Source organism: Pinus tabuliformis, chromosome 3_1 (genome assembly GCF_031772625.1).
Source record: "Pinus tabuliformis cultivar Carrire ecotype Pingquan chromosome 3_1, CPIR1, whole genome shotgun sequence".
Classification (NCBI taxonomy): Eukaryota; Viridiplantae; Streptophyta; class Pinopsida; order Pinales; family Pinaceae; genus Pinus; species Pinus tabuliformis.
Genome location: NC_142301.1, coordinates 942,068,136 through 942,212,314, shown reverse-complemented (window position 1 = coordinate 942,212,314; position 144,179 = coordinate 942,068,136). Strand labels below are relative to the sequence as shown.

Genomic DNA, 144,179 nt, shown 5'->3' with positions numbered 1-144,179 from the left:
AATGTTGAATCAACTCTATGGCTAATTTTTTTTCCCTAAGCTTTATCAATTGACTAAATGAGGCTATGTTCAAATTCTCTCCATAATGTTCTATCAGTTCTTCAATAAATAAGGATTAAGAGACAATATGGTCCTTTTTATGGTCACAAATCCATTGATACCACACAAATTAATTAGATGCTAAATATAAATTTGTAATGACTATCTTCATTAAAGATCGTACTTGGTTCAGATAAGAAAATTTCTATGTCTAGAATATCTACATCATGGTATCGCTACATTAAAATTACTCTCATATATATTTGGGAAGAAGTAGTTCCTTGGTGCTTAGTTAAAGTAAAAAAATTGTGGATATTGATTAATGAATACATATGTGACTAGTATTTGTTCTTCTACTTCTCATGATATGTTGATATGTTCTCTTGATGTGACTAGGAATTAATTCATTTATTCACATAATCTTCTTCTTGATCAGGAGAATTTATGATAAGGGAACCTGATATATTTTTTATCATTTCCTCTTTCATCTCTTCTTAATATTTCTTTCTTGTCATGTTTGTTTTGAGCTCTTCAAATCCCTCCTTACCTATCATACATGTCATTCTTACCTTGAGTCCTTCAAGATCCTCTTTTCCTATGATTATTTTTGTGATGTCTTCATGATTTAACTAGTTAGTAATATAAAACTTTGGAAATTTTATCAATATTTTTATATCTTGGATGTGAACCTTCTTTTCCATTTTATTTTATGTGTTCATCAGTTTTCCTTCCAATTAAATCAAATGAAATTCCCATTATTCATTTTTATTTTTGATGGATGAACCTTTTGTAGCTTTGGATGGGGTACAATAATTGTCTTATTACACATGTATTTAAGTTTTTAATATGAAAACACTAATATATATATATATATATATATATATATATATGCATGCATTTCTAAAGAGTTTTTTCACTAAAGGCTATGTATTAAATGAAACATTTTTATTTATATTGGAATGTGTTAGGAAAGATTTATGAAGATGAGATATGATGAAGACCATGAATATGATATTATAGATGAAGTGAAATGCTAGTTGAATGGTATTCAAATATAAATTTGTTAATTAAACTCATAATTTAATGTTGTTGTGTTACCATTTTTTACTCTAAAAATTATTATTTTCAAATTTATACTATGGCATTTAAAGTTTTAAATATATTTTTTATTTTTAATAAGTGACCATGAATGTATTATTCTAAAAAAAAATCATTTTATATTATGCGGAGAATATGAAACAATGAACATTAATGGATTTGTATAATTATGTAAAAAGAAAAGAAATTTTAGAAAGAAGAAGACAATTTAGGAGAGTTAACCCATACAATACCTAATTTTTAATTGATCTAAATAAGAAATGGGACCAAGATTGTACACTATAGTGGGGTGTTGAATATATTCAAAACTTCCTATTATTAGTCCCTGCCATCTGGCATTCGGCAGGGACTATTGTAATCGATCGGTAGGGACTTAGCATTAGTTTCAAGTTCTATTACTGTGTTATAGTGTGCTTATTACAAAGTTTTCTCAACCACTCTCAAACGCGCTGTGCCGGATAACCAAACTTTTATTTCGAACTTAACTTTTCCCATCTTATTTGGCCTCTTCCCGAGGCGGAAGAGGCCCGACCATAGCTTAAATTGGTTTTAAGCCTGCTGCATTCTCGCTAACCGTCAACGGGTTTGAACTAATGCTGGACTAATGCCAGCATTAAATCTGAGGCATTTTATGTTATTATTACATTTGAGCTATCTGAGGAGGTTGAACCGGTTGATATCGTTGTTGCAATGTGTCACTCTGCATGCAGAACAGATGCTGTCTTTCTTGCCTCTTTGCTGTGATACATTCCCCGCCCACTTTCCCTTGCTGCATAGCTGAGCTTGTATTCTTTTGTGCGTCTGGAGCTTTCGTCTTTTGTGCGTCTGGAGCTTTTGTTTTGTGCGTCTGGAGCTTTCGTTCTGTAAACAAGGTATGCCCTTTTCCAAATCAGAAACTCATAGGTAAGGAAGTTAAACAGAAACTTATTAATGTTTACATTTGACTCTGTTACAGAATCCCCTGTGACTATGGAAGGAAAAACATGAGCGTGAAAGTAGACAAAAGCAGTAAATATCCGGACTATCTTGCTGTCCAGTTTTTGTATCAAGGAGGCCAAACAGACATTACAGCAGTCGACATTGGCCGGGTGAGTGTCGGTTCTAATAATATTCTTTGTTTCAGAAGCTGATTTATATCATAATACAATTTACAGAATTCAGAGACTCTGCAGCCTCCTCTTATTTGAAGGCAGCTGCTGATCACCCATAAATCTAATGTTCTTCCCATCCTTTTCCCGAGCTCGTTCATGAGAATAAGAAGGCTGCTCGGAAACTGCATGGCTGGAGTCGGTATTAATAGATCTTGGAGATAATATTCTGAAATTGAAATTGTCTTCAGTTCGATTTTCTGGGCTGAATATCTACGAGACCAGAAGGAAAAAGCATTTAGAACTTCGGGAAGCCTAGTTGAATCCCAATGCCAAATTATAAGCTTCCCAAAACCTACCTTAAATACCTCCCTTCCACCAACGCGCCTCAAGTGTTGTTTTTCCTGATACTTCATTTGCTTCTGCAAATCGTCATAGTTACCAGAACCACCTGCAACCTCCTGCCAAGCCTATTGGTGTCTCGGCTCACAAAGGAGGACTCGGAGTCTCCTCCTTCATTACCATCTGCTGCTGGATATTTCGGGTGCAGACGGTATACGTAGGCCTGTTGAGAGAGGCACATATAAACAGAGAAGAGTACAAATCCAAGGAACAATTTTGTGAATAAACCCATATTGATCTCAATGCCTTAAGGTCGAGCCGTCTTCCAAATCTCTTGTTCTTCTGCATTCCAATCAGTCTTCCCTGAGTTGTCGGTACCAATTTGCACCACTACCCATTAGCCCTCACTACAAATAATAAAGTGTCATGAAATGCATCTGAGGCTAAACAGGAAAATAGGAAGGAAGAAGTTAGCTAGAGTTAGAAACAAATAGGCTCATCAAGGAGCATTAGCAGCGGGTCGATCATGAATAAGGTCATTATTTTGAAGTTTCTGGACAGCAACGTGCCCCGCCGTACATCCCTACGAACTTTCTCGGCACAAACGTGCCCCCGTCCATCCTTCCACCTGTCCCTTCCTGCACATCCACCGTCCACCTGTCCTCCCTCTCATCCGACGGTCTCCACTCCCCTGTGTCGGTTGACCTCCCCACACCTTCCGCCATTTGCGAACAAAGCAACTCGTTATAATAATGGAATTCACATAAATAACCAATATTTACTTACCCTTTTGTTTTTTTAATATATTAACTATGAATACCTCTCACAAATTTCAATAATAATAAAATATTATTTGATTTGATTTTTAACGTGTATAACAATGGAATTCTTAGTTTGTGTGTATGAATATTTTTCTAAATTCATGCATAATACTATGATTGTGGAATCTTATTGTGGACAAGGATCATTCATACTCTATGTTACGTCAATCACCTTGGTTTTTGTTGCAGGTGATTCGCAACAAAGGAATGTGATGTAGGAAAATCGACTTCTGCTACAAATTTCCACTTCTCATTTTTAAAACGACGATACTCTACTAACTTGGGTGCCGAGACACCTGAAACGGCCTGTCAATTGCAAGCCCTTGATACACCCAGGGATGGAACGACAGACATATAACAAAGCATATATATAAACCAATACAACGCAGAGGCATAAACTACTGACTACTCAATTTACTTGACACATTGCTTTAACTGCATACTATTCAACATAAGTGCACGAACCTTATAATTTAGTGAGCACGAACTAACATATGCCATATAATTCAACTTCAACATTTTGCATTCCCTTCAATACAACGCACAAACCAGAAGATTGCTTCAACGTTTTGTATTCCATTCAATACAATGTACGAATTGTGCATATGCTTCAGTTATAGCGTGCAGTATCACCAACGAGGTTCCGGTCAAGGATTCTGACTCTTAATAGTGGCAGCCATGCAAAATTATCTCTCTGAATTATCCCAAGTATTATTTGATAAATTTGGACTATTGAAAGCAATGGACATGTGCACAATTATTTGACTACAACCAATCAATGGAATTCTTAGTTTGTGTGTATGAATATTTTTCTAAATTCATGCATAATACTATGATTGTGGAATCTTATTGTGGACAAGGATCATTCATACTCTATGTTACGTCAATCACCTTGGTTTTTGTTGCAGGTGATTCACAACAAAGGAATGTGATGTAGGAAAATCGACTTCTGCTACAAATTTCCACTTCTCATTTTTAAAACGACGATACTCTACTAACTCGGTTGCCGATACACCCACGTACCTTCAAGGATAATAATTCAAGGCACATATCTCAACAAAGGCATTACTTCCACTTATACACGTAAACATGCTTTCTCATAACTAAGTCTTTATTCTCATAAAGTGGATTCTCACATATAAATCAATAATTTGATAACCGAGTTATGTTGTTGCCCAGATTTCAGGTTTCTACTTATTTAACAACTCTGCCATTTATAGCACCAACTCCGGGACATTCAAGTCCCCAAGCCATGTGAAATGGCATAGCCAGATTTCAAATACAACAAGAGGAGTTGTTGTCTCGGAAGACCACTTTACCTCTCCGTTACCACGTGCATTGCATGCAAGCCATGTGCTTGTCTGTAAAACATATGCTGGGTAATGCAGGAAGTAATAGAGGGAGGGTATTATTAGGCATTCGACCGACCATTAACTGCAAGCACCCATTACCGCTTTCACCCCCCCCTGATTCCCCTGAAAGCCGCTGGGAGACCTTCTATATCTTTACTAAGTATACTGACCGCTATTACTATATTCTGCTACTGCTACTTCCTACCGGCCCGATACTACTGCTACTCGCATCACGAAAGGAACGATTACGAAAGGAATGAGCACCGGCTTGGTGCAGGGACTCGCTGCATCGCAGCCTCCCTTGTTTTGAATAGGAAAGGGGATAATAATGTACATTTGAATCAGGGGGTGAATAATTCAAAATCAAATAAATGAGGCAAGTATGGATGGGCAGATAATAAAAGATGAGATCAACATTCCTAAAGGACATGAAAGAAAGGTACACATGTAATTCTTAAAAAAAAATGTTTCCAGGAAATTCAACACCATTCACTTTTAAATCATGAACACATTATATTTATTTTCAATAGAGAAAATGATTAGATATTGTGGGTGAGGAAATATCTTATAATGTGGGAATATGCTTGACATTTTTGTGTAGAAAGAGTAAATGAATAGAGATAGTCACTTTATTGTGTCATCATGGTAGATTCTACGAAATCAAGTAAAGCAAGTTCAAAATATATAATTATTATTATTATTAAGAATATTCAATATATTAGGAAAATCATTGAGATTATTGAGTTGGATTACCAATTATTAAATGTTGTATTCTTAAATGATGTATTCTGAAATGTAGATGATATAAAGAATTTGAGATAACCAGAAGGCATGATATACATAATGGATTTCTTTCCTCCATGCTCACCCAAAATATAAATAAATATAACATATATTTTTGTTCTATCAATTTGAATATTATATATATATATATATATATATATATATATATATATATATATATATATATATATATATATATATATATATATATATAAGCAATAATGTTCTTTTATAGGGTGTTAATTGATAATTTTTTATCAATTAGTTCTTTTATTAATCACTAACAGCTTTATATCATTTGTAAAAGTTGTCTATATTATTCACACACATTATTTTCAAAGAATAAATTTTGGATGCTATATGGAAATTTGTCATATTATAGTCCAAGGTTAGCGCATGTATTTTATTGCAAACCTAATCCTTAGGAATTATAGTATTCTCTTGAGGAATAATATAAAGAGTAATAAATCAAGCTAAACAAGGAATGTGAGTCCAAGAGATCCATTGGAAGATGAAACCAAGTTTCATAAAATATTGTAGGTCATAAGTCCTACGTCATAAGGGACTTACGACCCTAATTCACAAGTCCTAGAGTCAACCCTCCAAGAAATCATCATGGATGACATAGAAGAAGACCTAGAAAAGGATAAAGAAAGCACATGGATATGGATGCTTTTTACCTTCCCATCATTGCTAAATCTTGGAAGGGTAAATATCCCAACTCTATCCCAAACAACCAGGTAAAAATAATTGGTAAATCATATCTAAAGACTCCCATCTAAGATCAAAAAGTTGTTTTGAAAGTTCAGGAACTATGAATTTACCCTTAGGAGTAAAGATTCATTCATTAAATAACTTTCCAAAGTCACATAAAGGGGAAAGGAAGAAAGGGTGGAAAAGAAACCAATAAATCCTAGAGGAGTTAGGGGAAATGCTAGTGAATAGGCATAGTAAATATAATCTCGGAGGTATTCCCTTCCTCCACACCCCACCCCCACCCCAGATGACCATGATGAAGATTGTCTCTTGGGGCATAAGGGGCCTAAATTACAAAGGAAAGCAAATACTCCTTAATCTAAATGGCCAAATAACCAACCAACATTCACGATGATCCAAGAAAAAATCAGTGAAAACTTTGATCTGATATCCTCTAAATTTAGTATAGGTTGTCAATTAATGGGTACTAATTCTTAGGGACAATATGGAGGCTTAGAAAAATTTTGTAACTCGTAGAAGGTAATTATTTTAGACATGTTTTCCACTTACTAAATTCTTACTATAAAATTTCATCTAATCAATTCCTTGGAAATCTATTTCCTCTCTAATGTTTATGGTACTACCTCACTTCGTGACAAAGCTAATTTCCTCAATATCATTAGATAGCTCAAACTCCTAAAAATGATCATCCATGGATTCTCGAATGAGACTTAAACATCATAAAGTCACTCTCAAAAAAAAGGGGGGGCATAAGAAATTTAGACATGGAAGAAAATTTATTTGAAGACCTTATGTGTACCACTCATATGGTCAATATTGATATTATAAATAATATCTTCTCCTTGAACAATAGGAGAAGAGGTTCCCAAAAAATTGCCTCTATATTGAATGAGTTCATAATATCATAAAAATATAATGGTTAAGGAAATTTTTATGGAGGCCTCCATACTCCCCTATAGAGGTTCAGATCACTAGCCCATTAATTTAAAACTAAACATCCAAGCTAGTCCCAAAAATAAACCTTTTAGATTTGAAGGGTTTTGGCTATCTCACCCATAATCAAGTAAGAGAAAATCCATGAATGGTGGGATAAGTTAGATACAGTAGAAGGCCATGACATGTACATATTGCAAAAAACTCAATTATATCAAATTCCAGGTGAAAAAAATGGAATGAGGAGGATTTGGGCAAAAATTTCTAAGAAAAGAAAGAACTAAAAAATAAAATGGCTAGAATTCAATTGGAATCCATTCATAATAGAAGATTGTATTCCCTCATCCAGGAAGAGCCCAGATTCTAGAATTTCTAAATTTGGTGCTCATTTTCCCCTCGAAATATTCATTCTCCCAAGACTGCTTCCTGTGTGTCAAAATAGGGGCAGAGAGGTCATTTTTTGGGTGTTTTTGACCTCCTGGAGACTCAAATCATGCCCAAATTTCTTGTCCAAGCACCAGTAGTCATGACTTTTCAGGCTAAATCCAAAAATGCAAGCCATTTCCAATTTTGAGCTCCCATTTCTAAGCGCCACGCCAGTGGCGTGCGCACAGGGAGAAAAAACCTGTGTTTTGACCAAAAAATTACCATGTGACCAAAATTGCCCCAAATTTCTTGAAATTTGGGTTGGAGGTTCTCTATGAAGTGCTATGCTATGCCAAAGAAGCTTCAGCCAAGATTCGAAGCTGATCTTGCTCTTTTGCCTCTTTTGCCTCTTTTGTTGCTTTGCTCAATTTTGCCTTCAAGCTCTTTATCCGGGCCTTTGCACTCATATTTCATGCCCTGTAATGGAAAGCCATGTGTCTCAGTAAGGCATGGTCCTTGTCATCCTTGTCCAGAAGCCTCTCCAAGTGCATGTTAACTCTCTCGAGATTGGCCTCCCGGTCCTCATTGATCTCTTGCTCCAATGACATGAGCTCAACTCTTTTCCTTTGTGCAGCTTGGCGATGCTCACGAATGTTTTGTAGCTCCATGATCGCTCGCTGATCCTCAAGATGTTTGTTCCTCTACTCTAGATATTTCATGTTCCATTTGGCTCTTTCTAAATCAAGGGACAAGGCTTCAATCTCTGATCGCTGCTCCTGGATGATCTCTCTAAGCTCTGCATTTTTCGGTTTTGTATCTGTCTCATCATCATGAAGGAGAACGAATTCAGTCTCTCGTTCACCTGATGGCTCACCTGAAGGCCCCTCATCATGCATTGGCTCCTTACCTCTGGCTTGTTCCTATGTCGTCGATGCCGGAAGCGAGGCCCCTTCCACCCTGGGTGGAGATAACACTCGCTTTTCCACTGTAAACAAATGTATACTGCCTCTCTAATAGGTGATGAATACTGGCATAGTAGCGACCTCATAATGCTCATACTATTGAGAAGGATCACCTATCTCATGCTCTGCCTTTGCTAGTACCTGTGAAGTGCTGACGAAGTCACGGGAGATGAAGTCCTCCCAAGCAATGCCCTGCAATCCCAACTAATGATCCACCAAAATCCAGATAAGAGAAAAGTGATAAACATTGTTAAGTTGCTGCTGAGGGGTCTTATGTTGCATGAAAGTGTTCATCCTCTCTATGTTCCTGCAAATGAAAAATGGGAGGTTCATCATCCGTACCCTGGTAAAGTGCATGAGCAACCTAATGTGATAGGCATATAGAGGAGAGAACCTCCCCTCACAGTTGAAGTACTTCATGATCAACCTCATGAGTGGAGCATCCTCATTTCTCAAAGATCGGAATGGAAAGACTCTTGTGAGCTGCCTTAAACAACTGGCCTTAATGTAAGGCTCATAATGTTGCCTATCCACCTTCTTCTTCTTATGCCACTGTTCTCCAACATTTGGTATGCCTGTTGCCACTGAGATAGTTTCGGATGTCAATGTGAAGGTGACCCCGACCAAGATAGACTAACCTCCATGTAGGTAAATCACAAAAAGACGGGCCAACTCATGATGAACTCTAACATTAGCCACCCTTTGAAAAAATTCAAAACATGCTAGGTGCTGGAAACATGACATAGCAAGAGGGCATGCCTGCAATTCAGTGAGGGTGTTTGGCTCATCCCTAACATGTTTGCCGCTCTTGTGATGTCTCCTGGGAGCCTGTTCTTCTAGGGATGTATCACTTTGAGTCTCCATCTCATACTCTAATGAACCCTCAGATGCCATGACTGTTGTTTATGTACTATGCTTGGACTGCCCTTTGATGATGGTGAAACTAGGTGTTGTTGTGATATCGGCCACCAAGGGGAACAATGAAACAAAAGGGAGTATTAGGAGGGGAGTAATGTGATGGGAATATGCGTTATGGGGAGAATTTTGTTTAGGGATATGTAGGGGGTTTGGGTATTTGATAGGGGTAGTTTTTTGGGGTTTTGACAAGGTAGGGTTTTGGGGTGTTTTATTGACAAATAAGAGGAGGGGAAAGGGAATAGGGTTTGGTAGTGTTTTAGGGTAGGGATAATGGGAAAATGATAAAGGGAGGATAGGGAAAAATGGCGGGTGAAAATGGAACCTTGGATTCAATACCACAAATATGCAACCCTAGCAACAATGGCCTTTGGTGTTTTCTTGTGGTTGACTTTATGAGTTTTGTTGCATTTCAAACATTGCCATAAACCACCATATCATTTATAAAATTTGAGGAACAAGTCACGTCATAGAGCCTACCTGTCAATTTGAGGGGCTTCACAAAAAATTTGGGGAAGTTTGGCACTGTTTTGGCACTTTGTTTGTGTGCGCCGTGCGCAAAACCCAGTGCGCCATGCCCTGGGTGTGCGCCACACCCTCTATGTGCGTCACGCCCCTATGTATATGCGCCGCGCCCTAAAAACCGCCTCCAACCTTGCTCCAAACACGCACGGTGCACACTCAAATACTTTGCAATGTTTCCCTATGCACTTGCTTTGCACAATGACTTTGATTTTGGTGGAAACTTGTTTCTAAAGACTTGGAAGTGATGGGTTAAATTTTTGCTTCTCCAAAACCCATTTTTCTAATGTTATGTTTTGACACTTTTCACTGACTTAAAGCAACACTGATTTTCCTTTCCCTTTGAAATTTTAGCTCAAATGATGAAATTTTCGGCACTTTTTGCAGAGATTGCATGACAAGACATTTGGCCACGGAAACCATGACTGCATCTGAAGAAATCAATTGGCGACCTTTTGAAAATTTTATCACAAATGACACTGTTTGATTTTTCTTCAAAACAAAGTTTTGAAGAACAGTCGAAGTTTATCAATATGACGATGAAACTCTCTGAATCATTACTTTGTAAGGGCCTGAATCTGGCCTGCATGGCTTTACTGGACATATTTAAAGACCAAATTGATTAATCCCTAGACCTAATGATCGAAAATGACTTTTGTCCATTAAAAGATCAAACATTGACTATCATGGATTTTAATAACTTTGATGAAAAGACCTAAGCCAGCAAGTACAAGACATGGGGGGAAATGACTAGCATGACCTTTTCCGTCAGATTATGGCATGCCCCTAGCAGAGTGCAGCTGAGTGAATGGAGCGGGACACCTAAAAATGAAATGCATAAAGAGTTTTGATCTCTGACGGAGGACTGACCAGATCGACTCTAATACACTTCTTAGGCTCCTCTATCCAACTCGTCTGAGAACATGCACATCATTGTATTCAATGTGGTCGGACCAACAACGTACTTGTGCATGATGTCTGTGCTAATAGACAAGTCTGGTCTAGTGGAAATGCACATCAACTCGTCGAAGTACTAGTCAAGCTCCTATTGGACCTGCTTCTTCATCATTGCGTGGGTGAGAGTCCCAAGTGATGGGATCGCATGAGTGTGCACTATAACATCCATGCTCTTGAATATTCATGCATGGGAAGCCTGTGTGTTAGTGATGAGTTGCGGTAGGTCTTCATAGTTTTAGATCTAACACCGGATACGTGCTTACAGCTCGACTGCATTGGCCCTCATCATCTTTGGCAAGTGAAGTAGGGCTCCCTTGTACTTCAACGTCCATGTTTGCATGTTATTAATAGCAACATGTATGTTCTTCAATATGCGTGATCTTCTCATACATCACTGCTTCCATCCATGGAGATGGATGTCTGCTTGGTGCACGGTACCAAAATTGGAGTACAATGCTCGCATAATTGTATCCAGGGACAAAATTTCATCTAGTATTTCCTTCTTCAGTTAAACTCGGGAAGACATTCACCAAGTCTCCTCCCTGCTTGGCCACCTGTAGTTCCTTCGCCATTCGCTCATTCTCAGCTATGAGGAAACGGAAACTTGAGCTAGTGGCTTCGACATACACTCTAGTTGCATCATCCAAATCAGCTGGATGCTTGTGCACATTAGTCACGATCACTTGTTCTTCAACCTGTGTAGGGTATGTTTAGACCCTATATTAGGTTGGGTGGACCTACCTATGGTTTTGGTCCATGGTTTTGGACACAATGGTTTTTGGTCCATGGTTTTGGACGCGATGGTTTTTTGGTCCATGGTATTGGATGCTTCATGTATTGTAACATTGAAAGGAATATAATGAAAAATCAAGTTGGTAGTCCTGGTTTTGGGATCCAGGGGAAATCTCTGTGTATATGTGTTTTATGTGTTATGCTCTCCAATTGTTTATTTTCTATGTTTTAGAATTCGTATGCAGGTAATTTTTGTACGAGGTTAAAACCTACACTCTAAAGCTGCATTCAGACAACAACTTGAAATGTGTGTTCACAACAGTCTTCGCTGGTGACCATGCCCATTCTAAACCCAGGAACTCATGTTGGGCAGAGATTGTATCTAGGATGTAGGTGGAAATGTAAATCTCTACATGCTTGCCTTCGGGTGATTGTCGAGCTTTCATGACTTGTTCCTTCAGCTGATGAGCCAATATGTTGGACCAATTGCGTGGTCTTCCTTCTCTAGCCAGTTGGTCCAACATGATGACCCAACCCTAAGGAAAGGTTTCACTGCTTGCTTGGCAACTCAGTCGATATGCGAATATGACCAAGTATTGGTACACCTTCCTTAATATCTTTGTCTTGTAGATCTGATTAGGTGTCATCCTGAAATGAGCTAGCTCCTTCACCCAATCCTTCAGAATGTCTCTGAAGTGAGCTCTGTTGTTGGGCACGCTAGATGGAGGGGTCATGACAGTCACGGGCTTGGACATCTGATACATCTAATCGTAATCTCATGCCTAGAAGGTGCAATCTTCGTCCCACTGACATTGCTCAAGGTCATCGTCGCGGGATCAATGTGAGAAATGATCCTCTAAATCATGTCCGTGCATGGTAATGTGAGGTATCTTCATGAAATTCAGAAAAAGCTGGACTTGTGAATGTTCATGTACACCTAGCAGTCTTCGAGGACTTCCCCAAAAGTGCCTGCGAATGTTTCATTAACCTCTTGCCACTTTAGTTTGATGTCCTTGTCTAGATACAACTTCGTGTCTTCATAGATCGACAGACTAAAGGACATCTGCTCAGCTGCTATCCCAACTGCAATTCCATCAGTGTCCTGAGATCCTGTTCTCTTGGAAGCCAATGAGATAGATGAACACCTGAAAGATATGGAAACAAGCAACATGCATGGCAAGGGATATGTTAGTGAAAACAAAGCAAATCTAAGAAATGACGCAACACATACCTGTGGAACTAATGAGCAAGATTGTGCAACTTTTACTGGAAGGCTGGGTGACTGGCTTCTAGAACTATGCAAAAGGTAGTCTGTGTTGTCTACGAGGAAGGACTGGCTATTGGATCTATGAAATGTGCAATCTAGTCAGGCATCTAGTTGTTGGAATTATGCAATGCGCAATTCTAGCTGGGAAGGATTGCTGGCCCGGGGATAGATTTGCGCAATTTATTGGGCCGTGAAGCCACTGTCATCTAGAAATTCACAAAACATTCCTGGAAGCCAGTGTTGGGCAGGAATGCACAAATCTAGAGGGGAAGGTGAGAAAAAATATAGCCTTCTTCCATAAATACATGGTTCATCATAGGAATAATAATCGCATAGCCTCCCTAAAGACATCATACAACACCAAACTTTACATTAAAAAATAAATGGAGGCTAAGCTCATTTACTGTTACAAAAACCTCCTCACAAATCCAATATCAAACAAATATCCTACCATCAAATACTTCATTCAACATACCTCATTTCTTGTCATTAGAGAACAAAACGAATCCCTAATGAGAACGATCACCAAAGAAGAGATGTAAGTGGAAGTTAAAAAAATGCCTAAAAACAACACTTGGCCCCAATAGATTCACCATAAATTTATTTCAATATTGTTAGAAACATGTGGGAGAGGATCTCTTGCAAGTACTGTAGGAACCCTTGAGCTCTATTTATATCCTTCTAGCCATAGATTGTAGTTTCATCACATTGGCACCAAAATAATACAACATGGAAGAACCCATCAGTTTGTAACCAATATCCCTTTGTAATGTTGGTCTATAAAATCGACATCAAGGTCATAGGAAATCGCCTCAAACTAACCCTTCCCTATCTAATCTACCCTAAGGAAATAGGCTTTGTGGAGGGTCATCAAATCATGGATTGGATCATGGTCATACATGAGGTTATACACTCTTTGAAATAATCTAATAAACTTTGAATTCTCCTCAAAATTAACCACTCTAAGGTCTTTGATAAGTTAAATTGGTCCTATCTCTTTCAAATACTTTCAACTTTCAATTTCATGCCTTAGTGGGTTTCTTTGATCCATGCCCTTATCTCCTCCATGTTATTTTCCATTCACCTCAAAGAAACCCCCTCCAAACCCATTGCCCACCATGTGACATTTAGCAAAGGGATCCCCTCTCCCCCTTCCTCTTTATTCTACTGGCTAAAGGTTTGGGTAGAGCTCTAAAATAACTAGTTAACCAACAAAAGTCGAAATGGATTAGACTCAATGGAGAGAACCTTCCCATATCCCACTAGTTGTTTGTAGATAACATAATGTCCATGGGTCCTCCCACTATGCAGGAAGCTAATTTTTCTCTCTCCATATTAGACGAATTTTCTAGCACATCAAGCATGGACATCAATAAATCAAAATATCAAGTTTTTTTTATCACTCCTTTAGCTATGTAGAATAACATAGCAAGTCTTATTGAGTTTCAAAATGGAAAATTCCCCTCAAAATATTTGTGCACCCCTTTAGTTGAGAGATCCATGAATATAAAGCTATTGAAGGATCTAACTAATAATTTCAACAACAAATTGGCTAATTGGAATTTCTAGTCTCATAACATCACAGGTGAATTGGTCCTTCTCAAATTAGTTCTCTAGGCCTTACCCTAATATTTGTTTTCATCCATGATGGCTTTAGTGTCCATTATCAAATCAGTGTGAGAAATTCAACACAAGTTTCTTTAGGGAGGATCCAAGTAAATGAAAAGTGGGCATTGGTCATATGGGACAAAGTCTACAAGCCTAATATTTGAGGATGATTAGGCCAGAGAGACCCAACCATTCTAATCACGGTAAAGGGATCCCCTCTCCCCCTTCCTCTTTATTCTAGTGGCTAAAGGTTTGGGTAGAGCTATAAAATAAATAGTTAACCAACAAAAGTCGAAATGGATTAGACTCAATGGAGAGAACTTTCCCATATCCCACTAGTTGTTTGTAGGTAACATAATGTCCATGGGTCCTCCCACTATGCAAGAAGCTAATTTTTTTCTCTCCATATTAGACGAATTTTCTAGCACATCAAGTATGGACATCAATAAATCAAAATATCAAGTTTTTTTTATCACTCCTTTAGCTACGTAGAATAACATAGCAAGTCTTATTGAGTTTCAAAATGGAAAATTCCCCTCAAAATATTTGTGCACCCCTTTAGTTGAGAGATCCACGAATATAAAGCTATTGAAGGATCTAACTAATAATTTCAACAACAAATTGGCTAATTGGAATTTATAGTCTCATAACATCATAGGTCAATTGGTCCTTCTCAAATTAGTTCTCTAGGCCTTGCCCTACTATTTGTTTTCATCCATGATGGCTTTAGTGTCCATTATCAAATCAGTGTGAGAAATTCAACACAAGTTTCTTTAGGGAGGATCCAAGTAAATGAACAGTGGGCATTGGTCATATGGGACAAAGTCTACAAGCCTAATATTTGAGGGTGATTAGGCCAAAGACACCCAACCATTCTATTCATGGTAATGGGAGCGAAAATCTAGCAGAATTGGCTCTAGGGAGGTAATTATTTATGGAAACTCATATGGAAACATAAATACAATAACAATATTCCCCTCCATGATCTAATTAGCACATCCTCCAATCATACATTATCCTCAATATGGAATCTCACTAAAAAAGGAAAGCATATTATTCAACAATATTGCTTTTAAGAAATCATGGATGGGAAATAAGTCTATGTATAGGAGGACTGCTAGAAAAAACTCCTTAAGCTCTCATGCCACCCAATTATAGAACCCATACATGCATATGTGATTGGAATATGTAAGCTCAAATTAGTTCACTTCTATACTAATCCCAAATCCACTTGTCGATGATGAAAATGGCTTTCCTTAGAAGAATGGAATCAAAAACCAAACAAAGAAGTCTAACCCCCCCACACCCCCCCTTTGGAAGGACATCCAAGGATGTTATATACCCATTTCCAAACAACCATAAAATATTCATTGGGGATATCAACCTAAAGGTTTCTTCCCATTAAAACAAGCCTATAGTCTTGAAGCACTCAAAGATCATCCTAAAGAAAAGTTTAAGAAGGTAATTTTGGGTCAACAACTATGGCCAAATACTCCTTCTTCCTCTGGTTTGTACCTGAAGGGAAAACCTCAACATGGGACAACCTTCTTAAGCACAATATATTTTGCCCCTCCCTCTATTATCTATGAAAAGCAGTAGTAGAAGACTTTGAGAATTTATTTAATAGTTGTTCATATGCATTATATTTCTAGAATACTTTACAAGCAATCATGTTTTCCATGAATTGTAATCACGGCAAAATCCTTCTTACTATAGACAATTAGAGAGAATGACTTTTCCATAATATTATTCTCATTATAATTTGGTCCCTCCTCCCGAGCCTCCTTCCTTGGGAAATTCAGAAAGAATGAAATTAAAGGATAACCTCGGAGTATCATGCAAGGAAACATAAGGGAGATTGTCTTAGCCCATTCATGGACAAATCAAGTCTGGAAAGAATCACAGAAGGAAGCTTAAATCCTCTTGTCTTAGAATCTCTCTCAAGGTTATTTTCTCCCTTATCCCCTCCTACCGCACCCCCCCCCACCCCTCACCCCTAGCCACTGCTCTTAGAAATATTCCCCCCTCAAGTTCGTAAAGCTTAATTTTGGCAGTGCTTCTAAGGGGAATCTAGGTGTATCAGGCTTCAAAGAAGTCTTCAAAAATCATTTATGGGTGAAAGCATGAAGATGGGTTACACTTTTGGGCCAAATGTGGTGATGAAATTTCAAGTTTTCCTCTTTTACCAAATTGAAGTTCTCAAAATTCATATAAGCATTGTGAATTTTGTTTTGGAGTAAAAATACAAATTGGGGAGAATTATGTTGTTATCCGAATGATATTTTTTTCAAAAATATTTAGGGTTTTATAATATGTCAATTTTCCATTAAATGAAATGTTTGTCCTTGCAATTTTTCACACATCTTAAGAGGTATGTGTGTGTTCACGTAGCATAACGTAGTCTAAAATGTGTAATTTGAAATATATATATATATATATATATATATATATATATATATATATATATATATATATATATATATAGATATATATATATATATATATATCTATGTATATATATGTATATATATGTATATATGTATGTATATATATATATATATACATACATATACATACAGATACATACATATACATACATATATACATACATATACATACATATACATACATATACATATATATATATATATATATATATATATATATATATATATATATATGAGTGTGAGCTACACATAGATAGTTAATTTTTTCATATTAAAAATTTATGTAATATTAATAATTTGTTCATGTGAGGTTTTCTTCAACTATTTAAATAAATTTAAAATCCAAAAGTACCTTTTTGAAGAGGATGCATAAACGAAGATAGTGTCATTTACTCTTTTTTTGTGTATATTTTATAATATTGATTTTTATTCAACCTCTTTAAAATAGTTCAAAAATCTTTCAAACATCATGTTTAAAATAAATTAGATGAAAAATATCATATAAAGTCGAAGATTTTAAACTCATATTCCATTGGATAGAGGATTCTTTCATGAATCCAACGTGATCACCTCTTCCACCCAAGGAAATGTTTATCCCTAACTCCTCTAGTGTACAAAATGGAGTTCCAGAAAATTGTGTAGAAGTGGTGCTGAAATTGCTGATCTTAGGACTTAAGAGGCTTGAGCAAGTGCTTAAAGCACTCGATCAAGCACCCAAATTTGAAATTTAAATAGCTCTATCAGCGGTTTCATAAGCCCTCTATTGAGTCATTTACATAGTTAACAGGAGCTCGATCAAGCCTCTATAAAAGAAAAAAAATGAGTAATCTAAAATTAAACTTTTACCTTATTTTAAAATTCCAAACCTTATTAGAATTTTTGTTATAATCTCATGTAAAAACCTTATTAAATTGAATATTATTTTTATGATATTAAATGAAATGATAAAATAATATTAATATTATTTTATATTATATTATATTAATGTTAATAATATTATGTTAATCCAAAATTAATAAATTTAATATTAATATTATAATATATACTAGCACAAATACATTAAAAAACATGGTTGATATACACCATAGGCATCAACAAAAGAGTCATTAACACAAAAAAAATAGTCATATAAGATGACTCAATATATATGTTACTATTTTTATTTAACCTAATTGTTTTGTAAATCTAACATAATAAAATATATAATATTTTTATAATCTTGAATTTCATAACCTAAACCTACCTTTAATAAAGAAAACCTAAAAAAATTCAATTGGAAGACATGGGGCAGTCTATGTATCTTTGATGGAGGTAGCTGGAACACTAATATTTTGGAAAATTTTAGATAATATTTCAATGGAAAATTAAAATTTTCCCTCTAGGTGAATCTACAGCACACATTTGAAATATTGTATATTAAATATGTATTATATAAAAAATTACATTTTTGTACGACATCAAAATAAAAAAATATTTAAACATAATATTTTAATTGTCAAAGTATTTTAAAATTTTTGAAATATAGAGTGAGAGCAAGTGGGAGATAAGGGTAAGAGAGAGAGAGAAGGGGACACAACTATGGAGACAAGGAGACAAGAAGAGAGTATCCGAGAAAGAGAGGGAACTTGAGAGATGGAGTTGGAGGCAAAGATAGGGAAGGAAGAAGTTGAATACATATAGAGAGAGAAAGGTGGGGGGAGAGAGAGAGAAAGAGAATGGAGAGATGGAAAGAGAGTGTATATATTTGGGGGTGAGATATAAAGACAAATAAAAACTCAAGATGGAGAGAAGGAGGAGAGAGAATAGGAGAGGGATGGATATAGTCAACAAAGTTGTAGGATGAAGCTTGAGAGAGAGAGAGAGTGAGTGAGTGAGTGAGTGACATGGGTGACAAACGGAGGGAGGTGGGAGAGAAAGGAAGAGAGAGGAATTGAGAGGGAGGGAGAGAGAGATATGGAGTTGGAGGGGAGGAGAGATGGAGGTAAGAATAAATACATATAGAGAGAGAAAGGTGGAGAGGGAGAGATAGAGAGAGGGAGTGACAAGGGAGATAGAGAGAGAGATAGAGAGGAGATTAGGAGGGAAGAGAGATATAAGGGGAGATATAGGGAGAGAAGGGTAAGAGATATAGAAGGTGAGACAAAGGGAGAGAAGGGCAAGATGGAGGCAGAGAGATATAGATAGATATGAAGAAAAAAATGTGTATGTTTTTTGGGTGATATAGAGAGATGAAGAAGGAGAGATAGAGAGATATATAGATATAGATGGCAGGGGTAGAGAGGGAAGAAGAGAAATTCCCATCATATTTGAGTTTTTAAAAATTGAATAAAACTTAAATTTCCATCTTAAGAAATTGATTGAAATACCTGGATAACTACTTGTAAATTTAGAAAAGTTGATTCCATTATATAAAATTATATAAATGTTTCCATATATTGTTGTTTGACCTTTATATTAAATTTCTCTTGTTTGATTTCTATCAAAAGACTTTGCTTAATTCATTATGGATCATAGAAGCTTGAATATAGGAATGACTTATATTATGTTATGACTATGCTCTTGTAGATAATCTCAAAATAAATAATGTTGAATAAAACCTATTTGTTGTCTACATGACATATTTTAATAATAAAATTAAATAAAACCTTTTTCAATCATATTTGTGTTTTGTAATTGAACCTTGAGATAAGAAATTGACTGAAATACTTAATCATGTTGTCTATGCAATGGTATATAGGTGGGTCACAAAAATTTTCATATATATATATAGATAATAATAATAATAATACAGATGACTTTATAATTCAAATAATTTACTTTTAAAATTGAATTTTAATAATATAAATGTTGATTGCACTAAAATTCACTTCCTACAAGCCAATATGAATTATGATTGGAATTAATTCCATGTTCAACATTAAATCGATACATGATATATTTTAGTTCATTTTAAGTATCAAAGTGACTTGCATCATAACTTTTAAGATTGTACTTATTTTCTTAGTCTATGAAACTGGAAATTAAAATTGAACATATATTTTACTAATACAAGTTATAATATATAGAAAAATTATTAAATTAGCAAAATAATTTTAATAGGTCCATTTAAACTTCAAAAATTAATGATCCTCCATAAACAATATTAATACAAATCCATAAATTGAAATAGTGAAAACATGTATCAATAAACTATCCATATGAAAATATATACAAATTACAAATATCACGTGAACATCCATAAGATAAAATAATAAGCATCCATAAACTAAAATAATGTCCATTATGTACATCCATAAACTCTCCATGTATGAAAATATACAAATTTGGTATCCCACATGTGAATATGCCATATGAAATGAGCCTGAAAATATACAAGCTATGACACTCTAAGTACCACCAAAACTCCTATTTGAGTTATGTCGGGTAAGGTAAGTGTCCATAAGCTGGTATTGCAATATAACATATTCAAATTCAAACTAATTAGATCGTTATTTGTACAAAATAAACAACATGGAGATAAATTATATTGAACCACAATTTTAATTACATATATACATGAATATACTAATCTCATTTGAGTCGAAATGGAAGTCTGATAGGATGGTCGTATGATCATGAATCTGGGTTTGGTACTCCCCTACATGTGGCTCGATGATTTTGGTATGCATTGATGGATGTATATCGTCAATGCCTCTAAACCCAACAACCCACTCATGTCTCCACATAATAGTGGCATCAATGAAACTCTACATATAACCTGTGTACACAATGACAAGGACAAATTACATTTAGTCTACAAATTAATTATCATATTTATGTAACTTAAAAAAAAACAAATTAATCATTGTTGCCCAACGCCACCGTTGCCACCATGAAGATCCAGAAGGAGGAACCCGAAGATCTAGAGGAGGAGCAACTCTTCCACTCCCAAATGTGGGTAAAGGGCTCCCCGCTACAGTTCATTATCGATAGCGGGAGCCAAACCTCATTTCGGTAGGGGTCGTGAAGCAGCTGGGCTTACCGACCACAACACATCCACAACGGTAGACCATTAGGTGGCTTCACCAAGGACGGGATCTTCGCGTGAGCCAGCAGTGTCGCCTTCCATACAACATCAAGCCCTTCACAGATGAGGTATTGTGTGACATTTCTCCCCTTGAAGTTTGTGATGTATTATTATAACAACCATACTTGTGGAAGCGACATGTTGTGTATGAATCAAGGCCCCGTGTTGTTATTATTACCTTAGGAAATAAGTTGTACAGGATACCGGAGGTAGCACCACCTACCATCATCTCTTTGGTTACTGCAATACAATGCAGTAAGCTCATTTCCAAAACCATGAAATTTGTTTTCCTAATAATATGCCCTAAAGGAAAGAAGAAGACGGTGGCCACGACCTATAGACAGGGCCCCTTCGCACGACAACTATAGATGGATAAGGTCATGGAGGAGTATGAGGACATCTTCACCTCCCCTGCAGGGGTTCCTCTGCAATATCAGGTCAAGCACCCCATCGATCTGACCCCAGATCTATCGCTGTCCAATGGACCAATCTATTGGTGCTCTGTTTTGGAGAATGATGAAATCAAGAGGCAGATTTAGGAGCTGCTACAGAAAGGTCACATCCGTCCGAGTTCATCACCCTATGGAAGCCTGATTGTGTTGGTACGAAAGAAGGATGGGACTTGGAGACTCTATGTTGACTATCGGGCGCTGAACAAGATCATTGTCCATAATAGGTACCCGATCCCACGGATTGATGACCTCCTGGACCAATTGAAGGGGGGGAATATTTCAATAAGATCGATTTAAGTCAAGATATCACCAGGTACCAATTGAACACTTCGAAGTGTGGAAGACTACCTTCAAAGCCAAGGAGGGCCTTTTTGAATGGTTGGTTATGCCTTTCGGATTGACGAATGCTCCTGCAACCTTGATGAGGCTAATGGATGACATCTTGTGGCCATTCACCAACTCATTTGTAGTGGTATACTTGGATGACATCTTGATCTTCAGCCAGAGTTGGGAAGAGCACCTCCACCACATCCGACAGGTTCTCCAAACACTGCGATAACACAAGTTATGTGCCAATTTTGAGAGATGCACTTTGGCATGACCCAGGTTCAGTATATAGGATACATTATTGATGAATAGGGGGTGCATGTGGATCTGGCCAAGATCCAAGTAATTTGGGATTGGCCATCGCCAACCACTCTGACAAAGCTCTGCAGCTTTCTAGGTCTTTCCAACTTCTACCGCAGGTTCGTGTTGGGATTTTCTCATATCACATGGCCCTTGAGTCAAGTCACCAAGGGAGGAGCAAAAGAAAAATTCTTTTGGTCTGAATCTCAACAGAAAGCATTCACAGAGTTGAAATGTCGCCTCTACATGGCACCAGTGCTCGCATTACCAAACTTGAAACAATCATTTGAGGTCAAGACAGATGCCTCTGACTATGCTATTGGGTCATTCCTTACTCAACATGGGCATCCAGTGGCATATCACAGTGAGACACTTTCAAACACAATCCAGAAGTATCCCTTATGACAAAGAGATGTATTCCATTGTGCAGACCTTCCAACAATGGAAGCATTACATTTTGGGGAAGGAAATGGTCATCCACATAGACCACCAACCCCTATAGTTCATACAGACCCAAGATAAACTGCAAAATGATCACCATAAAAAGTGGTCAACATAAGTGTAATAGTTCCATTTGAATATCAATTATAAGAAGGGAAGAACTAATAATGTTGCAAATTGCCTCAGTCGACCACCGATCATGGCATTAACCACTGTGCTCAACTCTTGTGCGCACGAGTATTCTGATTGGCCACTTCTCTACAAAAGTGACCCAGAATTCGGCTACACATACCAGACACTCTTGGAGGGTCAGTGCAATCTAGATTTTCTCCTCCAGGATGCCCTGTTATGCCACCTGGGTCACCTTTATGTTCCTTCAAGCGAGCGTGCCAAGATGATTTGGGAAGCACACTATAGTCGGGCTACTAGGCGTTTTGGGGTCGAGAAAATGGTGGCAATACTGTAGAAGTATTTCTATTGGCCGAATCTTCGACATGATGTCGGGAAGTACATCAGATCATGCAATTCCTGTGCCATTGCCAAACCAACCATCAAGAAGCAAGGCATCTATACCCCACTACCTACCCCTAGTCGACCTTGGGAATCCATCTCCTTGGATTACATGTTAGGCCTTCCTTCCACTAAGCATGGAAACGACTGTGTTTTTTTGGTCATCGACATGTTCTCGAAGATGGCCATTATGGCGACCTGCAAGAAGAATATCACAGCAGAATCCACTGCTAAACTCTTCTTTGAAAGAGTGTGGGTACACTTCGGGATTCCACAGTCTATCATCTTAGATCGGGACAGCAGGTTCCTCAGTACATTTTGGTCCAGTCTTTGGTCGCTCCTGGACACGAAACTCACTAAGTCCACAACCTTCCATCCTCAAACTGATGGCCAGACAGAGGTTGTCAACGGGATGATCGTACACATTTTTCACATGTACAACTCAAAGCATCCACGCACATGGGACGAGAGCCTCCCCTATGTTTAGCGTAGCTACAACCAAGCTCTCCACATCTTGACTGGCCACAACCCTTTTTAGGTGGGCTTGGGATTCCAGCCAATATGTCCCATTGATGTGGCCATGCCATTTACAGCTAGTCACACAGATTCGGCTCATGTCCAGTCCGAAATAGGTAAGGCAAACAACTTCATTGAGCACATCCAACATATTCACTAGTAGGTCCATGAAATTCTGGAGAAATCAAATGCCAAGTACAAGCAGCGACATGATCAACATCAGGTGCCACACAAGTTTCAAGTGGGCGACAAAGTCTGGTTGCATTTGCAAAAGGAACGCCTTACTGGAGCCTATCGAAAACTCAGACCACTCTAATATGGTCCTTAAACCATTACCAAGGCTGTGGGAGACAATGCATTTGAGCTCAACATTCCCCCATTCCTTGGCCTGCACCCAGTTTTCAATGTGGACCGCCTTCGGCCATACTTTCCACCATTACCAGACACATCCGACATTGCAGAATAGATCACACCCACAGAGTTAAATCCAGATTGCATAAAACAAGCTGCAACTGATCGGATCATCGACACACAGATCAAGTACACTTGCTAGCAGAATATCCAACTGTATCGAGTTGTCAAAGCAGGCCAACGCCTTCACTAGGGCAAGTGGCTCATGAGGGACCAAGTTCAGCAAAAGTTTCCTCATCTCATGGAGGAACTTAACGCAATGGGGACCATTTCTTCCTAAGGGGGGAGAAATGCTCCAGGTGGATATTGGTGGCCACCTGCTAAGTCCACTTGCACCCCTACCATTGTTTCTTTCAGCTTTTCAGTTTCCTTAACAGTAGCACAATTTACTATTTTTAACAGTTTTTAAGGTCCTAAACTTCTGGAGCTGTTTTGAGGCCCTAAATGACGTTTTTTGGGAAGATTGGGAGCAACATGGGTCCATGGACCGATGTTGCTCTTCCCAAAGTTGTAATTCTCAGATATATCTTTCTAACAAGATATTTTATGCATCAAACAAATATCGTATACCAAAGTTACGACCCTAGGAAGTTGATGTACCAATTTACCCAAATGAGGCCCACAGTTTGGCGTTTCATCTTCTAGGGTTAGGTTTTTGGATGTTTACGGTTTTCCATTGTTGCTCAACAATAAATAGGCCTTCGAGCCTCATTGTAACATGGTTCAGAGGCATGTAGCTGCCACATCTCTTCTCAGAGATAAGCTACCATCGCCCTAGCTACTTTATTTCCATTACTCTTTGTAAGCATATTTCAGTATTTTACATTAATGAAATGAAGTATTATTTCCGTTGCATCTCTGTGTTTTTGGTTATCTCTATAATTTTTTGCATTCCTGTTTAAATCCAGATCACATAATCACTACTCGAGAATGCCAAGAAAGAGAGCCTTGAATCTTGTTTCATTATAATATTTTCCTTCGGCAAAACCAGGTTGACATTTTTATCCAAGCGCAACGTTATAGTGGGAACGTCAACTCAAGAAGAAGAAGAGAAATCATAACAAGAATTGAATCCATCAGAGGATTTCGACTACAAGCAGGGGAGTTTCCCCTAAAAAGTGTCTCTAAGAGACGCATAAGTAGAATCAACGAGATGGGTGATCGTTGTTCCCGAGTCGATGACCGTTCCTTTCACTGCTGGAATTGAGATCCTTGTGTCCCCAAGGCTCACTTGGAAAAGATACTAAAACTCCATTAAATTTTTTTTGATCTCCTTGGGAATGCTATAGCTCCAAGATCAAATGTACAAATGCTCTCTAGATCTGTCTATTAAATAGATTTGGGTAGATTGTGGTTTATGACATGCATGCCTAAAATCAAGAAAAAAATGACACTTGACGAAAATTTCTAGAAATAGGCATTGTGCCACCTTCTGGAAAGTAATTATGAATCCCTATTTTAAAGGGATTTCTTTTTTACTTTTCTGTTTTTAGGGAAACTCTCCATGCACACTTCTAAGGAAGATTGTGCAATTCTAAAGAACTAGGCAACTTTCCGGCCCGGTGCATTTCATATTCTCTGAGCTCAAGGAAAGGATTGCACATTTTTTGAGCTTAGTTTTAGGTTTCCATCCATGAATATGAAATTCTTGAGCTCAAGGATGAGATTTCATTATGGATTGTGCAGTTTCCATCATCAAGGCTAGCTTACCTTTCAAGATTGCGCAGTTTTTGGAAGCAAGCCCAAGACTGCTACAAGGTCAAGTCAGAAGGTTAGCTTGTAGCTCAAAAGGATTAGAGAAGTATGAAAAAAATAAAACACAAGCATAGGTGAAAAGAATAATTCTTGATCAAATCATGAATACTTGACAACAATAAAAGATAAGCTCCAATGGATAGATGGGAAGGATCCAAAATCAAAGCGTAGGAAAATTTTTGGAGAATGGTTGTAGTAGCTACAACACTTGGAGACACACTAGTAGAACTCCAGTTCTTTGTATGGGTCTTGTCTCATGAAAAACACGTCTAAATCTTTAGGAAGTATTGTTTGGTTCATTGATTACCGTAACTTCTTCAATTAAATTGCATTAAAGATATAGTCCTTACAATTATCTTCATCAATGGCACACTTAACTAAGCCAAGTCAAACTAAGTTGTTTTGATTGGGGATGAGCATTATATAGATACACAAGTGAAAATAATTGTGAGATTCTTAGTTTTCATCTCTAGTGTTTCTCCACAGCTAGCATTCTTGGACAATACCCCGGCGGAGTCACTTCAAGAACGCAAACATTGTTGTGGTGTTAGCGAGCCTCGACAATACATCGACGGAGTTGCTTGCTTCACCTATCTACGCATGGATATTTTCTCTTCTTTCTCTTTTATATATTTTTTCAATTTTTTTCATCTCTTTCAAAGAACTGTGCATGGGAAATTATTGATTTCATGGGGTGGAAGAGGGATCCCAGCTTATTGAGAACATGAGAGGTTGTCCCTTCAGAGAAAGATGTTTATATATACCTCTGACACACTTGTTAAGGTTTTCCTCCCGTCCTTACTCTACCTGATTTAGATGTTGGCATTATGATACAAGTGTTGTCCTTGATGGCAACTCACTCATAGGTCAGTTCAGTGTTAATGAAAGGCAATCCATAGTGTAATAAATCCATTCATATGTAACATGGCATTGGTACAAAAGAACAAGAGGATGGAACTAAAGTCTACTAATCAAAATGAAGAATTTGAAGGTAAAGGATGGTGAAAAGCAGTTTAAGATGTATACGCAGGTCCACTTAGTCAAAAAAATGTATACACGCAAGTCCACAGAACAAAAAGCGTGTATACGTATACACGCACTCCTATAATAGGAAAAGCACATACAAGTTGGAAAATTGAGGGGTCAATACCATGGTATTAGCCCACAATATTGAGCGGAGTAACGACTATGTGATCCCATCCAAGAATACCACGGGTCCTAAGTGGTTTTGGTCTAAGGTATTGAGAAAGGCCTAAAACTATATAAGGAGGAGAACATCATAAGGCCAAGGTGTGCAAGTGAAAAGGGTATCTAAGAAATAATTCTATTCGAAGTATATTTTATGTTGCAGGGGATATCTTGGTGATTTGATCTGAAATATTTTGTGCACCTTGAATTCAATGTTGGAACGGGATCATGAGACCTAAAATGACTTATCATTGAATGACCTGATATTTCTTGGGTCAGATCTAATTGTGTACACATATTTTATTCTTTGAATGTGATGACTTGGGTTTGTCTAAAGTCTGGAATAGTAGCGAAGTTATGAGTTAATATTTCTAAATATGTATGCTGGTTTGCTTTGGTGAAGTTGCGTATACATGTCGATTCGGCTCTTCCAAGTAGTGTATGAAAAAGAAAAAGTATGTTGTTTAGAGATGACTGATCTATTTGATTAGTATTGTTGTTTTACTGTTGTTTGTCAATGAAGTCTTCTTAGATCTAAATGCGTAACGAGTTTGATATCTAATTGATTGATTGTATAAGTGAGAAGGGTGATTTCTACTACTGCCTATGTAAGGCTCTGTAAATTGACAGTAGATGTTCAATATATTTCTGGTCCATATAGACTTGATTCAGAAGTTTTATGTTTCGGTAGTTTTGAAGGTATACGTAGGTTTGATTAAAGGAAGTAGCGTATACACAGGTTGGGTTCAGTAAAGTAGCGTATACATTCTGATGCATGATTTTTAAGGTTAGAGTTGGTTCTGAATGATGATGTAGGTTTCTAGGTTTAACACAGTGTCCTGGTGACAGTGATCTAATTGTTCAAATTAACTGATTGTCGGTTGATGCAGTATGAGTTTCAAAGTTTCTTATGGGCCCAGTATGAAAATTTGCTGAAACAAGGCCTTCATGTGTATTTTTGTGTACCGGAGCATCCAGTCTAAAAAATTATGAAACGTGGTCCCTAAAGGAAGAGGGAAGGTGGTAGCCTTCTATAGGTTGGTGCCTATGTACTATTAAACACATTGGCTAGTACAAGAGCTAGGGGATTGTAGCTCCATTCCAGTAGAATATGGAAAATGAGAGAAGGTTGTAGCCTTCTGCAAGTGGGTGCCTGCGTACTGGTATGAGTCTGCATTAGTAAAATATTGTAAACAGATTTTCTTATTATTAAAAAAAGACAGAGATGACAACAGCAGGTGGTTTTCACCCACATTGGGTTTCCACCTTAAATCTTGGTGTTCATGTGTGTTTCTTATGTGTTATGGTTTATTCTGTTTTTACTGCATTGTTTAATAAGTTACTCATGCATTGGTTGTAGATCAACACATGATAAATTTAGTAAATCACAAGCTCTCTGGTAATACGTTGGTTTCACTAATCATAGTAGCGTGTACATGCGAGTTCACTTCACAGAAGTAGCATATATAAATCTGTTTGGGAGATAAAAAATTATTGATCTGATAATACTAATTCACCCCCCCCCCCTCTTAGTATTATTTCCAACATTATATGACAAGGAACCAAAAATAAAATATTGATTAGGGAAGGCAGTACTAGTTATAGGTTCAAGCATCAGGATTCCACTATGGTTTTCTTCAAAAAGGACGTATTTTCCATCAGAGTTTCTTCAACTAAAAGATGCAATACTCACACAAAGAGAGGGAATAAATAGATAACCAAGCATCGTTAGTAACACAACTTCCTCTTAGACTTGACCTTACTTGTTTCAGAAACTAAACATGGTCTCATGTGGAAGCTATTCTACAACAAAAAGAAATGAAAAGACAAAAAAAATGAGCAAGACATAAAGTAAATCAAAGAAAAATGAAACAATGAGAGATACAAACTACTCCTACTCCTAAACTAACCAAGAATATGCCATACCTACATAAAATGATATTTCCAATGTAACCATTGACTCATCGATTGTCCTATGTAAGCGAGGGAATGCATATCAAGAAAGATATTTAAGCATAACAATAAACAAAAAGGATAAGGCAATGCAAGAAAAGTATGAAAGAAAAATGCATGCAAACCATTCTGCAGATGCATTACCGTGTTCAAAGACATTGTAGCTCAAAGAAATGCAAGAAAAAACTTTTGAATTGCGAAATTGGGTGAACATGAAGAAAGAAGAAAAATTTCATTTTGCAATAGTTCTCGCCAGGTATGACTCCTCCAATGGTTGAGCGATGGAATCATGCAATACATATGGAGGATGTGAAAATTGTTAGATAGAATGATTTTTAGTTTGTGTGAAAGAGTGACGAGGAGCCTTGAAAAAAACATCATTATTCTGATGAGAATTGGAACTAGCCTCAAGAATACAAAACCTGACATAACCATCATCTTGCACTGAATTTCCTCAACAACTTGCAGAAGTTCCAAATCATTAGAAGATAGATCATCAAAGATCGATGGTTTAGAAAAATAAAGTCTGAAAAAATAAAATTCATGATCAGATGAATGGGTGAAAAGATCACGAAAACCATGATTAGAAATTTCAAGATCAGAAATAGAGGCATCCTCATGATCTGACGAATCATAAAGATGGGAAGATTGAAAACAAGAAATTTCAACCCTCCAATTCTTTAGAATGATGAGATGATAGATTAGGGAGATTAAGAAAATAATATTTTTCCTCTTTGCATTTGGATGAAAAATTGACATTCCACAAGCTATGAGATTCGAGGGTGCAAAGACATTCGAGAGCATAAAATAGGAAGAAACTGAAAGATATCTCATTAGCAGGGCATCGCTTGTTCTAACCATACATATAAAGCTATTTTCCAAAGACATTCAAGGGTGCTTAAGCAATTTAAGTGGCCGTGTTACCTTTCAAGCGAGTCTTAACCTTAGGTAATTTCCAACCCAACTTCGAAGTAAGCTTATTGTATTTTGCATTCTTTCATGATTTCTGAGACACATTCATCCCTTTTAGTGTTCTTTATTTTTTTAATAATTTATTTTCAATGGAAATTAAATTTGGTTACATGTCAACTTTAGGAGTTAATGGTATCTCATTAAATTCTCACTTTTCATATCTAAAATTTTTGTAGAATATTGGAAATCCACTACCCATTGGAAATACATTGTTAGTTGTCTTTTAAATTGTTTGTAACTTTCAAATATGATTGATTCCTTTCCACAAAAGGAATTTTAATTTTAATTATCATAGTGTATTCATATATACAATTTGTTATCAACGTAAAGGATCCTACAATTTAAAAAATTATTATTTATGAACGTAGCTAATAACATGAAACAATAGGAAGGTTATGGGTGAAAACACAGAATGAAAGTGATATGAGAAGTACAACTATGTTTTCCTAATATTTCAAGTGTGAAGAAGACATAATTCATTTTAGCTATTTTTTGGGGGCCATAGGAAAATATTGAGTAATTTTATTAGAGGGATAACAAAAATACATGAGCAGAATACCATGACTGGTATCTCCATAATCCATCCCTGTTAGGTCAAATTCTGAAGAGAGTGAGAGGTAAAATTATGAAAAAAGGTTGGTTGATTGTGAAATCAATCTGGAGCCAAAAAATAAAAAAGTACATGAAGCTATTGTTGTTCTAGGGGCTACAATGTCTCTCTATCAGTAGCTATAACCAAGAAACATTAGTACCACAATGCAACAGAAACATCAACATAAACCACACATTTTATCTTTGTATCATTCAAAAAAAATATTTAAGGTCTTCATTGTAGCTTATCTTAGACATAGTCAGAATCCTCAAACTAGGATTGATGAAAATAAAAATTTTGTTTATGTTGGTATTTTTTTATCCCTCGAATTTCTTCTTATAGATCCAAGCCACCCTTGGATAGCTTATCAACTCCCATGTTATTTTCCCTGTATACACAAATGAAAGTGAGGTGAATCAAAAAATATTGCAATTTCTTAATGTCTTGAAATTTTGAAACAAGGGTTGTATCAAGAATTTTCTTAGCTCAACATCACATTTCATCCATTGGAACACAAGCATGGAATCCCCTAGGACTTGTATTTGAGAAATTTATTTTTCAAGAGAAGGTAGTAGAACCAATGTAGGGGCAGTGAGTTCACTATGGTTGTTTGAAGAATGGCGAGTACTAGATTTATTTATATATAACATGGAGTTTGGTCCTCTTCCATTATATATAATGTGGAGTATTTGGAGGAGTCACAAATCTTTAATATTTGAGAACATTAATCCTAATTAGGAGTCAGTGCATTAGGATTGTAGCATTTTACATAGAAGTGGGGTTTGGAGGCAAATTATCGTCATTGAGACATATCGCTCCTTTGTCTTTCTCATATAATATTATGTGTGGGTTTTCTGATGGAACTGCAACAGAGGTGATGTACGGATGTTGTGCATACATATCCTTTTTACTGGGTACAATGTATCATTTTAGTTGGAATGGTGGCAAGGGGTCTAATACCTGAACAAAATTTCCTTCTCTCTGGGGATTATTATATTGTGCTCAAAGGTTTGATATTGAGATGCTAGAGGTATTGAGTGACTCCTAGATGGGGGTGGATTGGGAAACAAAAAATACATATTTCAATCTGCCTCTATTATAGAACTGGATGAGGAGGATCTGGGTGATTATTCAACAATTCAAGGAGGTGGCTTCTTCTCATACACAGCGGGAATTCAACATTGTTGTTGACAATCTGTCAAAAGATGGTCTCAAGCTGCCATTTGGTGAGATATACTATACATACTTTGTAAACAACAATATACAACAAAGAGGTTAATTCTCCTATATATGATTCATTCGGTGCTTCACATTTGATGATTTCATTCTGGAGGTGGTTTTTGTTAACAATGTTTATCATCTCGTTTTCTACACTACTTTACATCTAGCAACATGGTCTTTCAGAGACATTGACACAGGGATGTTGATAATCTCTCTTGGATTGGTTTTATGCTTTGGGGCTTCTAGTTTTGATGGATATATTTATCTTCTGGATAATGTACATGTTCTTATGTTAGGCTTGCAGCTCATAATATTTTATCATATCTAATTTGCAGGCCTCAGATACTATCTTTATAACTCTCTAATCTTAGATCAGATGTTTTGACGGTTTTTGTAGATTTTTAAAATGTAATTATTCTCTAAGACATATATTGATACTTATATGGTGACATATTGACTTATGGACTATGTAAACAATGAGTTATTTCACTGAGAGACAATCTCCAGTCCGATATGATAGAGATGTTGTAATGTAATGTTTAACATTTTGACTAAGTCAAATTACATAAAAATAAATAATAAATAAAATTAAATAAAAATGTTAATGTAAATAAAAATAAAAATAACCTAATAATAATAAAATAATAAAAGTAAAAACGGTCCATTGTATTACTTCATGGTATTGACCCATTGTATGGTATTCATGTGGAATATAGCTTATTTAAAGGGTAGAAATTAAACCAACCTAGATCCATCTTAACTCCAGACATACCAAGGGTTGAGAGGGATAAAACCTATTGATTTTCAAACCTCTTTGAGAATGAAAATAGTTTTGATCCCTCTCAAGGCTTGGTAGATTGAGAGTTAAAATGGATCTAAAAAACATTGTTGGTTATTTATAATTGAAAAAAAAATGTAAAAAGAACACTAACAATGTTTTTATGAGATCATTTTAATGAACAATCACCTTAACACATTATACTCTACCCCTTAGGTCTCAACCCTCCTTGTGAATACACCAAAATAAGGTTCACTTGTTATACCTAATTTAACAACAAGGATAGGGGTGGCCTCTGAATTCAGTTTATCCTTTGTTTTGGTTTAAAGTGAATTCCTTATGGACTTTAAAGGAAGCTGAGACACATTGCATTGAATATCTTGATTGTATATTGTATGGACTATCTAACCACTAGCCAAGCCTCATGAGGTAGGAACTCTGACCAAGGGCGTATGGGGTTTGAAACTAAGAAGGCATGATTTCTTCTGAAGCGGGTACGTGAACTCTTATAACCCCAATATTTTGTTAGAATTGAAGTTTATCTCTTATCAGCAGCAGTTGTAATTTCACAGTAACCCTAATCCTTCATTTAAATGGAAGTTTCATTACAAAATAACCCTAATCTATCATCTAAAATGGAAGCTTCATTATACAATAACCCTAATCATTCATCTAAAATGGAAGCTCCATTGCACAGTAAACTCAATCATTTATCCTTTTATTCTTCCTTATGGAATTCCATGGTGCTCCCGTTTCACTCACCATTGCCACCTCAAGCCCCTAAAGAGCCCAGTTTAGACCCCTCTTAGTGAGTAACATTCTGAAGAATCTGCACCAGATGGGTACTAAAAATTCATTGAGCTAGTTGCGGCTTGGGGTTTCAGTCTAGTTTGTTGAGTATGTGCTCAAATTGTCATATGGGTCTAGCATAGATGCTATAAAGTTTCTTCGTTAGGCCAACTTGAAACTTGGTGGGAAGCACAATGCCCTCGTATTTAATTTTTTTGTTGATTTTCTCGGCTAATAAAAATTGTTTAAGATGATTTGGGATTGCATCAAGTTATCGAAGAACAAGGGGATCCTATCCATGGAAACATTCTCCTTTGTGTCTGGGAATTATGTGCAGGCTGGTAAGGTTGAGGAGATGAGGATGACGTTCGAGGTGATGGAGCTTCTAAAGCTAAATTCAAGAGAGTTGGAGAATCTACGAGTGTAGGAAACAATGGAAGGAGATAATTGAAACAGGTATGCAAATTCCCACCAAGAACATCTAGAGCAGGCTCTATCTATAATGAGAACATTTGAGTTGGAAGCATTATAAGCCGATATGAATTTTTTCAGGTTCCACAAATGGTTGCTTAATTTGGGTAGAGAGATCTTGAATTTGATGAAAAATATATTGCTTATCTCTGTGGCTTTTTCTTTTGTTTTTGTAATTGTTGTTGTGTGTGTATCTCCTGCCATGATTAACACAACTCTTCATGGAAATAGAATGAACAATAGGTAGTTGGAGACCACCGGGGTTTTCAAATCGGTGTGGAGCGTGACATTCTATCCAGGCATTTGTCTGTCGAGCTTCCTAGCACATTGGGAAGCCACCAGAATTGCAACCTCCAAGGAGCTCATCCTGATTGTTGTGAAGCTGAAACCCTAGAAGAACTCAAAACTCTCGCTGTAGCTTTACCATCTAAGATGAGTCAAAAACTGGTGGGCCAAAATAATTGATCATCCTTTGAAGATTTCATGGAGCGCTTGGGATATAGTTTATGTCAGCTTGACCGTTCTTTGAGGTATATCTAGAATTCAAATTGGAGAAAGAAGGAAGTAGAAGATGTCTAGACCGCATCTCTTACTAATCAGGAGAATTGTATTGGAGGATTATGAACGTAGCGGTATAAGATAGAAGATAAGATATTAATGGAACTCTCTGAGGCCATGAACTTAGATCAATGCAGTCATGACCATTTTATTTATCGTGATAAGTGGAATTTTGATATGGATGAGGTGAAGGACATGAAATATTTAGAAGTGGCTTTGTGGGAAACCTTGACGCTTTATCACCCACTTCCGATCAGTTGCATACGATCTGTGGAAGATGAGGTTTTCCCCGATGGAACCTCTATGAAAAAAGGGTTCACGGTGTTGTGCTTGATTTATGGTGCAGACTGAATGGAGAGTGTGTGGGGGGAGGATGCAAGAGAGTTCAAGCCAGAGGGATGGATTGGGCATGATAAAGAAGGAAGTAAAAAATTGGGGTATCCTATGTTGGGAAGAGATATAATAGGTATGGATTTCATAATCATTATGAATTGCGTTTCTTCCCATATTCTTGTATGCTATCATGTGAAGGTATATCCAAAGCTTTGTGTGAAGTCGAAGCTCGCATTGACTCTACCTTTCAAGGATGGGTTTTCCATCACATTGCGGTCAAGGGAGGATGCCCTCTACACCCATTAATTGAGATTATGTATGATTTCAAACAATAGGTTTTTAATGATTCTTAGTATTCAGCTCTTTATCTATGATATTAGAAATGTATATAAGTTATTTCTCATATTTCGAACCTTCTCATTAAAAGTTGCTCTGATTATGTATGATTTCAAAGGGTATGGTTTGAATGGCTCTGGGTATTCAACTCTCTATTTTACATAAGTAAGTATATTGGATACATCAATATTCTTTCAGAATTTCGACTCTGATATGTGTTTTTATGTTTTTATTTATGTATATATTTGTTGGAATGGATATGGAATACATCAATCTTATTTCAAAACCTCAATTCTAGAGTGGGTTTTTATGTTGTTCAAAATAAATGTTTTATTATATTTAAGTATTCGATGGCATTTTTTTATATCGAAGGTTCATAATGCTAGAATATTTTCAATATAGGAAGCAGAAGACGTCCAGAGCATGTCTCTTACCAATCAGGAGACTTGTATTGGAGGATTAAAGGGGCATAATTTTGAGGATCTTCTGGTACTCGATGGGGTGCTCCAAAAAATTTTGAACCTCATCAGCAATTCTCTTGCAGTGATGAATAATATTTTGACAATGGGGGATCAACATGCAAGCTCTTTTCCCGCAGGCAATGGCTGACGCCTATTGAATGATCCCATTGTGCCAGATGTCAGCGAATTGTTTTCTGTCAAGAATGGTTTTCCTTCATGGCTATTTGCGGTCGATCATTGCCTTCTTGAGGCATTCTGGTCAATGGCTCTCGATTTGAAGAGGCATCGAGGTAACGCGAAGGATGATTATGGAATTTCGGAGTTTATGAGGAAAAATGGTATTTTCCCTGATTTTCCCACTTATAATACAATGATTGGCATGTCTTGTAGTGCAATCCTGATCCAAGTAGATTTTTTTAAGCATTTGTTGGATGAGATGGTTTATGGATAATGGTGGTTACCATAACCATCTTGAGTGTTAAACCATTTGTTTAACTAATTTTTTCCCATGCATAGGTTTAGTGTTTTAAAACTCTTAATGCCTGATTTTTTTTTTTGGAGGTATGCTTTTATAGTTTTTTTTCACTTTATTCCACTCTGCTCTAAAAACCTATAGTCAATTGAGAATTGCGGTTTCTATTACCCTATCCAAGGAAGCTTCCATTAAGCCCTCTGTTTTTATAACTTCTCATACGCAATGGTTTATGGATTTTAATTTTTTTTAATGGTTTCGCAAGTGTTTCTAGCATATTAGAGGTTAAGCGACTAAACGGAAATCATAATGTTGTTTTTCCTATTTCCATGTTCTTATAAAGCAAGGTCTCATTGCATTAGATTTTGTTGATGGTCTGTTGGATGAGATGGTTTTTAATGGCGTTTTTCCTGATTTTAAGACTTACAATACCATTTTTGAAGGTTTTTATCACTGCCCTCAAGGTGGAGGAGGCATCAAGCATTTTTCAAGAAATGATTAGGAATGAATTTTGTCCTTTCTATGAAAATTATGTTATGGCAATAAAAATGTATTTTGAAGTAGATGATCTAGAGATGGATATAATGATGTGGGAACAAATTATATGGAAGGCCATTTTCCCAAAATCATATTTTGTTGTTATATTAATTGATTGGCTTTGTGACCCAGGAAGAGCATTAGAAGCAATAAAGTATTCTATGGAGGCCATTGTGAGAGGAGTGAAATTATGTGTTGAAATTGTTAGAGCCTAGATTTGCCTCAGGCTGAAAAGGCAATGTTCTAGGTCCACATCAAACCACACTCAGCCTCGTAGCTACCCCTATGAGGACAGGAGAGGGCTCTCCCTAGGTCGATCTCAACAAAAGACAAGCGATGGGGCTCGAGATGACTGAAATAAAAGCTACTTTTAGGCTAGGTATGAAGTACAAGGGTTTGATTTGAGTTTTTGGGCATTTTGTGCTGGAAATAGGGAAAGGCAAATTGGGCTCGGGGATGAGGCACAGTTTCTGCAGAGTTTTAATTGGGGCAAGGAAGGCAAATGTTTTGATGCTTTAAATTGTGTGAATGGATAGATCATACTGGTGAGGAGCTAAGGAGAGCAAGAGAGTCTCAAGAATTCTCCTTAAACAGATGAAAAAATGGAAATTTAAACAATTTCAAAGGCAGAGCATAACAGTTAATGGATTCTACCTTAATCACTCATTTGTTCAAATTCAGAAGAAGAGATAGGAAAATGATACACATAACACTACTGAACCTACAATTACTTAGAGAAGAACACCATCGAAACATAAAGCCACATGGATCCCAAATAGTGCTGCAAAACCTTGGTCTTTCCTTAGCCAAAAATGCAGAGATAGAATCTATAATGATATGCCAAAACAATCCCAAGTGTCCAACCCTGAAAATGACTTAGGAATTACATGATATAGACTAGCCCAACCCATTCCCTTGCCTCTAGGGTTCGAGCTCATCATTCTAGGAGCTATTTCAACCAATTCTAAACAAGGAACTGAAAACTAGGTAGTCAAACAACTTACCCCTATATGCTAGGAAACTGATTCATTCACTCACATTTCACCTTTTGGTGAATGAATCTTCTAGAACAAGTAAAAATGTGCCAATATTACATCATGGTTGTCAAATTACATCATGAAAAGTCAAGAATAACTTCAAGAAGCAAAACTGGTCAAAACTGGGCGAATTGTTGAGCTGAACAGTGAAAAACAAGCCAAAATTCTCTATGCACCGCGCCAAAATCTGTATGCGTCGCGCCACTTTGGAGCTGATTTTGAGGCACTTCCTGAAGTCCAAATTGAGCCCAAGTGTGCTTGTTGGAAAGCCATGCCCGTGTAATTTCCAACCCAAGTAAAATTTTAGAATCTGGTTCCAATTTTCCCTCCAAAACTTCAATCTCCCAAGACTGCTTCATGTGTGTCAAAATAGGGGCAGAGAGGTCATTTTTTGAGTGTTTTTGACCTCCTGAGGACTCAAAACTTGCCCAAACTTCTTGGCCATTCACCATCAGTCATGATTTTTCATGAAAAATTCTAACATATAAACTTTTTCCCATTTGGAGCTTCCTATCAAAAGCGCGTGCCACATGGCATGGCGCACAGAGAGAAAAACCCTGTTTTTAGGTGCAAAAATTTTCAAAATGTCAAAAATTGCTCCAAATTTCTTGAAATTTGGGCTGGAGCTTCTTCATTAAGAGCTATGGTGGGCCAAGGATTGCCTCGGCCAATATCCGGAGTCGATCATGCTCTTTTTGCCTCTTTTTCCTTTTTGATGCCTTCCTTAGGTTTGCCTTTAAATTCTTTATTCGTGCCTTGCAAACATGATTTCGTGCCCAATAATGGTTTTTCATGTACCTGAGCATGTACTTGTCCTTGTTTTCTTTCACCAACATCTTCTCTAAGTGGATGTTGATCATCTCGAGCCAAATCTCTCGATCAGCCCCTATCTCCTGCTGAATGGGTGTCCTCTCATTTAGGCTTCTTTGGGTAGCCAGCTGGTCTTCACGGATGTTTTGCCAACTCTATGAGGCCTCCGGGGTGCCTGTTCTTCCAATGGTGAGTCACTTTGGGTTTCCACTTCATAGTTCGATGAATGCTCAGATGCCATGACTGTTGTTTTTCAACTGCCTCAGAGAAAAGATGCTGGTGTATATGAATTGTGCTTGGACTGCTCTTTAATGATGTATAAAACTAATGTGTTGAAATGCAATAGTTGGATTCTGCCACCAAGGGGAAAAACAAATGCAACCAGGGAATGTTAGGAAGGGGAAAACAGTAGGGGATTAGCGAATATTGAAATAAATTTTATTAGGGAGAGGAGGGGGATTTTATGTATGGAAATAGGGTTTAGGGTTTGGGATTTGAATGTAATGTAGGATTGATGAGCTTAGTGAGGGGGGGTAGGAAATGAGGAAACAAGGGAGAAATGGGGAAAAAGGAGAATCCTTGGTGACAAATCAAAGATTAAAGAACCTACAACAAACTTCCTTTGAAGGCACTTTAGAGGGAGAGTTTGGATTTTTGTTTCAACCGCTACCACCCATAAACCACCAACACTTATCACAAAATTTGAAGCAATGTCAAAATAGAAACCCTACCTGGCAAATTCACGCAAGCAATGAGCAAATTGGAGAAGTTTGAAACAATTTTGGGCTTTGAACTGTGTGCGTCGCGCTAAGAACCCAGTGCACCGCGCGCTTCATATGCACCACACCCATTCAAAATAACACTGGGCAGAAACTCCCAGTGCGCCGCGCGCTTCCAGTGTGTCGCGCCACCTATTATGTGCACTGCGCCGGCTAGCTGTAAACAATTTCTCTCTAAAACACGCACTACTCTCCCAAATTCGCTTTGAAATGTTTTTCTTCGACCTTGGCATGCAGAATGACATTCATCTTCATAGCAAATGCTTATAAAGACATTGATTTGATTTTTGGTTCCTCAAAACCCATTTTTGTAATGTTTTGAATTTGGCACTTTTTGACAATTAACAGAACTCTAGCTTTTTGTTTCCTCCTTGATTTTTTGGTTGAAATGATGAATTTCTTGGCAAATTTTTGCAGGAATAGCTGACATGGGATTTGGAAAAGGAGACCAGGGCTGCGCTTGAAGAATTCACGGATTGAAAATTTTGGAAAATTATTACAAAAAACGAAATGTAGACTTGTCTTCAAAACATAGTTTTGAATAAAAGTCATAATTCATCCATATGACGATAAAAATATTTTGAAATAACAACTTATCAAGGACCTTCCTCTGGCCTGCTGGCTTTATTAGACTTTGTCGAAGACCAAATTGACTAACCCTAGACCTAATGACTAAAATGACTGTTATGACCTAGAAACTGAAACAGGACTGCAAATGAATTTTAAGACTTTATTTTAATGAACAGACCTGAGCCAGTAGTGTAAAGCATGAGGTGGATGAATGACCAAAAGCCCTTCTGACAAATTTATGGCATGCTCCTAACGGAATGCAACTGATCGAGCGAGATGGGACACCTAAACATGAAATGCAAAAAGAGTTTTGATCTCTGATGGAGGCATGACTAGACCAACTCTAACATTGGCTCCAATGGGGATGTTAGCTCCTTGGAGGTGCCAAGAACGATAGATCTCTGGAAGAGCTAGACAGTGCCTTCGTCCATTGGGCTATGGAGTCAAAACTCAAGCTAAAATGCATGACTGAAAATCGACACAAACTAACTTAAAAACAAGACTGAAAACTAACTCACAAATGACTCGTGACTCAACTAAAAACTAACTCGATACTTAAACACAACCGACAAACTGGAAATGATGCTCAAAGTGGAGCTTATTGATGAAAACCTACTCTAACAGTTCTTTTCACCACCTGATCAAGTGAAATGAAACAATGCTGGGTCCCTATAATACTAGTGATTACCCCATTACTATTGTAGTTATACCCCTTATTTATATTGTTGTGCCCCTATTACCCCCATATTGTTATTTCTGTGCCCCATAGAATCCGTCTATTGTTATTTTTGTGGCTTTATATTATTATTGTTAGGTTCGCAGTAGACTCCTATATATAGAAAGGAGGTTTTGTCATTTGTATCATCCAAGAATTGTTCATTTATGTAATGTAAACGAGGTTACCCCCTCGAAGAGGCTGAATTCTAAGGCGTCGATCTATCTTTTCTATCTTTTCTTGAGTTGGTTCCATAACATTTGGTATCGGAGCTTTGGATTCTAGGGTTTTGCTGCTCCAAACAGGTCATCGTGGCATTTTCACTATAACTTTTTTTCTGTGACGTTTCAGAAGTCGCAAAAAAAACCCATTTGAGAAGAAATCGGGCTGAACCTTGGGTCCGAATTTCAGAGTTTTTCGCGCGATATTTGCGGAGATATGATCTGAGGAAGTTGGTCTTTTTGCAGACTCCTGAATTACATTCAAAACAGGTGACCTGGGGAAAATCGTCATAACTTTCTCTCTGGGGATCGGATTGAAATTTCGTAAGAAGGTACAGAAAGAGGACGGACTGTAGTTTCTTTTGTATGTGTTTCAGATTCAAAGGTTGAAACAGTGACTCGTGACACGTCGTACAAGTTCGCTCTAGTGAACCAGTCTAAAAGCAAGTCACTGTCGGAGATTTCACATAACTCTTCCTTGGAGAATCCAATTTGGCTCAGACTTGTGGCATTGGAAAGAGGATGCAGTAGGCTACTACAGGTAGCAATTTCAGAACTGGATGATCCGAAATTACAGAGATACATCAGATTCATTATCAGGCTTCTATAAAGAGAAAAAAGGTGTGTAGTTTTTTTTTTAAATTTTTGTGTAAGCTTGGTTTAACAGAATTCAAAGGGAATAGTATAGCACTATTATCGGTAATTGATGCCCCGAGGAAAAAAAATGAAAACACCTAGTAAGGAACCTAAAAGCTGTAGCATGACTCATGAAAAAGAGGAAGAAATGCTACATGATATATCAAAATTACAAGAACAAGTGCAACAAATGTCACGCTCATAAAAGCTAACAGAAGCTAAGATAAGTGGCGTGGAATCTAAGATAAATGGCTTGGAATCTAAGATAAAGGGCATGGAAGCTAAGATGGATTATTCGAAGACAGATTTGAATAGAGACATGGCAGATTTGAAGATAGATTTGAAGACAGACATGGAAGAATTTAAGATGTTGCTACAAGAAAGGGTCACTAATGGTGAAAAGGTAGTAAAGGAAACTCATGATGAGAACAAAAGAAATGTTAATCATGATTCCATAGACGCTAATGTTGGATCAAAGAATCACCAAATTCCAAAAATCGATATGAGGAAGTTTGATGGCAAGGATCCCGCCACATGGATATTACAGATGGAGCAATTCTTCGATCTCAATAATGTGCAAAATGCACAAAAGGTACGTATGGCAACTGTATATTTGGAACCAAATTAGTTTGTATGGTATCAATGGCTTTTCTCTCGTAAACAATTTATCAATTGGGAAATTTTTACGGAAGAATTGATAGCACATTATGAAGATACAAAAAGCAACACTTTTTTTAGCTAATTGATAAGTCTCAAACAAAAGGGTTCAGTAATGGAGCACATTGAGGAGTTCCAAAAATTAAACATAAGGGTAAAAGATATTCCAGAGAAGCATAGGATTAATGTGTTCATATGGTATTTAAAGGATAATATCCAACATGATGTTCGCCTTTGGGAACCTGATTCATTAGAGAAGGCATTCAGGTTAGCAAGAAAAATGGAAAGCAAAATTATGGCAACCAGGAAGCATACCACTCACAACTATAAAGACGGAAGTGTTGTTGCCCCTAGTCTTCCACAACCTATAAGGTTGACACCACAACAATTGGAAGAAAAAAGAGCAAAAGGGCTTTGTTACAGTTGTGATAGCAAATACACTAAAGGTCATAAGTGTGCTGAGAAGAAATTATTCTACATAGATTGTGAAGAGGAAGACGAAAAGGAGCAAGAAAGGTCAAAAGAAGAAGATATACTCCAGGAACAAAGCCTAGATGAAGAACAAATAAATCCGACCATATCTTGTAATGCATTGGCGGGAATTACCACTCCTCAAACCATCAAGATAGAAGGACAAATCAAGAAGAAAAAGGTAATAGTGTTGATTGATTCAGGAAGCACCCACAATTTTATTCATTGTAGGGTAGCAAAAGAATTGAATTGCTTCCTATATCTGGCACCAGAGTGTCAAGTGATGATTGAAAATGGAGGAACAATAAATTGCTCTGAAAAGTGCCATAATATCAAGCTATCCATGGGAGAATATGTATTGACTAGCCCAATGCTTTCCATTCCAATGGGAGGTGCTGATGTTGTACTAGGAATCCAATGGCTACAATCCTGGGTATAATAGCTTTTAATTTTCAAGAATTTTTCATCAATTTTTCTATGGAAGGAAAGGAAGTTGAATTAAGGGGTATTGCAGGGAAACCAGGAAAGATAATCAGCTCTAATGGCATGACAAAGCTTCTAAAAAAGGAGCAAAGAGGTGTAATTGCACAATTATGTTCGCTAGATGTTTCCACATTGGAATCATCTATTTCTCCAAATCTCCAAAAAGTCCTGGACAATCATTCCAAGGTATTTGAGACTCCAAAAGGTCTCCCACCTATGCGTGATCATGATCATGTTATTCATCTGATTCCAGGAAGTGTTCCTCCAAACATCAGGCCGTACAGATATCCCTATGTCCAAAAAAGTGAAATTGAACGTATGGTTGCAGAAATGCTAGATGCTGGTATAATTCAACCGAGTCAAAGTTCTTTCTCAGCTCCAGTAGTATTGGTGCACAAGAAGGATGGATCATGGCGCATGTGTCCGGATTATAGGGAGCTCAACAAGCTCACTATTAAAGATAAGTTCCCCATTCCTGTTATTGATGAATTACTGGATGAATTGCATGGATCAATTTACTTCACCAAGTTGGATCTTTGTTCGGGATATCATCAAATCAAAATGAAGATTGAAGACATTCCGAAAACGGCATTTAGAACTCATGAGGGTCATTATGAATTTTTGGTCATGCCTTTTGGCCTTATCAATGCACCTTCAACATTTCAAGGTTTGATGAATTCAATTTTCAAACCATTCCTTAGAAAATTTGTGTTAGTATTTTTTGATGATATACTAATCTACAGCAAGTCTTGGAAGGATCATGTTGAACATGTTGACAGGGTGCTACAACTATTGGAGGAGAAACAATTATATGCAAAAAGATCCAAATGTTTCTTTGGAGTCCAAGAGGTGGAATATTTGGGTCATATTGTATCTCATGAAGGAGTTAAGGTAGACCCTAGCAAAATTAAAGCCATTAAGGAATGGAAAATCCCCACATCCATAAAGCATCTGCGAGGATTTCTTGGGTTGACAGGGTATTATCGCAATTTTGTTAAGAATTATGGGAGAATAGCAACACCTCTAACAACATTATTGAAGAAAGATTCATTTTCATGGACTCCAGAAGCAACAAAGGCCTCTAAACATCTTAAAGAGGCAATGTGCCAAGCATCGTCTTAGCTACACCGTACTTCACAAAAACCTTTATTGTGGAATGTGATGCTTCAGGAAATGGAATTGGTGCTGTTCTAATGCAAGATGAAAGACCCATTGCTTTTGAAAGTCGTCCAATCAAGGGAAAGATTTTAAGCAAAGCTATTTATGAGAAGGAAATGTTGGCAATACTCCATGCACTTAAGAAATGGCGACCCTACCTAATGGGAAGACACTTCAAGGTAAAAACGGATCATGATAGCCTTAAATACTTTTTAGAACAAAGATTATCCTCTGAAGAGCAACAAAAGTGGTTCGAAAAGATGTTGGGTTATGACTTTGAAATCATCTACAAAAAAGGGAAGCAAGATGTGGTGGCAGATGCACTCTCAAGAAAGGATGAGGATGTGGAAGCATTTTTGTGTGCCATTTCTATTATCCAACCAGATTGGGTAAACGAAGCAAGGGAGGAATGGAAGAATGACGAAGAAGTGTGGGCACTTATTCGAAAGCTAAAACAAGATTCTAGTACTTCTGATACATTTAGCTGGCAAAATGATTCGTTATGGTACAAAGATCGCTTATACCTCTGTAAGAATTCCCAGCTAAAACAAAAGATTCTTATGGAATTGCACACTTCTCCCTTAGAAGGGCACTCAGGATTTTTAAAAACTTACCACAGGGTTAAGAAGGAATTTTTTTGGGATGGCCTGAAATAAGATATTCAAAAGTTTGTGGTGGAATGTTTGGTTTGCCAACAAAATAAAGTTGAAACAATTAATACACCGGGTCTATTACAACCTTTATCCATTCCAAGCCAACGTTGGGAGGAGGTTTCAATGGATTTTATCACAGGTTTACCCAAGTATGAGGGAAAGAGTGTCATCATGGTGGTAGTTGACAGACTTACCAAGTATGCACACTTTTGTGCATTATCACATCCATTTAAAGCCAGTACAGTTTCTACTGCATTTATGGAAACAGTTCAAAAGCTACATGGAAACCCAAAGATTATTGTAAGTGACAGAGATCCCATTTTCAATGGAAATTTTTGGACAGAATTATCTTCTTATCTTGGTACTCAGTTAGCTCATAGCTCATCTTATCATCCTCAATTTGATGGGCAAACTGAGATAGTAAAAAAATGTTTGGAAGGATATCTTCGTTGCTTTGTATCTGATAAACAGACACAATGGGTCAAATGGTTGCCTCTGGCTGAATGGTGGTATAACACTTCCTTCCATACAGCAACAAAAATGACCCCATTTATGGCACTTTATGGGTGTCAACTACCATCCATCACATCATATTTAAGAGAAAATTCTAAGGTTTAGGCAGTGGAACATCACATCGAACATCAACAACAAGTCCTCCAACTCTTAAAGGATAACCTCGTGTTGGCACAAAATAGAATGAAACAACAGGCAGATCAACATCGCAGTGAAAGAAGTTTTGATGTAGGTGATTGGGTATTCCTACGACTACAACCATATAAGCAAATGTCCCTAAAGCAAGCTAATAAGGATAATAAATTATCACCAAAGTATTATGGTCCATACAAGGTGTTGCAAAAGATTGGTACTATGGCATACAAATTGGAGCTTCCTGCAGCTTCTCGATTGCACCCAATTTTCCATGTTTCATGTTTAAAGAAGGTTATAGGTGACAAGCTCCCAATTCAAACAATATTGCCAGAACTTGACGGGGAAGGAAAAATTATATTGGAATCGGAAGCAGTCATAGAAACAAGAACTCGACAGCTACGAAATCGATCAATTTCAGAGTATCTTATCAAGTGGAAGAATTTATCCGCTGAAGATTCCACATGGGAGGATGAGAATTTTATGCAGAAGTATCCAGAACTACTCAAGCATTGAGGACAACACTTTTTTGAAGGAGAGGGGCATGTTCGGTCCCTATAATACTAGTGATTACCCCATTACTATTGTAGTTATACCCCTTATTTATATTGTTGTGCCCCTATTACCCCCATATTGTTATTTCTGTGCCCCATAGAATCCCTCTATTGTTATTTTTGTGGCTTTATATTATTATTGTTAGGTCGGATGGATTATATTGTGACTCCTTAGACTCCCATATATAGAAAGGAGGTTTTGTCATTTGTATCATCCAAGAATTGTTCATTTATGTAATGTAAAGGAGGTTGCCCCCTCGAAGAGGCTAAATTCTAAGGCGTTGATCTATCTTTTCTGTCTTTTCTTGAGCTGGTTTCATAACAAACAACCAATGCAACCAAGTAAGTATTCCGTCTACTGTTTGAATTCTCTACAAGTGCTCGCTTATGAACAACAAGAGAGAAATACTAAAATGCAACTCCCATGACAACTTGGAAATAGATCCGTTGAATGCTATGGATTCTCTATCCGCCTCCAAAAACACTGCATAAGGATCTTGAAATTCATGGACACTGGGACTTAGCTCATCCAATGGATTACTTCTCTTCTCTTCATACCATGAATACAAACCTTGATCTGAGCTTTGTGATGAGACTCCTGCTAAAAATGACAAAGAAACCAGCTGCCAGGTCAAGTTTATATCAATACACATTTCAGGCTCACATGTAGTCAATGGAGAAGGCATTTGACTGTAAACCTCATCCAAAACATCAGCTATTGGATCATGAAAAACTTGAGAAGACTATTGCAACCCATTTTCTATTGGTTCCAATGTGATTACATGATTTCCTACATGCTGCTCATTCTTCACTGAAGATGTACTATGCAATTTTCCCTTCAAAAACTGAAATGATTCGAAACAAAATGGTATGGAATCATCTTGCATCATCCGAGCATATGTTCCAACTTCCAAGTCTTTATTTGCAACTTGACAGCCAAAGGCATTTGAGGGCTACAAATCTGGATATGAAAAGTCTTGAACAAGGTTTTCATTGCTCTCAAGATGGTCCAAATCAAGAATTGTTGACAACTGATTTCTAATTGCATGGAAGTTGTCTCTGATGAACTGACATGAATCAAAACAAAAATGCAAATATCCTTCACTTACTTCAAAATTTGTTTCACTTTCCTCGTCATTGTCATAGCTGATATGCATCGGTTGATCACTATATTCGAGCTGCTGAAAGTGAACTTCTTCCTCCCACAAACTAGCTGCTGATTTGTTTGCAAGATTAGCTTCTGTTTGGAGAACATAATCATCGTCATACTGATCAAACTGAGGCAAGTCATCAGTATAAAACACATCATCAAGCATACATGTAATATCAACAGATCTCTCTTCTCCAAGATGATTAATAAGACAATCATTATCAGATCTATAACAATTGGGATAAGAAATAAGATGTTTTGGATCAGCAACTTGTTCTTCTTCAATCAACGAACCATGGGCTTGAACATTATTCTCATTCCTTGCGGTGATCCTCTACATCATCTCTTCCAGTACACTTACCAAAATGTCAAGCTTTACCTCTAGAGATTCGATTCCTCCGGATCTATGTTTTTCATCTCTTCTTCCTTCAACCTTGCCCTTCGGATCAGCAAGTGAACCTCTACATTTACTGCACTTTTCTGCATCACTTCAAGTGTTGCAAGGTTCCTTTCTCTTAGATGAAACTCCATTTCCAGATCAATTGCACCCGTGTAGTGCAAGAAGAGCGGATCTAGGAGGAGGCCTTATATCAACTGGCATCGAATAATAAACTTGGTTAAATCTGGCAGAAAATTGTTGTACTATCTCCCTTGGCAGTCATTTCAGCTGGTTATACTCTTCTATAATTAAGAAAAGGTTATGTCCGATCATCCACCTGTCGAGAAAAACTTTGACGAACTGCTGGAAATCTGAGATGCTTGCATCAGGCAAGTTTTTGAACCAACTCTTGGCTTTGCCTTGTAAAGAAAGAGCAAAAAGCCTTATACTAACATCTTCGTCATCAACCTCAAAAAGGTCAATAAAGGACTCAAAATTCTGCACATGTTGCTCAGCATTGACATGCTTACATTCACCATCAAACCTCGGCAAGTATAGATCATAGTTTTTGGGGAAAGCATGGAATATAGGAGGTAAAATCAGAGGCTTGTATCGATCTGGAATTTTACAAGGTATAGGGGTATGTACAAAAGGTATAGAATTAGTCTTGGTCTCTTGAGGTTCATCAATTTGAAGATGGTCATCAAAAAATTCGGAAATAAGATCCTGATCAAGCTTAAAGGCATGCAAATCTTTGGTATTTACAATCTTCAAAGGGAAAGAATCAACTGCAGGCCCGGGATCTTTTCTTAAGCATAGTATACTTTGCAAAGCCTTCTTGACATTCCCGGGAAAAGAGAAGAAATAATTTACAACAAAGAACAAAATGTCTTGGATGAAACTCCAACTTGAATACCTGATCTGTCCATATTGTCCTTTCATGTTTTTGCTGTTCAGGATCATCCTCCACTGGAGTCTTTGGTATCGCTAGGTGATCTCGAAAATGATTTGGAATCGCCAGGTGAATGGTTTCAGCCTTTGCAGTGTCTGATTGTTGTCCACCATCAACAATCAGATCTGAACTTGATACATGTACTGGGGTAATTAACAAGTTAGATGTCACGTTTACAAGCTAAACCGGAGATTGACTGAAGCAGCATTTATCTACTTCTGCTAATGCAAAGAAAAAGCGTTTCGAAGGCTACCTGGCTAACTTCAGGCTCCGTCTGTAGCTTATAAAACAAATGACATCAACAAGCAAACCATTTTCTTCCCCACTATGGTCGCCACTATGTTAGAGCCTAGATTTGCCTCAGGCTGAAAAGGCAAGGTTCTAGGTCCACATCAAACCACGCTCAGCCTCATGTTAGAAAATTATATATTACGGAGCAATGGAACACATAAAATATTGCAGAAATATAAACACAGAAAATGCACAAAACAAGAGAGACACAGATATACGTGGTTCACCCAGTTTGGGCTACGTCCACCCCGAACAGCCAGTCCTTCCTTTCTATTATCCAGCAAAATGAAGAGACAAAACCTACAACAAATCCGTTGTAATATCCTCTGTTTTCTCTCACAGTCTCACCTCTTTGTTTCTCGCTCACATAATACACATCTATCACACAACCTCAAATACAATACCCTCATACAAAGAGAGGGGTTGCCTTCTAGGGAAAAAAACCCTAAACTAAACATAAGTTCTACCGTCAGATTATCCGCCTAATGAACGGCCCAGATTGACTAGAAATTACTATACTTTTACAAGGCAATTTTATATCTGTTTTTAGCTTCGGGGGCGCTGCCCCCGAAACCCCCCACCAGGGGGGGGCTCCCAAAGTTCGCAGCCACCCCCCCTTGGACCCCCCCTGCAGCAAATATTTTACGGGTGACATTTCCGCCCCCATTTCGAACTGGGGTCCTATGTGGTGATACCTTTGAATATAGAAGATAATCAGGCTCCACACCCAACAATCTCCCACTCGGAGACTGATTGTAGCAACTCCACCGCTGCTCCATTGGCTGGACAATGACTCCTCTTTGGACCTGGCTATTTCTCATCTTCATCATCATCCTTGAAGACCAACTGAAATTGAGCATATTCTCAGTTTCTCCTTGGTTACAACTTTTGTTAGCATATCTGCAGGATTCTGGGTAGTGTGTATCGTTTCCAGCTTCAACTCTCCATCTTCCAACACTGATGGTATGAAATGGTACTTGAGCTGTATGTGTTTAGTCCTGGAATGAAATGCTGAGTTCTTTGCAAGATGAATGGCACTTTGGCTATCACTGTATAACGTGCCCATATCATGCTCCTGTTGATGCCCCGAAATTCGTTGCAACAACATCGGGGAAACCACCCGGTCCGGAACTTAGTGCAGCTCCTTTTCCGTTTGGAATAGTGGCTCCGACTGGGGATAACGGGACCAGTTTCCCAAAGATTATAAGTAAACGGGATGGATGAATGATTTAAGATATGAAATGATAATAAACAAAAATAACTAAACTATAAAAGAAATACAAAAACTATAAGCTAATCCCGGGACTTATCAATTCAGACAGTACAGCGTTTAATAAACTATGCTTAATGACAGGCATATAGATGACACTAACAACAAGCATAGATGTTTAATCATTTGAGATTGCTCTGCGTAAGTAGTTACGCAGAGCTATAATAGCGAATTACTGTACTCCGTTATTTATATCATTGATACATACATGGGTGAAAGATAACAAATCTCAAAACATTCAATAGTGATATGAAATAAAGACCTGTTGTTGTATTACATACATGTATTCAATAATAGCAAAGTAATAACACAGCAATTGATATAATTGAAAAGAGAACAGATACAGATAATAGTACCATGCAAGCTGTTTGATCAATCCAATGTATTAATCACTATGTAGCAGTCCTTCCTTCCAACCAGAAAGCATTCCAAGCAAACGACAATAGTGCACAATTTACTTAAACAGCATTCCAAGTAAAATTAAGGACCAGTGGTCGAGTTTCGAAAAGAATATAAACTGAAGCACAATAGTGAAAACTTCAGCCTTTTAGTCTTTTACAAAATTTTACGACCCTTTCCAAAACAATGAAAGGGTCTATAAATACTATTCTAATCTAACTATTAAATATCTAAAAACTGAAAACTAAGAAATCGGCATCAACAAATATCATCTTGCAATTTGGGTGAATCGGCAGTCGGCGGCGATGCTTCAGTCAGCTGTCTCTTTGCCTTTATTCTTTCGCTGACATATAGCCAGCATTGGCTCTACTTCAGGCGGAGTATTAAGGCGAGAAGTCAGCTGTGCATCATATGTGGCATCCTGGAAATCGGCAATCAGGTATTGGAGAGCGTCGGTTAGACAGTTGAGAGCCGACCTTTGAGAATGCGGTTTAATCAAGAAAAGCCAGTATGCATCTGAGGTCAAGGTATTTACTCCAGCAATTAACCGCCCTTGCTCTTCCAGCTTAAGATAATTCTTATGCTCCAGCATATTTGCGGTTGCTATGTTTCCAGGTGTGCATTGTGAAATCATATTAGCCAGATACAATGTATCATTGACTATATTGATCATGTTCGTGGAAATTGTTTTGCATCTGGATGCTGCCCTCTCTGCCTTCATTACCTGTGTTTCCCATTCCATGAAAAGTATATTCTTGTATGTTTCACTGATTCGGGCTAAATTAGCAGCTTGTCCTTCTGGAGTATCTTGCCACTCAATATATTCTATTATCTCATCTTCGGCCTGATCCAAGTTCGTCCTTGCTTTCTCGATTTGCTTACATACTGCTGTAGATATATCACAAAGTGACTCAGCCTCAACTAGCTGTCGGCACAAAAGTCTAATCTGAGATATTAAAGCGCCGTTTATCAGAGTTGCCTCTGTTCTGAAATCTTCAATGCTCTTGGCGCCTTTAATACCTTCAAGTTGTGCTGAGAGCTGAACTATTTGATCTTCTTTAGATTTCATTAACAGCGCATTTGATGCTTCCAACTGTGATAATGCCTCTGCTAATTCACGTGCTTTAATGTCACTTTGGTCTATCCTTAGTTTTTCAATTTGCTGGATTAACAAATGATTTTCTTGTTGTTGAGCCAGCAATTGTTCTTCCGCCTGTGTCGTTTTATTCTTTGCCTCTATCACTTCTGCTTGCAATGCATATACCTCATGCTCTTTAGTCTTCAAAAGAAGACTCACTTCGGATGCTTTGTCAATGGTTGCTGCCGAATAAGCTCCCGCGAATTGCGACAGCTTTGTTAAATCTTCAGAGGGACTTAATTCTCCCTTCCAGACGACATTGCCCGTGACTATTTGCTCATTCGAGACAGAAAGTTGATCAAGCCTTCGTCTCTTCCTTGAGCGTCTTACAATGGCTTTATGCTTAGGGCTGTAGAAAATGTCTAGAGGAGGAATTTCCTCTACCTGAAGATCAACTTGATCTGATGGATCCTGAGTAACTTCTTCAACACTCTGTACTGTGGGTGGGCCGCTGGTTCCTTCAAGAACCGGAGAAACAGTAATATCGGGAGTCTTTAAGACATCTGAGTCTTTGGAGGCTTCTTTACGACTTATAATGGAATCAAATTGGTTTCATTCTTCAATTAATTCAGTATCGACAGAGATTTGCTTACTCTGTTCTTTTTCCTTTTCAACTTTCTGATGTTCTTCGAATGCCTTCTGCTGTTGCTCCTCTTGTATTCTCCGTTGCTGTTCCTCCAATTCCTTTTTCTGCCTATCTTCCAGTTCTTTCCTTATCTTTTCTTCTTCCTCTCGTTTCCTCTGTTCTTCTATCTCCCTTTGCTTTCTCTTTTCTTCTATCTCCCTTTGCCTTCTCTGTTCTTGTTCAATTTGTGCTTTTTGCTGCCTTTCTGCCTGTAGTTTTCTTTGACTTTCCTCCTGTTCTCTAATTGTAACGGGAGGTAAATTTGTCTCTGGCTGATCAGGCTCGCTTGAGGATGAAGTTGGGGTTGTAGATAATAGCTTTAGAGGCAAAGTTTGCAACCTTTGCTTTCTAAGTCTATTAAATTCAGTTAATTCCATATCTCCATATCTCATTGCAGCAAATTGTTCGACTTGGCTTATTGAATCAGCACCCATGAACAGGTCGTCAAACTGGTCTTCTTGATGAACCACCTTTGTCAGCTTAGCCTGTTCCAAGGCAGTGAAAGCAGCCTTGTTCGGGTCATAGAGTCTGTTAGGAATAGAAACTAGAGATAGCATTTGGAGTTTTGCTGCTTCCTTTTCTGCATGTTTATAATTTAGCAGCGTATAAACTCCAATTCTTAAAGGAAACGATGGCCATCCTCTCTTCTTCTCCTCTTTGAGAGTTTGGGTAACACCTTCAGACATTATCTGATAAGAGATTTCTCGGGCCAACAGTTTGTCTGGGATGTATATGGGAAGAACATGTGGCCTGGCCTTGCTTCCAAAAACTCTGATATAAGAAAAACATTCTTCGCCGAACCAATGGGCTACGGCTGGCAGGTCAAAAGAGGCTTCATAGGAAATCCTAGGGATAGGTCTGTCAAAAATAGAATGATGAACGGGAACCATAAAACCATTGCAAATTTGGTATAAATGATCTTTGTGAGAAGGTTTCCACAATTTACGATGATATAAATGAATAGGTGTTGGGTCATGGGTTGTCCATCTCCAACCAAGGACAGGGAACTCAGAATTAAAACAAAGGGCATCCATAATATATGCAGAATAATAAAAAGGTTGGACTTTCCTCTCACTGACTCTGGTTTTGGCCCTAAACTCGCGAATAGCTAAGACCAACTTATCGGACAGGATAGTGGCCCAATCCATAATTATACTATTAATGGCCGCTTCCATCAAGGGAACCATATCAACATGGATATTTGCAGAATCGTGAAGTCCCCATAATCTACACATCATAATTCCAGCATAGCAGTAAGGTGAAGCCAGAGAAGCATTGGAGTACTTACCCGACATATCTTGTTTGTGTTTTGCTGGATTTTGCCTCCACTCTCGTAGAGGTTCGGCTGGTGATTCATTCTCTCTGGCAAATTTTTCCACAAATGCTCTGTTATAGACTTGCTCGGGATTGGGCAGATGATACATTTGTCTTAAGTCTTCGGGCTTGAAGGAGCCGAAAATCCTTCTATCCTTAGAAACGAAGGTTCTATTAGTGAGAGGAACTTCTTCAATTGCCCAACGCACCACGTCAGTATAAGGCAGGACTTGTTCCCTGGCTGCTATTCTGTGCAGAAAAGAGTCAGCCAAATCTTTAAGAGTTGCCTCAGACTTTCTTAATTCATCTACACTTGCCTCCGCTACTGTTACTTCTGGTTGTTCTCCTTCTAGCAAATTGTATGTCCCTTGCCATGTAGTACCAGTAAGACCAGTGCATGTAGTATCTGAGATTAAGCCCTTCCTTGACGGTGTAGCAGCTTGGCCTGAGGCGGGTGTCGCAGTAGAACCTGCCATCTTCTTGGACTTTTTCCCCATCATATTCAGACTTCTCTCGTCAGTCGAATTCTACACAAGTGCAAGAGAAACCGTAACAAAGAAATAACAATGACAATCCATAACGGGATACATATATGATTTGAAGCATGGCGAGATTATTCTAAAAAGAGGCTGCGGATTTAATGATTTGAGCAGGCGCCGTAGATGTAATGATGGTGATTTTACGGCCTTCAGCTTCATAAATGACCATTACTTAAGTTATTAAACCGAATGACTCCTTAAAGCGTGTAATAGATCCTTCAAAGGTCTAATCGTAGTTATCCGTTAATTCGAAGGGGCAAGGCTTTTAAATACGCATGCATTACCTTATCCCTTTATTTAACGGCTTTTTGAAATCTGTGATTTTGTCAAATCGATTTAAATATAACTTTAATGCTTTGAAATAATCACCTTTTGGAACTGAGGTCATCATTATGCGTCATCATATCGCATCGGAAGTGTGTGTGTGGCGTTATCGTTTGGGAAAGTTTTTAAGCGAACGCCGATTGCGGTATCGCATTCGGCGCGCGAACATAACCCCAAATGTGTGTCAATTGCTTTTACCGAATGCCGATAGCCGATATCGCATCGGGCCGGAGTGTTAGAACGTTTTCCACATGACATAGTGGCATGCCGATAGCCGATCGCCGATATCGCGTCGCATCGGGGAAAAGGTATGTGCCCTTTTGTGTGTGCATTTGCTATTGCCGATGGCCGATAGCGATATCGCATCGGGAAAAACCAAGATGGCAACCGAACATGCGATTACTTCTTTGGACTTAACCAAAAATTGCTTAATACTTGCTCAATAAGGGTTTTTGCATAAATTCATTTGATTACCGTACCTTATTTGAACAGGTTTATTAATGCCAATTAAAAATTTTAAAAGGGACCCATTTCATATGTAACTTGTTTGTGATAAAATTGTTATGAAATGGGGGGTTGTTGTAGGGCACAACAATTGGCGATTCGCTGGCAGCACCAGTTATCTCTGAACTAACAATTATATTTACATTTTCTCAAATAGAATCTTCATAAAAGAAAGGAAATTTCTAATATAACTAGATATCTATTGATTCTAAATAAAACAGGTTTCTTCATTAAACTTCCTCTTTTTATAAATGCACTTCGAGTACTAAAATAAGTCCTTATTGGTTTGTAAGAGTAAAAATAGAAAACTTTTCCATATCAGCTTTTAAAATAAACTCCTCTGTCACAGGTAGAGCCTCTGCTGCCAGCAAACGTTCATAGTCTCGGCAGGGTTACCTTTTAACCATGTTCTTGTCCATTGTTCCATTCACCCCAGAGTGTGACTAAACAGAATGAATTCAAAAGATATTCTCGTATTTTTTGAATTTCATTTCTTTTTTCCGTTTAAGATAAAAGCCATTGTCCTGGTTTGGTGGCCAGATAGGTGACAATGCTATTCACGGGTAGTAATTAAACTGAACAAGCTGGCTCGTGATGAGACCCCTTGTCTTGAGATTTCAAGCCATTACCCTGTTTGGTATGCAGTTTTGGTAATGTCAGTTAAATTATTTTCCTATGAACATGGTAAGCAGGCTTGTGATAAGACCTCTTATCTTTAATCCTTTATATTTTAGAATTACACTCTGAGTCATCAAAAACTGTTGATGAATGGGATGAACAATTATCTTGTTAAGAATAAATGGATGACAGGTTTAAGAGTTGAAGATGCTGAAGATGAATTAGCTCCTATTTTGTATAGATAACCTTTGGGGACTAATTTCCACCACTCAAGATGATTCATAGATCTTTGTTCAGAGTGAAATTTACAAAGGTGAGTCTGTAATGCTTAGAATAAAAAGACATCTAATTTCCTAGAAATGATCTCTCTTGGTTCAAGATGCTATTTTTTGAGAAAGTAAATATTAATATTACTATGGCGAGACAGCTTTTATTTACAGCGAAAGGTCAATGGGAATGTCCCACATTCTTATTCCTACAAATCCTACAAACTATGAAAAACTAATAAGCTAGAAAGAGAAGGGGTTACCTCCTCAGTTAAAGAATTTCTTCAGATTTAGACCATTGACAGGGAGAGAATCTCTCACCCCTGATAGATTTTGAAGTATGAATGTAGAATGGCCTACTTTTTCACAAATCTGAAATGGTCCCAGCCACAGTTTTTGGAATTTGGAATGTTTACCTTTGTCTTCGTGGGCTTTGTCCCATTTCAGGACTAGATCTCCGACTTCAAATTGTCTAGGGCTGGATGAGGCTAGATCGAAAGCTGTTTTAATGGTTTTCTGATGTCTTGCATGCGTAACCTTGGCTTTGTTCCTTTCTTCTTCAAGTTTGAGTATTTGATCATGTCTAAACTGTATAGAAGAAGAAGGAGTTTCGTCTATAAATTGCACTAGGGCTAAAGATGGGAGAAGAAGATTTGTTGGTACAACTGCTTCTTTTCCATAAACAAGATTAAAAGGAGAGGTCCCTATGGAAGCTTTCTGTGTTATTCTATCGGCCCATAATGCAAATACCAAGGATTTATGCCAGTTCTTATGATTTTCTTCGATTGTTCGCTTAATGATTTTGATTAGATTTTTATTAGTTGATTCTGCTAGACCGTTGCCCTGAGGGTAATAGTTGGCAGAATATTTTAATTTGAATCCTCTTTTGATAGCGAAATCAATCATTGCATTGCCTGAGAAGTAAGAAGCATTATCAAAGACAAGAGCGTTTGGAACACCAAACCTGGTTACGATGAATTGATCTATAAATTCGATGATTGCTTCCGAGTTTGTTGTCTTTAATGGAACTGCTTCTACCCACTTTGTAAAGTAATCAGTTGCTGTAAGGATATACTTGTGTTGCTTGGAAGATGAAGGATTTATTTCTCCAATGATATCCAATCCCCATTGTTCAAAATGTTGTTCAATGTTGATTGGTTGTAAAGGGAAAGCTGGCTTTCGTTGTCTTCCACTGGCAGTTTGGCACTTAATGCATTTCCTTACATATTCATGAGCATCCTTAAACAAAGTAGGCCAGTAATATCCGGCATGAATTACTTTATGAGCTGTTGTATCAGCTCCAAAGTGTCCTCCTGCCGATCCATCGTGTAGCTCCTGCAAAACCTTTTGAGCTTCAGGTTTCTCAAGGCATCTTAGTAATACAGAATCATAGTTTCTTCTGAAGAGCACATCATTAATAAGAGAAAAACTTTTAGCTTTCAATCTAATGGCTCTCTTATTTTTGTAGGACAAATTGGTAGGTGCATAACCATTCTTTAAATAAAAGATTAGATCTGAATATTGAGATTCGGAATCCGGTATACTTAGCTGATTGACTTCTTGATTTTGCTCTGTATCACCTGATTCAGGAATGTTTGATGCTCCTGCTAAGATCCTGCAAAAACCTTGACCTTTAACAAATTTCGCTGGCTTTATTTCTAGATCATATTCTTGGAGAGCTGCGACCCAGTTTGCCCTCTTTTCTCCCAATTCTTTTTGAATTAATAGTTGCCTAACTGCTGAGAAAGGAACTATCACCTTAGTATGGGTTTTAAGAAGAAAGGGTCGATAATGTTTGACTGCTTTAAAGACAGCAAAAGCTTGTTTCTCAATTTCTGAATAATTCAATTCGGCGCCTTGGAAATTAGAACTGAAGAACGAAATGGGCGCTTCCAAATTATCATCATTCAACTGAGTTAGTACTGCTGCGTAAGATAAGTCGGATGCAATAGTATATAATGTAAAATGATTAGAAAGATTTGGAGTATTCAGGGCTGGGACATTGATTATGGATTGTTTAATGTCATGGAAAGCTTGCTTTTCTTCTAGTCCCCATCTGAAGGTTGAATTCTTTTTAATCATCTTTTGCAGTGGTAGTACAATTTGTGAAAAATCTGGAACAAATCTCTTAACGAAATTAATTTGTCCTAAAAATGACTGCATCGATTTTTTATTGTGTGGAAACGGAATTTCAGAAATTTCCGTAATTCGCTCAGGATCTACATAAATACCATCCTTAGATACAATAAACCCTAAGAGCTTGCCTTGATTGAGAGCGAAAAAAGACTTTTTCGGGTTAAGAGAGATACCATATGTTTTGCATCGTTGAAAAATCTGATTCAAATCATGCAAGTGATTATATCTCTTTTTAGAATATACAGTAATGTCATCGAGGTAGACAACTACTGTTCGGTTAATTAACCCTCTAAAGGCTGTATCCATAGCTCTTTGAAATGTCGCTCCTGCATTTATGAGTCCGAAAGGCATCTTTTGATATGCGTAAGTTCCCCATTTTGTTCTGAATGTAGTTTTTAATTGGTCATCAGGGTGGACCAGTACTTGATTGTATCCTGAGAAACCATCCAGAAAAGACATCAATTCAGATCCTGCTACCGATTGAAGGATTTGTTCCATGGTAGGCAGAGGAAAGTTATCCTTTAAGCTTGCCTTATTTAAATTTCTGAAATCAATACAGATTCTGATGTCGCCGTTTTTCTTCCTGACGGGTACCATATTGGAGACCCAGTTTGAGTGTCGGACAGGAAAAATAATCTTAGCTTTTAAAAGCTTATTAAGTTCCGACTTTATCTGGCTCTCCAAATTTGGATGAATTTTCCTTAACTTCTGCTGGACTGGTTTTTGATCGGGAAGCATAGGGATAGTGTGTTGTATGATAGATGTATCATATGTTTTAAGGTCATCATACTTCCAAGCAAAAACTTGTTTGTTTTTCCTTAAAAGTTTGATAAATGCTTCCTTTTCTATTGTAGAGAGTCCTAATCCTAAATTTACATTCTGAGGAATTTGAGCCGTTCCTAAATTAATCAATTCAAACCTAAGAGTAGAGCTCTGGAGTTTAGCATTAATTACAGGTTTAAACCTATCTTTAATGTCATAAAGGTCTTCAAGCTTTACCACAGGTTTAGGAATAACGTTATCTTGAGATTTTTGCTTCATTTGAGAATCATGCTCCTCCTCTTCAATGATTTGATTATCATAGGATTTTTCAGAGGTCAAAAATTGCAGAATATCCTCGTCATGGTTGAAAACCCTCCAGTTAGTGATGTTATCAGGAACTGAAGGTCTAAAAATTAATTCTACAGAAAATCTATCAAGACTATAGTCTTCGGAAGGGAGAAGCTTGGAAGCTACGTTGGCTAGTAAATCAGCTGCTGAGTTTTGCGATCTTGGGATTGATAAAATATTGAATGCAGAGAAATGGGAAGTGAGATCTTGCACTAGCGTTTGATAATGCTTAAGGTGGCTTGAGAGGCAATGGATTGTATTCCTTACCTGTTTAACAATGATCTCACTATCGCCGAATACTTTTAAATATTGGACTTTAAGGTCAATTGCCTTATATAATCCCTGAAGTAATGCTTCGTATTCGGCTGTATTGTTGGTGCATTCAAATTCTAATCTACAAGAAAGCATTGTCTTTTCGCCTTTTGGACTAACCAAGATGCAACCTGCTCCTGAGCCTTCACTGGCCTTAGAGCCATCAAAGTACAAAGACCAAAATAAAGGCGAATCAGAAATATCTACATCCTTTTGATCTACATTAAAGCATTTGGATAAATTTGATTGTGAAAAATTTTCTACTTGAGATGTACAATGATTAACTTGAAAAGGGGAAGATTGGGCAATAAAATTGCCAAAAAATGATTGCGAAGAATAATTTCCCAAAATGTTATTGTTGAAAGCCACCGGCTGGTTTTCTTGTTCGAAATCGGTTACTGTATGAGTCATATGCTTCTCACGGTCGATCCTTATTTGATTTGGCTTACCCTTGTAGGGGAGCCACATATGTGACCAATCGGTGGAAATGTATCCATGTAGTTTCTCAGACCAGTCTCTGCTCAAAATTAAACCGTAAAATTCAGGTATGTCGGCTATCAAAATGTCTATTCTCTGTACTATTCTGGGATCAGCAGACAACCTGATAGTTACGGAATTAATTTCTCCTATGACCTGAACTTTGGTTCTGTCTAACTGTACAATGTGGATGGCTGACTTCTGGGGTTCTATGTTCAGCTTAGAACAAACTGAAGCTGGCATAATATTGGATGAAGCCCCTGAATCAATTAGACAGTTATGCAGATTTCGATTATAGATTTCATAGGTGAGCAAAAAAGGTGGGGTATGGGAATTGGATCTATCTCCAATCAGAACCGAATCGGTAGCCTCGACCATATCTGGAGGGGGTTGTCCTGAATCATTAGCAGCTTTTGAACTGGGAAGAGGGGAAGAAGGAACAGCGTTAAATTCCCTTAGGAGCAGTTTTTGCTGATGTTTTAATTTACCTAGCTCAAACATAGTTATGTTTGCCTTGGTCTTTTTCATGTCATCGACAATATTATACTCCATATGGTCAGATACCACTAGTGTTTTGGATGTTGAAGGAGAATTAGAAATTGGAGGCTGGTTTTGAGGGGATGCTACCGGAGATTTCTTTGGAAGGACTTTTTCTTTTGGTGTGGCAGCACCTGCACTCCTCTTTTTTGTTTGAGTAGGTTCAGAAGCGCTTCTACTTCTTGTAGTAACCGGAAAGGCTTCTTCTTCATTCTCAGTATCAGAATTTGGGAGTATAAAATCCCACATTCCATGGCACTCAACTACTTCTTCTTCATCATCGGTCTGTTCAATTGTTTCACCTTCCTCTTCTTCTTGGTCTGAGTCTGCATTTGATATAACATTGGGTGGCTTTGACTCTGTTTTCTTGAAAGTTCTAAATGGTTTTCTATTTGAGGTTTCAGCCACCTGTTTCTTGATATCAACCATTTCATTAGACAATGTTTTAAGGACCTTTTGTAAACCCTCCATATCATAGGGGTCCTTTGGGGTTTTCTTCTTGGAATCATCTTTAAACGAGACTTTTTTAACTTTTCGGTCTTCAAGAGCAGCTTTCTTCTCAAGAGCATTAATGCGCTTTTCAACAGCAAGTGCTTCTTTCATGTTTTCAGCTAAGGTAGGTTTGCCAGCCCTGTCTACAAAAATAGCTATGTTGGCAGGTAAGGCGGTAATATACCATTCGCTTCTGATTTGTTCACTTGGTTTAGAGTCAGTAGGGATTTTATTCAGGAGTTTATTAAATCTAGCATTAAACTCTTTTATTAGTTCCCTATGCTCTATTCTTAAGTTGGAGAGATCATTTATTAAAGTAGCTAAGGACCTATCGTCTCCATACTTGGTAAGAAACTCCTCTTGGCATGTGTTCCAACTGGTAATTAAACCAGAAGGTAAGGAAAAATACCAGGATCCTGCTGATCCTTGTAAAGTGTAGGGAAACAGTCTAACAACGACATCCTGCTCTGTCACTCCTTTCAAGTTGACTGCTAACATAAAATTGTTAATATGTTCTTCAGCTTGGGTTCCGTTATCTGGATTAAATTTAGGCAACCATTTTTCGGGAGCATCTGGGAGATTATGTAATGGTCCAGGCATGTTGACTGCACCTGGCCTAGTCCATGGATCTGCCATTGTGCTAGCAACAGGGGTTGGTACTACTATCGGGGTTCCAGATATTTGAGGAGGTATCAAAAATGAAGAGTGACCAGGTTGGGATATTGAGGCTCCTATTCCCTGATGAACGACAATCTGTAATGGAGGAGTGGATGGTCGACTTTGCAGATGAGGAGATGAAATGGAGGATGTGGAAGAAAAATCTCCACTATCAGATCCTTCAGTGTTTCTCTTTGGCCTTTTCCTTTTGGGTAAAGGAAACTCAGTGGGTTCAATACCAAGTTTTTCACTCTGAAGCCTGGTAAGAGGATGAGTGAGGTTAAACTGCGAAGTCGCACTGCTTTCTGATATCTCAGATTTCTGTGGTGAGATGGAGAAGGTCTGAAGTTTCTGGATTAGAGACTGGACTTCAGGGGATTCAAGACTCAGTTGTTCTGAAATATTATGGGTATGAGCAGTGGTGGTTGATTCTTCTATTCTTTGATCATGTGCTGGTAAACCAGCATGTGATTGAGAAGGAGAAGATGGTTTGGAGGGGGAATTACTCTTAGAATGGTTTGTGGGGTTGGACCTACTTGCCATTCACAGTTGATGGCCCTCCTTCTAGCGCCAAAAATGTTGATGCCCCGAAATTCGTTGCAACAACATCGGGGAAACCACCCGGTCCGGAACTTAGTGCAGCTCCTTTTCCGTTTGGAATAGTGGCTCCGACTGGGGATAACGGGACCAGTTTCCCAAAGATTATAAGTAAACGGGATGGATGAATGATTTAAGATATGAAATGATAATAAACAAAAATAACTAAACTATAAAAGAAATACAAAAACTATAAGCTAATCCCGGGACTTATCAATTCAGACAGTACAGCGTTTAATAAACTATGCTTAATGACAGGCATATAGATGACACTAACAACAAGCATAGATGTTTAATCATTTGAGATTGCTCTGCGTAAGTAGTTACGCAGAGCTATAATAGCGAATTACTGTACTCCGTTATTTATATCATTGATACATACATGGGTGAAAGATAACAAATCTCAAAATATTCAATAGTGATATGAAATAAAGACCTGTTGTTGTATTACATACATGTATTCAATAATAGCAAAGTAATAACACAGCAATTGATATAATTGAAAAGAGAACAGATACAGATAATAGTACCATGCAAGCTGTTTGATCAATCCAATGTATTAATCACTATGTAGCAGTCCTTCCTTCCAACCAGAAAGCATTCCAAGCAAACGACAATAGTGCACAATTTACTTAAACAGCATTCCAAGTAAAATTAAGGACCAGTGGTCGAGTTTCGAAAAGAATATAAACTGAAGCACAATAGTGCAAACTTCAGCCTTTTAGTCTTTTACAAAATTTTACGACCCTTTCCAAAACAATGAAAGGGTCTATAAATACTATTCTAATCTAACTATTAAATATCTAAAAACTGAAAACTAAGAAATCGGCATCAACAAATATCATCTTGCAATTTGGGTGAATCGGCAGTCGGCGGCGATGCTTCAGTCAGCTGTCTCTTTGCCTTTATTCTTTCGCTGACATATAGCCAGCATTGGCTCTACTTCAGGCGGAGTATTAAGGCGAGAAGTCAGCTGTGCATCATATGTGGCATCCTGGAAATCGGCAATCAGGTATTGGAGAGCGTCGGTTAGACAGTTGAGAGCCGACCTTTGAGAATGCGGTTTAATCAAGAAAAGCCAGTATGCATCGGAGGTCAAGGTATTTACTCCAGCAATTAACCGCCCTTGCTCTTCCAGCTTAAGATAATTCTTATGCTCCAGCATATTTGCGGTTGCTATGTTTCCAGGTGTGCATTGTGAAATCATATTAGCCAGATACAATGTATCATTGACTATATTGATCATGTTCGTGGAAATTGTTTTGCATCTGGATGCTGCCCTCTCTGCCTTCATTACCTGTGTTTCCCATTCCATGAAAAGTATATTCTTGTATGTTTCACTGATTCGGGCTAAATTAGCAGCTTGTCCTTCTGGAGTATCTTGCCACTCAATATATTCTATTATCTCATCTTCGGCCTGATCCAAGTTCGTCCTTGCTTTCTCGATTTGCTTACATACTGCTGTAGATATATCACAAAGTGACTCAGCCTCAACTAGCTGTCGGCACAAAAGTCTAATCTGAGATATTAAAGCGCCGTTTATCAGAGTTGCCTCTGTTCTGAAATCTTCAATGCTCTTGGCGCCTTTAATACCTTCAAGTTGTGCTGAGAGCTGAACTATTTGATCTTCTTTAGATTTCATTAACAGCGCATTTGATGCTTCCAACTGTGATAATGCCTCTGCTAATTCACGTGCTTTAATGTCACTTTGGTCTATCCTTAGTTTTTCAATTTGCTGGATTAACAAATGATTTTCTTGTTGTTGAGCCAGCAATTGTTCTTCCGCCTGTGTCGTTTTATTCTTTGCCTCTATCACTTCTGCTTGCAATGCATATACCTCATGCTCTTTAGTCTTCAAAAGAAGACTCACTTCGGATGCTTTGTCAATGGTTGCTGCCGAATAAGCTCCCGCGAATTGCGACAGCTTTGTTAAATCTTCAGAGGGACTTAATTCTCCCTTCCAGACGACATTGCCCGTGACTATTTGCTCATTCGAGACAGAAAGTTGATCAAGCCTTCGTCTCTTCCTTGAGCGTCTTACAACGGCTTTATGCTTAGGGCTGTAGAAAATGTCTAGAGGAGGAATTTCCTCTACCTGAAGATCAACTTGATCTGATGGATCCTGAGTAACTTCTTCAACACTCTGTACTGTGGGTGGGCCGCTGGTTCCTTCAAGAACCGGAGAAACAGTAATATCGGGAGTCTTTAAGACATCTGAGTCTTTGGAGGCTTCTTTACGACTTATAATGGAATCAAATTGGTTCCATTCTTCAATTAATTCAGTATCGACAGAGATTTGCTTACTCTGTTCTTTTTCCTTTTCAACTTTCTGCTGTTCTTCGAATGCCTTCTGCTGTTGCTCCTCTTGTATTCTCCGTTGCTGTTCCTCCAATTCCTTTTTCTGCCTATCTTCCAGTTCTTTCCTTATCTTTTCTTCTTCCTCTCGTTTCCTCTGTTCTTCTATCTCCCTTTGCTTTCTCTTTTCTTCTATCTCCCTTTGCCTTCTCTGTTCTTGTTCAATTTGTGCTTTTTGCTGCCTTTCTGCCTGTAGTTTTCTTTGACTTTCCTCCTGTTCTCTAATTGTAACGGGAGGTAAATTTGTCTCTGGCTGATCAGGCTCGCTTGAGGATGAAGTTGGGGTTGTAGATAATAGCTTTAGAGGCAAAGTTTGCAACCTTTGCTTTCTAAGTCTATTAAATTCAGTTAATTCCATATCTCCATATCTCATTGCAGCAAATTGTTCGACTTGGCTTATTGAATCAGCACCCATGAACAGGTCGTCAAACTGGTCTTCTTGATGAACCACCTTTGTCAGCTTAGCCTGTTCCAAGGCAGTGAAAGCAGCCTTGTTCGGGTCATAGAGTCTGTTAGGAATAGAAACTAGAGATAGCATTTGGAGTTTTGCTGCTTCCTTTTCTGCATGTTTATAATTTAGCAGCGTATAAACTCCAATTCTTAAAGGAAACGATGGCCATCCTCTCTTCTTCTCCTCTTTGAGAGTTTGGGTAACACCTTCAGACATTATCTGATAAGAGATTTCTCGGGCCAACAGTTTGTCTGGGATGTATATGGGAAGAACATGTGGCCTGGCCTTGCTTCCAAAAACTCTGATATAAGAAAAACATTCTTCGCCGAACCAATGGGCTACGACTGGCAGGTCAAAAGAGGCTTCATAGGAAATCCTAGGGATAGGTCTGTCAAAAATAGAATGATGAACGGGAACCATAAAACCATTTCAAATTTGGTATAAATGATCTTTGTGAGAAGGTTTCCACAATTTACGATGATATAAATGAATAGGTGTTGGGTCATGGGTTGTCCATCTCCAACCAAGGACAGGGAACTCAGAATTAAAACAAAGGGCATCCATAATATATGCAGAATAATAAAAAGGTTGGACTTTCCTCTCACTGACTCTGGTTTTGGCCCTAAACTCGCGAATAGCTAAGACCAACTTATCGGACAGGATAGTGGCCCAATCCATAATTATACTATTAACGGCCGCTTCCATCAAGGGAACCATATCAACATGGATATTTGCAGAATCGTGAAGTCCCCATAATCTACACATCATAATTCCAGCATAGCAGTAAGGTGAAGCCAGAGAAGCATTGGAGTACTTACCCGACATATCTTGTTTGTGTTTTGCTGGATTTTGCCTCCACTCTCGTAGAGGTTCGGCTGGTGATTCATTCTCTCTGGCAAATTTTTCCACAAATGCTCTGTTATAGACTTGCTCGGGATTGGGCAGATGATACATTTGTCTTAAGTCTTCGGGCTTGAAGGAGCCGAAAATCCTTCTATCCTTAGAAACGAAGGTTCTATTAGTGAGAGGAACTTCTTCAATTGCCCAACGCACCACGTCAGTATAAGGCAGGACTTGTTCCCTGGCTGCTATTCTGTGCAGAAAAGAGTCAGCCAAATCTTTAAGAGTTGCCTCAGACTTTCTTAATTCATCTACACTTGCCTCCGCTACTGTTACTTCTGGTTGTTCTCCTTCTAGCAAATTGTATGTCCCTTGCCATGTAGTACCAGTAAGACCAGTGCATGTAGTATCTGAGATTAAGCCCTTCCTTGACGGTGTAGCAGCTTGGCCTGAGGCGGGTGTCGCAGTAGAACCTGCCATCTTCTTGGACTTTTTCCCCATCATATTCAGACTTCTCTCGTCAGTCGAATTCTACACAAGTGCAAGAGAAACCGTAACAAAGAAATAACAATGACAATCCATAACGGGATACATATATGATTTGAAGCATGGCGAGATTATTCTAAAAAGAGGCTGCGGATTTAATGATTTGAGCAGGCGCCGTAGATGTAATGATGGTGATTTTACGGCCTTCAGCTTCATAAATGACCATTACTTAAGTTATTAAACCGAATGACTCCTTAAAGCGTGTAATAGATCCTTCAAAGGTCTAATCGTAGTTATCCGTTAATTCGAAGGGGCAAGGCTTTTAAATACGCATGCATTACCTTATCCCTTTATTTAACGGCTTTTTGAAATCTGTGATTTTGTCAAATCGATTTAAATATAACTTTAATGCTTTGAAATAATCACCTTTTGGAACTGAGGTCATCATTATGCGTCATCATATCGCATCGGAAGTGTGTGTGTGGCGTTATCGTTTGGGAAAGTTTTTAAGCGAACGCCGATTGCGGTATCGCATTCGGCGCGCGAACATAACCCCAAATGTGTGTCAATTGCTTTTACCGAATGCCGATAGCCGATATCGCATCGGGCCGGAGTGTTAGAACGTTTTCCACACGACATAGTGGCATGCCGATAGCCGATCGCCGATATCGCGTCGCATCGGGGAAAAGGTATGTGCCCTTTTGTGTGTGCATTTGCTATTGCCGATGGCCGATAGCGATATCGCATCGGGAAAAACCAAGATGGCAACTGAACATGCGATTACTTCTTTGGACTTAACCAAAAATTGCTTAATACTTGCTCAATAAGGGTTTTTGCATAAATTCATTTGATTACCGTACCTTATTTGAACAGGTTTATTAATGCCAATTAAAAATTTTAAAAGGGACCCATTTCATATGTAACTTGTTTGTGATAAAATTGTTATGAAATGGGGGGTTGTTGTAGGGCACAACAGCTCCTTACCCAATTCACCCATAAACCTTTGTAACCAAATCATTTCTTTACTAGCCTTTGTAGCAGCAACATACTCTGCTTCTATTGTTGAAATTGCAACAACACTTTGGATTTTTGAAACCCAACTGACAATTGTTCCTCCAACAGTAAATACATATCCTGTAGTGCTCCTCCTGTTATCTCTGTCACCTGCCATATCTGCATCAACATATCCTTGTACGGAGATGTTTGAACCACCAAAGCATAATGCTTGATTTGTGGTACCTTTCAAATATCTGAGAATCCATTTCACTGCCATCCAATGTTCCTTTACTGGATTGTTCATGTACCTACTTACAACTCCCACTGCATGTGCAATATCAGGCCTTGTGCAGACCATTGCATACATTAAGCTTCCAACTGCTGATGCATATGGAACTTTAGACATATAATCCATGTCTTCTTGGGTCTTTGGGCACATTTCCTTGCTAAGTTTGAAATGGCTAGCAAAAGGTGTACTAACTGGTTTTGCATTGTGCATGTTAAATCTTTTCAACACCTTTTGTATGTACTCATTCTAAGACAATGTTAATTTACGTTTTTTTCTGTCTCTAGTTATTCTCATACCAAGGATTTGTTTTGCAGCTCCCAAATCCTTCATTGCAAATGAATTTGCCAATTTTCTTTTGAGCACATTTATTTCCTGCATGTTAAATCCTGCAACAAGCATGTCATCTACATACAATAAAAATATAATATAGCTGCCATCATTTTTCTTTTTCAAATAAACACAATGATCAGAGTGACATCTAGTATAACCTTGTTCAGACATAAACTTGTCAAATTTTAGATACCACTGCCTTGGAGCCTGTTTTAAGCCATACAAGCTCTTCTTCAACCTGCACACTAGTTTCTCCTTCCCTTTCACCTCATATCCTTGTGGCTGCTGCATATATATCTCTTCCTCCAAATCCCCATGGAGAAAGGTTGTCTTTACATCTAACTGCTCAAGATGCAAATCTTCAGCTGCTACAAGACTTAAAATAGTTCTGATTGAAGTCATTTTAACAACAGGAGAAAATATTTCATCAAAATCAATACCTTTCTTCTGTGCAAACCCCTTCACCACAAGTCTAGCTTTATACCTCTGTTTTCCTCCATCTTCTTCCTTCAGCCTGTAAACCCATTTATTCTTCAATGTAGTTTTTCCTACAGGCAACCTGACTAAATCCCAAGTCTGGTTATGCATTAAGGAGTCCATCTCTTCTTCCATGGTTACCTACCACTTCTTCTTGCTTTCAACCTGCATTGCTTCTTCATAACATTCGGGTTCATAGAAATCAGTCAACAATAAATAATATAATGAAGGAGAGTATCGTTCAAGGGGTCTACTTATCCTAGTAGATCTTCTAACACCACTTTCAGGGGTTTGGGGTGCCTGTTGTTGTTGTGGTGGTTGCTATTGTTGTGGTTGTTGATTATTATTATTTTTAGGCACCTTTACTTTTTCAGTGATTTCATCAAGAACTGCGTATTCCTTGTTTTCCTTTTCCTGTTTCTTTTCCTGCAATTGGTTCTTATACAAGACCTTTTCATTGAATATTACATCTCTGCTCCTAATGATTTTGTGATTTTCATAATCATATAAGCGATAACCAAAATCATTAACACCATATCCAATAAAGGTACATTTATTTGACTTTGCCTCAAGCTTTGTTCTATTTTCTTTATCAATATGGACAAAGGCCTCACAACCAAAAGGATTTAAATAGAGTAGTTTACCTTTTTACCTGTCCATGCTTCCTCTGGAACACCACCATCCAAAGAACTTGAAGGCCCTCTGTTTATTAGATAAACAACAGTATCTACAGCATCTGCCCAAAACTGTAAAGGCAATCCTGCATGCAATCTCATGCACCTTGGACGCTCCATGATTGTTCTGTTCATCCTTTCTGACACACCATTTTCTTGTGGTCTTCTTGGAACTATCTTCTCTCTGCGAATTCCATGCTCTGAACAGTACCTATAAAACTCTTTGCTGCAATATTCACCTCCATTGTCTAACCTAAGACACTTCAATTTCTTTCCTGTCTCAATCTCAACCAAAGATTTCCATTTCTTGAAAGTATCAAATACATCAGATTTATTCTTAATACAATAAATCCAAGTTTTTCTAGTTGCATCATCAATAAAAGTAACATAATAACGAGAGCCACCGAGAGATGATACCTGAGTAGGTCCCCATACATCTGTATGCACAAGCTCTAATTTTTCATTCTTCTTTTCTTTCCCAACTCTAAGAAATCTGACTCTCTTCTGTTTTCCATAAATGCAATTCTCACAGAAGTCCAAATCAACATTCTTCAAACCTGGCAACAAATTCCTTGAGTGAAGAATCTTCATCCCCTTTTCACTCATGTTTCCGAGCCTATGATTCCATAATGCTGCATCTGCTCCTTTGGAAGTTAAAGCATTAACAGAGTTAGAAATACCATTGCATAAATACAATGTACCAACCTTTTCGCCTTTTGCTATTACCAGGGCTCCTTTGGTGACCTTCCAAGCTTTATCTGTGAAAGTTGTCAGACAACCTTCACCACCTAACTGCCCTGTTGAAATCAGATTCTTCTTTAGATCTGGAACATGCCTTACCTCCTTTAATAGCCATTGGTTTCCATTCTGCTGTTTTACAAGAACCTTACTCATTCCAACGATTTTACAGGGTTTATCATCACCCAGACGGACTTGTCCAAAATCTCCCTGAACATAGTCATGAAAGTATTTCTTACCAGGTGTGGCATGGAATGAAGCCCCTGAATCTACCATCCAGGAATCAGTAATATTTCCGAAAGAAAGAATCAAAGCATCTTGTAACACCTCACCTGTCACATTTGCTTCATGATTTTTTTCTTGCTGTGCATCTCCTTCTTTTCCCTTCCGAGATCTACAGTCTTTGTTTAGGTGTCCTTTCTTTCCACATTTCCAGCACACTATCCCCGATCTGGACTTGGATCTACCTTTCCTTGATTTACTGCGATATCCTGAGCTCTTTCCTATTTCCATTTTTCTTCCTCTAGACTCTGCACTCAAAATATTTCCCGATGTTTCACAGAGATTTTCCTTCGCATTTCCTCGCTAAGGATAGCACCGACAACATCATCAAACTTTAAAGTACTAGATCCAGAAACGGAGTTACTAATGGCCATTACCAAACCATTACAACTTTTTGGTAATGAGCACAAGAATAACAGAGCTCTAACTTCATCATCAAAGTTTACCCCTACAAAACTTAACTGACTTGTAACTGTATTAAAATCATTTAAATGTTCTGCAACAAATCCACCTTCCGACATCTTCATATTAAATAACCGTTTCATAAGAAATACCTTGTTTGAGGCCAAGGGTTTTTCATATAGTTTCGACAGCGTCTGAATCAAACCCTCTGTCGTGGTTTCCTTCGAAATGTTGAAGACGACTGACGCAACAAGGCACAACCATATTGTTCCGAGTGCCTTTCTATCGAGAAGGTTCCATTCTTCATCTGTCATACCCGTCGGCATATTTGATTTTCCACCCAATCGTATGTATAGATCTTTCTGATACAGACAATCTTCCATCTGCATCTTCCACAGCGAGAAGTTTTTGCCGTTAAATTTCTCGACCCTAAACTTACCATCTTCCGCCATTGCTCCCACTCGAACCAGGAACCCTTCTTTCCTGCGATTTTATCAGCCAAATAGACCTTCGGCTCTGATACCAGTTGTTAGAAAATTATATATTACGGAGCAATGGAACACATAAAATATTGCAGAAATATAAACACAGAAGACGCACAAAACAAGAGAGACACAGATATACGTGGTTCACCCAGTTTGGGCTACGCCCACCCCGAACAGCCAGTCCTTCCTTTCTATTATCCAGCAGAATGAAGAGACACAACCTACAGCAAATCCGCTGTAATATCCTCTGTTTTCTCTCACAGTCTCACCTCTCTGTTTCTCGCTCACAGAATACACATCTGTCACACAGCCTCAAATACAATACCCTCATACAAAGAGAGGGGTTTTCTTCTAGGGCAAGAAACCCTAAACTAAACATAAGTTCTACTGTCAGGTCATCTGCCTAATGAATGGCCCAGATTGACTAGAAATTACTATACTTTTACAAGGTAATTTTACAGCTGTTTTTAGCTTCGGGAGCAGCGCCCCGCCAGGGGGGGCTCCCAAAGGTCACAGCCGCCCCCCCTTGGACCCCCCTGCAGCGAATATTTTATGGGTGGCGTTGCCGCCCCCATTTCGATCTGGGGTCCTATGTGGCGATACCTTTGAATATAGAAGATAATCAGGCTCCACACCCAACATCTCGTAGCTAGCCCTACGAGGACAGGAGAGGGCTCTCTCCGAGTCGATCTCGGCAAAAGACAAGCGATGGGGCTTGAGATGACTGAAATAAAACTACTTTTAGGCTAGGTATGAAGTACAAGGGTTTGATTTGAGTTTTTGGGGGTTTTGTGCTGGAAACAGGGAAAGGCAAATTAGGCTCGGGGATGAGGCACAGTTTCTGCAGAGTTCTGATTTTGGCAAGGAAGGCAATCGTTTTGATGCTTTAAATTGTGTGAATGGATAGATCAGACTGGTGAGGAGCTAAGGAGAGGAAGAGAGTCTCAAGAATTATCCTTAAACAGATGAAAACATGGAAATTTAAGCAAATTCAAAGGCAAAGCATAACAGTTAACGGATTCTAACTTAATCACTCATTTGTTCAAATTCAAAAGAAGAGATAGGAAAATGATACACATAACACTACTAAACTTACAATTACCTAGAGAAGAACACCATCAAAACATAAAGCCACATGGATCCCAAATAGTGCTGCAAAGCCCTGGTCTTTCCTTAGCCAAAAATGCAGAGATAGAATGTACAATGATATGCCAAAACAATCCCAAGTGTCCAACCCTGAAAATGACTTAGGAATTACATGATATAGACTAGCCCAACCCATTCCCTTGCCTCTAGGGGTCGAGTTCATCATTCTAGGAGCTGTTTCAACCAATTCTAAACAAGGAACTGAAAACTAGGTAGTCAAACAACTTACCCCTATATGCTAGGAAACTGATTCATTCACTCACATTTCACCTTTTGGTGAATGAATCTTCTAGAACCAGTAAAAATGTGCCAATATTACATCATGGTTGTCAAACTACATCATGAAAAGTCAAGAATAACTTCAAGAAGCAAAACTGGTCAAAACTGGGTGAATTGTTGAGCTGAACAGTGAAAAACAAGCCAAAATTCTCTATGCGCCGCGCCAAAATCTGTATGCGTCACGCCACTTTGGAGCTGATTTTGAGGCACTTCCTGAAGTCCAAATTGAGCCCAAGTCTTCTTGTTGGAAATCCATGCCTGTGTAATTTCCAACCCAAGTGGAATTTCTAAATTTGGTTCCAATTTGCCCCTCCAAAACTTCAATCTCCTAAGACTGCTTCTTGTGTGTCAAAATAGGGGCAGAGAGGTCATTTTTTGAGTGTTTTTGACCTCCTGAGGACTCAAAACTTGCCCAAACTTCTTGGCCATGCACCAGCAGTCATGATTTTTCATGAAAAATTCAAACATATAAACTTTTTCCCATTTTGAGCTTCCTATCAAAAGCACGCGACACGTGGCGCGACGCACAGAGAGAAAAACCCTGTTTTTTGGTGCAAAAATTTTCAAAATGTCAAAAATTGCTCCAAATTTCTTGAAATTTGGGATGGAGCTTCTTCATTAAGAGCTATGGTGGGCCAAGGATTGCCTCGGCCAATATCCAAAGTCGATCATGCTCTTTTTTCCTCTTTTGCCTCTTTTGCCTTTTTGATGCCTTCCTTAGGTTTGCCTTTAAATTCCTTATTCATGCCTTGCAAACATGATTTCGTGCCCAATAATGGTTTTTCATGTGCCTGAGCATGTGCTTGTCCTTGTTTGTTTTCGCCAACAGCTTCTCTAAGTGGATGTTGATCCTCTCAAGCCAAATATCTCGATCAGCCTCTATCTCTTGCTGAATGGATGTCCTCTCATTTAGGCGTCTTTGGGCAGCCTGCTGGTCTTCACGGATGTTTTGCCAACTCTATGTGGCTTCCAGGGTGCCTGTTCTTCCAAGGGTGAGTCACTTTGGGTTTCCACTTCATAGTCCTATGAATGCTCAGATGCCATGACTGTTATTTTTCAACTGCCTTGGAGAAAAGATGCTGGTGTATATGAACTATGCTTGGACTGCTCTTTAATGATGTATAAAACTACTATGTTGAAATGCAATAGTTGGATTCTGCCACCAAGGGGAAAAAACAAATGCAACCAGGGAATGTTAGCAAGGGGAAAACAGTAGGGGATGAGGGAATATTGAAATAAATTTTATTAGGGAGAGGAGGGGGATTTTATGTATGGAAAAGGGTTTGGGATTTGAATGTAATGTAGGATTGATGATATTAGTGAGTGGGGGTAGGAAATGAGGAAACAAGGGAGAAATGGGGAAAAGGGGAATCCTTGGTGACAAATCAAAGATTAAAGAACCTACAACAAACTTCCTTTGAAGGCACTTTAGAGGGAGAGTTTAGATTTTTTTTTTAACCACTACCACCCATAAACCACCAACACTTATCACAAAATTTGAAGCAATGTCAAAATAGCAACCCTACCTGGAAAATTCACGCAAGGAATGAGCAATTTGGAGAAGTTTGAAACAATTTTGGGCTTTGGACTGTGTGCGCCACGCCAAGAACCCAGTGCGCCGTGCACTTCCTGTGCGCCACACTCATTCAAAATAACACTGGGCAGAAACTCCCAGTGTACCTCGCACTTCCAGTGCGCCACGCCACCTCTTATGTGCGTCGCGCCGGCTAGCTGCAAACAATTTCTCTCCAAAACACGCACTGCTCTCCCAAATTCACTTTGAAATGTTTTTCTTCGACCTTGGCATGCAGAATGACATTCATCTTCATAGAAAAAGCTTATAAAGACATTGATTTGATTTTTGGTTCCTCAAAACCCATTTTTGTAATGTTTTGAATTTGGCACTTTTTGACAATTAATAGAACTCTGACTTTTTGTTTCCTCCTTGATTTTTTGGTTGAAATGATGAATTTCTTGGCAAATTTTTGCAGGAATAACTGACATGGGATTTGGCAAAGGAGACCAAGGTTGCGCCTGAAGAACTCAAGCACTGAAAGTTTTGGAAAATTATTACAAAAAACGAAATGTCGACTTGTCTTCAAAACAAAGTTTTGAAGAAAATTCATAATTCATCCATATGACGATAAAAATCTTTTGAAATAACAACTTATCAAGGACCTCCCTTTGGCCTGCTGGCTTTATTAGACTTTGTCGAAGACCAAATTGACTAACCCTAGACCTAATGACTAAAATGACTGTTATGAGCTAGAAACTAAAACATGACTGCAAATGAGTTTTAAGACTTGATTTTAATGAACAGACCTGAGCCAGCAGTGTAAAGCATGAGGAGGATGAATGACCCAAAGCCCTTCCGACAGATTTATGGCATGCTCCTAATGGAATGCAACTGATCGAGCGAGATGGGACACCTAAACATGAAATGCAAAAAGAGTTTTGATCTCTAACGGAGGGATGACCAGACCGACTCTAACAAAAACTATGACAAAGTTGAAGAAGGCATTCAGTGAAGCAGGTAAGCAAGATGCATATGCATAACTTGGAAAAAAAATGAAAAGTATTTAAAGTCAGACCAAGTAATCACTATTTAAATTTTTTAAGTCAGTCTCCTTTAGGCTAAGCCAATGTTTACAATGTTGGTTTCCATTTCTTGTTGTGATGATGTGGTTATCAGTGAATTTCAGAAACCTCGCCAACATTGACTGAGGTATTATAGATGAAGCTCAACAATGGAATAAGTTTCTCTCAGTTTTTCCTAAGGAATGGTTCCCTTTTTGGTAGATATTTGTGCTATACAACGCTTAACTCTATGTCTTAACGCATCATTTATCTTGATTAAAAAATATCCTGGACTCTTTTGCAATTCATTTTCTCCTTTTATTCTTTGCCATTTTATTGTATCAAAAAATTTGTAAATTTTGTATGTTGAACTATAGATTGTTGAGAATGCAACAAAATGATGGAGCTTAGTGGAAAGAAGTCACCTTCACTAAGTGGGCCCGCAGGCTAGTTTTGGTGCAAAGTCTATTTTTAGACTATGTCTATTTCTAGACATATGGATCATGGTCTATGAGTTGCAGTATGCTATTTGTGGATGATTGGTCATGTTGGTAAAAATAGATGGACTTCTATTTTTAGACATATGGGCGGATGCTATTTTAGACTGCCAGGCTAAAAATAGAACAGTCGAATATTATTAGCTCATAACAATATTTGGACTATAAACATTATCTTATCCTCTTGGAGCACTTCAGTTTGACCTACGAATGTGGCACATGCAGATGTCAGAAGGAAATACGCTTTTCTTGTGAGTCAGTTGAGCTATTGCATGGTGGACTTCAGTTAGAACTAAAGTGGTTGAGTTTTGGTGGAGTTGATTGAGGAGTTAATGGAGTTGTGTTGAGTTTGACTTGGTTGAACTAGTTGTATTTAGTTTAACTGCAAATACACTAGTGATGAGTGATGTGAATTAATTGTTAATTAATTCACTAATTATTATCTCATAAAGAAACTAAAGAATACATCAGTTAACTCAGTGCATGGATAGTTCAGTGGAGACAGGTGTTAGAGGTTGAGATTGCTATCAGTTGTGACTATAGTTGTGCATGAGATCTTGCACAATCAATGGGATTAAGTAATGCCAATGAGGATTGCATGGTTCAGCCAAGGAAATACAAGTTTGGCTCAGCCATTCATCATTATTCTCATGCAGGATTATGCAGTGGAGGCAGGCAGACAGTGGAGGAGATTTGAACCTGTGATTGATTCAGATCTGAGCTATTTTTGTGTGTAATAGGTAGAGATAGTACTGAGTACTTGTGAGGAGTATTGTACTATGTATTGTTACATGTTTTCAATCATTATAATATATAGATAGTGTGGGGTTCTCAGCTGTATGCTTTCCCCAGGTTACATACTGTGTTAATGTGTGCATGCGATTGATGTTTCATTGTTTTTAATGCTGCTAAATTGTTGATCAATGTAGAGGAGGTTATGCATTGTGCATGTATTCCGCAATAGTGTATAATCGGGATAATCTCTGTGAATAAGTGTCATATTATTCAAAATTTCTACATAGATTAGGAGGAGGTTAATTTCTTGAGGAAGAGTAAAGGCATTTTGGTTGTTTTATCTGTGAAAGTGTGTCTTGAAGTTGCTAGTTATGGATGAAACTCCTCCTACTATTGCTCCAACAATTTCCTTAATGTAAAGATTATTGGAGAAAAAATGTGGTTTATATCTTGGTTCTATCTCTAGGTAGCCAACTTCCTACTGGAGAGGGTTTGACACACACGTGTGAAAATATCCTCCAATAGTATCATAATATAGGCTATAGCTATTTCTTGGATTCCACAATTTTAATGTTTGTATCAGTTTGTGGTTTTTGGGCTTGAATATATTTTGTGAGCTCAAAGCCACAACTATTCATTATAGGATCATCCTTCAACTTGTTTTCCCTAAACTATTTATATTACCTTTTCTATAGGGTTCATTATTTTTGTCTTCATAATTCCAATAGACTTTTCTATAGAGGTGAAAGAATAGATTCACCAGGAATTTGATATGATACCACAATTTTCTTGGAATATGCTTTACAAGGAATTCAAAAGAACACTTTATGAACAAAATCTCTGAAAATGAGATTCAATTCTCAATACTAATAAAATAAAAATAGGAAGGGATGTATCATTTCACAATAATCAATATTCTCCTTTATTCTATAGGAAACGTTTCTCTTGGTTTTGGTTCACAATCACAAATCCTTTGAGATAGGTGAGATAAGAGTTTTGATGGCTACCTCTATCCACTCCTAGATAAAAGTCTTTCAAATTATCATCTTGGAATTGAAGAACTCTTCTTTCTCATTAGCCAATTGCATTTGATCCTTCCTGTAGTTCTCACCTCTGGTATCACTCTTTATTTCCAATTGAAATCTTGTTTTATAAATCAAGGGAAAGGAGTTCATTTTTTGCTTTCAAAATATTGTTTTGTTATAAATATTTATGTTGTTTGGAGTTTTTATTAATTTGTCTTTCTTTTTCAATTTGGGAACCTCAATGTTACTGAATCTACTATGTGCATTGTTTAGTTGGAGGAATTAAGTGATACAATTTCTTTTGCAACCAATTGTAGATGAAAAGGGTGCTAATCAACATGCTATGATTGAACTTCTAAAAGTACATGGTGCAGAATATTTGGTAGGCTTGATGATGTGGTGCTAGAAAATTTAAGTACATATTTATTGTTGAGAACTCGACCCTTGATATGTGTTATGATTCTCAGTTAAGGTCTTCCATCCTCTCTCTTTCTCTCTATTGTTTATCATCAACATCAATTTATTCTGTTTGACATCTGAAGGAAAACTTGCCCATGATTAGTTTGAAATTATGAAAGGAGTGTAGCATTAGAGAATTGATCCTATATTCATAAATCCAACCAACATGAAATTTGTTTGGGGGCTTTGATTCTTGCCTGGAAAGCAATATTTGGCATTGATCAAGTGTCAAAATACGACATAAATTATGTTGGGACACATTTGCAAAACTTAAAAATATATTTGTTGAATATTGGATATATGTTCTTTAGCCATTTCATTATTATTTTATCTTATTATGAAATTAAACATTGATGCCTAAGAAATTAATACTGTAAACATCTAAGGTGTCTTTCATTTCAATTTTTAGAATTCATTTATTGCCTTGCAACACAATTTATTATTATTTTTGCACATGATCTCATCCCAATTTAATGAAAAATGGTCACGGATTGAAAAATTGTTGGTTATATGCACATTCTTCATGCTTTATAGTGATGAAAGTAACCTTGTAAATTTTTTGTGGCATAGATTACACTTTAAGTTTTATTACATTATATACTGTAAATTTAACAGGTTGAGCTTCAATATATGCATGATTATGCAGGGGTCAGAACAAGCATTGAACTGACACCATCTCCAATAACACATTTCTTTCTATTGGGAGTGAAATTTCTTTTTACATTGCATTAGGAAACTTCTTGAAATATGATGCAGGATTGAGTATTTCAAAACTTTATTTTGTTTCTTCTTTGACCTTGTAATACTTGCTCCTTGCCATTCTTGTAAACTAAAATAGTGAATATTAGTTTGTTTTTTGGTGCAATATAGGGAAAATTGCGAACTTTTTTATGAATCATTGCATAGAAGGTTTTATGGTGTCATACTGAAAGTGACCCATGCTTTGTAGAGCTGGTAAGGGTGATACCTTGAAGGCATATTACTTACACACTATGATTCCTCTAAGAAAGACAGTTGTCAGAGTAGAGATATCACATAGCTTTTCAGGAAATAAGAATATGTTCACCATAGGCACTGAACATGATTTGGACCCACTAAAAACAGTTAACGGGTGCCTCAATTATTATCGATGGGTAGCTGCATTACTTCAAAATGAGTGGAGGCCTAAAATTTTTGTTACTCTTTCTAGTGAGGTGGACACCAATTCCCTTCACAACCATGCGAAGGTAGGGTTATATCTAGTTTTGAAGCCTTGAAGGATTTGTTATGGGTATGCACTATTTGATAGAAATTTAAGTGAAGGCATGTGCCAAATTTTTATTGGAATTTTTGAATTTTTCCTTTCAGAATAATTGTTTCAGTGTTTATGTTTTCTGTTGAGGCATAAAGCAGCTCAACACCTTGATTTAATTAGAAATTTAGTTTTGTGAAGTCAGATTTTGTAAATTTTTTAAGGCATATGCTCTTGAAAATGGGTGTTTCAAAACATGGTTGGCTGGAGTTTCAATCTGGTTGAAAAGTTGTGAAACATTTTTGGTTTTAGGTAAAATAAGATTATTAACTGATCTCTTCAGTAATTGATATGGGTGGGTTTGTTCATGCCCTTCATTTCATATTATTTCAACATTTGGATGAGGGCTTAAACCTTCCCATTTTGATTGAACTCATAATTTGAGGGTGTGTTGGTTTGCAAAAATTTTTCGTCGATGTCAGTTCAGTGCCTGTGTTTTCTATTGAGGCACAAAGCAACTCAACACCTTGACTAAATTAACAATTTATTTTTGTGAAGTTAGATGTTGTAAATTTTTTAAGGCATATGCTCTTGAAAATGGGTGTTTCCAAACATGCTTGGATGGAGCTTCAATCTAGTTGAAAAGTTGTGTAACATTTTTGGTTTTAGGTAATAGTAAGGTTATTAAGTGAGCTCTTCAGTATTTTATATGGTTGGGGTTTTTTTGAGGCCCTTAATTTCATATTGTTTCAACATTTGGATGAGGACATAGACCTTCCCATTTTGATTGAATTAATAATTTGAGGGTGTGTTGGTCTGCCCAAACTTTTTCTAGACATCAGTTCACATTAATTCTCACCCTTCAATTGATCCAATTTGAAAGTGCGTAGCTCCCATATGAAATTAGGAGGCCCAAAAATCATGGCAACAAATGGTGTTGTTCATCTCATTGTATATGATGATTTAAAAGGTGTCTTGGACATCTTGAAGTGGCTTAGCTATATTCCTCCATATATATGAGGACCTCTTCCTATTATGAAGTCTCCAGATCCTCTAGATAGATTAGTTGAATACGCTCATAGCGTTGAGAATCTTATTGGAAGAGTGCACTTATAATAACCATATATTCAACAACCATAGCTTCAAAAAATCAAGCAACATTATGTTGTCTCTATTACGATCTCTACTCAACTTACACACCAGATCACACATTTTTCACTTGACAATTTTGGAAAGAAAGATTTCAAAACTATCTTACGTTCTCCTTCTTTGTTTTTACATGTTTCTATGATCCAATTCTTTTTATTCCCTACATTTGAAGCAACCAATTGAAATCTAACCCAATTGTTTACATCAGTCAAGTTGAAAGGGTCATGGAAGTGCCTGTGTTTATGCAACCATCCTCATTGGATGTCTCATCCATAAGACACGTGAGTTTTAATCAAGATTCTGTAGTGCATAGTATTGAAGTGTTCTCCTAGCCCACCAATGCCAATGGATGCACAATTCATTACCTATAATGGAGGTGGTATGGATGGAATGGATTTTTACACATGAGAAGTTTAGAAGGGTTTCTAGGATCTATTGAGCAGATTATCATGACTAGGATAACAACATAATTGAATACAAAGTTTCCAAATAACCAAGATATGGTATATTTTCTAAATATTTGAATTTATTTGGAAGTGAAAATTTGATTTATGTGGATATTCAGAAGATGATTTTATAGACAAAACTAACTAGGTTGAGGTATCAATTTCCCTTCCACAAATTTTGTTTGGTCATGCATTTTTACTCTTCAAGTATGGATACTTTTATGAGTACACCCATCTAAAATACATGTAATTTTTCATGGAATTTCAAATATGTATCACTTATTATTTTCTTGACTTCTTGCAAAAGAATTTAATATTTTATGCTTGGGAAATCTAAGAATTATATAATACTCCCTGCAGGTGAGGGCATAATTGTGGAACCTATGACAAAACTAGTCTATAATTCATACCGAGACAAGGTATAATGACTTGCAATTTGGTTTCCTTATGTAGAGATGAAATAAAAAAGGATAAAGTTTGTAGAGATAAAGGTATGAGACAAAATAGGGAAAGTTGGGAGATTATAAATTTGTTAGCTTCCATGAGCAGAGTTAATTGTTAGTCGTTAAGTTGTCATTGTCAGAACTAGTAGTGTCTTTCCAAACCATCCAACTTTCCCAGCACAATGACATCTTTGTTTACGCAGGGTCTAGATGATTACATGCTCATGCACCATCCAAAATAATGAACAAATACCATGCACTATAATTTGTGAAAAAATGGTAGGAAAAGAACCCCAAAATTCCATATGTAATTAATTGAAGAACTATACTTTTTAACTATAGGATCAATAAGAGTATTCATTGGCTTCAGTTCCTAGAGATAAATAAGTGTCTTCATAAGGTTGCGATATGCATAAAGAGAATTATGCTTTTAAGGTTACTTTTTGCAAATTATCAAATTTCATTGTTTCTCGTTTGAGGAAGATCATCTTAAAATCCTTGTTATGCCTTATTTTGTACAAAGTCATTGTTTATCTATAACTATAAGAGAACCATTGCAAGGTTATGTTCAAAACTGACAGTGCAAAATCCAACTTTTTCTAATTGTGGGATTATCCCTGTATCGATTTTATCCATCTTTAAACAACTATATCCTTGCAGTGAGTTGAATTTTCATGGTGGTAATATCGGGCATGTGCATATCTTGCACCAAATTATCAACCTCCAGTTACTTTTGTGGTGGTTCAAAAATGGCATCATATTAGACTCTTTGCAAACAACCATCCTAATCGAAATGCTACAAACAAGAGTAGAAACATATTGTCAAATAAGAAAATAATTGTTATGGATTACACAACTATCAGTTGTCACATATTGTGTATAATAGTCCTCTATTCATCATAATTCTATTGTTAGCTTCATTTTATTTTACAGAAGATTTAGTGATTATGGTCCTTTTTTATGATATGCTAGGCACTGTAGTTGACTGCAAAATTTTCCACCAAACAAAATTTGAATTTTACCTATCAATGATGTTGGTACTCAGGTACCATTGATATTAAATTTTCCATTTGGTTGGATAATAGGTTGATATATTCTGAGTGTAATATGTTATTATGTTTCCCAACTTAGTATAAATGAACATGTTAACTGGAATACTAACTGATATATGTTTTTGATGTTTATAGGGAACTCGTAGGTCTCCCCATTATCATGTTTCTTGGGATGAAAACAATTTCACAGACGATGGATTGTAGTCCTTAACCAACAATCTATGTTACACGTAGATATCTACCTCATCCTCTTTACCCCTAATGCATTGTGTAGATTAGATAACCTATTTTCAAAATATTATAATTCGTTTTTAGTGTGTTTCTTCATGTTTAAGCAGTAGGATAAGAGTTGGAAGTTATAGATGGAAAATATATATAGATATGTAGTTGTAGCTAGTTTTAAGGTAAATCTTAATTAACTTTTGAAATAATGTTAGTTATTGAGCAATGATTGTTTTTAGTTTCGAAAAAATGATATTTGTGCTCATCTAGTTGAAAATTGGGAGGTGATTTTTGTTCTTAAATTGAAACAAATTTAGAAAAAATAATAGCTTCTATATTTAATTGGGTTCCTATTGACTCGTATCAATTGATTTCTGGAAGATATGCGATATGTACATGGTTAAGTTCTATAGGTATGTCTCGAATGCCAAATCATAAATATATACTTGGTTCATATATTTGGGGATTGTCCTTGACATATATTTTATTTGTTATTATGTACAGGTACCCCAAGTGTATTATGCTCATCTAGCTACATTTCGAGCTCAGTTTTATATGTAGCCAGAAACATCAAAAAATGGTTCCTTATCTAGTAGTGTTCATAATAGTCACGACTGCAACTAGTTCAGGTTCTCAAAGAACTCATGTACCTAGAAGAAAAATTGTTCGACCCTTACCATATCTGAAAGAAAATGTCTAGAGTTATGTTTTACTGTTAGATTTAGTACACAGATGTTTGATAGTTTTGAGTTCTATATATCCCATCCCTTTGTTGGGTAAAGTAGGAAATTGAGTGATAGACTAGGTGCATCATTATGATGCTTTCAAATTGTAAAGTTCTAGATTTCGAAAACTTAAGATCATACTTAGTCACTTGATTTTCACCTCTTGTAATATTTGACATTTTTTAATTGGTTGTGGGAATTTTAATTAAAGAGGCAATTAAGCTTTAGAGTGAATATTTTTGTTGTGTGTTTTCATATTATATGGGCATGAATATTGTATGATATTTTTTTAGTATAGTCTCAAAATCATACTAATTCATTTATGTTGATTAATAATGAACACATAAAATGAATATAAAACTATTAAATTAGTAGCTTATATTGATTGATAATGAATATAAATAAAATGAATATACAATAACTAAATTCGTCGTTTATAGTGATTATTAATGAAAGTAAATGAAATGAATGTAAACAACTAAATCAGTCATTTATATAAAGAATATGGAGTTACCGAAAAAGATAAATAACCACCTTAATGATAAATTTGTGATTACAAATGACAACTAAAATTTGTATATATACGACTATTAGTAGCTAATTTATAGTGTCTTATAACATGAACAAGATTTAGTAATATTTCTTTGGTCATTAATTGGTTTCAAATGACGACTAAAATTTGCATATATATGAATATTAGTAGCTAATTTACAGTATCTTATAACATGACTAACATTTTGGTCATATTTCTTTGTTCATTATTTGGTTTTCTTGGGTGATCATAGAGTAGTATATTTTATTGTGTATTTGGTCATTAATTATGGAAATTAATGACTAAATATACTACTAGATGATAAAATTGAGACAACCAATTAATGACTAAGCTAGAAATGACTAAAACTTGGTCACATTATAAGACATTGTAAATCAGCTATTGTTAGTCATTGACTGAAAATTGGTCATTTATATGAAAAATTTAGTGATTATTTTAGTAACTAATTAGCCATTTTGTACTAGTGGAGGTGCAGAAGGAAAAGAATCATCCTTCATTATAGATTATTTTTCATATGTGGACTCCCACACATAGTCATCGTAAATGATATCGCAAGTTTGTTTCTCAACACCAACTCCATCTAGAACTTTACCCTCATTAGAATCAAAAGAAACATTTGAAACGGATGAACAAAACAACTCACAATCTATGGGACCAAAGGATGGAGGACGAGGAGATAAAGCTTCATCGCAAACATCAAATTCACAATCCAAACCTCTACTGAAATTTTGAGTATGTGGGGTGGGAGAAAACGGTGGTAAATAAGCTAATGAATTCTTAAGATCTCAAACCTCAACCTGTGGAAATGGAGTTGCTTAATTAAAAGGAGACAGAGATTCACTTGGTACAACAACCTTGTCCGTCGTAGATTTAGAAGCTCTAATATTGAGGTATGTTGGGAGGATTTTGAAAGATTCATATTCTTGGGAATTCATTGAAATGTGAACAAGAAACTTGAACTTATCTTTCATTAAAGACGAATAAACATCATCTTAAAAAAATTCAAAACAAAAATGAATGAAACAATCATGAAAATGATAAAGAGATTCATGAGTTTCTTCTTGCAATCACATAATTTTCTTGAACACATATTTGTAATCATACCTATAAAAGGCATGGTAAATTTTTGTGGCAAGATGTTTGAAAGTGTGTATGGAAGAAGTACACAATGTGTAACACCATGACCTTATGCGCACTTCAAACATGAGAATGAAATGCCTACAAGAAACATCGTCATAGTGACTATTGTGTTTCATGCAAAATTTGAGAAAACAAGCAGTGTGCACAAATAAGGTTGTTTCACCCTCGCCATTGAATTTAAGATTTGACAAGTCATCAATGATTCTCTTTGGAACTTTCATATTTTCAGTTCTAGAAAAACATGTTGGGGTTGTGATTTGGGAAGAAGCCATTAATGAGTGTGGAAAGTTCAAATAGACTTCATGGGTTCAGCTTGTCATCTAGCCCTCCTTCTAGTGCCAAAATTGTCGACGGTGTTGGACCCACCAACATTCATGGGATCTCCTCAATATGAAGTCCAATTAGACCTCACACCATTTGATGTAGGACTCCCATCTGGAATACGACTCGGTTGTTGATGCAATGGTTTTTAATTGTGTGCCTTGGCTACAATAATGCACAAAGTGATGTATAATGACTTTGTTGAGAACAAGTGTGTGACCTTGCAGAGAGTCAAGTGTGATGCATGAAGGTCCTACCACGCGGAAGGGAAAATAAGTGAGCCTCTTAAAAGCATGTAATAATATGCAGCTTGAAAGGAACACATGTGCATAATGACATCAATAGATAATATGCCAAATAATTCACAAGTTAATAGTGATGAATTGATATAACATCACGCATAAACAAGATTCATACAAGAATATTCATATTATATTTACAACATATGCATGAAAATGTTTCATCTCTAGGATTTTATTAAGTGAAAGTTCCAATCATACATACATTATTGATGGACCACTAGCCCTAATAGTGGAGCGTGAAGTCAGAATCACCTGCTCCTCCAAAGAAATATACTTGCTCTATGCTACAGAGAAGCCAAGGCTCTCACAAACTCCCAAGCTCCTGACTCTAAGCCTAAGCCTAGCCAAAAGCTTGCCTCCCCTCAGCCCTTTACATGAGTTATGAGGTTGTACTCATAACAAGAGGGGATGACTCTTCAACTCTCCTTTGTGACATTTGGACTTCCATCATGAATTTTCAACTTCTTTACAAAATAGCTCATTACATTACGTCACGACTCTTCACATTCCAATATTTACACTTGGAATTCCACTTACAAATTAGTTACAAATAATATTACAATTTACACTCATACCCATATAAGATAAAATTGTGTAGATCCAATTAGATAAATTGACAAGAAAAAACACTATCATGCTTGAGTTTGGGGAAAATCAAGACCAACAACTTCCATTTGGAGTCTCTCGGTCACATATCAGTACCAAGCTTGGTATTGTGTGACGACATCCCCAAATTGTGTGATGGTGTCTAGCTGGAAGCGGACTCTAGCCTCCATGGCATCCAGGTACAATTATTTGGAGCCAGTTTCAACTTACTTCTAGACCATGAGAAACATTGTCCTCACTTAGACAGGGCCAACAATGTAATTTTGCATATTCTATCTGTTCACTTCAAAATATTCCTCAGTGGTAATCTATCTAAGTTGCCCCAAGTATTATTTTATCCCCTTCTTGACTTGGTTCCTTGGATTGGCTTTAGTGAGTGAGAAAAATGATGGGATCCTGTGGGATTTCACCAAGAAATCTAGACTGTTGTATAGTCATTCATATGAGGCCTGGATGTTACCAATGAATGAAGAATTTTTTTTGTTTTTCAGGATCACCATCCACACTCTTTCTTTCTCCAACTCTACTTGTTGCTTCATTTTGTTGCCCAAGTCAAGTGGTTCCCATTTGTATCACATTGACCATTCATGCATGGCAACGATTGTAGCTTGCACAATCCTAAGAGTTTTGAAAACATATTTACACTATTGTTACAAGCCATGCAGGTGGACAACTGCCTTATGCATGCTAACAAGCTCCTCATAGAGATTCTACATGGTCTCTTCAAGTGTTGATACTTCACTAAGTATCGTTGCCTCCATTTCCTCCAGATGGAGCTATGAAGCAGTTGCGTTCTGATCTTCTACGCGAAGTTATTAAAATTCTTTCCTCGAAGCTTGTAAGTTCTTTGCCAATTCCTTATTATCGGTTGTCAAAAACTCAATATTTGACTTTTCTGCACCTACAAAGGTAAAGATGGTTACAAAAATGGCATTGGGATTCTCCCTGCTATCATACATAATCATTTTTTCTCTCATAAAATTTTGAGATATGAGGTGATTCGAAAAATTCATCTTACATGCATGTACAATCTTCTTTTGAAGTTCATCATATGAAAAATTTCATGTGTCCATAACTAGATCATCATCAAGTGGAAAAAACTTCCCTATCCTCGCCTAGAGCTGAATTTGTTGCTTAAGGTGGTGGACACTAAACAGTGACCAGTTTTGTGTTTGCCATCAAGTCGACATCTTGATTCTACAGCTCTGGTTCCTCCTCCATGTTTTTGATCTCTATCGATTGTTTAACCCACTGAGAAATATTCAAGTCCTACATTTGTTGGCTCTCCTCCTCTGATGGTTGGTGGTTCTATTCTTGTTCTTCAACTTGTTTCCATGTTGTTTCTTCTACTATTGTGCCTTTCCTTCCTTATTCTTCCTGCTTCTGCTTCTCTTCTTGTTCTTGATTCTTCTTTTCTTCCTCCAATATCCTTTTCCCTTCCCTCTTCCTCTGTTCTACTCTTTGTATCCTCTTTTTCCTCTTCACCTCTACTGATAAAGCTGCTTTCATAATAGTTGGATCCTCTTTCATCTTGTGGATTCATTCTACCCTTGGACTATAAGAGACCTTTCTTTATCCCTTATCCTTCGCGGGGTTACTCCCTTCTATTGGAACCGTTTCCAGAGTAGATTCCTTCTGTGGAGCCACCTGTGAATTTCCTGCAAAAATGACCGACTTGTGGCACTTGGAGGCATTCTAGAAATTATTCCATGGATCCTCCTCCTGCCAATAAAATGTCTCTTTGAGCCACTAGAAGTGAATTCTCGCACAATGGTCTTTGCAAATACCATAGGGATCATATGGATTAAAGTCTCGAGTACCAAATGAAAACTTCTTTATCACTTTCCCTTCGGTATCCCCAAATTTTAGGTTCTTTATCTCATACAATTGAATTTTCATAGGAAGAGTTGGCCAAGGTTCTTTCTTCTTCATATACAAAGTTGTTGATGACCCAGTGGAGAGATGATATGAAACTTCTTGCATGACAATATTATCGGTGGCATAACTTGGCAAAAGATGCAGTGACTTCTGACCACCAAACACTCTAATAAAGGTGCCATCTAGTGAGGCAGATCAATGTGTGATCTCCGATACTGCTTCCATTTCCCCATGTGACATGAAAGGTTGTTCATCCTCAAATATCATCCTATATAGCAGAATGAGGAAGTGGTCAGTTAGCTTCTTCATTACTCCTTGATGGAGGCAATCTGAGAGCAGTTTGCATTGGATGTACATGACAAGATCTTGAGGTGTCAAAGTCTAGTTCATTCTAGGGAATGCATTATATGTGTAAATTGCATCCAGTAAATATGCAAAATTATAAAATCGCACTTTCTTGCACTTGGGAGGATTCAAGGTGTTACCTACATGAATACTTAACTGTCAAGCCAATAAGTTTGACCAGTTGAACAACTTCCCCTCATTCACAATCTGGCTCAATAAGATTTTCCACCCATTAGGAGAGGTCTTCTTGATCTACTAACCATAGATTTTATAATCTATGATGATCAACAACTGATAGACCCTCTTGAGAGAATTTATCTTATAAGTATTGGTGGGTGTTTGTCGAAAATTTTATGGCTTTTTCACCCAACTTTTAACAACTTTTTTTTCCACATAGTTGTTGGCGGCATAGAAGTATGAATCCATGAGTGTTTCTAGCTCAAGAAAATGGTACATATCACAATAATCTACTGCCAAAAGAGTAGCAATCTTTCATCCACTGGTACTTCTCAAATTCATGGTCTTCACGTCACTATGTGAAACAATCCAACTGATAACATCTGCACATGGAAGGTTGCATATCTACATACAACCTTGTGTAGACCCGATTTTTGGACATTAATGTATACATGTTAGTCCTCTAGATCTACTTTGAAGCTCTTTACCCAAAACGCTTCATTCACTTTTTTCCATGTAAGATCTGATTTGTTTTCCACATATAGTTGAGTTTCTGAATATACTGGAAATTTTACTGGCCTACTCTCAATTGCTTCTCCGGTACTACTTTTTGTGATATATGTTAAGGTATCTCTCTTGGCTTCCTTGATAATAGTGACAGCTAAAGAGAAGTGCTCAACAACTATGATACCTGCAGCAAAGAAAAGACACTCACGGCAAGAATAAATTAGCTTTTGCAAATCCACTTTCAAAGTAAGATCAAGTGGCAAACAAGTGAACTAACCATAGAGATTGCACAATTTTCATGAGCAAGGGAGGGAGACTGGATGAGAGAATTGTGCATTGCACAATTTCAGTAGCAAATGATGTAGTCTAAGGTTTGAGACTACACAATGCATAGTTCAGCCTAGGAAGTGACAAGGAGAGATTGTGCATTGCGTAGTCTCAATGGCCAAGGTGGAAGAACTGAACCTTGGGAATGCGCAATGTACAGTTGGGCTAGCCTATATTGCGCATTAAATAGTCTTAAAGGCCAAGATCTCAACTTGAAACTTGGACTTGTGCAATTCCCATCTTGGCAAGGCAATGCATGGCCAAGTGAAGTACAGATATGCCCAGTGAGAGTGTAGGAAACAAGCAGATCTAAGTGATAATGCAAGTTAAAGTGAATACCTGACTAAGTATGGGTAGATCAATGTGAATCATGTGTAGAAACTCAATGAACAGAAGGAAAAATAAATATGCAAGGAGAGTCAATGAAACGGTGATCACCGGTGTGCAAAAACAAGAAAAATCATGCAACACTTATGAAAGGAGAACTGTAAACTGAATCAACACTTGTACAAGATAATATGAGTTAAAACACTAGTAACCATGGAGAGAAATAAGTAGAACAACACTCATAGAAGAAAAACGACAAAAAGCGATAAAAAAGTAACAAAGATGACAAAAGAAAAACTCGCTTGTAAAAGCGACTCAAACTCGACTGAAGGCTCCTTTATCTCCTTGGTAACTCTATATCTCTAAGATCGAATGTAAAAATGAGATCTAGATGCATATATTAAATAGATTTGGGTGGACTGGGGTTTACGAAACACATGCCTAAAATCAAGGAAAAAGCAACATTTTGTAGAAATTTATAAAAATAAGGACTATGCCACCTTAGGAAAACTAATGGTGAATCCCTATTTTCTAGGGATTTGTTTTTCTTTTTTCTTTTTTGGGAAACTTTCCATGCACCCTGTCAAGGAAGATTGCACAATTCTAGAGAATTGGGCAACTTCCCGACTTATTTCATTTTGTAGTTTCTAAGATATATTCAGACATGCATTTTCTTGACGCCACTTAGTCAAGTTATATGATCTACAAATATGTACAAATTCAGAGAAAAATATCATTATGCCTATATAAAATATTTTCATGAATTCTCTTCTTGTAAGATTAGATATTCTATAGTTCAGTAATAACCAGAAATATAATTATCATCTAATAATAAAGTTGTTTTTTGTTGGAAACTACTGGAGTTTAGAGCACATCCACCTAACCATGAACTGCTACCATCAGTTCCCCCTGAGATAAATCTTCCTTGCCTCTAGAATACCTTCATTCCTAGGTGGTTTCTCTTTTATAAATTCTTCTTCCATGTAGATTTAGCAATGTCCTACTTTAAGGTCTGCCAACCCTTTTTCTAGGCCTTTTTGTTTCAGGTTTTTCGAAAAGTATACTTTTCTTTCTTCTTTAAAGAACGTTTTTCTCTCCCGTGGTGTATTATTCCACCCCTCTTAGTATTTCTCTCCAAATAAGTGCTTAACATAATATTTCTCTCTCATTATGTTAATTTAATTTGTTTTAATTTTCTCCTAGGGTTTTTTAGGAGACTTTTAGGGAGGACCCATCTTGTGGGCTTGATCACCACAACGTTTTCGAAGCTGGCACGGAGTCTTCTACACTCTAGTGTTCTTTCCTATATATTTCCAAGCAATTTATTTATTAACTCAATAATAATATTAATAATACATCATGACATAAGTCCCATTATGGCTTCCCTTTCCATTAGATCGAATAATAGTTCAATATCTAAAAATAGTAATTGTCTAAAAAGCAGAGTCATGGGGGTGTTACATCCATAAATTTTCTTAAGACCTTAACCTTCCCATTCATAGACTAAACCTACCATAATCCTAATCTAATGATATTGATGTGAACACTGCATGTATATGAGTGGACATGAATATCATAAAAATAGTTCCACAGATCACATAAAACTAAAATGTGGATTTTTGAAGATGCAAAAGCCCCACTTTGTGAAAATAATCAATTCTTTTTTAGATAATAACTAATAGCCTTAGGAAACCTTTATCCTAATGTGTTCATGAAATTTTTCAATGATCACATGTAATTCTATATGAGTGATCTTTTGATCATAACAATAAGCTTAGAAATCACATCAAGAATCAATTTGACTAAAAATAGAAAATAGAAGCCCTCTCAAGGTTATATTTTTGGGTGATTGGATTGAGAAATATGAACATATTGGATTCAAAACATGGGAATTTTTTTTCTTAAGGGAGATGGTTTGGGGGGATCAATCCTTTAATTGAAAAACCAGTTCATATGCTAAAAGAATTGTGAAAAAATCCAATTCCATAAGCTCACTTACCGGAAGGAATTATTAATCACCTATCTATTAGATCTTATGCACATTTCCAAAAATTCTATGATTATATATTATAATAGTTTGTCTATTGGATCTTTTTTTTCCCGAGAAAGAATCATAATTTTATTAGTGAAAACAAAATTACATGTTGCATATGTTGAGGCGCATTACATTAGCAAGTCCTTGACTACTAATCAAAGGTTCAAATAAAAACAAACTAATGTACAAATGGAGAGAAAAGTCATGCTTTTGTCCCTTTGTTTTTCTCTACCTTGCACCACTCCCCTTGTGATGGCGACGAAGAAACAAGTGCAAGCTGATTACCAACATCATGTCTTTTAGTGTCCTTGTTGGAATCTAAGTTGTCTGAAGTATGCAGGTGTTTGGATCCATTGGTATCCATTGCATCTGGAAGCTTATCCAGTGATGATAGTGGTACAATAGGATCATGTGGGTTATTCTCCTATAATTCTGGTTCTTTGACTGTCTGATTGTTCTCCTTGGGCGTGGGTTCTTCCTCTGCTTCTTCTGCCTCCTATTTCAACTCATGTGGGGGAAATTGCCATCCTTTGGGCTATTTCCCAGTGTTCTTTCTTCGGGTGTCTTTCTTAGCTTCATGGCATGTATTTTGTAGGTGTCCGTTTGCTAACAAATTCTACATCTAAAGGTTGTGTTTCCATAATCTAATATCTATGTCCAGTTCTCCTGTCTCTCAATCAGTTATATGTGATCTGGTAAGCCTTTAATGAGGTCTACTTCCACACAAATTCATGTGATTGTGATGACTCTTTCCTCCAATCTTTGTGTGTCTATTTTAATGTACCTACCAATGATGTTCCCAATACCAACAAGAACTTGATTGTCCGAGAAATGTAGAGGGAGGTTGTGTAAATGAACCCATACCAACATCCTCGAAATGACCATAGTATTTACATCAAAATCCTAAAACCAACGAGTGATGAATAGACCTATCAATCCCTAGAACCATGGTCCTTCCTGTAGGATAATGTCTCTTGCATCCGATGAAGGGAATTTGACAATGAAGGGCCCCTTGGAGCAAAGTTGAATATCACAATGTAGAGTCTAGTTAGTGAGAATCCAATGAAAAAGCTCTATAGGTTTTGGCCAAAAACAGTTGAATCGGCATATAATGGCTTGTGATTCAAATAAATCAAAATGCACATCTATTTCTGGAATGTCTATATCTAGTTCTAGAGTATAATTCAGTTGTTCAACAATATATGGATTGGGATCATTACCTGCTTTCTTTGATGGTGTTGTAGCTACGTTTTTTCCTTGTAGGATATTCTTGAAGAAAAGACATCCATTTATTTGCTTTTGTTTTGATTCTATGTTTTTTGTTGGACTTCTCCCAATCCCTCCTCCTGCATTTTTATTTTACTAGAGGTTGCAGCACCATCACGCAGTCTCAGGTTGACTATTATAAATGAAGCAGATATGATGTTGTAGTCCATTAGGGTCTGGTGATCCTGCAACACTCTGGCCCCAAAGATCAAATGTTGTAATGCAACAGGATATCCATAAATTTGCGAGATGGTTTACATCAAATGCACACACATTGTTTAATGTGGATACCTAGATATGGAAGACTTCCTTGCAAGGGTTTTTATAAAAAGATGAAAGCGAAGTGTTTTACCCAAATGCAAGGGATCAATATCTGGCATGCAATCGCTTGGCCATTCTGCTTTAGGTGATCTACATTGCAATGATGTCTGTTTGATCTGTTGGTTGAATGGATTCACATCAGGGGCCATCCCCACAATACATAGTCGTAGCAGATGCTTTGGGTTTGTCATTGGAAAGCGAATATACGTGTGGATCTCCAAGTACAGTGGCCTTTTTCAATTTTTATTTATTTATTTCAGAGCCTATTTCCTCTGTGCTCGAGTGTGCCAGCACATTTATATGGTTATCCTGCTTTATGCCTTCAAGAAAGCTCATTTGTTGAATGCCCCCATCCTCCATTCCAATGTCGACTAGCTTGTAGTATTGTAAATCTGATAATGTAGAAGGGTTTTTGTTCATGATCACTCTGACCAGAGGTATTCCATTAAGATAGTAGAGGAGTACCAATATGTTGTTTCAGTGTCGTGAATATTCCTATTCTGCAGTAATCCTAACTATCGTTGCCTTTCTCATTTTCTGTAGACCCTTCCGCAAGGGTTGTGTCATCCAAGTCCTATGCTTGTTTTCTTTGGTAGCCTGAAGGATGATGACCACCGCAAGGTATTTTTCTCCTTCTTCTGGATGCTCGGGTACCTTGCATTCTGTTATCTACGATCCCCTCTCATCAAAGGTGACACAGAAAATTCCCAACTAGAGTTTAGTGCCTGCCAAAGGCGAGGTGCCACTGTGCCATTGTCTTCATACGCACCCTCCTTGGGCCTGTCCATGGTCACTGATCCCAAGCCTACAAACCCCACCTGTGAAACCCTAGCACATTCGCCCTCCATTTCTTCCAGTTCTGGGAAGTGCACTCTCTGTTAGATCTTATGCACGATGCCAAAAATATTACAGATTCTATATTTTGACACATATCAAACAAAGATGAAGAAATCTTATTTTGAAAGAGAGATATTTCCCTTTTGTGTACCAAATTTAATAAAAGGAACTTGTAGTCATGGGAGCTTCACTCAATGAACCTCTGACATAACACGTGCATTTTTGGAATACTAAACGATACCCTTAATTTGACTACATATTGGAAAATACCTTTAAAAATCACGTTATTTAACCCCCTACCAATACGAACCCAATACACCTTCCTATTTTAAAAAGTCCCTAATTTCACTAGATATTGTAGGTATCCATATTTTCATTAACATTTTTTACAACCCTTTATATTTATATCCCTTTATTTTCATTAACAATGGTAAGCAAATTTTGCACCTAGAAAGAATAACCTAAATACTAGGTTGTTGAAAACTTGAAAGTTTCAATAAAAAAGAGGCAGCTATAAGTTGGTTGATTTACAAATACATGCTATAGAAACTTTGAATGGAAAATACATAGATCTAAACTCTTAATTTCATCTGTCTTCTATTGAATATTGGAAAAGATACACTATAACAATTCAAAATAAAACCGTGATAACCATCACAATGGTACACCTTTCATCTCACTTATAGAATAGGAAGAGGAGAGAAAGTACAATGAATATGGTCACATGCAAAATCCTATCAATTCGGACTTTGTCAAATCATAATCCTAACCTGATAACCTAGTGCACCACAGTTGCATGGTTAGAGTGCCAAGTAAGTGTGTCTCCATCAACTGATGAAATGGAGCATGCAAACATGCATCCATTCCTTGAGATTTGTGTCCTACACCTAAGATGGGAAGTTCACATGCATAATTATTCTAATTGACTATGGATTTTCACCTTTTTAGTAAGAATAGATCATGCATGGTAAAAATAACAAAAGAAAAGTTCTAATGATAGAAAAACTCTATCCAAAACTAAAATTAATAAATTTGAAACATCTAAACTAGAATTAAGTGAAGATGTCACATGTGTTCCCTTAGCATGCATGAACCCTCTTCGAAATAATAGTCTATTTCAATGTCTCTCGTGCCATGCATGTGCCCTCTACGAATAAATAGTAAGTACCACTCTCTCCTTCACTTTGTAGTGATCCTAAATAGGAAATACAAGTGATAACAATAAATATTCTATGCAAAAAAATACAAAAACAAAATATTCATCAAGCACCCACAGAAAAACTACAAATGAAGAAATTTTGAGCCATTTTATTATTTTCTTGTAAGCCAAATACAATAGAGAGTGGAATGGTGCACCTGGGCTTGTGTCAATGGACAAGAAGGACCAAACCCAGGTAGGAAAATGGTTGAGCTGAAGGTTTCCCAGTTGTTGCACAAATCTGCACTGCACTCTCCTGAAAACTATTACAGTGCTGAATTTCGAATGTCTGGAAAGTGGACTAAAACCACCAAAAAATTTATATACTTTCAACCTCGGACTCCTTGGCCAAAACCAAAAAAACCCCAGAAGGGAATTTGGCTGGTTTTGACTTCTGTTTTTCAACACCCTTGGAGCCTCACCCTAGCTATGGCTGCCAAATTTGACCTACTGGAAACTTCCTAAAAATCCCTCTACAAACTCCTCCAAAATGCTAGGTTCACCAATGCTATCCAACTCCTAAATTCCCAGATGAACTCTTGGCCCAGATCAACTACTCCCAAACACCACGAAATTCTGGCTTATGCGCTGTCCCTCTACCCATAAAAGTGAATTTCTAGTATGCTAGCTCAGCTAGTTGAAAGCTCCAGTGAAAATGCCTCCCCAATGCTACTACCTGGGCTCCCTCACCTCCAGAAAAGTAATGAGAACCCTGCTGGTCTCAAAATCCCTCTACGTGATTCATTTTTTCCCAAAAATATGCACTCCCCTCTCTGCATTGATTATTGATATGTTTTGCTACCCTGAAACTCCTAAAAACTCTTGTAGAATAACCTCCCTAGGGTGGGCACAGATGGTCAAAGATACCAAATGGAGGCCTCAAAGATCTATTTATAATTGCTAGTCCTCTCCCTTGGTGGTCCCCACCTTCCACTAATAAAATATTACTTTTCCGCCATTCTTCATTAAAATAATAATTTCCACTTTTCTCCCACAAAATAATATTTTCTCCTTTTTATTTAATATCACAAAAAATTGGCAAAACTCCTTAGTGAATTTTTCACTCATGAAAATTGGGAACATTAAAGTCCTCCTCGCAAAAATTTTGGAATATTATAGTCCTCCCCGCCAAAAATTGCTTGTGCTCAAGAAATATCCTGCTGCTCCAAATGTTAGCATAGCCAATGTCGGGGTCCCAAATGTGCCACTGAAGCACTCCTCGTCGTAGAACATCTAACCATACTAGTGATGATCCCCTTATCAATAGCAAATCACCAAATTCCAATGGAATATTTGAATGATATCCCCCTGTAGAAAGCAACTCACCCATTAGGGTAGATGAATCGCCAAATATTTTTGTACCAGGATCCCATGCTAGTCTCAGAAGGGTGCCACCATGTTGACGCTGCACCACTCTGACTATGACAAGTTTCCCATCATGCTCAGATTGTATCCTACCCTCCCAAAACCTGATGGTGAGATATCCGTGAAGGTCAAGCTTATCCTGCCCAGGTATCTCAATGATGTCAATGTCTACCCATCCACTGTCAACCTCAATCCTGAGCAGAAACAAGATATATCTACCTCGTCATACAATGGAGTTATCAACAATCTCCCATGTGTCACACCCAAGGTGAACTAGATCACTCCCTCCCATGAACCTACTCATCATAGAATGGAGTCTTATATCAATCAACTCAATCCCTGGATCCCATAGCCAGACCTGCTGCGACATAACTCTAAACACTGTTAGAATTTGTATGTTCCTTGTCCCTAATCCCTGCATGAAACCAACATATAGGCCCCATATATCATGAACTAATCTGATGCATGCTAAACTTCCCTATGCCTACCATTGCATAGTACCGATGACTGTTGGAAGCCACATGTGCCAAATAACTACACCCTAGAGGCAGCCAATAGATGGGTATCTGATACTCACAATCGACTTAGTTTATGCGGATCCATCCTGCTCCTGTCAACCATTGTGACTGATTCTTCCATCCACCCTCTCGATAATGTGCCAATACAATGTCTAGAGGTTGGACACATACTGAAAAGTTACCTCAATCGTACACAGTATCCTCTGCCCATGCATGGTCCTAATATGCCATGTGGAAAGAGTGACACATGTCTCCCTCATGACCTTATCCCCAAGCATAGGGTCACTGATGAATGATATGCCACCCCTGCAGATGCTCACCTCCTCCACCAACCTGTGGTTGTCAACTCATGCACCGACCCAATTCTGCCACTAAGAAGTCTCTCCCTAAGTAATTGAGTTTCATCCCAATATCTTAGGTGAGCTCCCTATCCCCAGCTGCTCGCACCCAGAGTGCAAAGGACAACATCAAAATTGTCTGCGCCTATAAGTGATGTATAAGAGGTACAAGAATGTGATTCCCCATGGATACCATCGAGTATCTCTCATCTGTGTCCCTGTCAATCTTAGGTGAAGTACACCCAAAGATATGCTCAGTGTCTCCGTCCATAACTCTCCTTGGAGGCAACCCTCCAAGACCTCGTTGTGTAGCACCATATGGCCCTACATCCCACTGAGTGTCCCTGTAGTCCTTGACTTGGCACTATACCCTGCAGTCTATCGATGTACACCATTGGATATCCCATGCTACTACTGTACCGTCCTGTATCGTCTTGTATCCTACCTTTGTCATAGTATCTGGCTCTCCCCACATGTACTCAATGAGATGTGAGTCGCTCAATCCAAACCAACATGATACATCAATGAACCACACATCTCCATGCTCCTCTACAAGCCACTGCCCATCACTGCATACCTCTATAAAACATTGGATTCTAGGTTTTAAAATTGGGTCTGTATGCATCAAGTCACATCCCTCTGCATAAGAATGGACTCTGCAGCATATCCTTGTGCACCGCTGGGTACCATTGCCTATTGTTGTAACACCCTGTATCATATGCCATCCTACATGTCCCAGTACATCCACCACTCTGCTAATAATCCCTCCATGATGTGGGCTACATATCCCCATCTTCCCTGAAAGACCTAAGCAGTTTGACTCCTCACATGCCAATGGGAATGACACTATTGTGTCTATCCTCATTATCTCTAGTGTCAATTATACCAATGAGAGAGAACCGTCTCCATGTAATGCCCTGTCTGGTGGTCTGTTGATGCCACCTCCTCCTACCAGCTCCTGCCAGAGTAGGCTAATCATTTTGTGACTCCATGCACAATCAATATTCCATGACAACTCATGAAATCTTCCTGCTCATCTACCAATCCATCCTGTCACTAGTGTTTTCAAGAACTTTGAATTGGATATGAAAAGGTGTGTGCACTCAACCACTGAGTCCATCACATGGCTGCTACCATGACTTGCCAACTCCATGATGTGATGGAGAATCCCACCTGGATCCCAACAACAGTCTGGCCCGCGAGCCCCTCTCGTAATCCATAGCCTCCGCTGAGCTATGGCCATGGATGCATCTAACCTCCTAGCTAGATCCACTAAATACCTGGTCAATATCTCTTGCCATCCAACCCCAAGGAAAGGAGTGAGAGCATAAACTCTTGTACATGAAGCTAACCCTCCATCTTGCCAAGGATGCCCCCTGCGTAACTCATGTCGCCTCATCTCACCATCCTGTTCAACACATAAAATATGTCGAGGTGACTCTGCCTCTCCCTCTCCAATGTGTAGTGGTAACCTGCTAGTGCTATCGTCCTGTAATGTCTGAGTAGGGTTGCCCCATTGCTCCAATGTGCACTCCAACTGAACCATTAGGGAACCTAAACGTTCCCCAACGTGAGTCAATTTGGCCACTAACTCAGGACAAACCACTCTCATGCCCTCTAACTCCTCATTTTTCTATAGAATGGCCTCTCGCATTGTCGTGGCCTTCTTTCTCAATGCTAGAAGGCTAGCGTGGAATTGATGAAACTGTGGAGGGCGACTATCCTCTGTAAATTCAGTAACTGCTTTAAATGTTGGTGGTTTTCATGTTGGTAATAAAACATTAATTAAGAACACCTATTCGATGTGGTTCATCATCATATAAAATGTCTACAATTAATGCACTTACCGAAAGATCTAAAACACATTATTTCCATAATTTATTGAATATTTTTATATCGTTCAGGTCTCATTGTTATTTTCAATGTCTAGAATTTTTATTTATTCTATTAACATTATACTAATGAATTTTAATAAATCGATTTCAATGCATATCATATTATTGATAGTTAGGGCTTACTATTGATAAGCAAGGTTCGTGATGTATATTGATCACAACAAATTTTAAAGTTTAAAATGGACTTTTAAAGACATAATAAAAATATATGAATCACTAGGAAAGGTATATTTGCAACTCCCTTTTGTAAAAAGGTATATTTACAATTTTCTTATATAGCTATGATTAAATTAAATTGAAAATTTGTTTAAAAATAAAATTTATTTTAAAATCTCTACTATATGAATATTTTTATTGAATATATGATTATTTTTAATAACAATATAGTACTTGTATAATAAATAATAATATAACATTTTTTTAATATAATCCCCATATATATATGAATAAAAAAAAATAGATATCTGAATTACATAATCATATACAAATTAAACTAATATATAAATATATACCTATATTATAAACCATATATTTATGTATTAGTTGAAAATTGATATATGATATATAAATATATTAATTATTAATTAATATAAAAATATGTGATTTATTATATAAATATATATTTTTATCAATTTAATTTGTATGTACAAATTTAAATTTGATTAATATATCTATATTACATTGTAATTTAATAAAAATTTGTATTATTATTATTATTTATATTAATTTAATATAAAGATATATTTATATTAAAAAAATTTTAATATAACCATGTACAAAATACAATATCCATTGCATAATCACTCCCGCTCTTTCCACTTTACTTTTCTTTTTATTTTGTACTCCATAATTTGATTCCCATATTTCCAAGTGTTTTTTCAATCCCATATTCCCAGTGTGTTTTTCACACCTTTTGTTGAACATTATCTTTAATAAATAAATAAGTCAAATTCAGATGGGTTTGGTCCCCATTGCAACATAGCATAAAGTCGACAATGGTGGTGGGTGCTACCAGGCTAATGATGTTATACCGTAGCATATGATGTCTGGGTATGAATATTCGCATGCGAAAAAGTATGGGACACGGGGCAACAAATATGGTGACAAAAAAGCGGATGCCATGTTTTCATCACACCAACGTCAGTATGGTGACAAGTCTCTTAGCAACGTACCACGCAAACCCACGACGAAAAAGTGGTCGGTGTTCATCGTTTTCTCATACCCCGAATAACCCGGAAAGCGTTTTACTTTAGAAATATACAACTGTATAGGGTTTTAACTACTCTCTGGCCATATTTGACATGATATTACACATCCCAAATAATCATTAATGAGATTTGTATGCAAATTTTAAGTGGGTGGATCGTATAATTTCGGAGTTGTTTAACGAGGCGGAGGAATTGTTCGGATGGTCAAAAGTGATCGGAATCTAGGCGAAAAAATTTCAAAAAACTTTGTAGAGACAATGCTTGAATTGTGTTTTTGATAGTGGAAATGGATTCAGCACCATCAAAAACGTCTAGGACACCTAAAATTTTGAAGTTTAACAACTATAATTTGGATTTACAAAAATTGTTGCCGAATTTTCTCTAAATATACTCAAAATTTCCATAACTTTCTGGGCAATTCTTCTGATTAGTTAAACTACCACATTTTCATGGTTGGTCGGTTGTGCTTAAAACTCAATGATGAGTAAAATGTTTTTAGTAGGTTAAATCACATTTCACTAGCTTGTTCGTAGTATGTGGTACCCCAATTTAGCTACTAATAAAGCGGGTGGAAAGAGAATAAAGCCAATGAAAGAGGTAAGATTCTTTGTTCTATATCCACATATTTTAGTCATCTTTCTTTTTGCTTTATTTTTTTTTTGCGATTTTGGTTTATGCTTTTATTCTAAATTAGGATGGCGGGTTAGCTTGATAGTGTGTTATTTAGGAAAGGAGTTTAGTTTTAATTTGTTTGGGTGTTAAAGGTGGAATTCATTCATAGGATCATACCCCTTTTATTTAAGTTTCTTGGTTTGGATTTATGTGATTTTTATTTTTTAATAGGGTGGAATTTGAAAGTGTTAGATGATTTATAATGATAATATTATAAAGGGTGGAAAGAGAGAAAATATAATAAAAAGAAATAAAAAATTTAGTAAAAATTTTTAGTAAAAATTTTATTATTAAGATTTTGTTACTTTTTTCAAACTATTTTGTGTGGTTTATCACAAAGCAAAATGAAAAATTATATCTTACTTAAAATGAAATTAAATAAATAATATAAAGAAAAAAATTTAAAAATTTAACATTAGATTTAACTAAATAAATAATATTTTAATATAAAAAAATATTAACATTCGGTAAAAACTCCACTCCTAAAATAACTTGCGCACTCTTTGAAAGAAACGGGAAAGCACTCTTTGGGACACCTTGCTCACTCCTTTAGGGAAATGGGAAAAGTAAGGGAGTAAAATAAATGATATAATCTTAAGAGTTTTGAAGTGGAAATTACAAGACGGAGTTTTTGGAGAAGGGTTTTAAGGCTAAATGGCAGAGTCTAAGTAAGAAAATGAAAATGATTATTGAGGAAAGAATGATTTGGATAACAAACATGGTTTTCTCTTGCAAGCTTGAAACGTGAAACCAAGTTTTTATAGATGGTTTAAAACTACTCAATGTTTTTTTTTTTTTTTTAAGATAATTCAAACTTACTAAATGGTCAAGGATTAGAAGAATAAGGAAAAATAGCAAGGAGGTTAAAAAATAAAAAATAAAAAGGTTTAGGAATTTAGACTTCTGTGATCCATAACATTGTTTAGAAAATCTTCGGCAAAATCACATAACCAATCTTGTGTCGACGCGTTTCGAACCAACGATGAACCACACTGGTTGGTTCGAAACGCGTCGACACAAGATTGGTTATGTGATTTTGCCGAAGATTTTCTAAATAAAAAGGTTTCTTGAATTGAAGTTTTAGTTACTGAAGTTACAGAGAGGTAGTTAATTAGAAATCAGAAAAAGGTTTAGATGGAACACAATAAAATTGGATTATTTTGGAGGATGACCCGTATACTTATTTTGGAGGATGATACATATACATTAGTTAAAATTCAAGAAAAACTAAGGAGGACTAAGAATTCTGGGGATGTTCATGTTGGGGAGAAGTTTCACCCTCCCTCTATTTGATATCCAGTTTGTGTGTTGATAATTGTTGATAACATTTTTTTTTTATGATTTATGTAATCATAGTTCATTACCATTACCATTATCATTGTTTTCTTTTTAAATTTGTTCATCAATAGTATTATGATCTAAAAAAATTGTGTTATATTATGTTTGTATAGTATATATTTTCTGAAAATCAATTGGATTACTAGTAAATGGTAGTAATTTTATTTTTTCCATAATGTAAAATATAAATATATTTTTAAATTAAAAAATATACATTTAAAAGTAAACTTTAGTACATATAATTTTAAATATATTTTACACTTAAATTTTAAATAGAAAATATTTTAATTTTAAATTATATCTATATATATATTAAAATTTTAGTTTATTGTAGTATGAGAAGATATTATTCAATAAACTAATATTTAAAATTAATAAAATAACACTCATATTAATAAATTAAAAAATAGTAATAAGAAGAAAAAAATTAATGTAATTTATAAATAAAATATTTCAATTTTCACCTTAATTTTATATCAATTTATATAAAGATAAAGTATTTAAAAGTAAAAAAAAATGATATAATTTTTAGTATGAGGAAGATATGTATTTTCTTCACTACTTAGTATGGATTTTGAAAACCACACATAAAAAGAATATTGTTGATATTACATGGCATACAATTCAATTTATGTTCAATTGACATGTACTATTTAAAACAAAAATATGTAATAATAAAACATTTTTGTGTAATATAGAGAGATGTTTTTTATTTTTAAATGTGATGATGTGATGATGTGAATCATAAATAAAATATTTCAATGTCTATTAAGTATATATTATATACAACAAGTGAAAATATTTTTTTTATATAGTTAAAACATTTTATCAATGTGTTGTTCAAACCAACATAGATCTACTTGGAATCAACCTCTAACTTAGAAACATTTTTTCAAGTTTTTCACTTAGAAAGAGGTTTACATTTTAAGAGATTTGATCCTCTCAACACATAATAAATTCAAATTTAAAATAAATCTATGATGATTTAATAAATTCTTATAAAGTGTAGTGAGACTACATCTTCATTATGTCTAATATATCATCCTAATCAAAACAAAAATTAAATTTTCCACATCGAAAAATACCTTTAAAAAACCCCACTCACACCATTTATACCAAACCCCATAAATTTTTATTGAAAATTTCTAAATATTTAATAAACTCTTAACATTTATATATCATTTAGATTAACTTTTAATAAATTCAGTGCAAAAAAATGATTTAAAGTGGGCACTCACTAAGGATTGGTTGACTTCCTTTCCGGGATTTTTTCATTCCACAGGAAATATAATATTCCCGAGCAATGAAATGAGCTTACACCATCATGACAGAACGAATTACGATTTTTAAATTTTGATTTCGTCTCCGTAATTGATTACTACAATTATTACAAATCTTATTTTTAAATATCAAAAGAAATTTGATTTAAAAGGTTTGATTTCATCTGTGTGATTGTATTAACATGTTTATGCTTATACAGTGATATGGGGTTTAACGATAGAGATAAGGGTTCAAATCTTATTAAATATATATATGACTTGTATCATGTGCCCAGAAGAATCAAATCTTTCGAGGTGCAAATCCATTTTTTTGGATTGTAAAATTTGAGCAAAAGTTTTCACCTCAAGGATTTGATCTCTCTCAACCCATGATAGATCCAAAGTTTGATTGATCTAGGCTCGTTAAAGTTGATGGCAACAATGTCACATTTTTAGATTATCATTATTATGTATATGTTTGAGATCAACTTCATATCTTGAAATTTACATTATATTTTCTTTAGTTGACATGACCATATAATTGTCTTCTTTAATTTACTTTGTATTATTTGCCTTAAATGATTTGTACTTCTATGTGTTTATATATTAGGATTTGGATGTTAATGTTTGTAAATGTTAATTGTGTTATATTTCTATGTGTGTATGTAACTTTCAGTTAGTAATTAGTTGGTGATGAAGAAGGGAGATGATATTGTCAAGAACTAATTTACACTTTGCACGAGGATTGATTCTACACATCTATTTAATTTAATTCCAGGTATATTAACTTTTGACAATTAATTAATTATTAATAGCGTCTAAATATATCTTGAAAATATATTTTTAATGATTTATAACTTCAAGATTACTCTTGAAATAATCTATTTCTTTGCACACGTTTGAAATAATTGATTTCTTTCAATGCACAAAGATTTGGTCTCGTGGCCAGATGACCATATGCTAAGTCGTCTGTGTCGCTATGCACATCACGAGTTCGAGTCTCCTCTTCTTGCCGGTTGGGTGATTCTTCATAGAGGTTACTCCTGAAATAATTTGTTTTTTTGCAAATGTTTGAAATGATTTATTTCCTTAGAATATTTTGATGATTTTTTGAATCTATAGTCTATTTTGCAAAGTCAATAATTAAAATATTTTATTTTTTTTAATGAATAGTCACATTTCCAAAATCTCCAAATTATCTACTTCTCCCAAAAATTATAATAGATTTGAAAGATTAAGAACCGCTACACACAAGTTTTGAGAAAGAAAACCATACATGTTTATTGATGGCATCCTTATAGATAATTAGTGTAGGGATTTATTAGGCAAATTATTTTTATGTTAGAATTTCTTATGAAGTTATTTTGTAAAATAAATTAAACTATATTTTTATTTCATCTCATTTCCATTTTTATATATATTAAAAAATGATCTTGAATAGCATTTTGATGGATTTTTTTAGGACACAATTTGTTTTGAATTTTTATAAAAATATATTTTTCTCTAATAAATATTTTGAATAAATTGTTGTTTGCAATGCATTTCAATGTTTAATATTGATTGAATTATGGGCCAAAGTAATAAATGAGAAATCATATTAAAATTTCCATTAAAATAGAACTATAAACTGAAACATGGATATTTTAATTTATATAACTAATAGAAATAAATTTCTAATCAAAGTTCATTCATTCTTATAGAATTTGATCTTGTGAATTTATTATATTTGAAAAAGACTAATTTAATTCCTAGATTGTTAGGTAAGTCATATATATATATATATATATATATATAGATATATATATATATATATATATATATATATATATATATATATATATATATATCTGTAAAATTTTAAAATCTTTGTCAAAGATCAACATGATATTTACTAAATTACACAATATTTGAAATTGAAATTATGTGTGTAACTATCTTAATTATTTAATTATCTCTTTCATTCAAATTTTGTATTGTTCAAATTTTGTATTATATATTCACTATGTTTATGTTAGCATAGAAATTGAGATGTTCACTATGATTTTCTTGTAAATATTTTTATTTAAGTTAAAATTCATAATTGGAATCAATTAGATCATTTATAAAGCTGTAAAATTTTCAAATTTATGTCAAAGATCGGCATGATGTTTACTAAACTTGTAGAATACTCTAGATTGAAATTATAAGTGTGCAATTACCTAAATTATTAAGCTACTTCTTTCATTCAATCTTCGTAGAATATATTCACTATACTAAAGTTAGGATAGAAATTGAAATTTTCACTATATATATGTTGTAATTGTCTCTATTAAAATGAAATTACATAATTAAAATTAATACATTGAAAATCTCATTAGACATCTAAATTGTGTATAGCTAAATCTTTTATGAAATGTTAAAATTACAAAATAGTAAAATCAAATTAGAATTCCATAGAACATCAATTTATTAATTTACTAACACATTACTTAATTTCTTTTCAACCCCTTTTATCTCACATTACTAATATTTTGTTTCAATATTTTTACTATAAATCTTTAAAGACCCCAATCCATCCAAAAATAATATAAAAATAAAAAGCAAAAGATAGTTAAAAAGAAAAATGAAAGTGATTGAAATAATAAGCATATGTATCTGAAAGAAACCAAAAAAAATAATATAAAATAAGCGTGAGGAAACCAGAAAAATAAAAAAAACAACCAGAAAGGAGCCGAAACCGTGATAAAAAGAACTAGAAATTGGGAAAAATAATATATATATATATATATATATATATATATATAATTTTGTTATTAAACAAAATCCACTTTTGGAAATTAAATCTTGTAAAAAGAATTTATTTTTTATGGTTTAGAGTGGATATATATATTTTAAAAGCCCATTCGCATCCATGTGTGACGAGTTATCTTTCAGGTATTAAAAAGTTAATACGTATGTTTTAAAACAGATTCGTTGTATTAATTGAAAACACAGTTATTATTCATTAAAAAAATTCGTTGTATTAATTGAAAAATAGTTATTATTCACAAAAAAAAATTGTCCATTTAGGATGGTTGAATTAAATATAATTTTAATATAAATATTGATGTGGAATTGTTTTTAGTGATTTTTTTGAGTTTTTTTTTCTTTAATTTTTCTAAAAATTAATCTGAATTTATTGAAATCACAAAATAGATGGGTAAATTTTGCACAATAAAAATGTCCTAAAAAATTTCCATGTGTACTGAATCCATGTATAACACAAATCGAAATATCACCTCAAAATTTTCAACCAACACCAAAAACTCCAAAAATATCTCACTCTGGAGCCACTCCTCTCTCCTCAAAGAACAAACTATAGACTCTCAAGGCTAAGTGGGAGGAGCCAAGCTGAAAATTCCTTTTCTCATACAATGAGGGGGTATAAATAGCCAAGGGGGTATAACTGACCGTTGTGACTCTTCGACTTCCATCATGACTATTTGACTTCCTATGACTTTTTGACTTTATATGACTCTTCAACTTCATATGTGGGTCTCTTGGACTTCCACTTTACATTACATTGATTACAACAAGTATGGCCCATAGTAGTGATGTGGAAGAGACAATTCATGACACAACTTGACATGACATTGCTGACATGTGTTGGTTGACTGTGATGTCTGTGTCAAGTTGTTGTGTTGCTGAGTGATGATATGCTCTTAGTGTAATATGTCTTCACCTTCATATGGCAAAGTGCACAGGGTCTTCAATGGTCTTGGTATTTTCTTAATGGTGCGTGTATATGTGTCGCTTTTGCTCGCTCCTCGATGTGTTTCGTTCGCTCGTTCGATTGCGAGAAAGTCTTCTAGCATGCTCTACTTCTCCATCCCGTTCATCATGGCACCATGTTTCATGAAGGTACCTATTCCTACAATCACTCATGATGAAATGAAATCAAATCCAAAAATCGTCTAGTCTAACATGATGCATTGTTTTCCATTTAGGTGCAGGTGACTGAGAGAGGGACAAGGCATTGGAACTGCGCAGAGAACAGCTCAAGCTGAGATGCACAGCTCCAGAGCATTGTTGGGAAAAGTTACGCATATGTCACTGGGAGGCAGATTTGCGCAATACGGGACAACATTCATAGCTTCACGGAAAAACTCATCTAGGAGACTGAATTGCACAGTTTTTGGGAGGAAGGCTAGGCGGGGTGTCAGGGAACTACTCGGCTAATCTGTGCAATTTTCAGAGGGAATACATGTCATCGACCTGGGATATGCATAGTTTCTCCAAGGAAGACAGTGCAAGTAGTAGGATGCACTGGCAGAAACATATGCGCAATTTTTTAGAGGAGAACAAGATCAGGCTACAAGAATTGCTGGTCAAAATTGTGTAATCTTGGGAGACAGTCTGGGCCCAGACATAACTACACAATTTCTGGGTTGATTGCAAAGCAAGACAAAAGGGCAGGTGACCAGCAGATATGCGCAGTTTTCTGAGTGAGTGCAGAGCAGGCCAGTAGGGAAGCTTGCATGTTAGATCTACACAGTTTCTAGGTTGATTGTAGAGTGGGGAAGAAGGGCATGTGACAGGAATCTTTACCAAATTTCTGGGTTGATTACAGAATAGGCCAGAAGGGCAGGTGACAGACAAATCTGTGCAATTTCTGGGTTGATTGCAGAGCAGGCCAGAAGAGCAGGTGACAAACATGTCTACATAATTTGTGGGTTGATTATAGAGCAGGCTAGCAAGGAAGCTTGCCTGATAGATCTGCGTAATTTTCCGGGACAGTGTAGTGACAGGTAGCAGAGGGTTGTGCTACATGTCTGCGCAGTACCTATAGGTAGTGCAAGGAAGTAAAGCTAGACAAGTTCTACACAATTTTGGAGATTAATACAGCCCTAGGTCATAGCTCAAGTCAAATTTTCCGGTTGACCAGTGGGAGGCTTGATCGGAGATCTTGCAGGAAATGGAGACTAGATCGGGTTCTGAGACAACTTCTGCGCAATTCTGGGAGTTAGTCAGCTAGATCATCTCTAGATTTGTGCGGTGGAGGCTACTTGGAGGACATACTCAAGCTCTACGTAGTTCTGGGCAGCAATGCAAGGTCACTAAGATCGAGTCCGGTTGACAAAGGGTTGTCCAGTTGACATATTTTCAGGAAAATGACTAAGTGTGAAGGCAAGTGTACTTGTGCATACATGACAATGTGATCACACACTTAGCACGACTTGATGACAAGAAACCTCCAACCAACAAGGCAAACATGTGCCTAGTGAGACTAACTCAAAGGTTAAGAGCGACAAGTGCGATAGTTGATATATGTCTTCAAATGATCATGACAACACTTGTGCGACAATGCTTACCACCTTGTGTGTGAGTGAGACCAATGTCAACAAAGAAAAAATAACTCATGCACACAAAGACAAACCTTCAAAATGCTAGAACAAACTCACAAGCATGACATAGCAATCAACATGCCAAAAGGTGACCAATGATTGATCAAGAAAAAAGGGTGTGAAGACACGACAAGAGCTCATGGAATGAGCCCGAGTGTTTGTGACCATATAAGGGAAAAAGCAAGGAAGTCTCCAAAATTTGGATGTAGGCCAAAAAATTTGAGGGTGTTGCAACTACTACAACATAGTGCAATTGAACTAGTGAACTTATATATATATATATATATATATCTCATGTGATGCTTAGAGTTGATTGATGTTCTAGTTTTTTTTCTCTTCCTTTGGAAGTTCTTTACTTATGGCTCCACATTCCCATAAGAAGGACTTCCATGATCTTCTCAATGATTGCAAAGTAATAAGATTTGGACTCAACATCAATTACCCAACGACATCCAACAATATCCAATTTCCCGATCATCCTTCCAATTATCATTTGTCCTCCTAAATAAACTTCTAGCAAGCATCCTTGAGTAAAGCATGAACAACTACATCACGAATATGTTGAATCTTTTCAAAGTAACACTTATATTGTAAATCCAACTGGTATTATTACAAGAATGTTCCACCACAATAATTGGGACCATAATAACTCTAGTCCTGACAATGGAACTAGTATGCCTTCCATGCCACTTGCATTCCATAACGAGATGGAGAAGATGTCTAGTACATAGCTACATTTTTCTAATCATGTGAGATAAGAGTTCAATGTCTTGACAGTCGATGTGGGCTAATATTGAGGCATTTCCATATGCTTAGAATCACAAATTCTTATCAAATTAAACAACTATGTGGCTAAATAATTTCAATTTCGAATATGTGGCAAAAACAGATAGCCTGAGGGTTCCAAGATATAGATAGGTCTGTGATTAATTAAAATGGAATGGGTATTTGAGTGTGGAGAAGTAAATAAAAAATGTATAGAGTCATGGTAGCAATGGGACACGACTCAAGGAAATATGGTCTATATACATTCTGTCATATTTTATGATCATGTTACGTTGCTCAATAGTTGGGGAATATTTTCTTTTGTGTGTGCACAACCATCTAGTGGTTATCGTAAATAGAACACTTACTGATCGAATGAGTGTGTAGAGACCCTCTCTCAAAACTCATCTCAAATGAAATGTACATGATAAATGGTTAAAATTGGACATCATAGGTTATAAAACCTTAGGGTAGAAATGTTGCATGAAAAAATATAGAAACAAAGAAATGATCCAGGGAATCTCAAACCAAGTGTAAAGAATGATTGAAGTTAAAAATAGAAGAAGGTGTGTTCGAGCAGCAGGAATTATGGGCTTGAATGAACACCATGCTCTAATAACATTGTTGGGATGCAAGCCAAAGATCACAAAATCAGCATGAATTGATTTTTCATTGATAAGATACACATACTGATACAATGTTCATGACCATTGGATTCAACTTCCAAGGTCCCTTTGACTCCCCATGATGGTTCACATTCCACACTATAACCGTAATGTATTAGGTGTCCAACAATTTTTCATATCATATTGAACCTTGACTTGAGATCATCCAATGAGCTCTTTACGTAAACTATCTATGTTAGATTTCACACCTTAATTAAGAATTATTTGTAACTACCTAAACTAAAATAACTTCCTTTATTATCTATAAATATATATGATTCTAGACGTCAAGAGGATATGTTAAAGGAATTTGACACATATTTCATTAACTTTGGAATTAAACAGTGGATCTAGAATTTCAAAATAACCAAAAAACTCAATTCTATTGGTGTCCTTGCAATACAATTTTTTGAATTGCATGAATCCCTAGACCATGAAAATTTCATTAACATTATATGAATCCCTCAAGGTTTCGTAGTATTCAAAAAATAAATTGTATGTGTTATGCTATATCTTATGAGTGTTTATGGAACAATTCTTGTGAAAAGAGTATACTTATTTTTCTTTTATCCTTTTGCATATATGGATATTATTTATCAGTGTTGTTTATTTATTTATTTATGGACATGGATCTCAATATGGATTTGGTTATTTCAAAATAACCAAAAAACTTAATTTTGTTGGCGTCCTTGTAATAAAAGATTTCCAATTTTAATGAAAAATAGTATTAAAAATTCATGAATCCCTAGATTATGAAGTGTTACACTCCATATTAATTGGAATACCTTTCAATATCTCATCATACATCTTTGAATTATTTTCAATCACTCATTGGAGGTCCAAGTGTAGAGAGAGCTAAAATGATTGTAAATATGCTAAGAGCAATAGTGTAATTACTTGTAAGTGTCTCTTTGTAATTACCTGTGTCAAGTTGTTTGATATTATCACTTTCAATGGTATCCTTTGAATACCTGTTAGTTATATTTATTTTCAATTTGAGAAAAATACCATGAAAAATTCTTGAAATTTATAGTCACTATGCCTAATTATTTTATCCTTTGGACCTCCATAAGACCACATTAACACCACCCATTTTGATTATGGTTGTTAGGGTATCCAATAAATAATTTATCATAATAGGCTTAATATTATGGCACTTACTTGCACAATTTATAATACCTCCATTTACAATCATTACTTAAAATTTGGAGCTTCACAAATATGTTGTTGATGAAACTTTGTTTACTAACACAATCAATCAATATTGCTATCTTTTGTTACTTCATATATCCATCTACATTGAGAATCAATGAAGTGATTATGCTATCCAAAACATAGAAAATATGGTGGTTGTATTTTCAATTCATTACAGGTCTAGAAAATGTTCTAGCTCTTACTATTCTTCCTCATCAAAATCTATGTTTTATAGTTCTTTTCACCACAAATTTTCCCCTTATTATACTGACTATCACAATTGAAACATACCCCATTTATTTTTCTTTAATCCATTTGGAGAGATGTAAACTTAGTTAGTTACTTTAGTTTAGGAGAGGGAGTAGTGTGATGGTTGTAAGCAATAATGGAAACCCTTATAGTAGCCATAATTTTACCTTTAAACTCTTATTTCCACATTGAAACATCTACCAATGGATTTAGGATAAAATTAATTTTCTCTTACTGAATACACTCTTTTAATTCACCCATAAATAGATATACTAATTTATCATCTAGAATATCCTTCACTCTAAGACTAGACTTTCGAAAATGTTGAATCAACTCTATGGCTAATTTTTTTTCCCTAAGCTTTATCAATTGACTAAATGAGGCTATGTTCAAATTCTCTCCATAATGTTCTATCAGTTCTTCAATAAATAAGGATTAAGAGACAATATGGTCCTTTTTATGGTCACAAATCCATTGATACCACACAAATTAATTAGATGCTAAATATAAATTTGTAATGACTATCTTCATTAAAGATCATACTTGGTTCAGATAAGAAAATTTCTCTGTCTAGAATATCTACATCATGGTATCGCTACATTAAAATTACTCTCATATATATTTGGGAAGAAGTAGTTCCTTGGTGCTTAGTTAAAGTAAAAAAATTGTGGATATTGATTAATGAATACATATGTGACTAGTATTTGTTCTTCTACTTCTCATGATATGTTGATATGTTCTCTTGATGTGACTAGGAATTAATTCATTTATTCACATAATCTTCTTCTTGATCAGGAGAATTTATGATAAGGGAACCTGATATATTTTTTATCATTTCCTCTTTCATCTCTTCTTAATATTTCTTTCTTGTCATGTTTGTTTTGAGCTCTTCAAATCCCTCCTTACCTATCATACATGTCATTCTTACCTTGAGTCCTTCAAGATCCTCTTTTCCTATGATTATTTTTGTGATGTCTTCATGATTTAACTAGTTAGCAATATAAAACTTTGGAAATTTTATCAATATTTTCATATCTTGGATGTGAACCTTCTTTTCCATTTTATTTTATGTGTTCATCAGTTTTCCTTCCAATTAAATCAAATGAAATTCCCATTATTCATTTTTATTTTTGATGGATGAACCTTTTGTAGCTTTGGATGGGGTACAATAATTGTCTTATTACACATGTATTTAAGTTTTTAATATGAAAACACTAATATATATATATATATATATATATCTATATATATATATATATATATATATATATATATATATATATATATATATATATATATAGATATGCATGCATTTCTAAAGAGTTTTTTCACTAAAGGCTATGTATTAAATGAAACATTTTTATTTATATTGGAATGTGTTAGGAAAGATTTATGAAGATGAGATATGATGAAGACCATGAATATGATATTATAGATGAAGTGAAATGCTAGTTGAATGGTATTCAAATATAAATTTGTTAATTAAACTCATAATTTAATGCTAGTTGAATGGTATTCAAATATAAATTTGTTAATTAAACTCATAATTTAATGTTGTTGTGTTACCATTTTTTACTCTAAAAATTATTATTTTCAAATTTATACTATGGCATTTAAAGTTTTAAATATATTTTTTATTTTTAATAAGTGACCATGAATGTATTATTCTAAAAAAAAATCATTTTATATTATGCGGAGAATATGAAACAATGAACATTAATGGATTTGTATAATTATGTAAAAAGAAAAGAACTTTTAGAAAGAAGAAGACAATTTAGGAGAGTTAACCCATACAATACCTAATTTTTAATTGATCTAAATAAGAAATGGGACCAAGATTGTACACTATAGTGGGGTGTTGAATATATTCAAAACTTCCTATTATTAGTCCCTGCCATCTGGCATTCGGCAAGGACTATTGTAATCGATCGGCAGGGACTTAGCATTAGTTTCAAGTTCTATTACTGTGTTATAGTGTGCTTATTACAAAGTTTTCTCAACCACTCTCAAACGCGCTGTGCCGGATAACCAAACTTTACCAAACTTTTATTTCGAACTTAACTTTTCCCATCTTATTTGGCCTCTTCCCGAGGCGGAAGAGGCCCGACCATAGCTTAAATTGGTTTTAAGCCTGCTGCATTCTCGCTAACCGTCAACGGGTTTGAACTAATGCTGGACTAATGCCAGCATTAAATCTGAGGCATTTTATGTTCTTATTACATTTGAGCTATCTAAGGAGGTTGAACCGGTTGATATCGTTGTTGCAATGTGTCACTCTGCATGCAGAACAGATGCTGTCTTTCTTGCCTCTTTGTTGTGATACATTCCCCGCCCACTTTCCCTTGCTGCATAGCTGAGCTTGTATTCTTTTGTGCGTCTGGAGCTTTCGTCTTTTGTGCGTCTGGAGCTTTCGTTTTGTGCGTCTGGAGCTTTCGTTCTGTAAACAAGGTATGCCCTTTTCCAAATCAGAAACTCATAGGTAAGGAAGTTAAACAGAAACTTATTAATGTTTACATTTGACTCTGTTACAGAATCCCCTGTGACTATGGAAGGAAAAACATGAGCGTGAAAGTAGACAAAAGCAGTAAATATCCGGACTATCTTGCTGTCCAGTTTTTGTATCAAGGAGGCCAAACAGACATTACAGCAGTCGACATTGGCCAGGTGAGTGTCGGTTCTAATAATATTCTTTGTTTCAGAAGCTGATTTATATCATAATACGATTTACAGAATTCAGAGACTCTGCAGCCTCCTCTTATTTGAAGGCAGCTGCTGATCACCCATAAATCTAATGTTCTTCCCATCCTTTTCCCGAGCTCGTTCATGAGAATAAGAAGGCTGCTCGGAAACTGCATGGATGGAGTCGGTATTAATAGATCTTGGAGATAATATTCTGAAATTGAAATTGTCTTCAGTTCGATTTTCTGGGCTGAATATCTACGAGACCAGAAGGAAAAAGCATTTAGAACTTGGGGAAGCCTAGTTGAATCCCAATGCCAAATTATAAGCTTCCCAAAACCTACCTTAAATACCTCCCTTCCACCAACGCGCCTCAAGTGTTGTTTTTCCTGATACTTCATTTGCTTCTGCAAATCGTCATAGTTACCAGAACCGCCTGCAACCTCCTGCCAAGCCTGTTGGTGTCTCGGCTCACAAAGGAGGACTCGGAGTCTCCTCCTTCATTACCATCTGCTGCTGGATATTTCGGGTGCAGACGGTATACGTAGGCCTGTTGAGAGAGGCACATATAAACAGAGAAGAGTACAAATCCAAGGAACAATTTTGTGAATAAACCCATATTGATCTCAATGCCTTAAGGTCGAGCCGTCTTCCAAATCTCTTGTTCTTCTGCATTCCAATCAGTCTTCCCTGAGTTGTCGGTACCAATTTGCACCACTACCCATTAGCCCTCACTGCAAATAATAAAGTGTCATGAAATGCATCTGAGGCTAAACAGGAAAATAGGAAGGAAGAAGTTAGCTAGAGTTAGAAACAAATAGGCTCATCAAGGAGCATTAGCAGCGGGTCGATCATGAATAAGGTCATTATTTTGAAGTTTCTGGACAACAACGTGCCCCGCCGTACATCCCTACGATCTTTCTCGGCACAAACGTGCCCCCGTCCATCCTTCCACCTGTCCCTTCCTGCACATCCACCGTCCCCCTGTCCTCCCTCTCATCCGACGGTCTCCACTCCCCTGTGTCGGTTGACCTCCCCACACCTTCCGCCATTTGCGAACAAAGCAACTCGTTATAACAATGGAATTCACATAAATAACCAATATTTACTTACCCTTTTGTTTTTTTAATATATTAACTATGAATACCTCTCACAAATTTCAATAATAATAAAATATTATTTGATTTGATTTTTAACGTGTATAACAATGGAATTCTTAGTTTGTGTGTATGAATATTTTTCTAAATTCATGCATAATACTATGATTGTGGAATCTTATTGTGGACAAGGATCATTCATACTCTATGTTACGTCAATCACCTTGGTTTTTGTTGCAGGTGATTCGCAACAAAGGAATGTGATGTAGGAAAATCGACTTCTGCTACAAATTTCCACTTCTCATTTTTAAAACGACGATACTCTACTAACTCGGGTGCCGAGACACCTGACACGGCCTGTCTATTGCAAGCCCTTGATACACCCAGGGATGGAACGACAGACATATAACAAAGCATATATATAAACCAATACAACGCATAGGCATAAACTACTGACTACTCAATTTACTTGACACATTGCTTTAACTGCATACTATTCAACATAAGTGCACGAACCTTATAATTTAGTGAGCACGAACTAACATATGCCATATAATTCAACTTCAACATTTTGCATTCCCTTCAATACAACGCACAAACCAGAAGATTGCTTCAACGTTTTGTATTCCATTCAATACAATGTACGAATTGTGCATATGCTTCAGTTACAGCGTGCAGTATCACCAACGAGGTTCCGGTCAAGGATTCTGACTCTTAATAGTGGCAGCCATGCAAAATTATCTCTCTGAATTATCCCAAGTATTATTTGATAAATTTGGACTATTGAAAGCAATGGACATGTGCACAATTATTTGACTACAACCAATCAATGGAATTCTTAGTTTGTGTGTATGAATATTTTTCTAAATTCATGCATAATACTATGATTGTGGAATCTTATTGTGGACAAGGATCATTCATACTCTATGTTACGTCAATCACCTTGGTTTTTGTTGCAGGTGATTCGCAACAAAGGAATGTGATGTAGGAAAATCGACTTCTGCTACAAATTTCCACTTCTCATTTTTAAAACGACGATACTCTACTAACTCGGGTGCCGATACACCCACGTACCTTCAAGGATAATAATTCAAGGCACATATCTCAACAAAGGCATTACTTCCACTTATACACGTAAACATGCTTTCTCATAACTAAGTCTTTATTCTCATAAAGTGGATTCTCACATATAAATCAATAATTTGATAACCGAGTTATGTTGTTGCCCAGATTTCAGGTTTCTACTTATTTAACAACTCTGCCATTTATAGCACCAACTCCGGGACATTCAAGTCCCCAAGCCATGTGAAATGGCATAGCCAGATTTCAAATACAACAAGAGGAGTTGCTGTCTCGGAAGACCACTTTACCTCTCCGTTACCACGTGCATTGCATGCAAGCCATGTGCTTGTCTGTAAAACATATGCTGGGTAACGCAGGAAGTAATAGAGGGAGGGTATTATTAGGCATTCAACCGACCATTAACTGCAAGCACCCATTACCGCTTTCACCCCCCTGATTCCCCTGAAAGCCGCCGGGAGACCTGCTATATCTTTACTAAGTATACTGACCGCTATTACTATATTCTGCTACTGCTACTTCCTACCGGCCCGATACTACTGCTACTCGCATCACGAAAGGAACGATTACGAAAGGAATGAGCACCGGCTTGGTGCATGGACTCGCTGCATCGCAGCCTCCCTTGTTTTGAATAGGAAAGGGGATAATAATGTACATTTGAATCAGGGGGTGAATAATTCAAAATCAAATAAATGAGGCAAGTATGGATGGGCAGATAATAAAAGATGAGATCAACATTCCTAAAGGACATGAAAGAAAGGTACACATGTAATTCTTAAAAAAAAATGTTTCCAGGAAATTCAACACCATTCACTTTTAAATCATGAACACATTATATTTATTTTCAATAGAGAAAATGATTAGATATTGTGGGCGAGGAAATATCTTATAATGTGGGAATATGCTTGACATTTTTGTGTAGAAAGAGTAAATGAATAGAGATAGTCACTTTATTGTGTCATCATGGTAGATTCTACGAAATCAAGTAAAGCAAGTTCAAAATATATAATTATTATTATTATTAAGAATATTCAATATATTAGGAAAATCATTGAGATTATTGAGTTGGATTACCAATTATTAAATGTTGTATTCTTAAATGATGTATTCTGAAATGTAGATGATATAAAGAATTTGAGATAACCAGAAGGCATGATATACATAATGGATTTCTTTCCTCCATGCTCACCCAAAATATAAATAAATATAACATATATTTTTGTTCTATCAATTTGAATATTATATATATATATATATATCTATATATATATATATATATATATATATATATATATATATATATATATATATATATATTTATATATATATATATAAGCAATAATGTTCTTTTATAGGGTGTTAATTGATAATTTTTTATCAATTAGTTCTTTTATTAATCACTAACAGCTTTATATCATTTGTAAAAGTTGTCTATATTATTCACACATTATTTTCAAAGAATAAATTTTGGATGCTATATGGAAATTTGTCATATTATAGTCCAAGGTTAGCGCATGTATTTTATTGCAAACCTAATCCTTAGGAATTATAGTATTCTCTTGAGGAATAATATAAAGAGTAATAAATCAAGCTAAACAAGGAATGTGAGTCCAAGAGATCCATTGGAAGATGAAACCAAGTTTCATAAAATATTGTAGGTCATAAGTCCTACGTCGTAAGGGACTTACGACCCTAATTCACAAGTCCTAGAGTCAACCCTCCAAGAAATCATCATGGATGATATAGAAGAAGACCTAGAAAAGGATAAAGAAAGCACATGGATATGGATGCTTTTTACCTTCCCATCATTGCTAAATCTTGGAAGGGTAAATATCCCAACTCTATCCCAAACAACCAGGTAAAAATAATTGGTAAATCATATCTAAAGACTCCCATCTAAGATCAAAAAGTTGTTTTGAAAGTTCAGGAACTATGAATTTACCCTTAGGAGTAAAGATTCATTCATTAAATAACTTTCCAAAGTCACATAAAGGGAAAGGAAGAAAGGGTGGAAAAGAAACCAATAAATCCTAGAGGAGTTAGGGGAAATGCTAGTGAATAGGCATAGTAAATATAATCTCGGAGGTATTCCCTTCCTCCACACCCCACCCCCACCCCAGATGACCATGATGAAGATTATCTCTTGGGGCATAAGGGGCCTAAATTACAAAGGAAAGCAAATACTCCTTAATCTAAATGGCCAAATAACCAACCAACATTCACGATGATCCAAGAAAAAATCAGTGAAAACTTTGATCTGATATCCTCTAAATTTAGTATAGGTTGTCAATTAATGGGTACTAATTCTTAGGGACAATATGGAGGCTTAGAAAAATTTTGTAACTCGTAGAAGGTAATTATTTTAGACATGTTTTCCACTTACTAAATTCTTACTATAAAATTTCATCTAATCAATTCCTTGGAAATCTATTTCCTCTCTAATGTTTATGGTACTACCTCACTTCGCGACAAAGCTAATTTCCTCAATATCATTAGATAGCTCAAACTCCTAAAAATGATCATCCATGGATTCTCGAATGAGACTTAAACATCATAAAGTCACTCTCAAAAAAAAGGGGGGGCATAAGAAATTTAGACATGGAAGAAAATTTATTTGAAGACCTTATGTGTACCACTCATATGGTCAATATTGATATTATAAATAATATCTTCTCCTTGAACAATAGTAGAAGAGGTTCCCAAAAAATTGCCTCTATATTGAATGAGTTCATAATATCATAAAAATATAATGGTTAAGGAAATTTTTATGGAGGCCTCCATACTCCCCTATAGAGGTTCAGATCACTAGCCCATTAATTTAAAACTAAACATCCAAGCTAGTCCCAAAAATAAACCTTTTAGATTTGAAGGGTTTTGGCTATCTCACCCATAATCAAGTAAGAGAAAATCCATGAATGGTGGGATAAGTTAGATACAGTAGAAGGCCATGACATGTACATATTGCAAAAAACTCAATTATATCAAATTCCAGGTGAAAAAAATGGAATGAGGAGGATTTGGGCAAAAATTTCTAAGAAAAGAAAGAACTAAAAAATAAAATGGCTAGAATTCAATTGGAATCCATTCATAATAGAAGATTGTATTCCCTCATCCAGGAAGAGCCCAGATTCTAATCCATTTGGATGAAAAATGAAAGAAAGAGGATATGTTATGGAAGGAGAATTCTAGGACTAGAGGGTTGAGAGAATGAGAAAAAAATATAGCCTTCTTCCATAAATACATGGTTCCTCATAGGAATAATAATCGCATAGCCTCCCTGAAGACATCACACAACACCAAAATTTATATTAAAAAATAAATGGATGCTAAGCTCATCTACTTTTATAAAAGCCTCACAAATCCAATATCAAACATGGATCCTACCATCAAATACATCATTAAACATATCTCATTTCTTCTCATTAGAGAAAAAAATGAACCCCTAATGAGAAGGATCACCAAAGAAGAGATGTAAGTGGAAGTGTTGATGGTGTTGGACCCGCCAACATGTCAAGGGGATCTCCTTGGTAAGAAGTACCAAGTAGACCTCAGACTATTTGGTGTAGGAGTTCAAGCAGTGGGTCTTAACATAATGCCTTGACTGCGATGTCGCACAGAGGAAAGTAAGATAACTCTGTCAGTAGAAAGGGTGTGACTGTTGCAGTGACTCGATGAAGGTGTATGAAAGGTTCTAACACATAGGGGGTGAGATGAGGGTGAAGGTGAGTTCCAGGTTGAAAGGGATCAGTCCCAACTTGACTAGGAACACACAACACAAAAGGACATGCACAACTTCTAGCGGAGCAGTCCACTCGGATGCGAAAATCACATCATACAAGGTAAGATAACACGTACAACGCTCACAAATTAGTCTAAACGAGTGCAACAATTTTTATAGCAAGGTTCATGTGAAACTTGTGTCTGATATCCAACAGAGCAATCGACACAGACGAGACATATTTAACAACATGTACAACACATTAACAACAAGATTCATATAATTGCATACAAATTAGTTCATACACAAATACGTAACTTAAGAAACATATATCATTAAGGCAACTGGAGCAGTCCAACTACAATAACAAAATATGCTTGAAAATGTGTTGGCTCTTATTATATAAAAAGTGTAAGTTCCAATCGTACAATACATTCGTGTAAACCTGCCAGCCCTAATAGTGGAACGTTACAACCACATCCATTTGCTCCTCCAAAGAGACGAACTAGCTTCATGTAGTGGAGAAGCCAAGGTGCATTACAATATTGTCCAACCTCTTTCCAAGATAGTCTTATTAGAAGCTTGGTTGACCAAAATCCTATACAATGAGTTATGAGGGTCTATTTATAGCAAAGGGTGGGATGACATTTGAAATTCCCCTTTGTGACCATTCAACTACCCTCGTGACTCTTCACCTACTCTATGACTGTTACATCAATTATTGAGACTTGACTTACACTTGACATGACTCAACATTAAAATGCACATGTACCCATGTGAACAAAGGCGTTAACAAGCCAAACTAGACAACCTTCTGACTTAGACAACTATAGAATTCCAATTGCTCGACATCCTCATGCTCATCAACAGTAACATATTAATGCCAAGATTGGTAGTCCTTGATAGTGTCCGTGTGTTCTGTTGTGAAATCTATCTGAAACCTGAACCTTTCTTCCATAGCATCCAGGTACACTTTGTTAACATCTAAATTTGCCTTAGGCTGAAGGAAGGCAAAATTCAGGGTAACCACAAACCACACAGTCTGGTAGCTAGCCCTACCAGAATAGGAGAGGGCTCTCTCCGAGTCACACTCAGCGAATAAGTAAATGAAATGGTCTGAGATGACTACCAGTGAAATATTGATCTTAGGCTAGTAAGTAAATATGGATACAAGAAGCAATTTTTTATGAATGACTGAGTTTATGGGATGGTATGGGACCAACGAAGAGCAATGAGCAGAGAATTTAATACAAAGTCACAGATTACTTTGTGAGGCAAGATAGGCAGAAAGTCTAGAAATTTAGTTTGAAATAACACGGAATGGAGGAATTGCTTAGGATGGTGAAAAGGGCATAAGTACATGAATCCTTTTCAACAGAAGAAGAACACTGAACATTTTCCCACATGCATAGCAATAAAAATGAATTCTACCTTATCTAACTTAGAAAATTTCACTGGAAATGAATATGAAATGAACTGTGAAACATTACGAAATGCATATGAAAAATAAGAGACACATTTGCTACACTAACAACCACATGAATCTCATGAAATAGAGCCGCTTCCTTTCATTAATCCTCTGTCAAAATATACAATGAAGAACTAAGTTTCTCTCCCACAGTCTCCCAAAAATTACAAGCCAACCCTTTGAAAATAGTTTGCATACAATATACAAAATGTGCCATGAAGAGATAGAACGCCCAAGGGTTGGGGAGTTACTCGAATCATTACAAAATGGAGGTGGAAAGCCAACCATTAGCTATAGGTGCAGTGTTACAAACATGACAAATGGCTTGGGTGACTGTTTGCCTTCCTTTGCCACTTGGATAGAAGCCAATATGGAGTAGAAATACTTTAAATTTTGCCTTAGGTGCCGAAAAAAGTGTAGTGTAGATGAGCAAGCCCGCTTGGAGAAAGTCGCGAATTGAAATTTTGCAAAACGGAGGTGAGATTGGCCTTTTTTCCTATATGCGTCGCGCCAAATTCTATATGCGCCACGCCACTTTGGAGGCTGTTTTGAGGTACCTGTAGGAGTCCAAATTGTACCCAAGTGTACTTGTTGGAAAGCCTGCCTTGTCTACTTTCCAACTGAAGTAGAATTTCTAAATTTGGTGCTCATTTTCCCCTCGAAATATTCATTCTCCCAAGACTGCTTCCTGTGTGTCAAAATAGGGGCAGAGAGGTCATTCTTTGGGTGTTTTTGACCTCCTGGAGACTCAAATCATGCCCAAATTTCTTGTCCAAGCACCAGTAGTCATGACTTTTCAGGCTAAATCCAAAAATGCAAGCCATTTCCAATTTTGAGCTCTCATTTCTAAGCGCCACGCCAGTGGCGTGCGCACAGGGAGAAAAAACCTATGTTTTGACCAAAAAATTACCATGTGACCAAAATTGCCCCAAATTTCTTGAAATTTGGGTTGGAGGCTCTCTATGAAGTGCTATGCTATGCCAAAGAAGCTTCAGCCAAGATTCGAAGCTGATATTGCTCTTTTGCCTCTTTTGCCTCTTTTGTTGCTTTGCTCAATTTTGCCTTCAAGCTCTTTATCCGGGCGTTTGCACTCATATTTCATGCCCTGTAATGGAAAGCCATGTGACTAAGTAAGGCATGGTCCTTGTCTTCCTTGTCCAGAAGCCTCTCCAAGTGCATGTTAACTCTCTCGAGATTGGCCTCCCGGTCCTCATTGATCTCTTGCTCCAATGACATGAGCTCAACTCTTTTCCTTTGTGCAGCTTGGCGATGCTCACAAATGTTTTGTAGCTCCATGATCGCTCGCTGATCCTCAAGATGTTTGTTCCTCTACTCTAGATATTTCATGTTCCATTTGGCTCTTTCTAAATCAAGGGACAAGGCTTCAATCTCTGATTGCTGCTCCTGGATGATCTCTCTAAGCTCTGCATTTTTCGGTTTTGTATCTGTCTCATCATCATGAAGGAGAACGAATTCGGTCTCTCGTTCACCTGATGGCTCACCTAAAGGCCCCTCATCATGCATTGGCTCCTTACCTCTGGCTTGTTCCTGTGTCGTCGATGCCGGAAGCGAGGCCCCTTCCACCCCGGGTGGAGATAACACTCGCTTTTCCACTGTAAACAAATGTATACTGCCTCTCTAATAGGTGATGAATACTGGCATAGTAGCGACCTCATAATGCTCATACTATTGAGAAGGATCACCTATCTCATGCTCTGCCTTTGCTAGTACCTGTGAAGTGCTGAAGAAGTCACGGGAGATGAAGTCCTCCCAAGCAATGCCCTGCAATCCCAACTAATGATCCACCAAAATCCAGATAAGAGAAAAGTGATAAACATTGTTAAGTTGCTGCTGAGGGGTCTTATGTTGCATGAAAGTGTTCATCCTCTCTATGTTCCTGCAAATGAAAAATGGGAGGTTCATCATCCGTACCCTGGTAAAGTGCATGAGCAACCTAATGTGATAGGCATATAGAGGAGAGAACCTCCCCTCACAGTTGAAGTAATTCATGATCAACCTCATGAGTGGAGCATACTCATTTCTCAAAGATCGGAATGGAAAGACTCTTGTGAGCTGCCTTAAACAACTGGCCTTAATGTAAGGCTCATAATGTTTCCTATCCACCTTCTTCTTCTTATGCCACTGTTCTCCAACATTTGGTATGCCTGTTGCCACTGAGATAGTTTCGGATGTCAATGTGAAGGTGACCCCGACCAAGATAGACTAACCTCCATGTAGGTAAATCACAAAAAGACGGGCCAACTCATGATGAACTCTAACATTAGCCACCCTTTGAAAAAATTCAAAACATGCTAGGTTCTGGAAACATGACATAGCAAGAGGGCATGCTTGCAATTCAGTGAGGGTGTTTGGCTCATCCCTAACATGTTTGCCACTCTTGTGATGTCTCCTGGGAGCCTGTTCTTCTAGGGATGTATCACTTTGAGTCTCCATCTCATACTCTAATGAACCCTCAGATGCCATGACTGTTGTTTATGTACTGTGCTTGGACTGCCCTTTGATGATGGTGAAACTAGGTGTTGCTGTGATATCGGCCACCAAGGGGAACAATGAAACAAAAGGGAGTATTAGGAGGGGAGTAATGTGATGGGAATATGCGTTATGGGGAGAATTTTGTTTAGGGATATGTAGGGGGTTTGGGTATTTGATAGGGGTAGTTTTTTGGGGTTTTGACAAGGTAGGGTTTTGGGGTGTTTTATTGACAAATAAGAGGAGGGGAAAGGGAATAGGGTTTGGTAGTGTTTTAGGGTAGGGATAATGGGAAAATGATAAAGGGAGGATAGGGAAAAATGGTGGGTGAAAATGGAACCTTGGATTCAATACCACAAATATGCAACCCTAGCAACAATGGCCTTTGGTGTTTTCTTGTGGTTGACTTTATGAGTTTTGTTGCATTTCAAACATTGCCATAAACCACCATATCATTTATAAAATTTGAGGAACAAGTCACGTCATAGAGCCTACCTGTCAATTTGAGGGGCTTCACAAAAAATTTGGGGAAGTTTGGCACTATTTTGGCACTTTGTTTGTGTGCGCCGTGCGCAAAACCCAGTGCGCCATGCCCTGGGTGTGCGCCACACCCTCTATGTGCGTCGCGCCCCTATGTATATGCGCCGCGCCCTAAAAACCGCCTCCAACCTTGCTCCAAACATGCACGGTGCACACTCAAATACTTTGCAATGTTTCCCTATGCACTTGCTTTGCACAATGACTTTGATTTTGGTGGAAACTTGTTTCTAAAGACTTGGAAGTGATGGGTTAAATTTTTGCTTCTCCAAAACCCATTTTTCTAATGTTATGTTTTGACACTTTTCACTGACTTAAAGCAACACTGATTTTCCTTTCCCTTTGAAATTTTAGCTCAAATGATGAAATTTTCGGCACTTTTTGCAGAGATTGCATGACAAGACATTTGGCCACGGAAACCGTGACTGCATCTGAAGAAATCAATTGGCGACCTTTTGAAAATTTTATCACAAATGACACTGTTTGATTTTTCTTCAAAACAAAGTTTTGAAGAACAGTCGAAGTTTATCAATATGACGATGAAACTCTCTGAATCATTACTTTGTAAGGGCCTGAATCTGGCCTGCATGGCTTTACTGGACATATTTAAAGACCAAATTGATTAATCCCTAGACCTAATGATCGAAAATGACTTTTGTCCATTAAAAGATCAAACATTGACTATCATGGATTTTAATAACTTTGATGAAAAGACCTAAGCCAGCAAGTACAAGACATGGGGGGAATGACTAGCATGACCTTTTCCGTCAGATTATGGCATGCCCCTAGCAGAGTGCAGCTGAGTGAATGGAGCGGGACACCTAAAAATGAAATGCATAAAGAGTTTTGATCTCTGACGGAGGACTGACCAGATCGACTCTAATACACTTCTTAGGCTCCTCTATCCAACTCGTCTGAGAACATGCACATCATTGTATTCAATGTGGTCGGACCAACAACGTACTTTTGCATGATGTCTGTGCTAATAGACAAGTCTGGTCTAGTGGAAATGCACATCAACTCGTCGAAGTACTAGTCAAGCTCCTATTGGACCTGCTTCTTCATCATTGCCTGGGTGAGAGTCCCAAGTGATGGGATCGCATGAGTGTGCACTATAACATCCATGCTCTTGAATATTCATGCATGGGAAGCCTGTGTGTTAGTGATGAGTTGCGGTAGGTCTTCATAGTTTTAGATCTAACACCGGATACGTGCTTACAGCTCGACTGCATTGGCCCTCATCATCTTTGGCAAGTGAAGTAGGGCTCCCTTGTACTTCAACGTCCATGTTTGCATGTTATTAATAGCAACATGTATGTTCTTCAATATGCGTGATCTTCTCATACATCACTGCTTCCATCCATGGAGATGGATGTCTGCTTGGTGCACGGTACCAAAATTGGAGTACAATGCTCGCATAATTGTATCCAGGGACAAAATTTCATCTAGTATTTCCTTCTTCAGTTAAACTCGGGAAGACATTCACCAAGTCTCCTCACTGCTTGGCCACCTGTAGTTCCTTCGCCATTCGCTCATTCTCAGCTATGAGGAAACGGAAACTTGAGCTAGTGGCTTCGACATACACTCTAGTTGCATCATCCAAATCAGCTGGATGCTTGTGCACATTAGTCATGATCACTTGTTCTTCAACCTGTGTAGGGTATGTTTAGACCCTATATTAGGTTGGGTGGACCTACCTATGGTTTTGGTCCATGGTTTTGGACACGATGGTTTTTGGTCCATGGTTTTGGACGCGATGGTTTTTTGGTCCATGGTATTGGATGCTTCATGTATTGTAACATTGAAAGGAATATAATGAAAAATCAAGCTGGTAGTCCTGGTTTTGGGATCCAGGGGAAAATCTCTGTGTATATGTTTTTTATGTGTTATGCTCTCGCATTGTTTATTTTCTATGTTTTAGAATTCGTATGCAGGTAATTTTTGTACGAGGTTAAAACCTACACTCTAAAGCTGCATTCAGACAACAACTTGAAATGTGTGTTCACAACAGTCTTCGCTGGTGACCATGCCCATTCTAAACCCAGGAACTCATGTTGGGCAGAGATTGTATCTAGGATGTAGGTGGAAATGTAAATCTCTACATGCTTGACTTCGGGTGATTGTCGAGCTTTCATGACTTGTTCCTTCAGCTGATGAGCCAATATGTTGGACCAATTGCGTGGTCTTCCTTCTCTAGCCAGTTGGTCCAACATGATGACCCAACCCTAAGGAAAGGTTTCACTGCTTGCTTGGCAACTCAGTCGATATGCGAATATGACCAAGTATTGGTACACCTTCCTTAATATCTTTGTCTTGTAGATCTGATTAGGTGTCATCCTGAAATGAGCTAGCTCCTTCACCCAATCCTTCAGAATGTCTCTGGAGTGAGCTCTGTTGTTGGGCACGCTAGATGGAGGGGTCATGACAGTCACGGGCTTGGACATCTGATACATCTAATCGTAATCTCATGCCTAGAAGGTGCAATCTTCGTCCCACTGACATTGCTCAAGGTCATCGTCACGGGATCAATGTGAGAAATGATCCTCTAAATCATGTCCGTGCATGGTAATGTGAGGTATCTTCATGAAATTCGGAAAAAGCTGGACTTGTGAATGTTCACGTACACCTAGCAGTCTTCGAGGACTTCCCCAAAAGTGCCTGCGAATGTTTCATTAACCTCTTGCCACTTTAGTTTGATGTCCTTGTCTAGATACAACTTCGTGTCTTCATAGATCGACAGACTAAAGGACATCTGCTCAGTTGCTATCCCAACTGCAATTCCATCAGTGTCCTGAGATCCTGTTCTCTTGGAAGCCAATGAGATAGATGAACACCTGAAAGATATGGAAACAAGCAACATGCATGGCAAGGGATATGTTAGTGAAAACAAAGCAAATCTAAGAAATGACGCAACACATACCTGTGGAACTAATGAGCAAGATTGTGCAACTTTTACTGGAAGGCTGGGTGACTGGCTTCTAGAACTATGCAAAAGGTAGTCTGTGTTGTCTACGAGGAAGGACTGGCTATTGGATCTATGAAATGTGCAATCTAGTCAGGCATCTAGTTGTTGGAATTATGCAATGCGCAATTCTAGCTGGGAAGGATTGCTGGCCCAGGGATAGATTTGCGCAATTTATTGGGCCGTGAAGCCACTGTCATCTAGAAATTCACAAAACATTCCTGGAAGCCAGTGTTGGGTAGGAATGCACAAATCTAGAGGGGAAGGTGAGAAAAAATATAGCCTTCTTCCATAAATACATGGTTCATCATAGGAATAATAATCGCATAGCCTCCCTAAAGACATCATACAACACCAAACTTTACATTAAAAAATAAATGGAGGCTAAGCTCATTTACTGTTACAAAAACCTCCTCACAAATCCAATATCAAACAAATATCCTACCATCAAATACTTCATTCAACATACCTCATTTCTTGTCATTAGAGAAAAAAACGAATCCCTAATGAGAACGATCACCAAAGGAGAGATCTAAGTGGAAGTTAAAAAAATGCCTAAAAACAACACTTGGCCCCAATAGATTCACCATAAATTTATTTCAATATTGTTAGAAACATGTGGGAGAGGATCTCTTGCAAGTACTGTAGGAACCCTTGAGCTCTATTTATATCCTTCTAGCCATAGATTGTAGTTTCATCACATTGGCACCAAAATAATACAACATGGAAGAACCCATCAGTTTGTAACCAATATCCCTTTGTAATGTTGGTCTATAAAATCGACATCAAGGTCATAGGAAATCGCCTCAAACTAACCCTTCCCTATCTAATCTACCCTAAGGAAATAGGCTTTGTGGAGGGTCATCAAATCATGGATTGGATCATGGTCATACATGAGGTTATACACTCTTTGAAATAATCTAATAAACTTTGAATTCTCCTCAAAATTAACCACTCTAAGGTCTTTGATAAGTTAAATTGGTCCTATCTCTTTCAAATACTTTCAACTTTCAATTTCATGCCTTAGTGGGTTTCTTTGATCCATGCCCTTATCTCCTCCATGTTATTTTCCATTCACCTCAAAGAAACCCCCTCCAAACCCATTGCCCACCATGTGACATTTAGCAAAGGGATCCCCTCTCCCCCTTCCTCTTTATTCTACTGGCTAAAGGTTTGGGTAGAGCTCTAAAATAACTAGTTAACCAACAAAAGTCGAAATGGATTAGACTCAATGGAGAGAACCTTCCCATATCCCACTAGTTGTTTGTAGATAACATAATGTCCATGGGTCCTCCCACTATGCAGGAAGCTAATTTTTCTCTCTCCATATTAGACGAATTTTCTAGCACATCAAGCATGGACATCAATAAATCAAAATATCAAGTTTTTTTTATCACTCCTTTAGCTATGTAGAATAACATAGCAAGTCTTATTGAGTTTCAAAATGGAAAATTCCCCTCAAAATATTTGTGCACCCCTTTAGTTGAGAGATCCATGAATATAAAGCTATTGAAGGATCTAACTAATAATTTCAACAACAAATTGGCTAATTGGAATTTCTAGTCTCATAACATCACAGGTGAATTGGTCCTTCTCAAATTAGTTCTCTAGGCCTTACCCTAATATTTGTTTTCATCCATGATGGCTTTAGTGTCCATTATCAAATCAGTGTGAGAAATTCAACACAAGTTTCTTTAGGGAGGATCCAAGTAAATGAAAAGTGGGCATTGGTCATATGGGACAAAGTCTACAAGCCTAATATTTGAGGATGATTAGGCCAGAGAGACCCAACCATTCTAATCACGGTAAAGGGATCCCCTCTCCCCCTTCCTCTTTATTCTAGTGGCTAAAGGTTTGGGTAGAGCTATAAAATAACTAGTTAACCAACAAAAGTCGAAATGGATTAGACTCAATGGAGAGAACTTTCCCATATCCCACTAGTTGTTTGTAGATAACATAATGTCCATGGGTCCTCCCACTATGCAAGAAGCTAATTTTTTTCTCTCCATATTAGACGAATTTTCTAGCACATCAAGTATGGACATCAATAAATCAAAATATCAAGTTTTTTTTATCACTCCTTTAGCTACGTAGAATAACATAGCAAGTCTTATTGAGTTTCAAAATGGAAAATTCCCCTCAAAATATTTGTGCACCCCTTTAGTTGAGAGATCCACGAATATAAAGCTATTGAAGGATCTAACTAATAATTTCAACAACAAATTGGCTAATTGGAATTTATAGTCTCATAACATCATAGGTCAATTGGTCCTTCTCAAATTAGTTCTCTAGGCCTTGCCCTACTATTTGTTTTCATCCATGATGGCTTTAGTGTCCATTATCAAATCAGTGTGAGAAATTCAACACAAGTTTCTTTAGGGAGGATCCAAGTAAATGAACAGTGGGCATTGGTCATATGGGACAAAGTCTACAAGCCTAATATTTGAGGGTGATTAGGCCAAAGAGACCCAACCATTCTATTCATGGTAATGGGAGCGAAAATCTAGCAGAATTGGCTCTAGGGAGGTAATTATTTATGGAAACTCATATGGAAACATAAATACAATAACAATATTCCCCTCCATGATCTAATTAGCACATCCTCCAATCATACATTATCCTCAATATGGAATCTCACTAAAAAAGGAAAGCATATTATTCAACAATATTGCTTTTAAGAAATCATGGATGGGAAATAAGTCTATGTATAGGAGGACTGCTAGAAAAAACTCCTTAAGCTCTCATGCCACCCAATTATAGAACCCATACATGCATATGTGATTGGAATATGTAAGCTCAAATTAGTTCACTTCTATACTAATCCCAAATCCACTTGTCGATGATGAAAATGGCTTTCCTTAGAAGAATGGAATCAAAAACCAAACAAAGAAGTCTAACCCCCCCACACCCCCCCTTTGGAAGGACATCCAAGGATGTTATATACCCATTTCCAAACAACCATAAAATATTCATTGGGGATATCAACCTAAAGGTTTCTTCCCATTAAAACAAGCCTATAGTCTTGAAGCACTCAAAGATCATCCTAAAGAAAAGTTTAAGAAGGTAATTTTGGGTCAACAACTATGGCCAAATACTCCTTCTTCCTCCGGTTTGTACCTGAAGGGAAAACCTCAACATGGGACAACCTTCTTAAGCACAATATATTTTGCCCCTTCCTCTATTATCTATGAAAAGCAGTAGTAGAAGACTTTGAGAATTTATTTAATAGTTGTTCATATGCATTATATTTCTAGAATACTTTACAAGCAATCATGTTTTCCATGAATTGTAATCACGGCAAAATCCTTCTTACTATAGACAATTAGAGAGAATGACTTTTCCATAATATTATTCTCATTATAATTTGGTCCCTCCTCCCGAGCCTCCTTCCTTGGGAAATTCAGAAAGAATGAAATTAAAGGATAACCTCGGAGTATCATGCAAGGAAACATAAGGGAGATTGTCTTAGCCCATTCATGGACAAATCAAGTCTGGAAAGAATCACAGAAGGAAGCTTAAATCCTCTTGTCTTAGAATCTCTCTCAAGGTTATTTTCTCCCTTATCCCCTCCTACCGCACCCCCCCCCCCACCCCTCACCCCTAGCCACTGCTCTTAGAAATATTCCCCCCTCAAGTTCGTAAAGCTTAATTTTGGCAGTGCTTCTAAGGGGAATCTAGGTGTATCAGGCTTCAAAGAAGTCTTCAAAAATCATTTATGGGTGAAAGCATGAAGATGGGTTACACTTTTGGGCCAAATGTGGTGATGAAATTTCAAGTTTTCCTCTTTTACCAAATTGAAGTTCTCAAAATTCATATAAGCATTGTGAATTTTGTTTTGGAGTAAAAATACAAATTGTGGAGAATTATGTTGCTATCCGAATGATATTTTTTTCAAAAATATTTAGGGTTTTATAATATGTCAATTTTCCATTAAATGAAATGTTTGTCCTTGCAAATTTTCACACATCTTAAGAGGTATGTGTGTGTTCACGTAGCATAACGTAGTCTAAAATGTGTAATTTGAAATATATATATAGATATATATATATATATATATACATATATATATATATATATATATATATATATATATATATATATATATATCTATGTATATATATATATATATCTATGTATATATATGTATATATATATATATATATATATATATATATATATATATATATATATATATATATATATATATATATATATATATACATACAGATACATACATATACATATATATACATATACATATACATACATATACATAGATATATATATATATATATATATATATATATATATATATATATATATATATATATATATATATATATATATATATATATATATATGAGTATGAGCTACACAGAGATAGTTAATTTTTTCATATTAAAAATTTATGTAATATTAATAATTTGTTCATGTGAGGTTTTCTTCAACTATTTAAATAAATTTAAAATCCAAAAGTACCTTTTTGAAGAGGATGCGTAAACGAAGATAGTGTCATTTACTCTTTTTTTGTGTATATTTTATAATATTGATTTTTATTCAACCTCTTTAAAATAGTTCAAAAATCTTTCAAACATCATGTTTAAAATAAATTAGATGAAAAATATCATATAAAGTCGAAGATTTTAAACTCATATTCCATTGGATAGAGGATTCTTTCATGAATCCAACGTGATCACCTCTTCCACCCAAGGAAATGTTTATCCCTAACTCCTCTAGTGTACAAAATGGAGTTCCAGAAAATTGTGTAGAAGTGGTGCTGAAATTGCTGATCTTAGGACTTAAGAGGCTTGAGCAAGTGCTTAAAGCACTCGATCAAGCACCCAAATTTGAAATTTAAATGGCTCTATCAGCGGTTTCATAAACCCTCTATTGAGTCATTTACATAGTTAACAGGAGCTCGATCAAGCCTCTATAAAAGAAAAAAAATGAGTAATCTAAAATTAAACTTTTACCTTATTTTAAAATTCCAAACCTTATTAGAATTTTTGTTATAATCTCATGTAAAAACCTTATTAAATTGAATATTATTTTTATGATATTAAATGAAATGATAAAATAATATTAATATTATTTTATATTATATTATATTAATGTTAATAATATTATGTTAATCCAAAATTAATAAATTTAATATTAATATTATAATATATACTAGCACAAATACATTTAAAAACATGGTTGATATACACCATAGGCATCAACAAAAGAGTCATTAACACAAAAAAAATAGTCATATAAGATGACTCAATATATATGTTACTATTTTTATTTAACCTAATTGTTTTGTAAATCTAACATAATAAAATATATAATATTTTTATAATCTTGAATTTCATAACCTAAACCTACCTTTAATAAAGAAAACCTAAAAAAATTCAATTGGAAGACATGGGGCAGTCTATGTATCTTTGATGGAGGTAGTTGGAACACTAATATTTTGGAAAATTTTAGATAATATTTCAATGGAAAATTAAAATTTTCCCTCTAGGTGAATCTACAACACACATTTGAAATATTTCATTTTAAATATTGTATATTAAATATGTATTATATAAAAAATTACATTTTTGTACGACATCAAAATAAAAAAATATTTAAACATAATATTTTAATTGTCAAAGTATTTTAAAATTTTTGAAATATAGAGTGAGAGCAAGTGGGAGATAAGGGTAAGAGAGAGAGAGAAGGGGACACAACTATGGAGACAAGGAGACAAGAAGAGAGTATCCGAGAAAGAGAGGGAACTTGAGAGATGGAGTTGGAGGCAAAGATAGGGAAGGAAGAAGTTGAATACATATAGAGAGAGAAAGGTGGGGGGAGAGAGAGAGAAAGAGAATGGAGAGATGGAAAGAGAGTGTATATATTTGGGGGTGAGATATAAAGACAAATAAAAACTCAAGATGGAGAGAAGGAGGAGAGAGAATAGGAGAGGGATGGATATAGTCAACAAAGTTGTAGGATGAAGCTTGAGAGAGAGAGTGAGTGAGTGAGTGAGTGAGTGACATGGGTGACAAACGGAGGGAGGTGGGAGAGAAAGGAAGAGAGAGAGGAATTGAGAGGGAGGGAGAGAGAGATATGGAGTTGGAGGGGAGGAGAGATGGAGGTAAGAATAAATACATATAGAGAGAGAAAGGTGGAGAGGGAGAGATAGAGAGAGGGAGTGACAAGGGAGATAGAGAGAGAGATAGAGAGGAGATTAGGAGGGAAGAGAGATATAAGGGGAGATATAGGGAGAGAAGGGTAAGAGATATAGAAGGTGAGACAAAGGGAGAGAAGGGCAAGATGGAGGGAGAGAGATATAGATAGATATGAAGAAAAAAATGTGTATGTTTTTTGGGTGATATAGAGAGATGAAGAAGGAGAGATAGAGAGATATATAGATATAGATGGCAGGGGGAGAGAGGGAAGAAGAGAAATTCCCATCATATTTGAGTTTTTAAAAATTGAATAAAACTTAAATTTCCATCTTAAGAAATTGATTGAAATACCTGGATAACTACTTGTAAATTTAGAAAAGTTGATTCCATTATATAAAATTATATAAATGTTTCCATATATTGTTGTTTGACCTTTATATTAAATTTCTCTTGTTTGATTTCTATCAAAAGACTTTGCTTAATTCATTATGGATCATAGAAGCTTGAATATAGGAATGACTTATATTATGTTATGACTATGCTCTTGTAGATAATCTCAAAATAAATAATGTTGAATAAAACCTATTTGTTGTCTACATGACATATTTTAATAATAAAATTAAATAAAACCTTTTTCAATCATATTTGTGTTTTGTAATTGAACCTTGAGATAAGAAATTGACTGAAATACTTAATCATGTTGTCTATGCAATGGTATATAGGTGGGTCACAAAAATTTTCATATATATATATAGATAATAATAATAATAATACAGATGACTTTATAATTCAAATAATTTACTTTTAAAATTGAATTTTAATAATATAAATGTTGATTGCACTAAAATTCACTTCCTACAAGCCAATATGAATTATGATTGGAATTAATTCCATGTTCAACATTAAATCGATACATGATATATTTTAGTTCATTTTAAGTATCAAAGTGACTTGCATCATAACTTTTAAGATTGTACTTATTTTCTTAGTCTATGAAACTGGAAATTAAAATTGAACATATATTTTACTAATACAAGTTATAATATATAGAAAAATTATTAAATTAGCAAAATAATTTTAATAGGTCCATTTAAACTTCAAAAATTAATGATCCTCCATAAACAATATTAATACAAATCCATAAATTGAAATAGTGAAAACATGTATCAATAAACTATCCATATGAAAATATATACAAATTACAAATATCACGTGAACATCCATAAGATAAAATAATAAGCATCCATAAACTAAAATAATGTCCATTATGTACATCCATAAACTCTCCATGTATGAAAATATACAAATTTGGTATCCCACATGTGAATATGCCATATGAAATGAGCCTGAAAATATACAAGCTATGACACTCTAAGTACCACCAAAACTCCTATTTGAGTTATGTCGGGTAAGGTAAGTGTCCATAAGCTGGTATTGCAATATAACATATTCAAATTCAAACTAATTAGATCGTTATTTGTACAAAATAAACAACATGGAGATAAATTATATTGAACCACAATTTTAATTACATATATACATGAATATACTAATCTCATTTGAGTCGAAATGGAAGTCTGATAGGATGGTCGTATGATCATGAATCTGGGTTTGGTACTCCCCTACATGTGGCTCGATGATTTTGGTATGCATTGATGGATGTATATCGTCAATGCCTCTAAACCCAACAACCCACTCATGTCTCCACATAATAGTGGCATCAATGAAACTCTACATATAACCTGTGTACACAATGACAAGGACAAATTACATTTAGTCTACAAATTAATTATCATATTTATGTAACTTAAAAAAAAACAAATTAATCATTGTTGCCCAACGCCACCGTTGCCACCATGAAGATCCAGAAGGAGGAACCCGAAGATCTAGAGGAGGAGCAACTCTTCCACTCCCAAATGTGGGTAAAGGGCTCCCCGCTACAGTTCATTATCGATAGCGGGAGCCAAACCTCATTTCGGTAGGGGACGTGAAGCAGCTGGGCTTACCGACCACAACACATCCACAACGGTAGACCATTAGGTGGCTTCACCAAGGACGGGATCTTCGCGTGAGCCAGCAGTGTCGCCTTCCATACAACATCAAGCCCTTCACAGATGAGGTATTGTGTGACATTTCTCCCCTTGAAGTTTGTGATGTATTATTATAACAACCATACTTGTGGAAGCGACATGTTGTGTATGAATCAAGGCCCCGTGTTGTTATTATTACCTTAGGAAATAAGTTGTACAGGATACCGGAGGTAGCACCACCTACCATCATCTCTTTGGTTACTGCAATACAATGCAGTAAGCTCATTTCCAAAACCATGAAATTTGTTTTCCTAATAATATGCCCTAAAGGAAAGAAGAAGACGGTGGCCACGACCTATAGACAGGGCCCCTTCGCACGACAAATATAGATGGATAAGGTCATGGAGGAGTATGAGGACATCTTCACCTCCCCTGCAGGGGTTCCTCTGCAATATCAGGTCAAGCACCCCATCGATCTGACCCTAGATCTATCGCTGTCCAATGGACCAATCTATTGGTGCTCTGTTTTGGAGAATGATGAAATCAAGAGGCAGATTTAGGAGCTGCTACAGAAAGGTCACATCCGTCCGAGTTCATCACCCTATGGAAGCCTGATTGTGTTGGTACGAAAGAAGGATGGGACTTGGAGACTCTATGTTGACTATCGGGCGCTGAACAAGATCATTGTCCATAATAGGTACCCGATCCCACGGATTGATGACCTCCTGGACCAATTGAAGGGGGGGAATATTTCAATAAGATCGATTTAAGTCAAGATATCACCAGGTACCAATTGAACACTTCGATGTGTGGAAGACTACCTTCAAAGCCAAGGAGGGCCTTTTTGAATGGTTGGTTATGCCTTTCGGATTGACGAATGCTCCTGCAACCTTCATGAGGCTAATGGATGACATCTTGTGGCCATTCACCAACTCATTTGTAGTGGTATACTTGGATGACATCTTGATCTTCAGCCAGAGTTGGGAAGAGCACCTCCACCACATCCGACAGGTTCTCCAAACACTGCGATAACACAAGTTATGTGCCAATTTTGAGAGATGCACTTTGGCATGACCCAGGTTCAGTATATAGGATACATTATTGATGAATAGGGGGTGCATGTGGATCTGGCCAAGATCCAAGTAATTTGGGATTGGCCATCGCCAACCACTCTGACAAAGCTCTACAGCTTTCTAGGTCTTTCCAACTTCTACCGCAGGTTCGTGTTGGGATTTTCTCATATCACATGGCCCTTGAGTCAAGTCACCAAGGGAGGAGCAAAAGAAAAATTCTTTTGGTCTGAATCTCAACAGAAGGCATTCACAGAGTTGAAATGTCGCCTCTACATGGCACCAGTGCTCGCATTACCAAACTTGAAACAATCATTTGAGGTCAAGACAGATGCCTCTGACTATGCTATTGGGTCATTCCTTACTCAACATGGGCATCCAGTGGCATATCACAGTGAGACACTTTCAAACACAATCCAGAAGTATCCCTTATGACAAAGAGATGTATTCCATTGTGCAGACCTTCCAACAATGGAAGCATTACATTTTGGGGAAGGAAATGGTCATCCACATAGACCACCAACCCCTATAGTTCATACAGACCCAAGATAAATTGCAAAATGATCACCATAAAAAGTGGTCAACATAAGTGTAATAGTTCCATTTGAATATCAATTATAAGAAGGGAAGAACTAATAATGTTGCAAATTGCCTCAGTCGACCACCGATCATGGCATTAACCACTGTGCTCAACTCTTGTGCGCACGAGTATTCTGATTGGCCACTTCTCTACAAAAGTGACCCAGAATTCGGCCACACATACCAGACACTCTTGGAGGGTCAGTGCATTCCAGATTTTCTCCTCCAGGATGCCCTGTTATGCCACCTGGGTCACCTTTATGTTCCTTCAAGCGAGCGTGCCAAGATGATTTGGGAAGCACACTATAGTCGGGCTACTAGGCATTTTGGGGTCGAGAAAATGGTGGCAATACTGTAGAAGTATTTCTATTGGCCGAATCTTCGACATGATGTCGGGAAGTACATCAGATCATGCAATTCCTGTGCCATTGCCAAACCAACCATCAAGAAGCAAGGCATCTATACCCCACTACCTACCCCTAGTCGACCTTGGGAATCCATCTCCTTGGATTACATGTTAGGCCTTCCTTCCACTAAGCATGGAAACGACTGTGTTTTTTTGGTCATCGACATGTTCTCGAAGATGGCCATTATGGCGACCTGCAAGAAGAATATCACAGCAGAATCCACTGCTAAACTCTTCTTTGAAAGAGTGTGGGTACACTTCGGGATTCCACAGTCTATCATCTTAGATCGGGACAGCAGGTTCCTCAGTACATTTTGGTCCAGTCTTTGGTCGCTCCTGGACACGAAACTCACTAAGTCCACAACCTTCCATCCTCAAACTGATGGCCAGACAGAGGTTGTCAACGGGATGATCGTACACATTTTGCACATGTACAACTCAAAGCATCCACGCACATGGGACGAGAGCCTCCCCTATGTTTAGCGTAGCTACAACCAAGCTCTCCACATCTTGACTGGCCACAACCCTTTTTAGGTGGGCTTGGGATTCCAGCCAATATGTCCCATTGATGTGGCCATGCCATTTACAGCTAGTCACATAGATTCGGCTCATGTCCAGTCCGAAATAGGTAAGGCAAACAACTTCATTGAGCACATCCAACATATTCACTAGTAGGTCCATGAAATTCTGGAGAAATCAAATGCCAAGTACAAGCAGCGACATGATCAACATCAGGTGCCACACAAGTTTCAAGTGGGCGACAAAGTCTGGTTGCATTTGCAAAAGGAACGCCTTACTGGAGCCTATCGAAAACTCAGACCACTCTAATATGGTCCTTAAACCATTACCAAGGCTGTGGGAGACAATGCATTTGAGCTCAACATTCCCCCATTCCTTGGCCTGCACCCAGTTTTCAATGTGGACCGCCTTCGGCCATACTTTCCACCATTACCAGACACATCCGACATTGCAGAATAGATCACACCCATAGAGTTAAATCCAGATTGCATAAAACAAGCTGCAACTGATCGGATCATCGACACACAGATCAAGTACACTTGCTAGCAGAATATCCAACTGTATCGAGTTGTCAAAGCAGGCCAACTCCTTCACTAGGGCAAGTGGCTCATGAGGGACCAAGTTCAGCAAAAGTTTCCTCATCTCATGGAGGAACTTAACACAATGGGGACCATTTCTTCCTAAGGGGGGAGAAATGCTCCAGGTGGATATTGGTGGCCACCTGCTAAGTCCACTTGCACCCCCACCATTGTTTCTTTCAGCTTTTCAGTTTCCTTAACAGTAGCACAATTTACTATTTTTAACAGTTTTTAAGGTCCTAAACTTCTGGAGCCGTTTTGAGGCCCTAAATGACGTTTTTTGGGAAGATTGGGAGCAACATGGGTCCATGGACCGATGTTGCTCTTCCCAAAGTTGTAATTCTCAGATATATCTTTCTAACAAGATATTTTATGCATCAAACAAATATCGTATACCAAAGTTACGACCCTAGGAAGTTGATGTACCAATTTACCCAAACGAGGCCCACAGTTTGGCGTTTCATCTTCTAGGGTTAGGTTTTTGGATGTTTACGGTTTTCCATTGTTGCTCAACAATAAATAGGCCTTCGAGCCTCATTGTAACATGGTTCAGAGGCATGTAGCTGCCACATCTCTTCTCAGAGATAAGCTACCATCGCCCTAGCTACTTTATTTCCATTACTCTTTGTAAGCATATTTCAGTATTTTACATTAATGAAATGAAGTATTATTTCCGTTGCATCTCTGTGTTTTTGGTTATCTCTATAATTTTTTGCATTCCTGTTTAAATCCAGATCACATAATCACTACTCGAGAATGCCAAGAAAGAGAGCCTTGAATCTTGTTTCATTATAATATTTTCCTTCGGCAAAACCAGGTTGACATTTTTATCCAAGCGCAACGTTATAGTGGGAACGTCAACTCAAGAAGAAGAAGAGAAATCATAACAAGAATTGAATCCATCAGAGGATTTCGACTACAAGCAGGGGAGTTTCCCCTAAAAAGTGTCTCTAAGAGACGCATAAGTAGAATCAACGAGATGGGTGATCGTTGTTCCCGAGTCGATGACCATTCCTTTCACTGCTGGAATTGAGATCCTTGTGTCCCCAAGGCTCACTTGGAAAAGATACTAAAACTCCATTAAATTTTTTTTGATCTCCTTGGGAATGCTATAGCTCCAAGATCAAATGTACAAATGCTCTCTAGATCTCTCTATTAAATAGATTTGGGTAGATTGTGGTTTATGACATGCATGCCTAAAATCAAGAAAAAAATGACACTTGACGAAAATTTCTAGAAATAGGCATTGTGCCACCTTCTGGAAAGTAATTATGAATCCCTATTTTAAAGGGATTTCTTTTTTACTTTTCTGTTTTTAGGGAAACTCTCCATGCACACTTCTAAGGAAGATTGTGCAATTCTAAAGAACTAGGCAACTTTCCGGCCGAGTGCATTTCATATTCTCTGAGCTCAAGGAAAGGATTGCACATTTTTTGAGCTTAGTTTTGGGTTTCCATCCATGAATATGAAATTCTTGAGCTCAAGGATGAGATTTCATTATGGATTGTGCAGTTTCCATCATCAAGTCTAGCTTACCTTTCAAGATTGCGCAGTTTTTGGAAGCAAGCCCAAGACTGCTACAAGGTCAAGTCAGAAGGTTAGCTTGTAGCTCAAAAGGATTAGAGAAGTATGAAAAAAATAAAACACAAGCATAGGTGAAAAGAATAATTCTTGATCAAATCATGAATACTTGACAACAATAAAAGATAAGCTCCAATGGATAGATGGGAAGGATCCAAAATCAAAGCGTAGGAAAAATTTTGGAGAATGGTTGTAGTAGCTACAACACTTGAAGACACACTAGTAGAACTCCAGTTCTTTGTATGGGTCTTGTCTCATGAAAAACACGTCTAAATCTTTAGGAAGTATTGTTTGGTTCATTGATTATCGTAACTTCTTCAATTAAATTTCATTAAAGATATAGTCCTTACAATTATCTTCATCAATGGCACACTTAACTAAGCCAAGTCAAACTAAGTTGTTTTGATTGGGGATGAGCATTATATAGATACACAAGTGAAAATAATTGTGAGATTCTTAGTTTTCATCTCTAGTGTTTCTCCACAGCTAGCATTCTTAGACAATACCCCGGCGGAGTCACTTCAAGAACGCAAACATTGTTGTGGTGTTAGCGAGCCTCGACAATACATCGACGGAGTTGCTTGCTTCACCTATCTACCCATGGATATTTTCTCTTCTTTCTCTTTTATATATTTTTTCAATTTTTTTCATCTCTTTCAAAGAACTGTGCATGGGAAATTATTGATTTCATGGGGTGGAAGAGGGATCCCATCTTATTGAGAACATGAGAGGTTGTCCCTTCAGAGAAAGATGTTTATATATACCTCTGACACACTTGTTAAGGTTTTCCTCCCGTCCTTACTCTACCTGATTTAGATGTTGGCATTATGATACAAGTGTTGTCCTTGATGGCAACTCACTCATAGGTCAGTTCAGTGTTAATGAAAGGCAATCCATAGTGTAATAAATCCATTCATATGTAACATGGCATTGGTACAAAAGAACAAGAGGATGGAACTAAAGTCTACTAATCAAAATGAAGAATTTGAAGGTAAAGGATGGTGAAAAGCAGTTTAAGATGTATACGCAGGTCCACTTAGTCAAAAAAATGTATACACGCAAGTCCACAGAACAAAAAGCGTGTATACGTATACACGCACTCCTATAATAGGAAAAGCACATACAAGTTGGAAAATTGAGGGGTCAATACCATGGTATTAGCCCACAATATTGAGCGGAGTAACGACTATGTGATCCCATCCAAGAATACCACGGGTCCTAAGTGGTTTTGGTCTAAGGTATTGAGAAAGGCCTAAAACTATATAAGGAGGAGAACATCATAAGGCCAAGGTGTGCAAGTGAAAAGGGTATCTAAGGAATAATTCTATTCGAAGTATATTTTATGTTGCAGGGGATATCTTGGTGATTTGATCTGAAATATTTTGTGCACCTTGAATTCAATGTTGGAACGAGATCATGAGACCTAAAATGACTTATCATTGAATGACCTGATATTTCTTGGGTCAGATCTAATTGTGTACACATATTTTATTCTTTGAATGTGATGACTTGGGTTTGTCTAAAGTCTGGAATAGTAGCGAAGTTATGAGTTAATATTTCTAAATATGTATGCTGGTTTGCTTTGGTGAAGTTGCGTATACATGTCGATTCGTCTCTTCCAAGTAGTGTATGAAAAAGAAAAAGTATGTTTTTTAGAGATGACTGATCTATTTGATTAGTATTGTTGTTTTACTGTTGTTTGTCAATGAAGTCTTCTTAGATCTAAATGCGTAACGAGTTTGATATCTAATTGATTGATTGTATAAGTGAGAAGGGTGATTTCTACTACTGCCTATGTAAGGCTCTGTAAATTGACAGTAGATGTTCAATATATTTCTGGTCCATATAGACTTGATTCAGAAGTTTTATGTTTCAGTAGTTTTGAAGGTATACGTAGGTTTGATTAAAGGAAGTGGCGTATACACAGGTTGGGTTCAGTAAAGTAGCGTATACATTCTGATGCATGATTTTTAAGGTTAGAGTTGGTTCTGAATGATGATGTAGGTTTCTAGGTTTAACACAGTGTCCTGGTGACAGTGATCTAATTGTTCAAATTAACTGATTGTCGGTTGATGCAGTTTGAGTTTCAAAGTTTCTTATGGGCCCAGTATGAAAATTTGCTGAAACAAGGCCTTCATGTGTATTTTTGTGTACCGGAGCATCCAGTCTAAAAATTTATGAAACGTGGTCCCTAAAGGAAGAGGGAAGGTGGTAGCCTTCTATAGGTTGGTGCCTATGTACTATTAAACACATTGGCTAGTACAAGAGCTAGGGGATTGTAGCTCCCTTCCAGTAGAATATGGAAAATGAGAGAAGGTTGTAGCCTTCTGCAAGTGGGTGCCTGCGTACTGGTATGAGTCTGCATTAGTAAAATATTGTAAACATATTTTCTTATTATTAAAAAAAGGACAGAGATGACAACAACAGGTGGTTTTCACCCACATTGGGTTTCCACCTTAAATCTTGGTGTTCATGTGTGTTTCTTATGTGTTATGGTTTATTCTGTTTTTACTGCATTGTTTAATAAGTTACTCATGCATTGGTTGTAGATCAACACATGATAAATTTAGTAAATCACAAGCTCTCTGGTAATACGTTGGTTTCACTAATCATAGTAGCGTGTACATGCGAGTTCACTTCACAGAAGTAGCATATATAAATCTGTTTGGGAGATAAAAAATTATTGATCTGATAATACTAATTCACCCCCCCCTCTCAGTATTATTTCCAACATTATATGACAAGGAACCAAAAATAAAAGATTGATTAGAGAAGGCAGTACTAGTTATAGGTTCAAGCATCAGGATTCCACTATGGTTTTCTTCAAAAAGGACGTATTTTCCATCAGAGTTTCTTCAACTAAAAGATGCAATACTCACACAAAGAGAGGGAATAAATAGATAACCAAGCATCGTTAGTAACACAACTTCCTCTTAGACTTGACCTTACTTGTTTCAGAAACTAAACATGGTCTCATGTGGAAGCTATTCTACAACAAAAAGAAATGAAAAGACAAAAAAATGAGCAAGACATAAAGTAAATCAAAGAAAAATGAAACAATGAGAGATACAAACTACTCCTACTCCTAAACTAACCAAGAATATGCCATACCTACATAAAATGATATTTCCAATGTAACCATTGACTCATCGATTGTCCTATGTAAGCGAGGGAATGCATATCAAGAAAGATATTTAAGCATAACAATAAACAAAAAGGATAAGGCAATGAAAGAAAAGTATGAAAGAAAAATGCATGCAAACCATTCTGCAGATGCATTACCGTGTTCAAAGACATTGTAGCTCAAAGAAATGCAAGAAAAAACTTTTGAATTGCGAAATTGGGTGAACATGAAGAAAGAAGAAAAATTTCATTTTGCAATAGTTCTCGCCAGGTATGACTCCTCCAATGGTTGAGCGATGGAATCATGCAATACATATGGAGGATGTGAAAATTGTTAGATAGAATGATTTTTAGTTTGTGTGAAAGAGTGACGAGGAGCCTTGAAAAAAACATCATTATTCTGATGAGAATTGGAACTAGCCTCAAGAATACAAAACCTGACATAACCATCATCTTGCACTGAATTTCCTCAACAACTTG

At 36.7% G+C, this 144,179-nt stretch overlaps 1 pseudogene; it reads left to right on the top strand.

Moving 5' to 3' along the window:
• The first annotated feature begins 35,641 nt into the window (after positions 1-35,641).
• LOC149190874 (uncharacterized) lies at positions 35,642-36,603 on the top strand (annotated as a pseudogene).
• The last annotated feature ends 107,576 nt before the right edge of the window (positions 36,604-144,179 follow it).